We start from the raw sequence: 132899 nt of genomic DNA, 5'->3' as shown, positions 1-132899 counted from the left end.
CTTCTTTCTTTCTTTCTTTTTTTCTGCAGTCTTGGAGATAGAACCCTGGGGCATTCTACTTCTGAGCTACATCCCAGCTCTATTTTTTATTCTTTATTTTGAAACAGGGTCTCACTGAGTTGCAAAGGGCCTCACTGAGTAGCTGAGGCTGTCCTTGAATCGTGATCCTATCTCAGCCTCCCAAATGCTGGGATTACAAATGTGGTCCACCATGCCCGGCTCTCATTTCATTTTTAAAATATAAATTCCAGAGCTGGGCGTGGTGGAGCACACTTGTAATCCCAGGGCTTGATAGGCTGAGACAGGAAGAATGCACAGGTTTGAAGCCAGCCTCTCAGCTACTTAGTGAGGCTCTTAGGAACTTAGTGAGACTCTGTTTCCAAATAAAGTATAATAATAGGTCTGGGAGTGTAGCCTGGAGGTAGGATTCCATCCCCAGTACCACCAAATAAAATAAAATAAATAAATACAAATTAAGTAAATAATTTAAAATGCACATTTTAAATTATTTGTATTTGATATTGCTGCCTTATGGGGTTGGTTCCCAGTTCAAAGCTCAGGCTGAGCCATCATAAGACTATGCCCAAGATCAGAAGTCATGGGAAATTTAAAAGTAATTGCCATTCTGTTCCTTCCAGCTACACTTAGTATATACACACATATATGGTAAATGGATACGATGGATATGATGCCATACACAAGACAAAATGTTAATGTCCCTGCAAATTGCCCTCCCCCAGGCAACCCCCTAGCCCACCCCCCACGAAGATGCCGCAAAGACCCTGTCATTCTGGCCTCACTAGAACAGGGTTGGTGCCCTTCTCTGTCACTCAGAGCCCAAATGGGGAGGAGCCCAAACCACAGTCCAATCAGAGGGCCTGTCGTGAGAACTGTCCAATCAAAACTTGCTTCCGAAATGAGGGGCGGGCTTTCCAAATCTCTCCCGCCTTTGTCCCGTAACCCGGCCATCTTGGGCGCCTTCTCCGGCCCCCGCCCTCACCCGGGGGCCGAGTGGCTTGGCGGCAGCCCCTGCGCCCTGCGGCCCGCACTGCCCGGAGAGCCCGGGGAGGACGGCGGCGCGGAGGCCCGAGTGGTGAGCGGCGCCCGCTGCGGCCCCCAGACTGCCCGCGGCCGAGGGTGGCGCCAGGGACCCGCTGGGCGACCTCTGGGCAGCTTTGGGCTATGGGGTGGCAGTGGGTTCCCGGGCCCTAGCCCTGCTGGGCGACCCCAGCCCCTGGGCCCTCTGGGCAGCTTTGGGCTATGGGGTGGCAGTGGGTTCCCGGGCCCTAGCCCTGCTGGGCGACCCCAGCCCCTGGGCCCCCTGGGCAGCTTTGGGCTGTGGGTGGCGGCAGGGACCCCAGCGCCCAGCACCACCCTGCTGGGTGACACCAGCCCCTGGGCCCCCTGGGCAGCTTTGGGCAATGGGGTGGCAGTGGGTTCCCGGGCTATAGCCCTGCTGGGCGACCCCAGCCCCTGGGCCCCCTGGGCAGCTTTGGGCTGAGGGTGGCGGCAGGGACCCCGGGCTCTAGCCCTGCTGGGTGACCCCAGTCCCCTGGGCCCCTCTGGGCATCTTTGGGCCATGGGGTGGCGGTGGGTCCCCGGGCACCGGCCCTGCTGGGTGACCCCAGCCCCTGGGCCCCTCTGGGCAGCTTGGGCTGTGGGTGGCGGCAGGGACCCCAGGGCCCGGCACCACCCTGCTGGGTGACCCCAGCCCCTCTCTGGGTAGCTTTGGGCTGTGGGTGGCTGCAGGCTCCAGCCCGCCCCTGCTGGGTGACCCCAGCCCCTGGGCCCTCTGGGCAGCATCTCAGAGAGGAACATCCCATCCCTGTTGGATTCCCTGGGGGTGAGCTGTGCTCCTTAAGGGCCACTCCTCCCGCCCCTAGGGATCAACCATTTTCCACTGAGCTGTGTCTTTTTTTTTTTTTTTTTTCCAGTACTGGGGTTTGAACTCGGGCATTCTCCCTCTGAGCTACACCCCAGCCCTATTTTTTATTATTTATTTTGAAACAGGGTCACATAAGTTGTGAAGGGCCTCACTAAGTAGATGAGGCTGGCCTTAAATCTGTGGTTGGTCCTCCTGTCTCAGCCTCCCAAGTACTGAGATTACAAGCATACACCTCTACACCCGGCTGTGTCTTTATTTTTATTATCTGCCAGCACTTTGATATTAGTCCCCTGCCATCCATCTTGGAAACGTGCCCGTTATTTTAAGCCATTAAGTCTGTGATGGTTTCTTTTAGCTGCAATAGGAAACTAGGCTTTCTAAGTCTCTTCTGCGGCCAAGCCCACCAGGTAAATGTCGCCGGCACTGCGTGGCAGCTGTGAAAGCGGCGCAGACCTTCGGGGAAGCGTGATGAAGGGCTCCTGACTCGCAGCGTCGGCCGCAGCGCGATCAAGCAGCCGTCAGGCCGATGTGGCTCCGTTCTGCGCAGCTCCTTTGAAGGTGAGCTGTGCCGTGCCTCGAGGGACGTTCCCTTCAGTCTGCACAGGCATGCTCTGTGTGCTTTAAGGTGCTTCTGGCAACGTATTCCTTGACAGACCTGTTCTTTTATAGCTAATTGAGATCCGTTTATCATGTGCGGTCAACAACCCTGGTTTACACGTGGGGTAGCAACCTCTCCATCTGGCTTTTAGTTTTGGAGGCTGGTTGATCTCAGCAGCTCCTGTCTACCAGGCTGGGAACTGGACACTTTGCTGGCTGACTTCCTGTCATTTCTTGTGCTGGGTGGATACGGTCGTATCGGGCCTGTGGTCCTGACACCCTTTTCTCATTTCTAGGGGCTGGTGTCTGGCCAGGGTTCCCACCGTGTCTTTGACTCGGTCAGCATGGGGGCCCTGTAACTCCCTTGGGTCTCTTCATGTCTTCGTTTTGTTTTTCCTGCAAAGGGACCCGAGGTGATAGGAGCGTTCCTAAGTAGGGTGTTTTCAAAGTAACCTGGAGAAGGAAGTGTGAGGCAGGAATAGAGGAAAAGCCAGCCAAGGGTGTGCTGCTGAGCGGCGACCACTCTGCGTGGGGAATCTCCAGAGGTCCCCGGGGTGCTGCCCGTGATCCCCTGAGCCCTGGGAAGCCGAGACCTCTGCCCCCTCCACGGGAGCTGAGCTCACTTGCTTAGATCTGGAAAGATACCCAGTGGAAGACTTGAGGGTCAGGGCTTAAACTGTGGGGGCTCTGCCCACGTAAGCCCGTCTGTTGTCCACATCAGTACCAGGGCCGAGGGGCATCAGAGGATCTGTGCATTTCTCTCTCTTCTGTGTTCAGGGACCTCCAAACCCCAAGTCTTCTCCTCTGACTTTTCAAGGCTGGTAGCAAAAGCTCAACATAGCTTAAAATGCATAATTAGTAGAAGAAATCACAATTCCTGCTGCTTCATTTGGTGTTGAGGCTGTAGTTGATATTTACCCCTGTAGATCTTGGATTTTTTTTTTTTTTTTGTGGTACTAGGGATGGGTCCCGGGGGAGGGGGACATTCTACCTCTAAGCGACACCCCCAGCCCTTTTTTTTAATTCTGAGTTGCAAAGGGCCTCACTAAGTAGCTGAGGCTGGCTAAGAACCACAATCCTCTTGTCTCAGCCTCCCAAATACTAGGGTTACAAGCGTGCGCCACCATGTCCGGCCTCACTTTTAGGATTTAAAACAACTCTTGTAATCCCAGTCCTTGGGAGGCTGAGACAGGAAGATCGCAACTTTGCGACCAGCCTCAGCAATCTAGTGAGACCCTGTTTTGAAATAGAATAGGAGGTGTAGCTCAGAGGCAGAATGCCCCTGGGTTCAATTCCCAGCACTTTGCCACCCAAGAAACCCTAAAAACGATTTCCATCAGGGTCACTGGGGAGGACGAGGTGTGGGGAGAAGTCGCTGGGGACCGTTGGGGCAGTCACCGCAGCTCACGTCCTTCCTCAGCCTTGGGCCACAGGCGGTGCTTGCAAAGCGCGTACTTTCTCTGAAATTTAAACATGTAAGACCAAGAGGTGTAGTGAAAGCTCTCCTGGGCCCTGTGTGGTCCTTCTGTATTGAGGAATATGGCTGGACTGCCCGAGTGTTTTCCTGTGTATCCGGGTTTAGCGACTGTATAGCTCCTTTTGGTAAATTAAAGCTTCATCAGTCATCTTTAAGTTTCATTATCTTCACCCCTAAATTAGTGGCAAGGAAGTATCTTCATTAGCTTAAGGATGAGTTGTATTTCTACTCTCTACTGGTTAATAGGATGTGGGCGCTCTTTCAGCAAGGTCTGTGCTCCAGACCGTCCGCCAGGGAGGCCCCCTCCTGTGACTGTCTCGCTCTGCCCAGCTGCCCGCGCGCTTGGCTGGGCAGAGTCAGGGCAGAGCGCACGACTCATGGCGCCCCCCGTTCACCTTGTCTTCCAGCTGTCGTTCCAGAGCGCTCGGCATCCCTCCAAGGACAAAGAGATGAACCCGTCTGTGGTGAGTCGTTTATTCCTCAGCCTGCTCCAGAGGTATTTTAGGTACTTTGTGAGAGCTCGTTAATAAAAATGGCAAAGGAATGTAGGTAAATTTTAACAGAGAAACGCAAGCATGATAAAGCTGGTCAGGCAATAAGCCAGGGTCTCCCTGTGTTGCTGAGAGCTTTGCTAAGGTGCTCGGCCCTTGGACCTCTAATCCTCCTACCCCAGCCTCCAAGTACTAGAATTACTGGCCTGCGCCACCGAGCTCAGCTTTAACTGTTGTTTGTGGATGTGTGCGTGTGTGTGGGTGGTACTGGATATCGAACCCAGAGGCATTCTACCTCTGAGCCACACCCTCACCCTTTTTTATTCTTTATTTTAAAGCAGAGTCTCACTAAGTCGCAAAGAACCTCACTAAGTAGCTGAGCAGCCGCGATCCTCTGGTCTCAGCCCCTCAAATGCTGGGATCACAAGCGTGCACCACGACGCCTGGCTTTTGATGCTCGTTTTGAAGCAGTCTTGCTCGTTGGTGAGAGTGAGGCTGTCCTCAAACCTGCGGTCCTCCTGTGTCAGCTTCCAAGTGCTAGGATTGCAGGCGTGTGCCCGCCGCACCCGGCAGTCAGCACTTTTATGAATGGCGCCTCCAGGGTTCATAGCGCTCATTTTTGAAGTTGTATTCTACCTCCAAGTCGAGCTGTACGGCTTCATATATAACAGAAGGACTTCATGGTATTATACCTGCATTCATCTTGTCCTCGCATCCGCACCTGCTCGTCCTACGTCTTACCCCTGCGTGGCACAAGCCCACTGTGACTTAGAGTACCACCACCACGTCACATACTCTTGCTTTACATTGTCAAAGCCTGTAGCTCGGTGGCAAAGCATCTGCTTTGCAGGTGTGGCGCTCTGGGTTCCATCCCCGGTTCCACAAAAGACAAAAAAAAAAAAAAAAAAAAAAGAATTAGAAAAGGAAAGCCGGGTGTGGCGGCACACGCTTGTAATCCCAGTACTTGGGAGGTTGAGACTGGAGGATCATGCAGGTTCGAAGCCAGCCTCAGCTACCTAGTGAGATCCTGTATCCAAATAAAAACTATAAAATAGGTCTGGGAGTGTAGCCCGGAGGTAGAAAGCCCCTGGGTCCCATCCCTAGTAACACACACACACACACACACACACACACACACACACACACAGTCTTCCAGCTGTAATTCCAGAGCGCTCAGCCTCCCTCCAAGCACAAAGAAATGAACCCATCTGTGGTGAGCTGTTTATTCCTCAGCCTGCTGCAGAGGGAGGGCCTCACTCAATTCTGAGGCTGGCTGTGAAACTCTGATTCTCTTGTCTTGGCCTCCCAAGTATTGGGATTATTATTATTATTATTATTATTATTATTATTATTATTTTTAATGAGGACAGCCTTTCCTTGAATCCAAAGGAAGACAAATACAGTATAAGAATGGAATTTTTTTTTTTTTTTCAGTACTGGGGATTGAACCCAGGGGCATTTTACCTCCGAGCGACACCCCCAGACCTATTTGATTCTTTATTCTGAAACAGGGTGTCACTAAGTTGCGGAGGAGGGCCTCACAAGTTGCTGAGGCTGGCTACAGACCTGCGATCCTCCTGTCTCAGCCTCCCAAGTACTGGGATTAAACGTGTGCGTCACCACCCCACACTGGAAAGTAAACTTTTAACGACGAATCATATTTCTTTGACTTTTACCTTTTGTTATAGGTGTTTTGGCATATTTGTTCTCCAGTTTCTTGCTTTTTACCCTACGGTCTTGGAGCTGCGGTTCCTATTAGAATGGCCCTTAAGTAGAGCAGTGCACCATGTTTCTTTAATTCCAACGCACTGGGTAAAAGCAACAGGAGCGATCCGAATCGTAAGGGAAATCCTATAATAGTATCTTTTGATATTAAATTTCGACAGAGGCAAGATATATATTGACTTTTCCCCTCCCGCAGTAGAGAATAGAAACCAAGCTGTCTGACGTAAGACTCGGCGTTCTGGCGGAGGCGCGCCCCGCCAGCGCAGGCCGAGGACACGTGTCTTCTCGCAGGAGCTGGTGTCCTTTGAGGACGTGGCTGTGGACTTCAGCTGGGAGGAGTGGAGGGGCCTCAGCGCCGCGCAGAGAGCCCTGTACCGGGACGTGATGCTGGAGACCTACAGCAGCCTGGCGTCCTTAGGTGGGTGGCCGCCCCAGGCCCTTCCCTCCCTGGGCAGCCTAAGACCCGATTCTGAGTTTCATTATACTTTTTGTATTTTAAAAAGATACACAGTACTTGGACATACTTGGGGTGCAGTGGTATCTCAGTAGGTGTATAATATATAATGATCAGATCAGGCCAGTTGGCAGGTCATTTGCCTCAGGTGTGTATTACTTTGTATCAAAAACACTTAAAATCCTCTCTGCTAACTTTTTCGTGTGTGCGTGATGCTGGATTGAGCCCTGAGGCATTCTGCCTCCAAGCTATGCCCCCTATTTTATTTTGTTGTATTTATTTATTTATTTATTTTGTGGTACCGGGGATTGAACCCAGGGGCATTCTGCCTCCAAGCTATGCCCCCTGTTTTATTTTGTTGTATTTATTTATTTATTTATTTATTTATTTTGTGGTACCGGGGATTGAACCCAGGGGCATTCTGCCTCCAAGCTATACCCCCAACCCCGTTTTTTTTTAATTCTTTATTTTGAAACTGGGTCTCACTGAGTTGCAGAGGGCCTCACTGAGGAGCTGAGGCTGCCCGCGAACCGCGATCCTCCGGTCTCAGCCTCCAAGTCCTGGGATTGCAGCGTGTGCCCCTGCGCTGAGTTACTGGTTCTTTTTATGACCTCTCTCTCTTTGATCAGTTTTTCCTGCATATCATTTACTCGTCTTCCTAAGTTTGTTATATTTGTATTCTCTTGTGTTTCCTTAAGCGTTCCGAAGCCATCTTTCCCAGTTCTTTCGCAGGCTCTGTGGTTCTGCTCAGGTGTCAGGTCCAGCTGATGGGCAGTGAGTGTAATCCGTACGCTCCACTCGGCCGCACGCGCTCTTGCTGACGCCGTGCCGCCGACCCTCTTGGGTGATGAGCAGCCTGGCACAATCTGCGTTACTCCCCTCACAGGGCACTGCATCCCCAAGCCTGAGGTGATCTTCAAGCTGGAGCGAGGAGCTGGCCCCTGGATGGCAGACGAGGCCCCACGCCGGAGCCTCGCAGGTCAGTCGGTGTGCCCTGGGGAGGGCCGGCGGGCACGGCGGAGGCGGCCACGCCAGTGCTCTTCACCGGCGTCCTTCCCTGCTCCGGCCCTGCGCTCAGCCACCCTCACTGGCTGGCGCGATTCACACAGGTCACCGGGACGGCTGCCCTGCAGAGCCGTCTCCCTTTTTTGGGCTTGGTGTCTAGTTCGTTAGATTTCCAGACCTCCAGCCCTGTGCTGGTGCTGCCAGACATTTTCGCTGGCTAGAAGCCTTCGCAGCCCTCAGTCGTCCTCCCCTCGGCTCCACAGGCTTTTGATTTTTTTTTTTTTCCTTTTCCAGGCATGGCAGTATTTTCTTTAAATTGTGGAGTTATCGGCAGTATTTTCTTTAAATTGTGGAGTTATCGAATGTATCTGCTGTTAAAGAGTTTACATTTTGTTGAGAGCTAAAAATGAAGCAAATGTGTAATATTTTGTAGTAAGAGTTACAAAGAATGTCTTATCAGGATGAGAGAAGGAAAAACATACATGGCTTTATTTTGGGTAGGTCTAAAGGGAAGGCAATTTTAAGGAGATTATTATTTAGTTTTTCTGTGTGTGGCACTGGGGATTGAACCCAGGGGCACTCAACTTGCTGAACCGCCAGCCCTATTTTATTTTGTATTTGTAAACAGGATCTTGCTATGTTAATGAGGACCTTTATAAGTTGCTGGGGCTGGCCTCGAACCTGTAGTCTTCCTGTCTCACCTTCCCTTGCACTGGGCCTATAGGTGTGCACTGCTTCCTTTGGCTTCTTTGGGCATGTTCACCGCACCCAGCCAGCCTCCCAGCAGGCCTTGGGGCCCAGTCGGCGGTGGGTGGAGGCCTCTACGTTTTATTTATCTATTTTATTTTTATTTTATTTTTTTGCGGGTCCGGGGATGGACCCCAGGGGCATTTGACCTCCGGGCTACACCCCCTACACCCCCAGCCCTATTTTTTATTCTTTATTTTGAAACCGGGTCTCACTGAGTTGCAGAGGGCCTCGCTAAGTAGCTGAGGCTGGCCGCGAACCGCGATCCTCCGGTCTCAGCCTCCCGAGTGCTGGGATGACAAGCGTGCCCACCGCGCCGGCTCTCTGCGTTTTATTTTTGAAGTAGATTGAGGGTCTTGCTGAGTTGCTGAGGTTGGCCCCCTACCTGTGTTCCTCTTTCTTGGCCTCCCAAATATTGGAATTCCTGGTGTGTACCTCCACACTCAGCCTCCAGATTTTATATATAACACATAGGCAAGTATACAATTGAGACTCGAGAGTGGTCGCGTTTATAATGGCTGTCCAAAGTTCACAGATTCAGTAGAATCGTCCCGTATTTAAATTGTTGTTATTCAGGCAGGCACCTAGGGGATTGATAAGAAAATGAAAAAGGAGGGCCAGAAGCGAGGCTGGGGAGGGACGCCGCACAGGACCCTGGGGAGGAGAACTGGGGCTGGTCAGGACAGCCAGGACCAAGCGCACCGAGGTGTTCGTGGCGAAGGGCTCGGAGTCTGCGCAGAAGTGGAAATTCTGTTAGCATTTCCCCACACTGTGGAAATCATTCCGAGATGAGGCTTGTATCCGAGGTTTGTACACAAGACTGTGTTTTCCAAAATGAGAAGATGGCTGAGCCTCCGGGGAGTCTGAGAGAGGGTGGTTGGGTGAGATTCTGCCCATAGCTATGAGAAAAACTAGAGAAAAAGAACAGGCAAAATAAGATGGCAGATAAATCACCCCAACCCACAGGTGGGCAGAGGCGAGTACTCACCTGCGTGTCTCCGTGTTTCCAAGATACGAAGCAACATGATTTGACACTGAAATCGAGAGGGGGTGGTCACTGGAGATTGAACCCAAGGGCGTTAACTCTGAGATAACCACATCCCTTCTGAGTGTTTGGTTTATTTTTTATTTTTTCTGGTACTGGGAATTTAACCCAGGGGCATTCTACCTCTAAGCTATATTCCCAGCGCTCTTTTTATTCATTATTTTGAAACAGATCTCATTACGTTGTGAAGGACCTCGCTAAGTGCTGAAGATGGCCGCAAACCCACCATCTTCTCGTCTTAGCCTCCCAAGTACTGGGATTATAAGCTTGTACCACTGTGCCTGCCTTACCATAAGATCTATTAGTGTAATTTTTTATATTCCTTAGGGAAAGAAATCCACACATCAAAAACTCAATACATAGCCCTTTGAAACTCAGCGAGACCCTGTTTCAAAATACAGAAAAAATAGGGAGCCGGGCGTGGTGGCGCACACTTGTAATCCCAGTGCTAAGGAGACTGAGGCAGGAGGATTGCGCGGGTTTGAAGCCAGCCTCGGCTTCTTAGTGAGGCTCTCAGCAACTTAACGAGACCCTGTTTCCAAATAAAATATAACGTAGGTTGGGGGTGTAGCTTGGAGGTAGAAAGTTCCTAGGTTCCATCCCCAGTACCAACAAAAAAATAAAAATAAAAAATAGGGCTGAAGGTATAGCTCAAAGGTAGAATGCCCCTGGGTTACACCCCCAGTACCGCCAAAAAAATAAAAATAATAATAAAATCAATATAATTATCTTAATCATTAGGATAAGAAGCCACTTTTTATCCTTGTGCTTGACTTCCATAAGAAATACTTAGATGTGTCTCATTGTATTGCTATTTCTGTATCATTGTAGATGTGCAGAAGTTGACCAGCCTGGTTGACAGCAGTGGGGACAGTCGAGAGACACGTGCCCGGCCAGCGGTAATTGCCAGCAGCCCCGTAGCGACGGAGGAGAGGCTCGGACTCGGGAAGACATTTAATGTCAACACAAACCATATTTCAAACGTGCGTGCAAAGAATGGGAGCCATGCGGGAATGGAGTCTGCGGAGCCCGAGGGCTGGCAGAACGTGTTTCTTGCTAGCGAGCCTGGCGATGTTCACGGGCCGCCTCGCCTGCGCAGCCAGGTGCAGGGCGGGCAGAGACTTTTCCAGCGCTGCGCGCAGGCGAAGGCGCCCGGTGCCAGGCTGCTGCTGGCACGCGCCCGGCTGCACGCGGCGGAGGCCGCTGGGCTCGGTGAGCGTGGGCAGCGCTTCGACACGGATCGAGAGGGGACTCGGGCACGGGAGAAGACTTCGGAATATAACGCAGGCGGGAAAGGAGTCTATGAAAAGTGTAAACTCCCGAGACGTAAGCAGACGCGCAGAGGACAGAAGCACCACGAATGTGGTGAGTGTGCGAAGCGATTCGTCAGGAGAGCCTACCTCCTGAAGCATCAGAGGGCACACGCGGAGGGCGAGCTCTGCGGACGCAGCCAGCGTGCGGCGCCCTTCTGCGAGGACGTGCACCCGGGCGTCCACACGGGGGAGAGGCCTCGCCTGCGCACACCTGCGGGCGAGAAGCCCCACGGGTGTGACATCTGCGGGAAGGCCTTTTCCCGGAAGGCGCACCTCAGCAGGCACCAGAGCACGCACACGGGCGAGAGGCCCTTCGAGTGCCAGGACTGCAGGAAGCGCTTCTTCCACAAGTCCTCCCTCACCATCCACCAGCGGACGCACACCGGCGAGAAGCCCTACGAGTGCAAGAAGTGTAACAAGAGCTTCTACTGCAAGTCGGTGCTCACCGTGCACCAGCGCTCGCACACGGGCGAGAAGCCGTACGCCTGCGAGGAGTGCGGCAAGACCTTCTACTCCAAGCCGCACCTCATCGTGCACCAGCGCATCCACACGGGCGTCCGGCCCTACGCCTGCCAGGAGTGCAGGAAGACCTTCAACCACAAGCCCAACCTCATCGTGCACCAGAGGACGCACACGGGGGACAAGCCCTACGAGTGTGGCGTCTGCGGCAAGACCTTCTACCGCAAGTCACACCTCAGCATCCACCAGGGCACGCACACCGGCGAGAAGCCGCACGCGTGCCCGCACTGCAGCAAGACCTTCTTGCACAAGTCGTCCCTTGCCGTGCACCAGAAGACGCACTCGGGGGACAAGCCGCACGCGTGCGAGGCGTGCAGCAAGACCTTCCTGCACAAGTCGTCCCTTGCCGTGCACAAGAGGGCGCACACGGGCTACAAGCCGTTCGCCTGCGAGGCGTGCAGCAAGACCTTCTACTGCAAGTCCCACCTCACCGTGCACCAGCGGACGCACACCGGGGAGAAGCCCTATCAGTGCCAGGAGTGCGGAAAGGCCTTTCACCGCAAGTCCTCCCTCAGCCGCCATCAGGCGACCCACCGCAGCGAGAAGGAGTTCGAGTGCAGAGAGTGCAGGAAGACCTACTACCGGAAGTCATCCTTCACCATCCACCAGAGGACCCACGCGGAGAGGGCTGGCGAGCGCGGGGCGCTCTGCCACCTGAAGCCAGCTTCCCAGGGCGGCCGGCAGCTGGCACCGGGGCCCCACCCCAGAGCCCTAGTGAACGTGGGGAAAGCGTCTGTGAAGAGGCCCGCGCCGGCAGGTGTTCCAGAGCTCCCGCAGAGGAACCCCGTATAGCAGAGGCCGCTCTGCGTCCAGAGTCGGCTCCGCCCTGGGACGCGCCGCCTTTATGGGCAGCCTCGTGCGGGGCTGAGGGTCCCAGGAGAGTGGACGAGGCTATGCCCATCCCCTCCGGCCTCGCCCACCCAAGCCCGCCGCGCAAGTCTTGCCCAAGTGCTCCCGTGCTCTGCGCCGGACGCAAACGCTGCGCCCAGGGTGGCTTTCAGGTGTCGGGGTTTAGGACAAATGTAATCGATTGGAGAGAGAGCAGGTTTTCTTTTAGAAATCCCAAACTAGGCCGTTGTAGTTCACGTGAGTGAGAGATTCTGTTGAACTGCCGTACGTGATCTGTGTGCACTGCAGCCAATTCACTTTGACGCTTTCTGAGAGACGGAATGTCTCCTCGTACTGCAGAATTCACACGCACAGAAACGCGGGCTGCCGTCTTTCATTCTAAACTCGGCTTATGGAAAATGAATACAATGAGTCGGGCATGGTGGCACACGCAGTGGCTGGGAGGCTGAGACAGGAGGATTGCGGGCTGGAGACCAGCCTCAGCAACCTAGCAAGACCTGTTACCAAATTTAAAATCTAAGCAATCATAAGGAAAAATGACAAGACTTGAGAAGGCTTTGCCAGGCAGGGACATCTCATTAAGCACTGAATAAAGTAAATGTTCATAAATTCCTTAGTTGTGTGAGAACAGCTTCCAAATTTATTAGAAATTAATAATGAAAAGAAACTACCAATTCATGTAATTTGGATGTTGCTTTTCAAATGAGAGTGTTAAATATTGGAAATTATTTTAAAGATTTAAAATTATTTATATCAATAAATAAATGAGTGGTGATACTGTTTGTCAGCTCACATTGGGCTGTGTGTTGGAAACGTTCGTGGTTACACCGGACGGTGGTCGTGGCCACTGACACCTGGTAGCGGGTAGAGGCCCCACGTGCTTTCATGAACCTCCAGCGTACAGAACATCCCAGCGTACGCAGGCAGCTCATGTATGTGACTATTTTAACAAGTTTTCCTTCATGGAACCAAGCCTAACTGCAGTGTATGTGTGTGTTGGGGGCGCGGAGCACTGGGGCTTGAGCCCAGGGCGTTCTGCCTCAGCCACATCCCATTCCTATCTTGCTTTGGTACAGGTCCTTGCTAAGTGGCTGAGGTTGGCCTCCAACATGTGTTTGTTGAGGCTGACCTTGAACCTGTGATCTTGCTGTCTCGGCCTCCCAAGTATTGGGATTACAGGCTTGCACCACTACACCTAGCTCCTCCATTTTTTCTTACACAATGATATGTCTTTGTGTGTCTGGGAGCTGAGATAGGAGGATTGTTGGTTTGAAACCTGCCTCAGCAACTTAGACCTTATTTTTAAATAAAATATAAAATAGGTTTGGGGGTGTGGCCTGGAGGTAGAAGGCTCCTGGGTTTCATCCCCAGTACCCTTCTCACACACACACACACACACACACACACACACACACACACAAAGATACCTTGAGTAAGAAAAACGGGGAGGAGTGATGGTGCAAGCCTGTAGTTCCAATACGTGGGAAACTGAGACAGCAAGGTCACAGGTTCAAGGTCAGCCTCAACGAGTAGTCAATCTCAGCAAACTAGGGCGACTGTTTCAAAAGTAAACAAATATTTAAAAAGAGGGCTAGAATTTGGGCGTGGTGCTCCAGTACTTGGGAGGCTGAGAAAAAGACTGTAAGTTTGAAAACAGCCACAACTTAGTGAGGTCCTTAGCAACTTAGTGAGACCGTTTCAAAAACTAAAAAAGCCAGGCATGGTGGCACAAGCTTGTAATCCCCGCGCTTGGGAGGCTGAGACAGGAGGATCGCACAGGTTCGAAGCCAGCCTCAGCTACTCAGTGGGGCTCTCAGCAACTTAGTGAGACCTTGTTTCCAAATAAAGCATAAAATAGGTCTGGGAGTGTATCCCGGAGGTAGAAAAGCCCCTGGGTTCCACCCCTAGTAACACACACACACACACACACACACACACACACACACAGTCAAAAAAAAAAAAAAAAAGAACAGGGCGTGGTGGCGCACACTTGTAATCCCAGCACTTGGGAGGCTGAAACAGGAGGATTGCACAGGTTCGAAGCCAGCCTCAGCTACTTAGTGAGATCCTGTTTCCAAATAAAACATGAAATAGGTCTGGGAGTATAGCCCCAAGGCAGAAAAGCCTCTGGGTTCCACCTCCAGTACCACACACACACACACACACACACACACACACACACACACACACAAATAGGGCTGTGGGTATAGCTTGGGGTTAGAATGCCCCTGGGTTAAATTCTTATATGGCAAAACAGAGAAAACAGCAGCAACAACAAAATTAATCACGGGGAGCTATAAACTTACCTGGTAAAAGTATGTTACAAATTCAGAATGCTCTAATATTACGAATAGTGTATATATTGGCATTCCTATCTTTAGTGTGAAGACTCAAAACCAGCAATACGGAAGGGCATTAATATGTTAAGAAATAACCAAGATATAAAAATGTAAAATGAGACATGAAAACTTCACAAGGCAGCCGGGCATGCCTGCAAATAGAGGATTATAGGTTCAAGGCCAGCCAGCCTCAGTAGTTTAGCCAGAAGGTTTCAAAATAAAAAAGGGGAGGGGTAGAGCCAGATGTGGTGGCACACGCTTGTAATCCCCGCGCTTGGGAGGCAGAGACAGAAGGATCGCGCAGGTTCAAAGCCAGCCTTGCTGGCTTAAGAGACCCTGTTTCCAAATAAAATATAAAAAATAGGTGCTGGGAGTGTAGCCTGGACGTAGAAGGGTTCTATCCCTGGTACCGACAACAACAAAAAATCAGAAGACCCTCCTTCCCGCCCACTACTGTTGCAATGAAGGTGTGCTTCTAAAGATGGAATTCATGCATCTCTATTAGAAAGTATCCATAATCATAACAGAGCTCAATAATGCAACAATGATACATCCATAATTACAGGCATATTACTTTATTAAAATAAAAGTGCCACGTCAGGAAGGAGCTCTTCCAGGATTCCTGTGGGCTCCACACAGGAGGAGCTGCTCTGCAGAAGAGGAAATCCCAGGTCGGGGTGCACTGGCCGGCGCGTCCCTCCTTCTCCACAGCTCACACTGTGGGGTAGCTGGCCTCGGAGGCGATGCCACACGCGTTGTTGCGGTCTTTAGCCATCTTGACGTAGCCATCCATGCCCCATCGTGCTCCCCAGCTGCAGGAAGAGCAAGTTCTCCATTTCACACAAAGAAAAAGCACCATGGCTTTGTTAACGATCAGACCTCATCTAAACAGCACGCTCATCTGGACAGACAACAGGAGAGCCAATGCTTTGTTCACTGTTTGCGATCGATCACTCAGCCACACTCCGGTCCTTTTTACTTTCATCGTGAAACAGCAGCGTCTTGCTGAGTTATCACACGCTGGCCTCGATTTCCTGATCCTCTAGTCTCAGCCCCCCAAGCCCTGGGATGACAGGCACATGTCACCATGCCTGGTAACAGTAGGCTGACATTATAATCTTGACAGCTCTGTGTCCACCTTGAGTGGGATGACACTCCCCTCCCGGGACCCGTATCCTAATGCCTCCTTGTGAATTTCCAGACAACTGTTGCGGGCAGTCTGTACCTGTTCTTGACCAGCCAGTACTTATTGCCATCCGAGGTCTTCCCTTCAGAGCCATAGCCCACCACCAGGACGGCATGATTCAGGTGGCGGCTGCTGCAGGCTGGCTCGTAGTAGATGCCTGAAAAGTAGAATCCGGCGGGGTGACAGCTCGAGGACCTGACGGCCCAGGGCCACCCACACTAGGAGGAATGTGCAGATTCACTCACAAGACCTGAACTCGGTGAGACTGAGCTCGGATCCCTGCTCATCAAGGCTAGGAACCTAGGCGCTCGTGCAAAACAGCAGACATGCACATGGCACGGATCTCTTCACTAAGACCTGTCTACATGCCCAAAGGCTACTGTGTAAAAGCCTGCAGTTCTACTTAGAGGATGTCTCTCTAAGAAAAGAGCAAATCACAAAAGTACTGGAGTCGAGGGACTCTTAAGATGTCCCTAGGGAAATAGAAAATGTGGGTAAATCTTAAAGAAGCAATCGGAATATGTGAGTAAGGTAAACAATTCAGGTCACGCAGAGCTTTTTTTAAATTATGAAGTACTCGTATTCATGGGAATATGATTACAATAAGGATCGTCAAGCAGAGACATCATGTACAAAATATGCAATTCACACACCAAAGGTGTTAGGTAAACGTTAGATACTAAAGAGTCCATCGAGCTGAAATGTATGCTGTGGTGGAATTGCAGTGGTTTATTTATTGAATTTATTTCTTTCCTTGCTGTAACAGGGACGGAACCCAGGGGCATTCTACCTTCGAACTAGACCCCCAGCCTGTTTTATTCTTTATTTTGAAACAGGGTCTCAGTGAGTTGCAAAGAGCCTCACTAAATAACTGAGGCTGTTCGCGAACCATGATCCTTCTATCTCAGCCTGTCTAATGCTGGGATTACAATCGTGTGCCACCATGCCCAGCTTGGAGTTACAGCTTCTGCGCACCGCTTTTTAGAAAGAAATATGCGTACCGTCTTTATAGAACTGGAAGGACAACTGGCTTGCATCAATGGCAACAGCGATGGGCCCCACGCTGGCCACGGCCTCCATGAGCGCCTTCTCCTGGGCGGGGACCTGCACCAGGCCCGTGTCGTTGGCCACAGCGCTGCCAGGTTTGTATCTACAGGGGCCATCCTGGAAGGTAGAGGAGAGCCGACCAATGCCCCCAAATCCCGGGGAGCCCAAGAACGAGCACAGCCCCCACAGTCGGCAGCGTAGGACCCCAGCTGCACCATCGTGTGTGAAATGCTCTGAGTTGCTGAGGACTGAGAGCGGGCTCACACAGCTGCCATGAGAGCCCGAGGTGTCCTGTCCTCCAGCACTGCCACGCAGAAGGACCTGGGGTTATAGGCCAGGGGCCTGCTCGTCCTCCATTAATACAGAGCAAGGACCGCTGGATGAAGGCAGCCACCAGCCAGTGACACAAAGGCTGCTAACAGGAGAGGCCTGAGTGTCGGCAGATGCCAACCTGGATGCCAGTGAGGACGGGGCTGGAGGAGAATGGGCATCGGTGTGGCCTGTGCCCGCGCCGCACTGCCGGGAGGCGAGCCGGGGCCTGACACGGGAGGCCTTACCTTGGCTTCGTACGGGTAGGATTTCTCGGAGTCCAGGCCTCCGTTGTCCTTGACGTATTGGAAGGCGGCGTTGACTATGCCCCCTTTACAGCCCTTGTTGCCTTGGGGCCGAGAACAGTCCACCAGGTTCTGCTCGCTCAGGGAGACCAGCTGGCCGGTCTTGCGGAACATCTGGCCCTCGAGGGCCCCCGTGGCGCTGAAAGCCCAGCAGGAGCCACAGCGGCCCTGGGGAGGCGAGAGCGGGCTGTGCTGAGGACCAGGCAGGGGGCCGGGGCATCCACCGACCCCTCCGCAGCCCGGCCCGGGCACAGCGCTCCACGGCGCGGAGACGAGCCCGCACCGCGCTCCGTACCTGGTCCTTCACGGCCGTCACGTAGCCCTTCTTCCTCCAGTCCACGGCCTCGGGCACCGGGCCGCCCAGGGGCTGGTGGAACACTGGGCCCTTGGTGCTCCTCTGCGCTGTAAAGCCGCCGCGCCTCTGCAGGAATTCCTCGGGAGTCTGGGGGGAAGCGGGGCCGCTGTTGGGGAGGCCAGCGGGGGAGAGGAGCCAGGGGGGCCCGACCGAGCCCCGCACTCACCATGTCCCCGAAGGCGTTCATCTCCATGCGGAAGCTGCGCCTCCCCAGGCCGTGCTCAGCATTGTGCAGCTGGATGGTCCTCAGATTCTCCTCCCACACGGCCCTCCTCTGGCCTTCTTCCTCCTGGAGCACAGGACCCCAGGGTCTTGATTTCCTGGCACCCAGCGCAGCTCACGGGGGATTTGAACATGCGGAGGCAGAGGAATGGCGTCCGCGTGCTTCCCACCTGGGCTGCTCCCAGGCCCACGCCCAGGACGCCTGCCCTCGGGTCCCTGTGGGGACAGCTGGCTTCCAGCCACTCTCTCCCACCACTCCCAAGGGCAGCCCTTCCCCCGGCCCACAGCTCGCTGCACCCACCTCGCTGTAGGATTTCCCGTGTCTGGCCTTCCACTCGTGCCACTGGGCATGGAGCTGGCTGTCAGGCTTCGGGGCAGCCGAGGCCGCTCCCAAGCAAAGGAGGGCGAGAAGGAGAGAGGCCTTCATGCTGCAGAAACCTGCAGAGGGGACGGAACACGCGCCTGCTCAGACCCATGCTTCCACAAGGCCGCCATCTTACTCCGCCTGAGAAACTCAGACTGCCCGGTGGAGCACAGGACTTAAATCATCTCTAACCTGCAGCCCAAGGCTCCGGAGAGGTGAGCAGGGGCAGGATCACACTCAAGGCCTGTGTTTGGTGGGCCACCGAAGGCAGTGTGGCCCCAGAGCTCTGGCCTTGGGTAGCGTGCACGGGGAGCCCTGAGCTCAGACGTGCGCAGGCCTTCTGGTTCAGAAGCTGAAGGAAGGACTAGGTCAGGAAGGCAGCTGCCCCTGGTACAGGGGTCACCTCCTCAGAGCTCCTGTCCACCTCATCCCAAGCTCAGCAAGGGTCCCCAGAGGTGGGCGGCCCGGCTCCTCCTTCTTGGCCAACACAGAGCAGGAAATGAGGCGTCTTGGGCTTCCCTCTCTCCCCCAGCCCTGCCTTTAGGTCCCATTTGGTACTGGGGGTGGAACCCCGGGCATTCTCCCCCCAAGCTACAGCCCAAGCCTTTTTTGTGTCTAACTCTGAAAGAGGGTCTGGCTACGTTGCTGAGGTCTCACTAAGTTCTGGGGCTGGCCTTGAACATGCAGTCCTCCTGGACCTCTCTTCTTTACTAAATCCTTTCTGGAAAGTTCCTCTGCTGGACTGCAGCCTGGAGGTCAGAGCCAGCAGTGTGCGCTGTGGATGGAGCAGCCTCTCCAGGCTCCACCTCGGCTCAGGCTCAGGCTCAGGCCGGCCATGTCCACCGAGCTGCAGGTGGCTGGCCAGGGCGCGCCTCTCCTCTCTGCACAAGCCAGTCCAGGATGCTAGCTTTTACCTGGACGTTATGGGCAGAGGATGGTCCCTGTTGGCTCAGAAAGCAAGGCTCATGGTGGCCGGAGGTGCTCTCCAGCTGACCTGTCCCCCAGCCAGCCAGGCTGAGAGCTTTGAACCCCAGGATGGACCCCAGCGCTCTGGGCACCTCCTAGGTTCCCCAGATGCCCTCCCTGCTTCCCTGCCCAATGCTGGCAGGGATGCGGAAGCTTTCTCCTTCCTGGGATCCTGCGGCCTTCTGACTGTCCTGCAGGGTCCCCTTCTCCAATGTGTCCCCAAGGAGCCTGGCCCAGCCAGGAGCACTCACCTGGGTGGGCGCAGATGCACAGGTGCTCTCCACAGACTCGGCCCTGCAGGGGTCCAGGAGGTCCCAGCACAAGGCCCAGCTGTCCCTGTGGGGCTTTAAAGCTCCTGTCTGAAGCCTCGCTGGACCGCCCCTTGCCGCTTGTGCGCGGCGCCATTGGCTGGTTCACTGCTCAGACTGGGTCCCACTTTCTCAGAGCCAGGCTGGCCTTTGTGGGCCCCGAGGGGAAGAGCAGGTCCCCAGGTCATAGTAGCAAGACAGAGCCCTGGAGGGCCCACAACCGTGTCCCCGGAGGGCTCCTTGGCTGGTGGCTCCGGACAGATGTGCACAGCTGGGCCTTGTTCACCTTCAGCCCCCTGGGCTTTTCCTCCCACCCGAGGCTTGGGGCTGGAATCTCCTGCAGCTCTGGGGCCAGTTTCTTCCAGCCAAGTCCCCTTCTTCCACCCCGAGCTAAGGAGGGGCTGGTAGGCAGAGAACAGTCCTGGAGACAGTTTGAGTTTCGGGGTGAGGTGCAGGTGGGGGTCAGAAAGACAGTACTCGGGTGTTGTTCAGGGCCAAAGCCAGGGTAAAGGAGCCACCTGAGGGAGGGGGTCCTGGCTGGGGGCTCTGTGGGTGGGCCTCCCTGCACTCTGCTGGCTTCTCCCTTCCTGCTCTTTACCCAATCCCACACAGGCGCTATTTTCAGCCCTGTCTTGACATTTAATTTACAAAATTTCTTTTAACCCTAGGCATGTTATCCCAGGACTCGAAAGGTTGAAACTGGAAGAAATCAGGGTTGAAGGCAGCCCCAGCAATTTAGTGAGGCTCAGTAACTTAGTGAGACCCTGTTTCCTAACAATAAAATAAAAAGGGCTGGGGGTGTAGCTCAGAGGTAGAATACCCCTGAGTTCAGTCCTCAGTACCACGCACACACACACACACACACACACACACACACACACACACGCGCGCGCGCGCATGCACATTTAAGGACCTTTCAGCCTGGGAACAGTGAGAATGCACTCTCAAAAGGGCTGTGGCTCTAGTAGTGGCCGTGCATCTCAGGTTTAATCCTCAGCACTGCAAAAAGAGATGGAGAATAGGAAAATGCTTTAAATGGAGGGCGTGTGTGTATGTGTGTGTGTAAGAGAAAGACAGAGAGATACACAGAGAGAACAACAAATTTCTAAACCTTTATCATGTTTTTTAATATATAAAAATTTATTGTAGCCAAATTTTTTGTGCATGCCTCTAACTGAGGTATTTTGGAGGCGGGGACAGGTGGGTCACGATAGCGCAGAGGTAGAAAGTCCTGGGTTCAATCCCTAATACAAAACAAAATTATAAAAAAAAGAATAAAGATTTAAATCTCATCATGTTCAGGGTCCTTTTTTTTTGGTAGTACTGGGGTTCCTGGAAGCCCTTCTACCTCCGGGCTACACTCCCAGACCTATTTTTACATTTTTATTTGGAAACAGGGTCTCCTAAGCCAGCTCGGCTGGCCTCGAACCTGCGCGATCCTCCTGTCTCTGCCTCCCAGGCGCGGGGATGACAAGCGTGCGCCACCACGCCCGGCCCCAATGCCTTTTTCAACGCATATTTTGACTTTGATAAAATAGTGCCTTCCTATTCATAAGCTTGTTTTTATTTAAATTTAATCAGTCCGAAGGAGCACAATCAGCCCTGTAGTTTTTCGCTGTGGTAGAACTTCCATGACACAGATACGATCCTTGTCTCCACGTTCAGGCGCACGGTCAGTGGCCTCAGGTGTCCCCTCAGCACAGCAGCGTGCCAGACTGTATTCATCTTCTCTGCTGGACTTTGGATCTACTAAAGAGGAATTCTCCTTGTCAGTCCCCACCTACAGCATCCAGTCCACTACTGCTGTGGGCAAATGTTTGTACCTCCCCAGGTCGTGTCAAAATTTAATGCCAATGTAACAACACCAAGGGGTGGGAGCGTCAGGAGATGAGTGGCTCCACGGTCGCTGGCCACAGAGTTCCTTTGCCTGCTGGGTTGAACACAGTCCACTGTACGTAGGTTTTATCTGTTCACTTCTTGGTGGATGTTTGGTGGTTTCCACGTTTGGCTCTTGTTGATAAGGTGGCTGTCAACATTGGTGTGCAAATATCGTTTCCAGTTCCTGCTTTCCTTCCCGTTGGGTGTATATTCAGAAGTGGAATAGCTGGGTGTATAAGTCTCTGCTTGTTTTTTATTTTTTTTTCAGGTTGCCCAGAGTAGACGCACCATCATCCCTTGAGTGCACAAAGGCTCTGATTTCTCAACATCTCAACACTTGTTATTTTCTCTTCCTCGCTCTCTTTCTGAAAATAGCCATCTTAATTTGTGTAAGCGGCACCTCAGTGCATTTTTCCAACGGTTCATGTCTCGGGGTAGCTTTGCTTCTGCTCACTGGTCCTTTCTGTACTCACCCATTCCTTGGTGGGTTGTTTTGTTGCTGTTGAGTTTTGGGAGCGTGTGAGTGTGTGTGAGTGTGTGTGTGTGTGTGTGTGATTGGTGACTGAACCCAGGCCTGTGTGTGTCTGTGTGTTGGCCTAGAAATTTTCATTATCCTGTCCCAGCCTCTGGACTCACTGGGAGTCCAGGGTGCCCCCACCCCCAGCAGTTCTTTAGCATTCTGGATATTATTTCTTTATCAGATGAACCACTTGCAAATATTTTCTCTAGTTCTGTGGATTGCTTTTTCTCTATGTTGATAGTATTATTTAATAAAGTTGTTAACTGAAGAAACCCAATATATCTATTTCTTTTCTCTCTTTCTGTCCTTTTTCGGGGGTACAGGGAATTAAACTCGGCAGCATTCCTCCTCTGAGCTGCACCCCAGCCCTATTTATTTATTTATTTATTTATTTATTTATTTTTGGTTTTAAAATAGGATCTCACTACAATGCTGAGGGCCTTGATAAATTGCTGAGGTTGGCCTTGAACCTGGGTCCTCCTGTCTCAGCCTCCCAAGCACAGGGATTATGGGCATGTGTCACTGTACCCAGTTTATCTTTTATTTCGTGTGACTTTTTTTTTTAAGGTTGTGTCCCACGATCATTACAAAATCCATGTCATGAACTTTTCCGTTTCCTCTTAGGAGAAGAAAGATCTCCTCTCGTTTAGGGGAACCACGACCACTCTTCTGCCAGGTAAATTATAACAAACAAATACACACTAACCTTCTCCCTGCCTTTTGGTCTAGGAGTTGGCCATACAGAAATTCTCTGCCTGCCTTGTGTAATCGTAGGCTTAAGACCCTCACCTGCCCCAATCATGAAAAGGAGGAGTGTTACGCAGAGTCCAAGAAGATCAGGACAGACGAGCCGTGTGGGCCTCCCAGAGAAGAGGATGCTGAGCCGGGGCCTGCGCCCTCATTCCTCCCTCCAGCACAGCCACTGGTTTGACAAACTCAACCCTGGGCGCCCGAGGCACCAGGAAGGACTGAGAACCCCAAGGCCAGGGGAGGCCTGAGCTCCCAGGGCCATGTCTCCCCTGGAGGTAGGAACCCTCTCGCCTGCTGTCTGTCACGCTGCAAGGATAAGGAGACAGGTGAAGCCACGTCCAGAAAACAGCCACAGGGCTGGTGTGACGGGTGGTGGGCAGCACGGCGGCAACAGTTACCCAGTGACATCTGGTAAAGCAGGCCGGGGCGACCATGCAGGGCCAGAGCAGTACTCCACAGGGCCACTGCAGTACTGAGCGAGACCGGGCTGAGCCCTAAACATGGCTCAAGTGGGAGAATTATCCTAACCCAGGAGCGGGGGGCGCCAGTAAATGGAAAACTACCAAGGAGAACACTGGGGGAGGGGATCTGCCCAAACAGACCTAACAGGTGCCAGGTGCCTTAATGCGCACCTGCAAACCCAGCAACGTGGGGGACTGAGACGGGGGAGGACGGAGTCAGTTACAGATGTCGAAGATGAAGACTCTGGACACAGTGGCAGACACCTGTAATCCCAGTACCTGGAAGGCTAACTTGGGATTGTGGGTTAGAGGTGAGCTCTGGCAATTTAGTGAAATCCTAAGAAAAGAATACCAAGTAAAATGTCTGTATGGAGGGGGTAGCTCAGATGTAGAATATCCCTGAGTCCAAACCCAAGTACTGCAAAAACAAACAAATAAATGAATTTCGTCAAAGGCAGAGCTAAGACTAGGCCATTTCGCGATTGGTAGTCCTCCTGCCTCTGCTTCCACAGAGGGTGGGATTACAGGAAGCACCAGCGCACTCAACCCATACCCCACACATGAGAGCCTAAAACGTTATTAAAGGAAATTTCTTTTTTTATATATTTTATTTGGAAACAGGGTCTCACTAAGTTGCTAAGAGCCTCACTAGGTAGCTGAAGCTGGCTGTGAACCGGTGCGATCCTCCTGTCTCAGCCTCCCAAGCGCGGGGATTACAAGTGTGCACCACCACGCATGGCTAAAGGAAATTTCTTAAATTAACTCTCAAGACAGATGTCAGGAAAACCTAACCCAAAACACAGAGAGACGAAAATCCAAGCAGTTTCTGAGATTTGTGTTGCTTTTCTCCTTTTTATTGACATATATAATTTTTGAAATAGCTCCTATGTGTGGGTTTGGGTAAAGAGCAGGAAGGGAGAAGCCAGCAGGGTGCAGGGAGGCCCACCCACAGAGCCCCCAGCCAGGACCCCCTCCCTCAGGTGGCTCCTTTACCCTGGCTTTGGCCCTGAACAACACCCGAGTACTGTCTTTCTGACCCCCACCTGCACCTCACCCCGAAACTCAAACTGTCTCCAGGACTGTTCTCTGCCTACCAGCCCCTCCTTAGCTCGGGGTGGAAGAAGGGGACTTGGCTGGAAGAAACTGGCCCCAGCGCTGCAGGAGATTCCAGACCCAAGCCTCAGGTGGGAGGAAAAGCCCAGGGGGCTGAAGGTGAACAAGGCCCAGCTGTGCACATCTGTCCGGAGCCACCAGCCAAGGAGCCCTCCGGGGACACGGTTGTGAGCCCTCCAGGGCTCTGTCTTGCTACTATGACCTGGGGACCTGCTCTTCCCCTCGGGGCCCACAAAGGCCAGCCTGGCTCTGAGAAAGTGGGACCCAGTCTGAGCAGTGAACCAGCCAATGGCGCCGCGCACAAGCGGCAAGGGGCGGTCCAGCGAGGCTTCAGACAGGAGCTTTAAAGCCCCACAGGGACAGCTGGGCCTTGTGCTGGGACCTCCTGGACCCCTGCAGGGCCGAGTCTGTGGAGAGCACCTGTGCATCTGCGCCCACCCAGGTGAGTGCTCCTGGCTGGGCCAGGCTCCTTGGGGACACATTGGAGAAGGGGACCCTGCAGGACAGTCAGAAGGCCGCAGGATCCCAGGAAGGAGAAAGCTTCCGCATCCCTGCCAGCATTGGGCAGGGAAGCAGGGAGGGCATCTGGGGAACCTAGGAGGTGCCCAGAGCGCTGGGGTCCATCCTGGGGTTCAAAGCTCTCAGCCTGGCTGGCTGGGGGACAGGTCAGCTGGAGAGCACCTCCGGCCACCATGAGCCTTGCTTTCTGAGCCAACAGGGACCATCCTCTGCCCATAACGTCCAGGTAAAAGCTAGCATCCTGGACTGGCTTGTGCAGAGAGGAGAGGCGCGCCCTGGCCAGCCACCTGCAGCTCGGTGGACATGGCCGGCCTGAGCCTGAGCCTGAGCCGAGGTGGAGCCTGGAGAGGCTGCTCCATCCACAGCGCACACTGCTGGCTCTGACCTCCAGGCTGCAGTCCAGCAGAGGAACTTTCCAGAAAGGATTTAGTAAAGAAGAGAGGTCCAGGAGGACTGCATGTTGAAGGCCAGCCCCAGAACTTAGTGAGACCTCAGCAACGTAGCCAGACCTCTTTCAGAGTTAGACACAAAAAAGGCTTGGGCTGTAGCTTGGGGGGAGAATGCCCGGGGTTCCACCCCCAGTACCAAATGGGACCTAAAGGCAGGGCTGGGGGAGAGAGGGAAGCCCAAGACGCCTCATTTCCTGCTCTGTGTTGGCCAAGAAGGAGGAGCCGGGCCGCCCACCTCTGGGGACCCTTGCTGAGCTTGGGATGAGGTGGACAGGAGCTCTGAGGAGGTGACCCCTGTACCAGGGGCAGCTGCCTTCCTGACCTAGTCCTTCCTTCAGCTTCTGAACCAGAAGGCCTGCGCACGTCTGAGCTCAGGGCTCCCCGTGCACGCTACCCAAGGCCAGAGCTCTGGGGCCACACTGCCTTCGGTGGCCCACCAAACACAGGCCTTGAGTGTGATCCTGCCCCTGCTCACCTCTCCGGAGCCTTGGGCTGCAGGTTAGAGATGATTTAAGTCCTGTGCTCCACCGGGGCAGTCTGAGTTTCTCAGGCGGAGTAAGATGGCGGCCTTGTGGAAGCATGGGTCTGAGCAGGCGCGTGTTCCGTCCCCTCTGCAGGTTTCTGCAGCATGAAGGCCTCTCTCCTTCTCGCCCTCCTTTGCTTGGGAGCGGCCTCGGCTGCCCCGAAGCCTGACAGCCAGCTCCATGCCCAGTGGCACGAGTGGAAGGCCAGACACGGGAAATCCTACAGCGAGGTGGGTGCAGCGAGCTGTGGGCCGGGGGACGGGCTGCCCTTGGGAGTGGTGGGAGAGAGTGGCTGGAAGCCAGCTGTCCCCACAGGGACCCGAGGGCAGGCGTCCTGGGCGTGGGCCTGGGGAGCAGCCCAGGTGGGAAGCACCCGGACGCCATTCCTCTGCCTCCGCATGTTCAAATCCCCCGTGAGCTGCGCTGGGTGCCAGGAAATCAAGACCCTGGGGTCCTGTGCTCGCAGGAGGAAGAAGGCCAGAGGAGGGCCGTGTGGGAGGAGAATCTGAGGACCATCCAGCTGCACAATGCTGAGCACGGCCTGGGGAGGCGCAGCTTCCGCATGGAGATGAACGCCTTCGGGGACATGGTGAGTGCGGGGCTCGGTCGGGCCCCCCTGGCTCCTCTCCCCCGCCGGCCTCCCCAACAGCGGCTCCGCTTCCCCCCAGACTCCCGAGGAATTCCTGCAGAGGCGCGGCGGCTTTACAGCGCAGAGGAGCACCAAGGGCCCAGTGTTCCACCAGCCCCTGGGCGGCCCGGTGCCCGAGGCCGTGGACTGGAGGAAGAAGGGCTACGTGACGGCCGTGAAGGACCAGGTACGGAGCGCGGTGCGGGCTCGTCTCCGCGCCGTGGAGCGCTGTGCCCGGGCCGGGCTGTGCAGGGGTCGGTGGATGCCCCGGCCCCCTGCCTGGTCCTCAGCACAGCCCGCTCTCGCCTCCCCAGGGCCGCTGTGGCTCCTGCTGGGCTTTCAGCGCCACGGGGGCCCTCGAGGGCCAGATGTTCCGCAAGACCGGCCAGTTGGTCTCCCTGAGCGAGCAGAACCTGGTGGACTGTTCTCGGCCCCAAGGCAACAAGGGCTGTAAAGGGGGCATAGTCAACGCCGCCTTCCAATATGTCAAGGACAACGGAGGCCTGGACTCCGAGAAATCCTACCCGTACGAAGCCAAGGTAAGGCCTCCCGTGTCAGGCCCCGGCTCGCCTCCCGGCAGTGCGGCGCGGGCACAGGCCACACCGATGCCCATTCTCCTCCAGCCCCGTCCTCACTGGCATCCAGGTTGGCATCTGCCGACACTCAGGCCTCTCCTGTTATCAGCCTTTGTGTCACTGGCTGGTGGCTGCCTTCATCCAGCGGTCCTTGCTCTGTATTAATGGAGGACGGGCAGGCCCCTGGCCTATACCCCAGGTCCTTCTGCGTGGCAGTGCTGGAGGACAGGACACCTCGGGCTCTCATGGCAGCTGTGTGAGCCCGCTCTCAGTCCTCAGCAACTCAGAGCATTTCACACGCGATGGTGCAGCTGGGGTCCTACGCTGCCGACTGTGGGGGCTGTGCTCGTTCTTGGGCTCCCCGGGATTTTAGGGCATGGGTCGGCTCTCCTCTACCTTCCAGGATGGCCCCTGTAGATACAAACCTGGCAGCGCTGTGGCCAACGACACGGGCCTGGTGCAGGTCCCCGCCCAGGAGAAGGCGCTCATGGAGGCCGTGGCCAGCGTGGGGCCCATTGCTGTTGCAATTGATGCAAGCCAGTTGTCCTTCCAGTTCTATAAAGACGGTACGCATATTTCTTTCTAAAAAGCGGTGCGCAGAAGCTGTAACTCCAAGCTGGGCATGGTGGCACACGATTGTAATCCCAGCATTAGACAGGCTGAGATAGAAGGATCATGGTTCGCGAACAGCCTCAGTCATTTAGTGAGGCCCTTTGCAACTCACTGAGACCCTGTTTCAAAATAAAGAATGAAACAGGCTGGGGGTCTAGTTCGAAGGTAGAATGCCCCTGGGTTCCGTCCCTGTTACAGCAAGGAAAGAAATAAATTCAATAAATAAACCACTGCAATTCCACCACAGCATACATTTCAGCTCGATGGACTCTTTAGTATCTAACGTTTACCTAACACCTTTGGTGTGTGAATTGCATATTTTGTACATGATGTCTCTGCTTGACGATCCTTATTGTAATCATATTCCCATGAATACGAGTACTTCATAATTTAAAAAAAGCTCTGCGTGACCTGAATTGTTTACCTTACTCACATATTCCGATTGCTTCTTTAAGATTTACCCACATTTTCTATTTCCCTAGGGACATCTTAAGAGTCCCTCGACTCCAGTACTTTTGTGATTTGCTCTTTTCTTAGAGAGACATCCTCTAAGTAGAACTGCAGGCTTTTACACAGTAGCCTTTGGGCGTGTAGACAGGTCTTAGTGAAGAGATCCGTGCCATGTGCATGTCTGCTGTCTTGCACGAGCGCCTAGGTTCCTAGCCTTGATGAGCAGGGATCCGAGCTCAGTCTCACCGAGTTCAGGTCTTGTGAGTGAATCTGCACATTCCTCCTAGTGTGGGTGGCCCTGGGCCGTCAGGTCCTCGAGCTGTCACCCCGCCGGATTCTACTTTTCAGGCATCTACTACGAGCCAGCCTGCAGCAGCCGCCACCTGAATCATGCCGTCCTGGTGGTGGGCTATGGCTCTGAAGGGAAGACCTCGGATGGCAATAAGTACTGGCTGGTCAAGAACAGGTACAGACTGCCCGCAACAGTTGTCTGGAAATTCACAAGGAGGCATTAGGATACGGGTCCCGGGAGGGGAGTGTCATCCCACTCAAGGTGGACACAGAGCTGTCAAGATTATAATGTCAGCCTACTGTTACCAGGCATGGTGACATGTGCCTGTCATCCCAGGGCTTGGGGGGCTGAGACTAGAGGATCAGGAAATCGAGGCCAGCGTGTGATAACTCAGCAAGACGCTGCTGTTTCACGATGAAAGTAAAAAGGACCGGAGTGTGGCTGAGTGATCGATCGCAAACAGTGAACAAAGCATTGGCTCTCCTGTTGTCTGTCCAGATGAGCGTGCTGTTTAGATGAGGTCTGATCGTTAACAAAGCCATGGTGCTTTTTCTTTGTGTGAAATGGAGAACTTGCTCTTCCTGCAGCTGGGGAGCACGATGGGGCATGGATGGCTACGTCAAGATGGCTAAAGACCGCAACAACGCGTGTGGCATCGCCTCCGAGGCCAGCTACCCCACAGTGTGAGCTGTGGAGGAGGGACGCGCCGGCCAGTGCACCCCGACCTGGGATTTCCTCTTCTGCAGAGCAGCTCCTCCTGTGTGGAGCCCACAGGAATCCTGGAAGAGCTCCTTCCTGACGTGGCACTTTTATTTTAATAAAGTAATACGCCTGTAATTATGGATGTATCATTGTTGCATTATTGAGCTCTGTTATGATTATGGATACTTTCTAATAGAGATGCATGAATTCCATCTTTCAAAATAAAAATAAACAGTCAGGTATTGGTGGCACACATTTGCAATCCCAGTTCTTGGGAGGCTGAGACAGGAGGATCGCGGGGTTATGGCCAGCCTCAGCTACTTTGTGAGGCCCATCTCAAGTGAATGAAACCCTTTCCAAATAATAGGGTGTTTCTCGTGGTTAAAGACCCCTGAGTCTATCCCTAGTACCACATCCCCCAAAAAGATTAAAAAAATATTCATCTTTTTTTTTTGCGGTATTGGGGATGTAACCCAAGGGCATTTTATCTCTGAGATATACCCCCATAACTATTTTATTCTTTTTTTATTTGGAAACAGGGTCTTACTAAGCTGCAGAGGTCTCACTCAACTGCTGAAGGTGGCTTCAAACTTGCAGTTCTCTTGTGTCAGCCTCCCAAGTACTGGGATTCCAAGTGTTCACCACCATGCCCGGCTGATTTCTGTTTTTGATGCCCTGGCTTTCTGTGTAGTCACCCGTGTGATTTGGCTCTGAGACACACCTGAACGTGGCATCGTACCCGAGGGGGGCAGGTGGCTCTTCTGGTTATAAACCCTAGAGTTCCACACTTGTCCAGGCTTTGCTCTCCAAGAAATTCATGCTTCAATTCACGTCAGTTCTCTAAACCCATGCTACTCTGTGACAGGAGATGAGGTCTTGGGCTGGTTCCTCCACAGAGCCGGAGTTGAGTGACCCTGCTGTCCAGCCCTCAGCACTGTCCACACCTGCCTGTCCAGATGAGCACTCAGCAGCCATCGGGGCGATCAGAGTGAACATCGCTGTTCCTGGCCTGGAACCACTGTGCCTGGTTAGGGATTCCTTTGAGATGCTAATTTTATTTCTTTTGGGTGTCCACCCAGCAGCGGCATGCTGGACCAGATGGGTTTTGGAGGAAACTTCTTACTGTTTTCCTACCTCACTTTTATTATTTTTAATTTTTTTTATTTATTAAATTTTTCAGTACTGGGGATGAGACCCAGGGGCATTCTACCTCTGAGTTACACCCCCAGCCCTATTTTTTATTCTTTATTTTGAATCAGGGTCCCACTGAGTTGGAAGGAGCCTCACTAAGTAGCTGAGGTTGGCCGTAAACCAGGATCCTCCCGTCTCAGCCTCCCGAATGCTGGGATCACAAGCGTGCGCCACCACGCTCAGATGCTTTTAAATCAGATCCTGCTGTTGCTGCTGTGTGGAGCTGCTTTGGCTATTCTCCGTCCGGGGTGTTCTGTGGTGCCAGATGAATTTTGTGATTATGGTTGTCTAGTCTCTGAAGAATGCCATTGGCATTTTGATAGGGGTGTTGTTGAATCTATACATCCTTTCAGGGACCAGGAATGTTAGTTTTTCCTATTCATGAGCATGGGATATCTTTTCTCTTTGTCTTTTTTTTTTTTTTTTTTGCATGTTCACTACAAGGGATTGAACCCACAGGTGCTCTGCATCCAAACTCTACCCCCAGATTATTTTTTATTTTTCAAATAGGGTCTCACTAAGTTCCTGAGGGTCCCATTGTGTTGCTTGGGCTGCCCTTCAACTTAAAATCTTTCTGTCTCAGCCTCTCAAGTTCTGGAATCACAGGTGGGCGGCTTATATTTTCATTTTAGAGTTCTTAAAAATTTTCAGTAAAATGTATTCCTAGAATAGCCAGGCGTGGTGGCGCACGCTTGTAATCCCCACACTTGGGAGGCTGAGACAGGAGGATCGCGCAGGTTCGAAGCCAGCCTCAGCTACTGAGTGAGGCTCTCAGCAACTTAGTGAGACCCTGTTTCCAAATAAAATATAAAATAGGTCTGGGAGTATTTATTGCCTGGAGGTAGAAAGCCTCTGGGTTCCACCCCTAGTACCACCCAAAAACAAACAAAAATGTATTTCTAGATTTCTTGGATGGATACTATGAATGATATTACTTTTTAATTTTTTTTTCAGCCATCATGCATGCAGCGTGGCAGACATGTTATGGCTGAGCATCCTGATGCAGGAGGGGCAGACAGCTGGAGTGTGGCCTGATCCCTATGCCTCATTCCCACCCAGGGCTGTGGGCCATCCACTCTTCTGGAGGCCAGAGGTTCCCTTCCCAGGTCTGCCCTGGCCCCTGCTAGTGCCTGCCCCCCCCCCCCTGCTTGCAGGAGGAAGACATCTTCTCAGCAGAGGACCTGTGGCCAGACCTGGTGACCCGTGCCCACCATTCCAGTGCTCGGGAGCTGAGACAGGAGAATCACAGGTTCAAGGACAGCCTCAGTAACTTAGCCAAACCCTCAGCAATATAGTGAGACTGGGGGTCCCGCCACCCCTGGCCTCGGGGTACTTCCTCCTTCCTGGTGCCTCAGGTGACCAGGGTTGAGTTTGTCAAACACGTGATCAGAGTTTGTCAAACGAGTGATTGCACTGGAGAGGGGAAGGAGGGCACAGGCCCCGAGCGCGGCTTCCTCTTCTCAGCCGTGCTGCCTGACACATTTCAGTTGTTTCTTCCCAGGAGAATGAACCTGATTCCACCTGACCCTGCACCTGCCCTACCTGGGCCCCTCACCTGCGGAACGTGGTCACAGAAGATCGCCACTCCTCCAGCGTGCTTCTTCAGTGGGTCCCCACCTGCACACCTGCCCCTTGGAAACCCCCGGGTTCAATCCTCAGAACCGCAAAAAAAAAAAAAAAAAAAAAAAAAGGAATGGTGTTAGCCAGGGGCAGTGGCATAAGCCTGTAACCTCTGCACTTGGGAGGCTGAGACAGGAGGATCACAGTTCGCAATCACCCTCAGCTACTTAGTGAGGTCCTCCATAACTTAGTACTACAAAAAGAAAAAAAAAAAAGAAGTAATGGAGTTAGAACATCTGTGGGTAGATTTTTGTATTCGCATACATTTTCGTTTCTCTGGAGTATACAGATAGGGGATTTGTCTGTGTGGCTTTCTGAGGAATGACCAGATGGGTGTCCACTGCTGCTAACCATTTTACCCTCCCACAACACTGACGCAGGTGAAGAATTCTGGGGATGGGGTGGGACTTAAGAAGGGCCGATTGAGCGATGGTGCATGTATGCCCCTACCATCGTGTACTCCATTAAGATGTACGACTACAATACACCCATAAAAAATTAAAAAGAATACTGGGGACGCATCTAGACTCTTGTTTCTTTTTGCTCTCTTTGGCTTTTCTTTTGGATTATAGGAGAGAATTTTTAAAATCCTTATTATTATGTTGAATGAGCTAGAAAATAGAGCTGAAAAATAAAAATGCTTTCCTAGACAGGTGTGGTGGTACACACCTGTAATCCAGTACCTGAGAGGTTGAGACAGAAGGATCACAGGTTCACAGCCAGACTCAGCAACTTAGCAAGACCCTGTTTTAAAAAAAAAGGGTTGGGAGTATAGCTCAGAGGTAGAATGTCCCTGTGTTCAGTCCCCAGGAATACACACACACACACACACACACACACACACGCACGCATGCACGCACACACACCCCTTTCCTAAAAATATAAAACTTTGATTAGCCAGGCATGGTGGCACACACTTGTAATCCCAGTACGTGGGAGGCTGAGACAGGAGGATTGCACAGGTTTGAATGAAGCCAGTCTCAGCTACTTGGTGAGACCCTGTTTCCAAATAAAATAGAAAATAGTTCCGGGAGTGTAGCCCAAATGTAGAAAGCCTCTGGGTTCCATCCCCAGTACCACACACACGCACACACACACACACACACACACACACACACACTTGATTTTAAGACTTTTTTTTTTTTGTGTGTGTGTGGTTCTGGGGATGGAACCCAGGGAGGGGCATTTGAACTCTGAGCTATACCCCCTGCTCTGCTTTTTATTCTTTATTTTATTTTATTTATTTATTTATTTTGGTGGTACTGGGGTTCCTGGAAGCCCTTCTACCTCTGGGCTACACTCCCAGACCTATTTTATATTTTTGAAACAGGGTCTTTTACGCCAATGCGGCTGGCTTCGAACCTGCGCGATCCTCCTGTCTCCGCCTCCCAAGCGCGGGGATGACAAGCGTGCGCCACCACGCCCTGCTTTTATTTTATTAAACAGGGTCTCACTAAGTTGCAGAGGGCCTCACTGAGTAGCTGAGGCTGTCCGCGAATCATGATCCTCTGGTTTCAGCCTCCCGAATGCGGGGATGACAAGTGTGTGCCACCACGCCCGGCTCATTTTAAAACTTTTCTATGTTACAGTTAAAGCCATGTTACAGCCATATCTACATTAAAAAAAAAAAAGAGTCAAGTGTGGTAACACACACCTATAACCCCAATACTTTTGAGGCTCAGACAGGAAGTTTTTAGGTTCAAGACCAGTCTCAGCAATTTAGTAAGGCCCTGTTTTCATTATTTAAAGATTAAAAAGGATTGATAATGGTATCGCCCTGAAGGGTCCAGCCCGTCAGCTGTGGGGCTGAGAGGGAAGGTTGAGTGCCGACGGCCGGAACACAAACACACCAGCCGGGAGTCGTGTCAAGCAGGATCTCACTTATTTCTCTCAGGCAACCCAATTTAAAGCAAAAAACCGCAAGGGGGATTTCCAACAGGAAACTATTCTAACCTATCAAGCTAAAGGTCACCCTTGCATGTGCAAAGCACGTAACTTGCAGCCAATCATTATCCAGTGCACGAGGGGTTCACGAGCACGGAAGCATTATTTGAGCCAATAAGGTTCAACATTACCACATTGGGCTAGCGGGGCAAGGAGAGTAGTTACGCCCTCCATATCCGCTGGCGCTACATGTTGCCGATTCATTCATCGGAAGTTCAGGCGGTTGTGCAGACCTGCGCTCGACGCTACATGTAGCTAATTCATGGGAAGTTCTGTCAGGCAGTTTGAGCAGACCCCAACATCGCCCAGATATAGAATGTCCCTGGGTTAAATCTCCAGTATATAAAATGTCTGTGGAAAAATCACAACCCCAAAGAAAGAACAATTTTCAATGTTCACTGCCCACTTCAATGAGTTTGAAACTTAGAAAATTTCAAGCTGGAAGTGGTGGTGCATGCTTGTAATCCCAGCATTTGGGAGGCTGAGACAGGAGGATCGCAGTTCAGGGACAGCCTCAGCTACTACTTAGTGAGACCCTTGGCAATTCAGTGAGACCCTGTTTCAAAATTAAGAATAAAAAATAGGGCTGGGGGTGGGGTAGAATGCCCCTGGGTTTCATCTCCAATACTGCAAAAAAAAAAAAAAAAAAAAAAGAGAAAGAAAAATATGTCAGCTTTAGTTTTGGTAGGCGTAAAATTTGGGCAAATGATATATCCTCTCTGAACCTTGGATTTTTTCACCATAAAATGTAGATAATACCTACACCCTCATATGGCTGTGTTAAAAAATAAGTGATCGTACACACATTGTTCTATCCAGCCACAGCCAGAATTTCTCTCTTATACTTGATCACTCTTTGAGAAATGACTCCAAGTCCAAAGTCTCAGTAAACCACACCAACACCCTGTGTGTGGAGACACTGCACACTGACCACCTGTGCACATCTGGAATCCTGTGTACCACAGCACCGTGGTGTTGAATTCCATCCAGGGAAACAGCCCCAACAGCCAAAACCCCCAGGGGCTGGCGCCCTCCCCCCAGGGAGGTCCTCTGCAAGCTTTCTTCCTTGCTTTGCCCTACTGTGAAGGGGGCAGGCGTGCAGTAGGTCTTGAGTGGACTCACAAGGTGCCAGCCTAGGACGCACCAGAGGGACGCCAGCTGCAGGCACAGCCTTGCACCCGCGCCTTGGCCAGGCCTGGCACCGGGCGCTGTTCGAGTCTTCCTTTGCAAATGGTCTCCGCTCTGTCCCCCCTAAGGAGATGGTTACAATGTTGGAGTGGGCAAGTCAGGGAGCTGGGGATACTGGAGACACAGTGTCTGGATGCTGGCGACGAGGGTTTCTGTGCATCCTGCAAATCCTTACGAATTCTGGCTGCGTCAGTCTCTGTGTCAAGAAACCAGCGTGAACCAACGCCAGTACACTTCCTGGATGGGGAGTCGTAGGTGGGGATGACGCCCCCTTGAATAACAGAGTCTGCAATTCTTTCCCATTAACCTAAAGATCTTGGTAGTTATTATTATTATTTTTTTTTCATTTAAGGATCCTTGAACAGCGAGGTTTCCATGTGGCCATCCCATCTCCTGATTTCACTGGGGAAAATAGAAGCCTGAACCACCACACATAAAAGTTAGTGTATTACTGATTGTCTCCAAAGACATTCTGACCCAGGCCACCTGGTGCCCTTCATCAAGGATGGGCGCCCGCCCCCTCGGGAATCCCTCCTACCCTGAAGGACCCACCATCTGCCAGGGGCTCTGCTCTGCTCACCTCTGGTGGCCTGCATGGGGTCTCGGGCCACGTGCTGAACCGCAGGCTCCTGCACCCTGACCCCAGTGTGATCACGAGCCCAAGGGCCCTCGCCCCACACTCAGAGAGCAGGTGATGGCGGCTGGGGCCGTGGCCAGCGGCCTGAGGCCTTGGAGGTTTTAACCGAGACCCAGCCACCACCTGCGAGTTCTTTCTCAGGGGCCAACACGTTCAGGTTGACAGAACGGGGCACAGTCCACCCTGCCCGCCTCCGACGGTAAGAGCGGACCCGTAGAGCCACAAGCGGTCTCGGGTACTGCAGCTTCTCGGCTTCACACTGCACCGATCCGGCCTCTGCTTCCTCTGCACAGTGAGCTTTCCATTGTTGCTGAAACTTAATCATTTAGAAACTTCCTTTTCTCCTATGGATGGACGTGTAAGTTTTTTGTGTGTGTGGTGCTGGGGATAGAAACCAGGGGCATTCTACTCCCAACCTACACCCCCAGCCTGATATTTATTTATTTATTTATTATTTATTTATTTATTTATTTATTTATTGTGTGTGGTACTGGGGATTGAATCCAGGGGCATTCTACTTCCAACCTACACCCCCAGCCTGATTTTTATTCTTTTTTTTTGGTGTGTATGTGATACTGGAGACTGAATCCAGGAGTGTTCTACCTCCAGCTGTATCCTCAGCCCTATTTTTTATTCCTTATTTTGAAACGGGTCTCACTAAATTGTGGAGGGCCTCAGTAAGTAGCTGAGGCTGACCATGAACTTTCAATCCTCCTGTCTCAGCCTCCCAAGTACTGGGATTACAAACGTGCGCCACCACGGCCGGCCTCTGATTTTTATTCATTTTGAAACAGGGTCTCACTAAGTTGCAGAGGGCTTCACTAAGTAGTGGAGGCTGGCCTTGAACCTGGATCCTCCTGTGTCAGTCTCCCAAGTACTGGGATCACAAGCAGGTGCCACCACACCCGGCTGACATGTAAGTTTTTGTTGGTATTTTCCACATACAAACAAGATTGCAAGCCATATCTTTGTACATATATCCTTATAGATCTGTACAAATATGGTTATAATATTAATTCCAGGGAATAGAAATGACTGCTGAAATAAAAAGATATTTCCCTGTATACTCCTTCCTGTGGAGAAGGAGGAGGTGTGTTTTCTCAAAATTTATAAACAAACTCAAAATGTATTGCTTTTCACTTCAGTGTCTCCTTGGGAGATGTCCTAATCCCAAAGCCATTCTTATTAGAGATTCAAAGTGTTAGTATTCTCACCATCACGATCGTTATACAAGAAAACTGTGGTTAACAATATTTACCTTCCTCGGCAACCCACGTACAACCTAGGCTTAATCTCCTCCAGTCCTCAAACGAACCACGCTACTGCGCCGCGGACAAACAGCACGTTATTTCTGTGGCTTTAGGCAAGCAATTTGAACATGTTGTTTCCCAATTTTGCAATAGAAAAATGGAAACGAGTGTTTCACGCAGGTATGTACCAAAAAAAAGAAAAAGAAGCACTCCGTAGCTGCAGGGCGTTTGATTGCACCCGAGGCCTGCGGGATGGAGTGCACGCAGCTGAACGTGCTGGGGATGGAACAGAGGAAGAGCCAGGAAAGACTCCAGGTCTATGTGCACAGCTGAAAAACACACCTTGTTTCCCAGAGAGCAACGGGCCCCATACTGAGGACGCACAAGCTGCTCATAACCAGGGGCGATCCTGCTGCTACCGAATTCTAAAACCTGCTTCTCAGATAGGCGTTGGCCTGTCAACAGGCACAGAGGGGCTCTGTTGTCCAGATTATTTTTTATTTCTCTTTCTCTTCCCCCTTCCCTCCTTCCTTCCGAGTTGAACCAGGAATATTCTATCTCTGAGCTACAACCCCAGCCCCGTTTTATTTCTCATTTTGAAACAGTCTTGCTAAGTTGATAACGGTTGCTAAGTTGCCGAGGCTGGACTCAAACCTCCTGTCTCAGCCTCCGGAGCCCTGGGATTACAGGCATGTGTCACACACTCAGCCAGGTTTCTTTTCAAAAAAGGAATCAAAGAATATATAAAGCAGCCAATAGAACTTTGGAATTAGAATGGTAAAATGGCAGAAGATGGCCTGGTTCAGCTCCAGCGCCACCACCTCCAAACTCTTTCATAAAGGGCTACTATCTGGAAATAACGGTATGATCATCTCCCTAAGGTCATTTCAAGTGTGGTTTTGTTTCCAGTTTCTTTATCAAACTTTCTGAAATTCCTATTTCTTAACCTACAGAAGTTTCCTGGAATCTAAAATCCCTCCATCTGCGGCCTGCCCAGTCACTCACGGGCCAAGGGCATTGGGGAGGATTCTGGAAAGTTTGCCAACAGAGACCCCTCCAAATGTCACTGACCCGGGATCCCCAGGGAAACGCAGCCCGTCCACACCTCCCGTGGAAGGCCTCGCGGCCCCCTCCCGCTGTGGAACAAACAGCCACTGCAGGTGCGCTGGGCCGCGATTCCCGGGGCTGTTTGCTCTGTGTCTCACGTTCAGATGCAGCCCCGCAGCTGGCCCGCCCGGCCCGGCTTCCTCGTCTCCATCCTGCCTGGAGGCCGAGTCATCCCCGTGTGGGTGCTCGGCGCACACTCATCGGTGCCGAGCAGGACGACGGTGTTGACCAAGGGCCCCGTGGAGCCGTGACTCACCTGAGAACGGAGGCCCAGCGCCAGCGGCTCCACGGACAGGTAGAGCTGCATGCCGCCCAGCAGGAGCCTGCTGCCCGCGTGCTGAGTCACCGCTGCCAGGGGAGCCGAGCCTCCCACGAGGCCTCTGCAGACAGACCCTCGCCAGACATGCAGCTGCAGGTGCCACAGCACCTGCCCAGGTCCCGGGCGCAGAGAAAAAGAACCCCGAGTCAGACGAGAAAACTAACTGATACCAGGTCTTCCTCCTGTGGAAAGACGCGGTCAAAAATTAGAATTTTGGAGCAGGTGCGGTGGCACACGCTTGTAATCCCAGCATTTGGGAGGCCGAGATAGGGAGATTGTGGTTTGCGGACAGCCTCAGCTACTTAGTGAGGCCCTTTGCAACTCAGTGAGATCCTGTTTCAAAATAAAGAATGAAAAATTGGGCTGGGGGTGTAGCTCAGAGGTAGAATGCCCCTGGGTTCCACCCCTAGTACGTCCAAAAAAAAAAAAAAAAAAAGTGAAGACCTTAAGACGAGGTGTGCGTGACCAGAGTCCTCTGCTCTCTGGGCAGATGGCCAACACTTTCGCATCGTCCTGCAGGGCCCTCTGAAGCAGTCCAGCCCTCAGCAGGGTCCTAGAGACACTGCCACTCGGGCTCCAGTCAAGGAGAGAGCGACACCGTGCCCTCCCTAGCTCCCCTCACTGCCATCCTGCTCCCAGAGACAAAGCCCAGGACGCGATGAGCAGCTTCTCAGGTAGTCCAAGAAAGGCAAGTTAAACAAGCCGTCTTAGCCAGGCGTGGTTTGGGAGGCTGGGACAGGAGGATCGCACAGGTTCGAAGTCAGCCTCAGCTACTTACTTAGCAAGGCTCTCAGCAACTTAGTGAGACCCTGTTTCCAAATAAATATGAAATAGTTCTGGGAATGTAGCCTGGAGGTAGGAAGCCTCTGGGTTCCACCCCCAGTACCACCAATAAATAAATAAATAAATAAGCTGTCTTTTTGTTTTTAGTCCCTCTATTTCACCAAAATATAAGAATGGGGAGATATTTGGAGTTGTTGAGAGTGAGGAAATAGAGCCCCCTGTTTGTTCTTGAAGATTATGCAATTCTTTTGTCCAGCCACTGGGAAATAAATGTTCAGTACTTTTTGAGTGGTTTTCTTTTTGTTTTTAGGGTGGTCTTAGGGATCAACGCAGGGGCCTGCTGCCTCTGTGCCACACCCCATCCCCATTTCTCCTTTGTATTTTGAAACAGTCTGTGATCTTTCTTTCTTAGCCTCTCAAATCCCATAGTGCTGAGATCCACATGTCCGCCACCATGCCCAGCTTGAATGTGATATTATTATTTTTATGGTGCTTAACATTTAACCCAGGGATGTTCTACCTTCAAGCTATATCCCCAGCCCTATTTCTTTTATTCTTTACTTTGAAACAGGGTCTCATTAAGTAGCTGAGGCTGGCCGTGAGCCTGCAATCTTCCTGTCTCAGCCTCCCGAGTATTGGGATTGATTACAAGCTTGCATCACTAGGCCTGGCCACATGGTGCTAATGCTTGACCCAGGGAAATTCACTTTTATCCTGCAACAGCTGTTGCATAAGCATGGATAGTATACGCTTTATTTATTTATATCTATAAATTTTGGGTGGTACTGGGGTGGAACCCACGGCTTTCCACCTCCGGGCTATACTCCCAGACCCATTTTATACTTTATTTGGAAACAGGGTCTCACTAAGTTGCTGAGAGCCTCACTCAGTAGCTGAGGCTGGCTTCGCACCTGCGCGATCCTCCTGTCTCAGCCTCCCAAGCGCTGGGATTACAATCGTGCGTCACCACGCCCGGCTTGGTATTATGACTTTTGCAGCCGGGTGTGGTGGCGCACACTTGTAATCCCAGGACTTGGGAGGCTCAGACAGGAGGATTGCAGGTTCACGGCCAGCCTCAACTACTTACTGAGGCCTTCCACAACTTATTGAGACTCTGTTTCAAAATAAAGAATAAGCCGGGCGTGGTGGCGCACGCTTGTAATCCCCGCGCTTGGGAGGCAGAGACAGGAGGATCGTGCTGGTTCGGAGCCAGCCTTGTTGGCTTAAGAGACCCTGTTTCCACATAAAGAAATAGGTCTGGGAGTGTAGCCCGTGGGAGTGTATCCCGGAGGTAGAAGGGCTTCCAGGAACCCCAGTACCACCAAAAAAAAAAAAAATAAAGAAAATAAAATAAAGAATAAAAATAGGGCAGGGGGTATAGCTCGGAGGTAGCGTGTCCCTGGGCTCCATCCCAGTTCCGCAAAAACAAGACATCGTTAATGTGAGATCTTGGCCAGAGGAACTTGGAAGTACAGGAATTAGTCTTTTTTCACCAAGATGGCTGGCCACTTCCAACAAGGGAAGCTGGTCAACGCCTCAACGCTTGAGACAACGTTATTCAAGCCAAGACTGAATCTCAGTTGATAATGAACTTGCCCCCTGCCTACTGATTTTGCTCCACATAGAAACAGGAACGCATCTCTAGACACCCATCACTGGGGCTTGAGGATTTAGCTCAGTGGCAGACTGCTTGCCTAGCACACACAAAGCCCCGGGTTAGATCCTTGGCCCTGTAAAAAACAATGAAAAAAGTATTAAAAAAAATTACAAGATCGAAGTAAGCAGTCATCACTGGCTCTCATTGGGAAAGCAATCTGGGAGACACTCTCCTCCCTTCCTGCTGCAGAGCTGGGGGCTAAGACGTTGGCAGGGCCAGAGCTGGGAGCCAGTGGTCACTCTGTCTTTCCAGCTGTGTCTTTCCAGTGTGGAAAGGCTCCCCTGAGCTTCAGTGTCATCGTGTAGGAGGTGGGAACAAGAATTATACTTTCCTTGTAGATTCTCATGATTATTAAATAAGATTAGTAAAGCATAATGCAGGGCTCATTTAATTCTGCTTTTCATTGTGGGGAGTCAAAGACAAAAGTCTTTTCAGAGATCTTGATTAGTTAAGAAAATATTTACCCAAGGATTTGATGCACAAGGAATCCTCACAGATTTTCTTACTTCTTGTGAACTAGGATGAAAAACTGGCAAAATGAATCAGAAAGTCTTGCAATGATATGTTAAAAGCAAAGGTCCACTAGCTGGCCGCAGGAGGATCATAGATTGGAGGTGAGTACACAGTAATTTGGTGAGATCCTGTTTCAAAGTAAAAAAATAAAATAGGGATGGGGTCTAGCTCAGAGGTAGAATGCCTCTGGTTCAATCTCCAGTACCACAATAAATAAATACATAAATAAACAAGAGATAATTTTCCTTGCCCTATTGTGATTTTGGAAGTCATGTGAAGGATACTGGAATAGCTCAGATTTTCTTAAAAACTGTACAAGATTGCAATGAGATGATATTACATACTCACCGGGATGGATAAAATTAAAACCCTGTGGCGACACTAAGTGTTGGCTGGGATACGGAGCCACTGGAGCGCTTACACTTCTGGTGGGAGTGTAAAACATAAGAGTGCTCTGGAGAGGTGTTCACCAGTTTCTTCTAAACTGAACTATGACCCTGAACCCCAGCAATTCTAGTCTCACATGTGTAGCCAGCAGAGTATGTTCTCAGTAGATTTATTCCTAAGAGTTTCCATGGAAACAAATGAAGTATCCATCCATACGAGAATGGGTAAGCATGCCGTAAGAGGAGAACCAAGGTTCTAAGCCAGCCTCAGCAACTTAAAGAAGAGACCCTCGTTCAAAATAAATAAAAAAGGGCTGTGGTTGGCTCGGAGGTAGAATGCCCCTGGGTTCGATCCTCGGCACCAAAAAACAAATGATTAAAAATAAAAAATGAAGCGTCTTTTTTTGTTGTTGTTGTTGTTGCTGTTTTGTTTATAACAAATTTTGCCCCAATGAGAATACATGAAATGGACCAAAAGGCTGTCTTGTTTTAGGTGCAGGTCAGAGTCAGGGTTGATAAAACCCCATGGAGGAGCTTGGACTCTGACCTGCTAAAGGGCGCGAGGACGTGCCTTCCTACAGGAGGACATAGGCCAAGTCCCCAGACCCGAACACTTTATAGAGGCTTGATGAGCTGATTGTTTATGTCCCCAAAGCATACATGTTGAAATCTCACCCCCACAATAGGGGGTGATATGGGAGACAATTGGGTGTGAGGGCACAGCTCAAATGGTGGGATCAGAGCCCTTGTAAGAAGATGGGAGAGAGCTTCCTTTCTCTCTCTGCTTCCTGCTGTGTGAGGACGTATTGAGGAGACAGCCATCTTTAAAGTTGGAAGAGGGCCCTTCTGGAATCCAAACATGGCAGCCCCTGACCTAGGACCCTACATTCCAGAGAGATGAGAAATGTTTCTGCTGCTTATCGAGTTTCAGATTCCAGAGTGATGAGGAATAAGTTTCTGCTGCTTATCGACCGTCCGGTCTACACACTTTGTGTGAACATGCCGCGCAGGCAAGACAAGGGGTCTGGCTGAGTCAAGGTGTACACATCCCTTGGTTCACGTCCCACGGAGAAGTAGGGTGTGTTTCTCATCCCTTTGAACTGAGGGGGCTCCGTGACAGTTCAGACCTGAGAGGGAACAGAAGAGGCTCAAGCTTTGAGCAACTAGCCCCCTCCACTTCCCGTCTCTTGGCACTCTCTGGGTGCCCTGAGCTGCGGGGCGAGCCCAGCAGACCCAAGAGGCCCCGGAGGCTCCATTCAGCAGGCCCAACTGAGCCCTGCCCTGGTGGCAGGCATGAGCGAGGGCCACGCTGCATCCCTCAGGCCAGCTCAGCCTCCAGCTGCGTTCCACCACCCACTGGACTCTGGGTGGGGCAGAAGAACCACCTAGCTGAGCACTTTCTGAATTCCTGACTCACAGAGTCAGCCTATGTTGCGATGGTGTTTGATGGGTACCATTGCATCGAGGAGTAATTAGTTACCCAGCAACAAAAAGCCAGGAAGCCTCTATGAAAGGGGGCTCCTCTCTGTCCTTTAGTTATCTCTCTTACCCAGGATGCATAGCTCTGTCTCTCCGTGGAACTCATCCTGTGCAGACTAACTTGGCCAGACCTGGCCCTCTCAGCTCTTCTGAATATGTCGTTTACCCTCTTCCCTAAGGCTCAGTCCGAGCTGCCTGGCTGCCCCGCTGCCCGCACTCCCAGGTCTTCTGAGTCTGTTCACCTGTCCCAGGTCTTCTGAGTGGGGCTCACCGTGTGGGCAGTGGCCTGAATCCCCTGGTGACTGTGTCTTAAGTGGGTTTTCCCAGCTCCCTTTTCCTTTGTGAGCCAATAAATCAGACTAAAACCAAAAGCGAATGAAATCTCAGAATCGAGCCTATTCCTAAGACTTGATGTGGGCAACTGCCTGTAACTGGAGATTTCCTACCACTCTTTCTGATCAGGGAGACGGTGCAGAGAGCCAGTCCTGGGATCTTTGAAGCCTCATTCCCACCCATCTCTGTCCTTCACAATTTGCTTCTCTGACCTAGAGAATTTTTCTCTAATGTGCTTAGTAATTACTTCTGGGTTATCAGTACTTAGATTTTCCTTGGTTCTAGGTTTGAAGATTGCAGAGTTCTAAAGTGTTCCTTGGACAGCTCACATTTTACACTGGGGGCGTAGAATTCACCTGGTCCTTAGGCTTCCCCTGCAGGTAAGTGTGGGAGGAAATACTGAAGTGGCTTCCCTGACCCCAGCGTTGGAGGTGGCTTTCCTCCCAGCACGGCCTCACCAAAGAGTCTGGGAAGCAGGGCTCCGTCTTCCAGCTCTCAGGAGCAGCAGCTCGAAGCAGTAAGCATGGAATGGTGAAGTCATGAAGGAATTAGGAAGCAAACATTTGGAGATGGTAGGTCAAGAGCTGGAACCACCCACATTTCCAACAGCGAAGTCAAAGGGGATATGATCGCCCCTTCCAGAAAAACACACATTCTCCCACCTGCCAAAACAAGCCTCCACTGCTCGCAGCTTCCTGGGATGGACGCCAGACCACACCCTTACCCAAGTAGAAGAGTTTGTTCACTTGGAACATCTTAACACCAGGCTAAGCCCGAGAAGGAAGACCAGGGAACCCTAGCCTGAAGACATGGAGCCAGGGTTGACCTACCTAGAGTGACTTGCGACTCAAGTGCTGGGCCCTGGCCCATGTGTGGTCCCTCTAGTCACAGGTCACAGGCCAGTCTCAGCCACTTAGCCAGACTCTGTTTCAAAATAAAACAAAACAGAAAGGGCTTGGGGTATCGCTTGGAGTAGAAAGAACACCCTGGAATTCGAGCCCCAGTACCGTCACCACCACACCACCAATAAAATAAAATAAAACAAAATGAAATAAATAATGCCTGGTGGCATGTGCTTAATCCCTGGAGGCACTGCCTTCAGAAGGAGTCAGTGCAGTCCTCACGTGACCTCGCTAGTTCTGGTTGCTGTAACAGGCAGCACTGGCTCTTCCTCACTCCCTGGCTTCCCCTCTGGCCACATGAGGTCAGCACCATGTTGTGATGCAGCCAGCAGGGGCCAGATCCTCACCAGAGACAGTGCCATGATGTTTAGATGGTTCCCTTGCAAAACCGTGAGCTAAATAAGCCTTTCTTTATAAAGCCCCTGACCTCAGGTCTTTTATTATAGCAACAGACAATGGGCTAATATGGAAACTTGAGCCAGAAGAGCAGGATCATAAGTATACCTGAAAATGCAGAAGCAGCCTTGGCAATGCAGACAGACTGGAAGGGTTTTGAGAACAAACTAGAAAAAGTCAAGCCAACCATAAGCCCAGTGTTGCAGGTGATTCTGATGAGGGCCCAGAGGTCAAAGAGGCTGGGGAACTAGGCTCCAATGGAAAGAGAAAGAAAGAAAGAAAGAAAGAAAGAAAGAAAGAAAGAAAGAAAGGAAGAAAGAGAAAGACAAAGAAACAAAGACAACTTTAGGAGTTCATAAACATCTTGCTTGAACATGCCAACTGCATAGAGCTTGGGAGACATAAGGAACCTCAGTAGTTCATAAAGCTACCTGTTGGGACATACCCGTTGCATAGAGCATGGGCCATAGCCTAAGACACCCATAAAATCACTTGTTTTGACCGGCCTCTCCATCCCCACACGTTAGTGGAATTGGTAGTGATCCCATTACGTATGGACATAACCTGATTTGAACTGTTCCTTTTCTCAAACCTCCGTTTCCTCTCCCATTCCCTCTCCCCAACCTCTTCCCACCATTTTTCTAGTTTCTCTCTCCGCTTGACTTAAATCCCTTTTGGTTTCTATTTTCTCTCCTCCCTCTCTCTCTCTCTCTCTCTCTCTCTCTCTCTCTCTCTCTTTTTTTTTTGTGGGTCTGGGGATGGAACCCAGGGGCATTCGACCTCCAAGCCACACCCCCTGCTCTATTTTTTTATTCTTTATTTTGAAACCGGGTCTCACTGAGTTGCAGAGGGCCTCACTAGGTAGCTGAGGCTGTCCATGAACCCTCCGGTCTCAGCCTCCCGAGTGCTGGGATGACAAGTGTGCCCACCACGCCCAAAACACATGACCCTCATTTAGCCTAATACTCCCTAGCACCATCCATTTTCCTGCAAATGACATTGCTTTGTTCTTCTTTCTGGCTAGGTAGAAGTCTATAGTGTGTATACACCACGTTGTCTTTCCCCGTTTATCTGTTGATGGACACCGAGGTCAGTTACGTTCTCATTTAGATATAGCTATAGGTATGAATCAGCACATCACCGCACTGTCATCACGCATCACCAGCCTCTGTCTGATTACCTGGTTTATAGAGCTCTCCAGGTTACATGCAGAACAGGGGCTGCACGCGGGCACCACCGAGCGCCCCAGCTCTGGACAAGCTCTCAACTGACACGCGCAGAGTTTGCCCAAGGTGATGGCTGCAGGTCCTGGGTGATGGACTCAGACTTACAACCCTCTTGCTGTTCCTGATGGCAGAAGACGCAGAGTCGTCCTTTCCACACGTGGGTTTTTATTTGTAATCTTTACACTGACCAGAGTCACCTCGCCCCCTCGCCGCCCGGGCTCTTCTCAGGGGGCTTGAGGGATCTGCCTCATCACCCCCCGCCCTTTATCAGCCTCTTAGGGTACTTGGCACTCAGCCTGAGACAAAGGAAAGAGGGCTCCTGGGTCCAGCTCACTGCCTGCCTGCCTGGTTTTTCTGTACGCAGGTGAGATACTCCTGCACATCATCTGGGGACCCCAAAATGAGGGGGACGCGTTGGTGGATGCTCTCCGGCTTCACGTCCAGGACCGGCTGGGTGCCGGTGGTCGCCAGGCCTCCTGCTTGCTCGATGATGTAGGCCACCGGGTTGCATTCATACAGAAGCCTGAGCTGGGGAAGAGACAGCGCTGGGGGTGAGCTGCGCATGCGCGGCCCTCTGGCGCCCAGCCACGCCCCCAGGCTCCCGAAGCCATGCCCAGCGGGGGTGCCAGGGACTGAGCCCAGGGGTTTCTACCTCTGAGCCACACACCCAGCCCTATTTATTTATTTATTTATTTATTTATTTATTTATTTATTTATTTATTTATTTATTTAGAAACAGGGCCTTGCTAAGTTGCCACCCACTGGCTTCAAACCTGTGATCCTCCTGCCTCAGCCTGTACTGGAACTACAGGCGTGCACCACTAGGCCTGGCTGGAGCTGAGTCAATTTTGCCCTGACCTCAGCTGTTCCTGATATAGCCAACAAGTCTTAATAGCAAAAAATTGCCCAGGATTCCTGGTGCCTCGGCCTGCAGGCTCCACGATTTACTCTTTTCCAGCAATTAAAATCTACACGGCCACACAGAGGTATGCACACAGGAGAGGCGCATGTATGTATGTGCACACAGGTATGGTCACAGCGACAGAGCCGAAACATGGAGGTCACGAACCACTGGGCCCTTCAGCGCGGTGGTGACGGTCATGGCACAACAGACCAAAGCCTCCGTCCGGAGTTGCACGGGCCATGTAGATATCTTCTGACTCACTTAGAATCATTAATATTTAGTAATAACTGGGCGTTATGTTCGGCCCTTGAAGCCGAGTCTGTGGCCAGCGTGGTTTTATTTCAGTCTCCAGGTCTCTTACTTGGTCTCTACACGCCACACACTTTTCTTCCCTTTCACACCTCCTGGGCAGACTTCTCTGTGGCTCTTAGGCCAGCAGGCTACGTGCACGAGCAGAGGACGCTCAGGAGAGGAGCCTGACCCTGCCACGCGCCGAGCTCGGAGGCCTGACCCTGCCACGCGCTGGGCTCTTCCTGGTGTCGTCACTTTTCACATCTCGGCTGCGGTCCGGCATTCCACTCCCAAAGGCCAATCTGATGGCACGCGTCAGTGTGGCTGGTCGTTGGCCTGGCGGAGGGAAATGCAGGTCTGTGCGTGACCTCACTCCTCCCCGGGACTTCTGTGATGGGCTAAAGCCCAGAAACATTCCCGGGGAGGCTCTATTCAAGACACATAAACTTCCCCGTAAGACCTCACTTGAGGCCAAGCATGGCAGGACATGCCTGCCATCTAGTACTTGCTGAGACAGGAGGATTGCAGGTTTGAGGCCAGCCTGGGCAACTTAGTAAGACCTTCAGCATCTGAGTGATGCCTTATTTAAAAGTAAAAATAAATAAATAAAATAAAAATAAAAAAGAATTGGGAGCCAGGTGTGGTAATGTGTGCCTCCAATCCCAGTACTTAAGAGGCTGAGACAGGAGGACCACAGGTTCAGAGCCAGCCTCCACAACTTAGTGAGCCCCTCAACAACTTAATGAGCCTCTGTTACAAAATTTTTAAAAATAAGCTGGGCGTGGTAGCACGTGCTTGTAATCTCAGTACTTGGAAAGCTGAGACAGGAGGATCGCACGCAGGTTTGTAGCCAGTCTCAGTGAGGCCTTAGTGAGGCTCTCTGCAACTTAGGCCCTCTGCAACTTAGTGAGACCCTGTTTCAAAATAAAGAATAAAAACATAGGGCTGGGGGTGTAGCTTGGAGGTAGAATTTCTCTGGGTTCCATCCCCAGTACTCCCCCCCACACACACACACACAAAATTTAAAAAAATAAAAAATAAATAGGGCTGTGGGTGTAGCTCAGAGGTAGAATGCCCCTGGGTACTAACCCAGTACTGGAAAAGAAGTGAGTAAATAAATAAATGAATAAGTAAATAAATAAACAAATGAAATCAAGCTGGAGGTATAGCTTGGAGGTAGATGCCCCTGAGTTCAACCCTCAGAACCACAAAAATAAATAAACAAACAAACAAACAAATAGGATTAGTGGTTTAGCTCAGAGGTAGGATGCCTCTTGGTTCAATTTCCACTGCCCCCCCCACACACACACACATAGAAGATTCTCTCTTGAAATACACTATTATTTCAGGTTTTGTATCATAAAGCTGCAATTCGATTTTGCAGCGGCTCCTGTCACATTCGGTGAGCTCTGAGGCAGGTTGCTGGCTTCACTGGATTCTCTCAGGGGCTAATGGCCGTCAGAGCTACTCAGCCGAACCCTGGACACTCGTGGCAAATGCTGGAGCGAGGCTGGGGTAGGTGACAGCAGTGAGACTCCCCCGTCAGCCACGCCAGCCCAGCGCAGCACAGGGGTGCAGGCCTGGAGCCCCAGTACTTGGGAGGCTGAGACAGGAGGGTCACGGGCTTGAGACCAGCCTCAGCTACTTAACAAGACTGTGGTGAAAATAAAAGATAAAAAACCAGGCGGGCGTGGTGGGCACGCTTGTGATCCCCGCGCATGGGAGGCTGAGATGGGAAGGGTCGCGGTTGGCGGACAGTCTCAGTTACTTCATGAGGCCCTTTGCAACTCACTGAAACCCTGTTTCAAAATAAAGAATAAAAAATAGGGCTGGGGGTGTCGCTTGGAGGTAGAGTGCCCCTGGGTTCCATCCCCAGTACCACTACTTAATTAAAAATGAGAGGAGGATGTAGCTTGGGGAGGGCCTGCCCGCTGGGTTCCACCCCAGTACCAAAAAGCAAAACAAAATAAAATTAAAAAGTTATGCCAGCCCTTCCCCTTCCCCGAACCTTCCGCCACACAGCCTGAAAGCTCAGTGTAGGGAGCAGGCTGGCTGCTCTTCCCACCCACAGACGCACGCGGCCCGGGGCCACACGGCGCCCGCAGCAGGTCCTTACCTTGCCTTTGGGACTCTTCTGGTTGGCAGGGTACAGGAAGATCCCTCCGTATACCAGCGTGCGGTGCACATCGGCCACCATGGAGCCCACGTACCTGGCCCCGTAGGGAGCACTGCCGTCCTAGGAGCCAGAGAGGGAGGAGACAAGATCCAGCAGGTTTGGCCACCAGCCTGTGCCACCGCGGGGCAAGTCCTGCCGGCGCAGCCTCTGAATTCCGGCCTCTAATCCTCTTCCATTTGTGCGGGAACTGAGGGTCTCGTGGTCCCAGGAACATGGACAATTTAACTGAGTCTTTAACTGAAAAGCCCTGTTTGTGGTCAGCACCAGCTGGCTCCTCGGGCCGAGCCCTAGAGCCGCCATGCTTGGCCCTGTGTCCCCCAGAGAAGGCTGGATTTCAGAAAAAGTAAGGACACAAGAAAGCAGGTAAATGTCTGGGGGATAAAGACTGTAAAGAGTAGTTGGGCTCCTGCCTTTGAGGGCCTCTGACCCACTTAATAGCTCTTCAATAAACATCCCCTTTGGTGTGCGCTCAGGGTTGAACGCGGGCTCCGGGCCTCACTCCAGCCCTTTTTGCATTTTATTTTGCACTAAGTTGCTGAGGTTCACCTCAAAATTACGATCCCTAAGCAGGGTGTGGTGGTGCACACTTGTAAGGGTGAGGCTTGGGAGGCTGAGACAGGAGGATTGGGTTCGCAGACAGCCTCAGCTACTCAGTGAGGCCCTTGGCAACTCACTGAGACCCTGTTACAAAATGAAAAATAGGGCTGGGGGTGTAGCTTAGAGGTAGAACAGCCCTAGGTTCAATCCCCAGTACCACACACGTGCACACACACACACACACACACACACACACAAGCAAATGGCAAAAAGTGCTTGCACACCTGTACTCCCAACACTTGGGAGTCTGATATGGGTCACAGGTTTGAGGCTAGCCTCGACAGTTTAGCGAGACCCTTCTGCAATTTAGTGAGACCTGTTTCAAAGTTTTAAAAATTCAAAAGAGCTGGGGTGCAGCTCAGTAGGAGTGTCCCCCCATCAGCTCAGAACTGCTTCCGGCTGGGATGGAGCGGGCATCTCACCAACTCTTCCACTTCTCTGCCCAGTAATACTCCCTCAAGACAGCCTGGGGAGGGAGGGAGTAAAGGAAAGGCCTCTGGATGGCACAGACTCGCTCAGTGCCCTCTGGACGTGGCAGGTCCTAGGCTGAGGCTGTCTTAGGCCCCCTGCAGGTTTCTAACTAGGGAACACAGCCATAGATAACCTGGAAATGGGCAGCGCAGCCCCTGTGCCCGGGCACACTCGCGTGCGCGCTCTGACAGCACACGTCAGCATGGGAGTCAAGGTCCCCTCCTCCTGTGCTTTTGGGAAGCCAGCTCTCAAGACCTTTACTGTTGCCCTCAGCCGACCCTGCGCTACGCTGCCACCCGCTGGTTCTTGCAGTCAAGAGCTTAGACTAAACAGAAACACAGGGGTCCCCCCCTTTGTGTCTATCACTCAATAAGAACCCCATGCACCTAGCAAAGGCTTCACCCGGCATGTAGTCCCCACCCAAAGGAGACTGAGTGACTGCTAAGCCCTGGACCCCATTCAGGGCCATCACTGCTCAAGGAGAAGCCATGGACCTATGGAATGACGTGGCTTCCGTGTTCTCTCCAGGCACATCACCTTTCTGTAAAGACTGTTACGCTGTGAGTTTGGGATGCCCCCCACCCCGAAGAGCTCGTGTTTTAAGCAGTCCCCAGAGCAGCAGGGCTCAGGGGTGGGCACTGCTGGAGGAGGCAGGGCACTGCGGCCACGGTCTTGGGGTTATGTGATCCTGGCGGCTCCCTGTCTCTCTCTCTCAGCTATGGCTGCCATGATGTGAGAGCGGTATTCCTCCGCCAGGCCGTACCACCCAGGTAATCCGCCTTGGAGCTGACCAGCCATGGACGGAACCTCCCAAACTGGAAGCCCAACGAACCTCTCCTCCTCTAAGCCGTTCTTGCCTGGCATCTCGGTCACCAAGACAGAAAAGCTGACTCACAAACAAATCCTGTCCTTTGTGGAGGAATAGTGATAGATCAAATACATTGGGCATCCAGCCAGAGCTTTTCATGGATTTAGTTTTTTCATTTAATACTTCTAATAATCCTTTGTGTTACCATTCATCCTCTATAGCTTTGGAGACAGAAGTGTAGAGTGAAGACATTTGCAGAAGCCCACGGAGCTGGCAGCAGCCTGTGAACAGAAGCCATCACTCTAGGCCTCTCACTTTTCTGAAGTTAATGCCATAGTTATTTTCCTGAAAACAGTGTTTACCCCTCACTTTTAGGGTGCGGAAGGCCACTATGAATGCAGTGTTCTCCTAGCAAGCGGATTCTCATTTCTGAGCACAGCTCACATCCTAAAAGAAGTGCACTATTTATCTTCCCTGTGACTCTTCCCATGCCCCAAAGCCTGGGCCCTGGGCCCTGTATCCTGGACACTCAGTTACCGCCTGCAAAAGGCAGAAAGTGTTTGGACATGACAGTCCGTAGGTAGCAACTAGAAGGCGCAGGGTCCAATGGCCAAGCCTTTACAGCCTTTCTTTTAGTTTGCATATCCAATACAGCAGCCACATATGGCCATTTCCATTTAAAATTTAACTAAGGAAGATTAAGAAAGCCTTGCTGGGTGCAGTGGTGCAAACCTGTGGCCTCAGCTACTTGAGACCTGATCTCAGATACTTGGGAGGCGGAGGCAGGAGGACTGGGAGTTGGAGCCCAGCGTGGGCAAACTAGCAAGACCTCTGTCTCAAAATAAAAAATAAAAGAGGCTGGAGAGGGAGCTAGGTGGTAGAGTGCCCCTGGGTTAAATCCCAATTAGCATTAGCGGGGGTGGGGGCCAGGAAAGATTAAAATGTTGGTTCTTTAGTCAAAGGAACCACATTCCCAGTTCGCTGGCCAGTGACTGCCATGCTGGGCAACTGGATTGGAACATTTCTCTCCACGCAGGATGGTTTTTGGTGCAGCACTGAGTTAACTGAAGTGTCAGCATTGGATCTGAAGCCACCTGGCCCGCCTCCAGAGCCACACACCTGACTCATCATCGGCTGCAGTCCTAATCTGGGCTTCCTGGACACCACAGCCCAGGCGGGTTCCCACCCCTCTGTCAGGAGCGCTCTGCATTTACCTAAAGCCCAAATTTCTTAGGTCTGTTGATGGGAATGATGTGATCCAACAAGGTGTGTCTGGGCTCTCACCGTATCTCTTAGTCTCCGCAGTATCTGAACCAGGCACTCTCCAGGCCTCCAGCCAGAATTGTTTTGCATTGATAAGAAAATTGCTCCCTGGAAGAGAGCTGGTCGTGGTGGTGCACACCTAAACCCCCAGCATCCCAGAGGCTGAGACAGGAGGATCACAAACTTGAGGCCAGTGTACTATAATTTAGCAAGACCTGGTTACAAAATAAAAAATAAAAAGGGCTGGGGTATAGCTCAGAGATAGAGTGCCCTTAGGTTCAGTCCCCAGCATCCCACAAAAAGAAAGCACGAAGAGAAGTTCAAGACAGACTGCTTTTTAGATCGTCATTTCATGGGACTGGGATACAGCTCGTGGTAAAACGCCTGCTTTGCAGGTGCAGTGCTCTGGGATCAATTCCCGGTTCCAAAGAGAAGAAGAAAAAAGAAGAACCCCTTCAAATTGTAATTTCGCAAGTCTGCTAACTCCGCACACTGATTACAATAAAAAGTAAGCCATAGGGTCTCTTTGAGTAAAGTTTGCCCGTTCTGTAAAGCATATATTCCCTATTACCTTATTTTATTTCAATGTTTCCATTCTGAATTTGTAGATTAAGATTTAGGGAAATGTCTGATATGTACTTTTCCACACTGTGAACGGAAATTCTTTAACAGGTTACAAAAGCTCGTTAATTGGTCTTTACTACCCTGGTTTTGTTTCTTGTTTTTGTTTTCCAAATGCAAAGAAACTTTAACAAATTAAATAGGATGGGACAGAAGAGAACAAGCTGCCCCAAACACTGTGATCCTTTCGAGGGCTGCGCACCTCCTGGAACTTGAGTTAAATGGCTCTGATGGTACAGCGCGAGTGGGACCTTCAGATATCATTACTGTATCTAAAACCAGACGTAAGCCGCACGTGGTAGCGCCTGCTTGTGATCCCAGTACTGGGAGGCTGAGACAGGAGGGTCACAGGCTCACAGCCAGCCTCAGCTACTTAGGCCCTACACAACTTAGTGAGACCTTGTTTCAAAATAAAAAAAATTGAAGCCGGGTGTGGTGGCACACACTTGTAATCCCAGCATTCGGGAGGCTGAGACCGGAGGATCGTGGTTCGCAGACAGCCTCAGCTACTTAGTGAGGTCCTTTGCAACTCAGTGAGACCCTTTTTCAAAATAAAGAATAAAAACTAGGGCTGGGGGCGTAGCTTGGAGGTTGAATGCCCCTGGGTTCCATCACCACACCCGCAAAAAAAAATAAATAAACAACAAAAAAAATAAAACTTCTCCTGGAGAAACTCCACTAGGCAGTTTTACCTTTCACTGGTAAATTCCAGCTACGAAACAGATGGGCTGGTTATAAAGAACGGCAGCGTCCCCTCAGACTCACAGGGCCCAGAGGCACCAACAGTGGTGGTTCCCTCTGTCCCCAGCTGAGCTGCTGACTGCCACCTGCTTGGACAGAACCTCCCGCGCCCCTGGCCTGGGCCTCCTCACTCACCTCGGGGAATTTCTTCTTTTGCACATACTCAGTGGTGGCGGCGTCAAAATACTTGGCATAGCCCTCGTTGAGGCTGAAAATCTTTCCTTTCTTCTTGATCTTGACATCTTTTTCCACCAGCACAAATTCACCAAGAGCCTAGAAAGATGATAAGAGACGTGGGGAAGAAGAGACCCCCCAGGACACAGAGGCCAGCGTCGGAGGAGGTGAGGCGTGTGGCCTGCGGAGGGCCCGGGGCCGCGGTGGCACCCGACGGCCCTCTGCTGTGTAGAAGAAAGAGCCCCAATATGGGCCACGCCGGCGCTCGGCGTGTGGAATCAGGGCAGAACCGTCCTTTCGTACCTTCCATAGGTGGCTGGTTGCCCCTTTCCCAGGAGCCTGGCTGTGTTCACCGCCAGGCTGTCATTCCCAGTTCAAAGTCTTAGGAAGATTCAGGCTGACACCAGAGGAAAAAGTTACAAGAATGGCCAGGATACAGTTTGACCATTATTATTATTATTATTTTTGGTGGGACTGGGGATGGAATCCAGGGGCATTCTACTTCTGAGCCATGTCCCCAGCCCTTCTGTTTTGTTTTGAAACAGGATCTTGCTAGGTTGCTGGGTATCTCACCGAGTGGCTGAGGCTGTCCTCAAACTTGTGATCCTCCTGTCTCAGTCTCCCAAGTACTGGGCTTACAGGCTTGCAGCACCACACCTGGCTCAGTTTGGCCATTCATTTGCAGTTGAGTTATTTTATCTTAATGACTCTTTCCTGGAAACCATTAAAATTCCTAGTATCCAACCACTTATTTTTCTTTTCTTTTTTTTTTTTTTTTTTGGTGGTACTGGGGGTGGAACCCAGGGGCTTTTTACCTCTGGGATATATTCCCAGACCTATTTTATACTTTTTAAATTTGGAAACAGGGTCTCACTAAGTTGCTGAGAGCCTCACTAAGTAGCCGAGGCTGGCTTCAAACCTGTGCGATCCTCCTGTCTCAGCCTCCCAAGCGTGGGGATTACAAGTGTGCGTCACCACACCCAGCTATCCAACCACTTCTAACTGGAATAAAAAGGAAATTCCTTCAGTCACATACTGTGTTCCCTCAGAGTAGGAAAATGGGTGGCAAAATCTAAGGGATCCTCAGAGTTACAAGTCAAACTTTGCCCAGGCTGGACGTGGCGGTGCGTGTCTGTGATCCCAGGACTTGGAGGCTGAGACAGGAGGATCGCAGGTTCAAGTCCAGATTCAAAACATTACCGAGACCCTCACCAACTTAGCAAGATCCTGTTTGGGGGAAAAAAAAAATGAAAAGGGCTGGGAGTGTAGCTCAGAGGCAGAATGCCCCTGGGTTTAATCCCAAGTAACAGCAACAAAACAGACACTGGTCCAGCCCCAGCCTCACCCCTGCGCTCAGTACCTGCAGGGCATCTCCAGGCTGCTCCTCACCTGACTCCCGTGCGCTCTGGGGCTGAACCCCGCTGGCACCGAACCCCGCTGGGACTGGAGGTAGGCAGCCTCTTAAACATGGTGTCAAGTCACTCAGAGGCAATCCAGGGCCTGGAAAACAGCCCCACTTGGTGCATATTGAGGACTTTGAGACTGTTAAAGACTCCTGAGGCAGCAGCTCACCTCTGGCTGCTAGACAAGGTGATGTGCGGGGAACATAAACTTTACTCCCAGAAGATAGAAACACAGCCACTCTGTGTCTGGAACCAGACCGTGACCTGCAGGCTCAGTGGCTGCAGAGCCAACTAGCCGCCCTCTCCTCCGCCCGACGTGCAAGGTCAGCGTGTTCTACACCACAGCCCTCACTCCAGCCGTCCCAGGCCCTCACTCCAGCCGTCCCAGGACCTCGACGTAATCGATCAAGATGTCTGATGAGTTGCACCTGCTTCCAGACAACGTCTGATCCAGACATGCCCTCTCTTCCTCAACTCCTCCTCATGCACCAAGGAAAGTCCCCCAGCTCTATAACAAGCCCGTCCCGACTCCACACGGCACCCCACATTCTCCGGAACGCACCCCTCTCGTCCAGCGCACCCAGCTTCTTGTTACTGTAAGTTTACTCTTGATAACCATTGGCTGACGAGCGTGAACGGGTCACCGTGGACGGCGAGGCTTTGGAGCAGCCCGGCGCTGAGTCCATCTTCGTAAAGGAGATTGCGGGAAGGGAACAGCTCAGTTGATGCTGTGACCACACGCGAAGGTGTGTGTCTACCCAGCACTAACGTGTGCGGGGCGTGCAGGCGGGGCCCAGGGAGAACCACACCAAATGCTGTGTGCGTGCACGTCTGTGCACACAGAGCACCCATAAAAGTGTTTAAAAAAGGGAGACTGAAAAGGTCTTTGGGTGTAGCTCGGTGGTAGAGTACTTGCCTAATATGTGTGAGGCCATGGATTGAACTCCCAAGAAAACACACACACACACACACACACACACCTATTATGGGGCAGAAAATCCTTATCATGTGGCAGATATGGTTGCAGCCCCTCACCACACCTGGAAGATGTCCCTTTGTTCGGCTGTGTGGTCACCAAAGATCACTGGTGGCTCAGGCGCTCTGACAGGAGGGTCCCTGATGGTCAGGCGCCACTCACAATGCTCCGCCACTCACAAACGATATCGCTGTTTTTTAATTTTCAACGAATGTGTTGTCACTAAGGTTTAATCCCACACTTGAGAGTTTGGTTTACATGAGGTTAACTAATTTGTTTAAGTCCCTCTATGCTGGAACAAAATATGTGTTTTGAAAAAAATCAAACTCACAGTCAGACAGGCTCTGCCTGACCCACCAGGCCACCTGGTCCCTCGAGGGCTAGCTCTCCAGGGTGTTTACACCCGTGACAGCCATCACAGCGCCTTCAGGTGGAGTTCACATCCCCCAACAGTCCCAAACTGCCTCCAGCAGGTCTTTCTTCAAATGTCACGAGAGATTAGGACCGATTCTGCTATGGTTCATCTCCTCTGACACGTAGACCTGCGTTCATGCCTACCCCTGTCCCAGGGGCCTGTCCTGCCTGGGGCAGAGAGCCCCAGGCTGAGTGGCTGCCTCCCAGGTCCTGAGCGTGATCCTGGGCCAGGGGGCCTCCACGGGCCTTTGGAACCTCTCCAGAATGTTATGGGGATATTTCACTGGCAAACATCAAGGGCATTGGGACATATATCTGTAAGCCCAGTACTCGGGGCTAAGACTCGAAGCTCTTCAGTTCAAGGCCAGCCACGGAAACTTAGCGAAAGCCTCAGCAACTTAGTGAGACCCTGTTTCAAAATAAAAATAGGGCTTGGTAGAATAACCCTGGATTTGATCCTCAGTATAAAAAAAAAAAAATCAGCCTGGTGTGGGAGTGAAGCCCAGACTATCTGGTCCTGGCTCCTGGGATGACCTCAGTCGGGTGACTTCTGTCGGTGCTCCTGCTCTCCCTGGCCCCCTCAGGAAACGGGGTAGGTAACGACAGCAGGTTTGCAGGGCTGCTGTGAGGTGCACCACACTGGTGGGTATAATTCAGAACAGACCCCAGCCACTACTTAACTACGCCACCTGTTTTCTCTTACGCTAGACTTTCAGGAAGGGCGTGTTATCGCTTGACCACCACGTGTGTATGCCTTGGAATTTCTCAGGCTTCACCTGCTTTGAAAATAAGGGGAAACTGAGGCACCAGCAAACCCACACGGCAAGGCGTCCTGGCCGAATGGTTTACATGTTCCAGCTCATACTGGGCTTCCATGCAGTAAACTCTGCCCTGTTCCTTGACTCTATTCTGATTTTTCTATTTTAAGTGTGTGTGGGGGGGTGGGTACTGGAGATTGAAGTCAGGGTTCTTCTTTTTATCTCTGAGATATACCCCCAGTCCTTTTTATTTGCTTATTTTTATTTTGGTACTGGGGGTTGAATCCAAGAACATCCTATCTCTGAGCTGCACCCTTGACCTTTATTTATTTTAAAACAGGGTCTCTCTAGGTTTGCTGAGCGTCTCAGTAAATTGCTGAGGCTGGTCTCAATCCTGTGATCTTGCTGTCTCAGCCTCCCAAGTACTGGGATTATAGGTGCACAGCACCATATCCAGCTTCTTTATTATTATTATTATTATTATTATTATTAATTATTATTGCTATTATTATTTTAAATTTTGAAGCAGTATCACTGTTACTACATGCTGGCCTCAAACTTTTTTTCTTGTGGTACTGGAGCTTAAACCCAGGGACATTCTACCTTTAAGTTACACCTCCAGCTCTTTTTAATGTTTTATTTTGAAACAGGGTCTCACTAAATTGCCCAGGTTGGCCTCCAACCGGGGATCCTCCTATCTCAGTCCTCAAGTACTGGGATTACAGGCGTGTGCCACCACACCCACGTCCCTGGAACATTTATTTTATTTATTTGTTATTTTTTGTGTGTGGTACTGGGGATGAAACCCAGGGGCATTCTTCTACCTCCAAGCTGCACCCCCAGCCCTGTTTTTAATTCTTTATTTTGGAACAGTGTCTCATTGAGTTGCAAAGGGCCTCACTAGATAGCTGAGGCTGTCCATGAACCGCGATCCTCCTGTCTCAGCCTCCCGAATGCCGGGATTCCAAGCGTGCACCACCACACCAGCTGTCTCCGGAATGTTTTTAGGGTGCGGCCATGAAGGCTCAACTTGCTGTCTGCACTCTCCTGTCTCTACCCACCGCCTCTCTCCCTCATCAACAGTGCGCTCTCAAGTCATTCACCCCTGTTGTCTCTTCGACTTCTCCCATGGAGCACTCCTTCCCATTCCACTTCCCGTTCCTCACCGTGGGAAGTATGGAGGACCACAAGCGCCTGCCAGAGGAGTTTTCTACCTCTGGGAAACTCCTCCCACAGGAAGCAGAACCTGCGTTCCAGGGGCTCCTCAAACCCGCGCTGCCTGCTCAGGAACTGAGAAGAAAGAGCACATAGACGGCTGGGGCGCGCTAGCCCTCCCCAAGCGCTGGAAGTCACCGGAGGGGCGAGGCCGCAGCACCTTCCATCATCTCACAGTGCTCTGGGTGCTGCTGCTCTGAAACACGGGAGGTTGGTCTGGAAATGGTGGCACTGGAGTTCTTAAATCCCAGAAACCAGAGGGTGATTGTACTTGTGCAAAATAAACTTTCAGAAAGGTAAACAAGAGCCGGGCGTGGTGGCACACACCTGCAATCCCAGCATTCGGGAGGCTGAGACAGGAGGATCCGAGTTCATGGCCAGCCTCCGCTACTTAGTGAGGCCCTTTGCAACTCAGTGAAACCCTGTTTCAAAATAAAGAATAAAAAATTGGGCGTGGGGGTATAGCTTGGAGTTAGAATGTCCCTGGGTTCAATCCTCAGAAACCACACACACACACACACACAAAGGTAAACAAAAGGAGTGTTTTCACCATTGAGAAAGAAAAGATATTTGAAGAGACAATATTTAATCTGATTTTGCAGAATATCCCGTGATACCCTATTCATGCATATTTAGGTTTTGTTGTTCTGGGGATTGAATCCAGGGGCACTCTACCTCTGAGCTATGCCCCCAGCCCTTTTGATTTTTTATTTTGAAAGAGGGTCTTGCTAAGTTACCATGTATTGGCCTCGAACCTGCGATCCTCCTGTCTCAGCCTCCCAAGTACGAGGATTACAGGTGTGCGTCACTGCACCCAGCTATATTTATGTCTTGATGTAGTCGTTTAAAATGAATTTTATTAATAAGCTTAAAGGTAATTAATTAACAAAAGCATGAAAAGAAACTCCAAAGGAAAGCATGAACTGATGGAGCCGCATCTGCAGAACACCCACAGTGCCCTCCTGTAGACAGAGGTCCTCCATGTTTTATTCACGACGGTGTTACTGCTCCAAACTAGGCTGTTTGCCTCCAAAACCGAGTATTAGGATTGGCCAGGAAATTAACCCGGGGGACAGGAATTCACGCTCAGAAGCCCGTGAGGTGCCTCTGCATTTGGTACTCACTGGGTCCAACATGAAGAGGTCCACACCCTGCCCCGTGGAAAGGGCCACCAGGGTCGCGCTGCCGTAGAGCGCGTAGCCCGCGGCCACGATGTTCCGGCCAGGCTGCAGGGCATCCTTTTCTGAAGGCTCGTCCTCTGTGGTCTGTGGGGGAGAAAAGAGAAACATGGTACCTTCCTGCTGTGGCTAGGGAGAACCCTTCACCAGAGGTCTGGGCTTTAGATCTCCAGAGCCACCGAAAGGCGTGCATCCCCGGGATCGGAAAACCCGAGTGAGACATTTGGACCTCACCCGCTCCAGGCACCTCCCAATTATCTTTCCCTGCACCTGGGCCCAGAAACACCCTAAGCCCTCTCCTCCGGAGGCTCAGCTGAGAATTTCTCTCCCACCGGCCACCTCAGGAATAAACTCTCTCTCTTTGGCAAAACATCTTGTCAGTGATTGTCACACTGCGTGGAGAGCCAGACAAGCCCAGTCCAGTAATGGTTTCCAGCTGCAGCAAAAGTAACCTAAGAAAATCGTCACCACGCAAGAGGGGAGCCCTAGTGCAGCCACTGCAGCACCGTTCTTGGACCGCTGAGATGCCAAAGCCACGCCCTCTTAGCTGTCATAAGCCCGCTTCCAAGCCATTGTGATGACGGCTGAGGTCACCGAGCTCTGGGTTGCCACTGTATCTCAGACTGTGTAGGAAATAAGCATCCGAATCGGCACAGAAAATATGAATCTGTGCTGGAAACACACGCTCAAGTCCCTCAGCAAGGCAAAACCTTTCTACTTCTGCAGAAGGGTGTGCATCTGACAAGAAGCCTGGGGAGCGAGCACTGAATGGGAAGTCCACTCGCGTTTTACCCCAGCGCTGTCCTGCTCGCGCCCCGATTGGTGAGTTCTTGGGTTCGCAACTCTGTGTGACTGGCTGGTTTAAAGACAGATGAGAGATTTTGACTTTTGTGCTTTGACCAAGAAAGAAACGTAAGATTCTAGGAAACCAAAAGTTATATAAACTAAAATGGGGGTTGTCTAACCAATCTGTTTGATAGAAGAGACTTTCAAACTTCTTACAGATTCCCCCTTTGATTATACTTTTTCTATCATTCTTTTAAAATCTGTTAGCATTGATTGGCTCTCATAATCTTCAGTGAAAAGAGAAGGAGGTTATTCTGATATATAGATCTTAAGGAATTGATCTTTGGTCTCCATGGTGGGAAACTCAGTGGATCTTCCCAGATTTGGCAGCTCATGTAGCATTTCGTAAGGACATAGTCCTAGGTCCTTCCTAGGGGCTGTCCTAATTCACACGAGGGCAACAGAAAGACATTTTGTCCGGGGGAGTTTTGTATGTAACGTCAGCTTGGTTACTTGTCTTCTTAGGGTCCGATTCATTCTTCCTACCTTTCCTGAAGGAGGAGGAAGCCCAGGGTGCGATACTTGCATTTTATGTTTATCCCCTTCATAACATTCATGATAATGATGGTAGTAAAGTGACTTCCATTCTTGGAGCCCACATTTTTTTTTTAACCCAAACCTCAAGATTATATTTTCTTTCCTTCTTTCTTTTTTTCTTTTTCTTTCTTTTTTTTTTTTTTTTTTTTTGGTGGTACTGGGGTTCCTGGAAGCCCTTCTACCTCCGGGCTACACTCCCAGACCTATTTTTACATTTTTACTTGGAAACAGGGTCTCCTAAGCCAGCGCGCGCGGCTGGCTTCGAACCTGCGCGATCCTCCTGTCTCTGCCTCCCAAGCGCGGGGATTACAAGCATGCGCCACCACGCCCGGCATATTTTCTAATATAATTCTGATTGTATTACCAGCTGTAGCACTGGGTAATGGTACAGCTTCTACCAAATTTGTTAGATAATCTACTACCGCTAATAATTGAGTCTTCTGACCTTGAGTATTTCAGTATAGTCTACCTGGAGCCAGAACCCCCATTTTAGTCTACCTGGAGGCCTTGGAAAAGTCTTAATCTGAGAGGTCTTCCTCCTGAAGTTTGCTTTCTTAGGTCCTGTTTATTTTTCTAAAGATGACCCAGCTCTCGCTTGCTAATCTATGGTATATGTATATATCCAGGCACCATGTGCCCTGAGAATAGAATCACGCAGGCTCGGTGTCCCCAGTGACGACTCCTGTCATACTTTCTTTCATATGCGTTTGGTAACCATTATGGGGGCAAAAGAGGGGTCAGGAGGAGGATAGGTGTTCCAGGCTCCCAGTGGCTTCCCGAGCAGCACCCGTCAGCTATCCCAGATCCTGAGCCTCCCAACTTCTCCCTCTTTGATGACTCAGGATATGAACCACAGCTACTTTACTTGGCAACATAAGACTTTCTAATACTTGAGGGACAAATTCTTTATGGACTGCGTCGTTTTTCTGGCTATCAATTAGGTCTGGTTCTGCCCAAATCTTTAAAAAACTGTGTACAACTCTGGATGCACATTTGGAATCCTTAGATTGTTCCCTCTCGTCCCTTAGAGTTTAAGGGCTTGGATTAAAGCAAATAACTCACAGATCTGGGCAGATCAATTATTAGGAAATCTCCTGGATTTTAATACATTGAATTTCTCTCCATCTATTATAGAATATCCATTATGCTTTTTAACTTGATTTACTCTAGAGGACTCATCTAGACATAATTTAGGCTGATTTGAAAAGGGATTTTTTTTTTTCTGAGTCTGGGCAGATTTTTGTTTGACATTCAATTAGAACAAAACAGTAATGTTCCCTACGGGAGGAAGACTTTCTTCCTATTCAGAATTCTGCTGGGTTTAGGCAGCTTTCTGTGGGAAAAAATTAAATTGTCGTTTTCTAGGAGTATAGCTATCATTTTAAAACAATTTGAGAAGATTCAGTTAGGGACTTCTGGGAAGATGGCGACCGAGAAAAGCGGGGCTTAAGAGTCCCGCTAACAACCAATCTCCATTACCACAAAAAGAGTGCCTTTCATAGCCAGAAAACACCATCACCAGAAAAACAAAAAAAACCACCAGGCTCCAGAGAGAAAGCGGACTGAGAACAGAGCTCAGGGCCACAGAGGAGACACACGCGCCCGAGGACGCGGCAGCAGCGCCATACTGCCGGCGGCAGCGGCGAACTCAACAGACGGCTACAGCAAGCCAGGTGAGCCGCTGCGGAACAGCCAGGCGGGATCTTTCGGCGCAGACAGCATTTAAAGCTCCCAGTGGCTGAGCTCAGCACACGCTGCAGGGATTCAGAGTGGAAAACGAAACCAGAGAAGAAAAAATACGCCAGCCTCATGGCCAAGGGCGTGGCAGAGGCGCCATATTGCCACCGGCGGCGGCAGCAGCAGTGAATTCACCGAGTCCAGTACAGCTACATCTGCGTACTCAAGAACAGTGAGTCAAATTGCGGGCCACAGAGGAGAAATCCCAGTATCGTGCCTCCTGGGACTTGACCCAGTGAGGGAGTGGTGGTGGCAGAGATATCACACCATAGGAGAACGTGCAACCTGGCACCCCCCATAGTTTAAAGCAGCCTCTATCGACTCCCTGGGTCGGAGACTCTGTGATACAACACAGTAAAGAAGTAGTGGGGTCTGAGATAATACAGACTCGAGATCCAGAGCACCTTAAGTGAAGCCATAGTGACCCAAGGGAAGAACCCAGAGAAGGCACAAACCTCCGAAATCATGGGAAAGAGGAATAACACTGGAGTAATGAATGTGCACAACCCCACAACATCAGAACCTGATAAAACAGAAAATCAGAGATTTCTAGAAGATCAAATCAGGAAAATAACTGTAGAAATAATAGAGGTGCTTCGAAAAGAACTCAGAGAGAGCCAAAAAGAGATAAAGGATGCAATTAATGAAGTAAAGGCCTCAATTCAAAGCACAAACAACCGATTAGACCACATGGAGAACAGAATCTCACTCTTAGAAGATGAGCAATCCAAAAATGAATGCATAGTTTCTAATCTAGAAAAAAATTTCCAACAGCAGGAATCTGACATTGAAGAAATATGGGCCCATCTTAAGAGAGCTAACCTAAGAATAATTGGAATAGAGGAGGGAAAAGAAAGTGATACCAAAGGGATCAACAATCTCTTCAAGGAAGTAATAGCAGAAAATTTTCCAAATATAGAGCAAGAGGTTGATACACAGATCCAGGAAAATTATAGAACTCCCTTTAGACAGGATCGGAGAAGAGGAACCCCACGCCACATAATTGTCAAAATGACCAATGTGGAAGCCAAGCAGAGAATCTTAAAGGCAACAAAAACAAAGGGCCAACTGACATTCAGAGGCAAACCAATTAGAATCACTCCAGACTTCCCAAACCAAGTCATGAGAGCCAGAAGGGCTTGGAGTAACATATTCCAAACTCTGAAAGAAAACAACTTCCAGCCAAAAATTTCCTACCCAGCAAAACTTTCTATCAAATTAGATGGAGAAATAAGAAGCTTCCATGACAAACAGAAACTGAAGGAATTTATGTCTTCAAAACCAGCGCTAGAGAAAATACTCAAAGAGATTAACTACAAAGAAGAAATAGGTAACACTCACCAGAACCAGAGAAACAAGAGTTTCCATCCAACAGACAACTAAGATTGGTTATCTGTGGAGATTCATTATTTATGTTAGTCTTTTACCTATCTCTAAGTTGTATTGTTTGCCTTTATTGTTGTTAATATTTAGGATTTCTAGTTGGAATATTAATATACCTTCAGATACAGCAATTGGAAATATTTTATCCCATTCTATTAGTAACTTTTAACTCTGTTTACATTGTCTTTGGATATACAATTTTTTTTTATTTATTTTTTAGGGAGTTTGTATATTCTTCTGTTGCCTGTGCCATTGAAATCATATCCAAGAAATCACTGCCAATTTCAATGTTGTGAGGTTTTATGACCCGGATTTTCTCCTAAAAGTTTATAGTCTTAAGATTTATATTTAGGTCTTTTATCTATTTTGAGTTAATACTTGTAAGTGGGATTAGGTAAAGGTCCAATTTTATTCTTTTCCATGTAATTATTATTTTTCAACAATATTTAGTTAAAAGATTATTATTTCCACCACCAAATGTCCGTGGAAACCTTGTCAAAAATAACTTGACAATATAGGGAAGAATTTAGCTCTAGGCTTGTATTTAACTCCAATGGTCTATATATCTGCCTTTAGAACAGTACTACACTGTTTCAATTATTGTAGCTTTATATGGTTTGAAATCAGAAAATATATATCTGCTAGCTTTGTTCTTTTTCAAGATCGTTTTGGGTATCTAGAATTCATACTCCATATTAGGATAGATTTTTTTCTGAAAAATAAATATATAAATATATGATAGTTTCACCTAAAAAAAACAGAAAAAATATGCTCTAGTAAGAAAGAAAGCAAAAAGAAATATTGAAATGCTATCTTTAAATCATCAAACGCTTGGTATCAGACAAATGAAACTGTTATGTGAGATTATCATTTTTAATTTTGGATAAATTGCTATAATACTAGATGTCAACCACTAAGCCAAGCATGGGAAGGAGGGATGGGGAGAGAATGGGGTGGGGATCGGGTGGGGGCTGACTGGGCGATATGTGCATGTATGTCTACAAAAGTTTGTATCCCACTATGATGTATGAATACAGTGCACCAATAAAATAAAATTAAAAAAAAAAATTAAAACAATTTGACTTATTCTGCCAGAAGCTATACTCCTCTAAAATATTACCAGACAACAATTACAAAGATATATGAGGAAAAATTATTATTATTATTATTATTATTATTATTATTATTATTATTATTATTGTTAGGTGGTGGTACTGGGGGTGGAACCCAGAGGCTTTCTACCTCCAGGCTATACTCCCAGACCCATTTTATATTTTATTTGGAAACAGGGTCTCACTAAGTTGCTGAGAGCCTCACTGAGTAGCTGAGGCTGGCTTCGAACCTGCGTGATCCTCCTGTCTCAGCCTCCCAAGCGCGGGGATCACAAGCGTGCGCCACCATGCCCGGCTCCAAAACAAAATTATTAGGGGACAAATAAATCCAGTTTGTATAATAGTTCTGATATACTAGATGATATAAATAAATACTCATTTAAATTTAACTTGTTTACACATAAAGTTATTGATGCCCAATTTTTTAAATCAACAAAGTTGTATGATGTAGAATGCCAGGTGATTGGGCACCTCTAATTATCTTTGATCAAAGATAGTTGTAATACAATTTAGAAACACACAAATATAAATTTGAAAAAATCACTATTAACAACTTTTGTTTAGAGGACGTCAGCTTGGTAAAGTACTCTCTTAAGCTTTGTGTTTCAGATTAACAATCAAAGAAGCTGGTGATAATTAACATGACAGTTACTTAAAAGTTAAGATATCATTAACTTAGTATTTGCTTTTGGAGATAATTTAGAATTCATGGCTCAGTAAGATAACTATAATTCCAGGTTTATATAAGTTAACAGCATTGACAAAAATAAAGGGATAGCTCCAGACCTTTTATAAGTTTAGGGAAGAGTATTAATAATAAAAATAATAGTCTAATTATCTGGCATGCACTTGTATCTCATTTATACAATAATGAAACATTTGTTCAGTCAAAGCAAACATATGTAAACCAGTTCTTAAATGAACAATTTTTTTTGGAATAGCACCAAACATAAAAATAGAAGAAATTTCAGTATCTTCCTTCACCATTTTATATGATTACGGCTCAGATATAATGCACACTGCATAAAAGAAAATGTTGGTCACCTTGCATTCAATCCTGACTCTGCTGAGATGTAGTTTGCCAAGTAACCAAAGGCCCCCACGACTCAACAGCAGGACAAGTCTCCCCAGGAGAGGGATCCCCTAAAACCCTTGTGACCAACCCTCAAATCGTGGGAAATGTGAATTGGTGGTCAATACCAGCACGCAAGAGGCCCTTGGCTTCTGCAGAATGGTGCAGCCCAAAAATGTCTGATAGGCAAGCACACCCAGGAGGAAATGGATTTGGTTTTATTCCTGACACAATGTCGCCATTCTCTGATTGGTGAGCACTTGGGTTCACAACTCTGTGTGATCGGCTAGTTTAACGCACAAGTCTGCACAGCCGGCAGTTTTGACTTTTGCAATCTGACAAAGAAAGAAACGTAAGGTTTCAGAAAAGTGGCAGTCATATGAGCTGAAATGGCTGCTGTCTGACCAAACTGTTCACAGGAAGACTTTCAGACATCTTAACCGGCCTCGCAAGGAGACAGCACCGTCACCCCACTGTGCGGAAGAAGGATGGGGCCTGACGTTTGTCCAACATTGTTAAGCCAATGAGCGAGAACATTCTAGTGAAGGTAACCTTACAGTCTTCTAGAATATTCTATCCCCGACATTCTGAGAATGGAGCTTGGTATCCTGGCTCTCTGGGGAGAGAGGCACCCAGCGCTGCCCCTCGGAAGCTGCCGCAAATTGTCTGACTCTTCTTTGAAAACAGTATCAGAAGCTGGGCGTGGTGATCCCAGGACAGGAGGATCACAGGTTTGTGGCCAGCCTCAGCTACTTAGTGAGACTCTGTTTCAAAATAAAGAATAAAAAGTAAGGCTGAGGGTGGAGCTCAGAGGTTAGAATGCTTCTGGTTTAAGCCCCATTCCACAAAAAATGATGATAGTGAGCCGGGCGTGGTGGCGCACGCTTGTAATCCCCGCGCTTGGGAGGCTGAGACAGGAGGATCGCGCAGGTTCGAAGCCAGCCTCAGCTACTTAGTGGGGCTCTCAGCAACTTAGTGACACCCTGTCTCCAAATAAAATATAAAAAAGGTCTGGGAGTATAGCCCGGAGGTAGAAAGCCTCTGGGTTCCACCCCCAGTACCACCAAAAAAAAAAAAAAAAAAAGATGATAGATGACAGATTAGATAGGGAAATAGATGATAGATAGAAAATAGATATCAGAGGGGATATATGGTTATTTGGATTGTCTGGAAAAGCTTGTGCTTTAAAATTTAAGACAAATATCTGTTTAAGGTTACCTAAATTTAGGTGGGAGGGAGATGTACTGTGAATAGAACTATTACTCTGTTTTTAAACCAGACGTTGCTAGGGAGATATTAAGAGCAGTGACAGAGATGTTGGATGGCCCATTTGAATCCCGATCCTGCCTCCAGGGTGCATTTAGTCAATTCATTTACCCTCTTTATGATTTTATTGTTCCCCAGTCAAAAATGGCCTTAATGCCCGTGCGTGGCCTTGGGGCTGAAGTGAGAACAACCGTGGGGCGCTGGCACCCAGATGAGCGTGGCCCAGGCGGGACGGCCCAGGAGCAGAGTCACAGACGAGAGTGCAGAAGCGTCAGGTGACACCAACCCAGGGGCGCTGGCAGAGGTGAGCTGGGCACCAGGTAAGCCCACGCCAAGACAGTGCACACAGGTGACCACGGTGCCAGGTGAAGACCTGGCCTGCATTGGTGGTCTGGAGGCAGAGTGCTGTGTCAGGCAGGGCACCCAGGTGCGTGCACAAAGGGAAGCACAGCGCAGACAGAGCCAGGCGAGGAGCGACCCAGGGGTAACAAATGGGGACACAACACCGGGCGCAGCGGCACAAGCCTGTGACCCTAGCACAGGGAGGCTGAGGCAGGAGGCTCACGGGTTCAAGGCCAGCTTCAGCTGCCCTTAGCGAGGTCCTCAGGACTTAGCGAGACCCTGTTTGAAAACTGAATAAAATGGGGCTGAAGGATAGATCAGAGGCAGAACATCTGTGGGCTCACTCACCAGCACCAAATGGAGGGAGCCCAGCACCAGGTGAGGCCGACCCCGGAGCAGAGTCACAGAGGGAGCACGGCATGTCGGGACAACCCGGGAGTGCGGCACACAGGCATCACAGCACCAGGTGAGCTCAAAGCCAGGGATGCGGGCACAGAGGTGATCACAGAGTCAGGTGAGGCCAAACCAGGGAGCTGAAACATGTGCACACAGCCCCAAGTGAGTTCAGGCCAGGAGAGCTGAGAGGTGTTCACACAGCCCAGGAGAGCTTCTACCAGGAGAGCTTCACAGACATGCGAAAAGCCCCAGGCGAGGTCCACCCAGGAGCACTGACAGATGTGCACACAGCCCAGGAGAGCTTCTACCAGGAGAGCTTCACAGACGTGCACACCTCCTCAAGCGAGGTCCACCCAGGAGCGCTGACAGATGTGCTCACAGCCCAGGTAAGGTTCAGCTCGGAAAGCTAATACAGATGTGCACGCAGCCCCAGGTGGGTGCAACTAGGACAGCAAGCTGAGTATGCACAAGAAACAGGTGAGTTTAACCAGGGGAACTCCACAGATGTACACAGACCAGGTGAGTGTAACCAGGGGAATATCAAAGAACACCACCAGCCTCAGATGATGTTCCCTGGACAGTTGACACAAAGGTGGGCACTGCACCAGGTGAGGCCTGTCCAAAAGAGCTGACACACATGTGCACAGAGGCCCAGCTGAGGCCCAACCAGGAGAGCTGACACAGATGTGCACAGAATCTTTGTGAGAACCAACCAGGAGAGCTGACACATATGTGCACACAGGCCCAGGTTAGGCCCAACAAGGAACGCTGACACAGATGTGCATAGAGCCCCCGGTGGGGTCAACCAGGAGAGCTGACACAGCTGTGCACACAGCCTCAGGTGAGGGTCGATCAGGAGAGCTGACACAGATGTCCAAAAAAACCTCATGTGAGGCCCAACCAGGAGAGCTGACACCGATGTGCTCACAGCCTTATGTGCGGTCCAAGGAGGAGAGCTGACACAGCTGTGCACACAGCCTCAGGTGAGACCCAACCAGGAGAGCTGATACAGATGTGCACACAGCCACAGGTGAGGCCCAATCAGGAGAGCTGACACAGATGTGCACACAGCCACAGGTGAGGCCCAATCAGGAGAGCTGACACAGATGTGCACACAGCCACAGGTGAGGCCCAACCATGAGAGCTGATACAGATGTGCACACAGCCACAGGTGAGGCCCAATCAGGAGTGCTGACACAGATGTGCACACAGCCTCATGTGAGGCCCAACGAGGAGAGCTGACACAGAGGTACAGACAGCCTCAGGTAAGACCCAACCAAAGAGCTGACACAGATGTGCACACAGGCTCTTGTGAGGCCCCATCAGGAGAGCTATAACAGACCTGCACACAGCCTCATGTGAGGCCCAATCAGAAGAGCTGACACAGATGTGCAGACAGCCTCATGTGAAGCCCAATCAGAAGAGCTGACACAGATGTGCACACAGCCTCAGGTAAGACCCAACCAGGAGAGATGACACAGATGTGCACACAGCCTCAGGTAAGACCCAACCAGGAGAGCTGACACAGATGTGCACACAGCCTCATGTGCAGCCCAACAAGGAGAGCTGACACAAATGTGAACACAGCCTCAGGTGAGACCCAACCAAAGAGCTAACACAGATGTGCACTCAGGCTCATGTGAGGCTTCATCAGGAGAGCTATAACAGATGTGCACACAGGCCCAAGTGAGACCCCATGAGGAGAGTTGTAACAGATGTGCACACCCACAGGTGAGGCCCAATCCGGAGAGCTGACACAGATGTTCACACAGTCTCAAGTGAGACCCAACCAAAGAGCTATAACAGACATGCACACAGCCTCACGTGAGGCCCAATCAGAAGAGCTGACACAGATGTGCACACAGCCTCAGGTAAGACCCAACCAAAGAGCTGACACAGATGTGCACTCAGGCTCATGTGAGGCCCAATCAGAAGAGCTGACACAGATGTGCACACAGCCTCATGTGAGGCCCAATCAGAAGAGCTGACACAGATGTGCACACAGCCACAGGTGAGGCCCAATCAGAAGAGCTGACACAGATGTGCACTCAGGCTCATGTGAGGCCCAACCAGGAGACCCGACACAAATGTGAACACAGCCACGGAGAGGCCCAATCAGGAGTTGACACAGATATCCACAAACCTCTGTGAGGCCAACCAGGAGAGATAACAAAGACGTGCAAACAGGCTCAGGTGAGACCCAACCAGGAGAACTGACACAGATGTGCACACAGGCTCTTGTGAGGCCCCATCAGGAGAGCTGGCACAGGTGTGCACACAGCCTCATGTGAGGCCCAACCAGCAGAGCTGACACGGATGTGCACACAAGCTCATATGATGCCCTACCAGCAGAAGTGACACAAATGTGTACACAGTTCCATTTGAAGCCCAACCTGGAGAATGACAGATGTGCACACAGTCCCATGTGTGGCCCAAGCAGGAGAGCTGACACGGATGTGCATACAGCCTCAAGGTGAGCATCGATCAGGAGAGCTGACCAGATGTGCACACAGGCTTTATGAGGCCCAACAGGAGACCTGGCACAGGTGTGCACACAGCCCCTCTTGAAGTCCAAGCAGGAGAGCTAACACCGATGTGCTTACAGCCTCAGGTGAGCATCGATCAGGAGAGCTGACCACATGTACACACAGGCTAATGTGAGGCCCAACAGAAGACCTGGCACAGGTGTGTGCACAGAGCCAGTGCTGAGGCGCAATCAGGAGAACTGACAGATGTGTACACAGGCCCAGGCGAGGCCCAACCAGCAGAGCTGACACAGACGTCACACAGGCTCAGTTGAGGCCCAACCAGGAGAGCTACACAGATGTGCATACAGGCCCTGGCGAGGTCCAACCAGTTGTGCTGACACAGATATGCACACAGCCCCTTGTGCGGCCCCACCAGGAGAGCTGATACAAACGTGCATACAGCCTCTTGTGAGGCCCAACCAGAAGTGCTGACACAGATGTGCATACCTCCTCACGTGAGGCCCAACCAGGAGAGCTGACCCAGATGTGCACACAGCCTCATGTGAGGTCCAACCAAGAAGAATCACAGGTGTGCACACAGCCTCTGATGAGGTCCAACTTGGAGAACTTCACAGTTGTGTACACAACTTTATGTAAGGGCCAAGAAGAGTGCTTCACAGGTGTGCACACAGTCCCTGGTGAGTTCCAACCAGAAGAGCTTCACAGGTGTGCACACAGCTCCAGGTGAGGACCACGCAGGGGAGCTGACACAGACGTGCACACAGCCCCAGGTAAGTTCCAACCATGAGAGTTTCACAGATGTGTTCATAGCTCCTGGTGAGGTCCAAGCAGGAGAGCTGACAGATGTGTGCACAGCTAGAGATGATGCCCAGCAGGAGAGCTGACACGGATGTGCGCATAGTGCCAGGTGAGTTCTAACCGGGAGCTGACAGATGTGCACAGAGCCCGAGGTGAGACCCGACCAGAAGAGCTTCACAGATGTGCACACAGCCCCAGGTAAGATACAACCAGGAGATCTTCACAGATGTGTGCACAGCCCCGGAGGACCCAACCCAAAGTTGAAAAAGAGGTGAGCGCTGCCCAGGTGAAGTGTACCCAGGAGCACTAGCGCACAGGTGGCCCCAGCACCTGCCTGGTGATCTGCAGTCAGGACTAGCAGCTTCGATGGGAAAGCCCCTATTCAAAGCCACTCAAAGACACAACCTGAGACCTCTGTTCAGAATTGCACAAGTATTACATTATTTATTTTTAGAAACAAAGTTTCTTTACTGGCCTACCTTACTTTGGCTTAAGCTTTAGATAATATCTTACCCTTGAACATCCTGAGACACTGTTCTGCCACCTCTCTCCTCATCCTCCAGCAAGTCTCCTTTCCTTCTCTACTGACACTTCCCCGGGGCCACCGCTCCACTCTGCTCTCCTCGGCGAGGGAAGTGGCCCCTGCCTCCCGGCCCTGCCAGGTCGAACATTTAGGCTTATTCACACAATCTGTCAAAGTATGTTTCCTGCGAGGCCTTTGATGGATGGCCCCTAAAATCAAATTCTAGCCTGATTCCCTCCTGGTTCTTGGCCCAACTCGCAGCCAGCCTCACAAATTCACAGCAACACCACTGTCCATAGACCACACGTCAGCCAGGTGACCGGGCCCCTGCCAATTCTCCACCACGGGGCCACACTAGGACACACAGGACGCTCTTTATGACAGCGTCCTCTTACCTGTGGCGTTTCTGTCCAGTTACCCACGGTCAACTGAGGTCTGAGAACGCCATCGAGGCTCGACTGAGCCCAGGCAGATGATCCTCCTTCCACCGTGTCCGTGTGTCCTGACGCATGCGGCAGCCCGGTGTCACAGCGCCCACAGGGCCCAGCTCACCTCCCTGACCATCGTGCCGCCCCATGTCACCACGAGAAGGGGAGTATGGATAACCGGAAGACGAGGAAGACGGGCCGCCCTCACGCAACTTGTGTTTCAGCCTACCGTAAGAGTGTTTCCAGTCTATCGTTACTTATTACTGTTCTCCTTTTACTATGCCTGACTCATCAGCTCTATCCCAGGGAAAATGCAGTGCACATAGGGTTTGGTACCACGCTGGTTTTCAGGCAGCTCCTGGAGGTCTTGAATCATGTCCCCTGAGGATAAGCAAGGATGACCCTATCAAAGCATTATAATAATCAGTCCTGACTGGTAGCACAGAAAACCAAGGTGGCCCTGGGCATGATCACGAGTGCTTTAGTGGGAAAAGTGTGTTCTTTGGAGCCAGAAGATGAGTCTCTAGAACCAGCCCAGCATGCTCATGGGGGCGGGTTGCCTACTGCACAGCCCACGCGGTCCCGAGCATCCTTGGTCTCCGCATGCTGAAACCCCACAGGCAGCGGCCTGGCCTCAGCACGGACCGAGCTGCACACAAGGTGCAGCCAGTGGTGAATCTGTGCTGTGTGGTCTGCCCTGAAGCTCCCGGCCATGCTGGATGGTCAAACCACCGGTGAGGGCCTCTCCATCTTTAGATTTGTGGGGAGGCAGCTTGGACCCAGAGAGAGCCTAGCCCCCTGAGTCAGAACATATGTTGCATTACATAGGAAAAGCGATTTTATTTTTGAAAAAGGATCTCGCTAAGTTGCTGACGCTGCCCTCAAGCCCGTGATCCTCCTGTCTCAGCCTCCCAGGTACTGAGATGGCAGGCATATGCCACCACCCCTGGCTAGCACTCTGGATATCGGAACTATGCCTGTGCCATCTGATGTGTGTGTTCCGTGCAGACATTCAGAACATTCACGGGTCCTTTCAGGCAAAGGAGGAGTTGTCAACGAGGAGAGCAGCTCGGTTCACCCACAGTAGCGCGTCTGGTTAGTGGGAGGACAGGTAAGATTCCACACTTATGTTCTGCAGCCCAGAAACCTTCCAGAAGCCCCCACAGGAGGAAACGTGTCTCCTCACCTTTCTGTAGATGGCGAATATGGTTCCAATGGAGGCCAAGCAGTCAATGTTGGAAGACCCATCCAGTGGGTCAAAGCACACCACGTATTTCCCCTAAACCACAAAGAGAAGAACCACCCAATCAGTATATATTTAGCAGAGCACTGGTTGAGGGTTTGAGCCAACAGCAAACTCAGTGAGGCCTGGTTTTAAAAATAAAAAGAATAAAAACATAGGGCTGGGGGTGTACCTTGAAGGTACAATGCTCCTGGGTTCTAGCCCTGGTACCACACACACACACACACACACACACACACACACACACACACAGGAATTAGAAGCATCTGGATGCAGTGGCACAAGCCTGCCATCTCAGTACTTGGGAGGCAGAGACAGGAGGATCGCAGGTTCAAGGCCAGCACGTGGTAAATTGGGAAGACCCAGTTTCTAAATAAAAAATCAAATGGGTCTGGGGGTGCAGCTCAGAGAAACAACACTCTGGGTTTCGATTCTCAGCGAGGAGGAGGGGAGAAGGAAAGAAAGAGAAAATGAAGAAAAGAGGGAAGGAAGAAAGAGGAGAGAGAAAATAAGAGAAGAGAAAGCAAAAGAGAGAAATAGCATCCCTGAGCCAAGCCAGGCGCCCAGGCCCGGGGCAGTGGCGCCCTCTGCCGGCGAGGGGGCGCCCGCCCGACGCACCCGCTGCTCCGGGGCGGTGATGATGGCTTCCTTGTTCTCTTCGGACACCAGGACGCAGGTGCTGTAGGAGGACCGCAGCATGTTGACCACCAGGGCGTTGGCCAGCACGTCCAGCTTCTTCACCTCGTCCCCCGTCACGTTCACGCTGCCTGCGATCCCGTACCTGGCGGGGCGCAAGGCCAGGTCACCGGGACGAGCTGACCACCGTTCCTTCCTCCCCGCCCCTCCGCATCGCAGCGCCAAGTCCGCCTCGAGGACCGGGTCCTAGGTGCTTAGTCTCCCAGGCTTTGGTCTTGCAAATGCAAACTCCGTGCCCGGCACTGGGCCGTGGGGAGGACGGGAGAGACCCCCAAGCAGACACCCCACCATGGTCGACGACTGCTAACAGAGGCACGGTTTGAGGGGTGTAGGTGCCGCCGCCGACTGCAGGCGCGGGTGCCAGGCTGCACTGCCACCTGGCGGTCACCGGCCACATCGGCCGGGCCTGGCATCCTGGCCAGTCCTGCTGGAGCCCTTGCAGGACATTTATCATGGGGCTGGCACCACCTGGGCTTACTAACCCTCCCGACAATCTCAGACGGCAGGGGCCGTTAGTATCCGCTCCGTGTTACAAATGTGGAAACTGAGGACCCGGCATCGAGTTAGATAAGCACCTTGATTATGGAACTCCTAGGACCACATCTTGACACAGAGTCAGAGTTTTGCAGCAGATAAATAAGAACCCAAGCAAGGCATCCCCGAGCCAGCAGAGCGTCCCGCACGGAGAAGGGCCCCCGTTAGTGTGGCGAATAATCCTGAGACACACTGAGGAAAGTGACCTGAGATCAGCAGGGCCCCATCCAGGGAGAGGCAAAGGTGCCATCAAAGCCACCAGGAGCAGGACGGGGCGTCCCGGGAAGGCGGAGAGGCAGGGCAAGGCCATTACTGGCAGATGGTTGCAGCCATCCACTAAGGTATATTTGGAACCAGCCAAATATACCGCGTGTCTTTAACCTGGGTCCCTTCCCAGGGGCCCAAACGGTAATCATGTATGGTGGTTACATCTTGTGATGTAATGCAATCGTGTGTGTGTGTGTGTGTGTGTGTGTGTGTGTGTGTGTGTGTGTGTGTAAAGCACTACATTATTCAGAGTAAGTATTTGAAGCCAGGTGTGGTGGTGTACGCCTGTAATCCCAGTCAGTACTGGGGAGGCTGAGGCAGGAGGTCACAGGTTCAAGGGCGCCCTCAGCAACTTAGCAAAATAAAGAGGGCTGGGGTTGCAGCCCAGAGCTGGAAGGTTCCTGGGTTCAGTCTCCACTACCCCTCCCCCAAAAGAAATCACTGTTTGAAGTAACTGGACTTTGTTAGCGCTTTACTTGAGGTTCTCTTCTCCCCAAGGTCCCCTCCTTAACTTCCAGGAGGACGTCCACTGGAATTACTACTCAGAAAATGGGACCCCAAGATAGTTTCTTTTTATCACAGCTTTAAATGGCTGCCTGGCTGTGACCACCGGCTGCCATAGCTCGAACCTGGCCTCGTTCTGTACTTGGAAAAAGCACAAGGAGAGCCAAGTAGAAGGTTCCTTGCACGCCTCCCAGGCCAGGCGCCTCCCCGCCTCCCGCACACCAGCTGGAGAGGATCATCAAGAGTCTCAGAGAAGAAATTTTTGAACGCAACCTGCAAAAACTCCTTTCCAGGGCGAGGAGGCGTGGGCGGGGCGGGGCGGTCCTCTGTTTTGTGGGTGGTTGCTAGCTCCTGATGTACTGACAGCACCCGGGCGTGCAAGAGACACCAGCAAATGCTTCGAGATTCCTGTGCAAACCTGCCTATGGGGGTACAAGTCACAACTCAATATATGACTGAACGCACTCGCTAGCATTATAATAGTGGCAACTGAAGAAATTACATCTATTTTTCTCTTTTTCTCTGTAGAATGTCCCAGTCTTTTGCTCCATTCTTGAAACATGCAAAGCCTCCTTTATCAAAGCATGTGCGAAAGCAACTTGAAATGCAATTTGCTTCTGGAGCACAAAAGGCAAGCGAGCCCCCAGACCCAGCACCCGCAGGTCGGCCCCGGGTGGCCCGGGCGGTGTGCCCCTGATCCCCACTCACAGGTTGGCCAGGCCGGCCTTGCGCACGGCCGAGGAGATCGCCTTGATGGCCGTCAGCATGGAATTCAGCAGCTGGGTGAGCTCCCCGGTCCCTTTCGCCTGCCGCCCCTTTTCCATAACATAGCGGGTCAGGGTGAGCATGTCCGTCTCGAAGGGGCTTCTGTCTGCCATGGCTGCCGGTGATACCTAGAATCCTCCTTTCCTCCCCACGGGGCCCCACGGTATCTCACAGAGCTGATCAGCAGCGCCAGGCCTGCGAGGAAAGGCCCAACCCACGTGGCCGCGAGAGCTGGACTCTTTCCCTCAAGGAAACCTCCCTGGCCCCTGGCTCCTGACAGCTGCGAGGTGCTGGGAGCAGGCTGAAAATAGAACTGGGTCGGCCAGAAACAGACTGCGCTCCTCCTCAGCAGCTCCGCTCCCGGCGGACCCTAAGGTCAGCCAGCTAATAACGGGAGGGGGGATGCACAATCCAGCCAGTAAAGCATCCTCACGAAGCCCTCTGATTGGAGGATGCGGGAGGACTGCTCACGTGTGCCCGAGGGGTGCCTGACTCTGGTGGCTACAGGTGGCACATTGGCAGGTATCCGGGGCCTAGGTCACCTCATATAAAAATGGCAGCCACAGGGGCCCTCCAGCCAAGGGCTCTTTCTTCACTAGTGGAGATTGAACCCAGGGTGGTCTACCTCCAAGTTACATCCCAGGCCCTTTTTATATTTTTATTTTTTGAAAAAGGGTCTTGCCGGGTTGCCGAGGACCTCCCTAAGCTACTGAGGCTAGCCTTCAGCCTGCAATCTGCCTGTCTCAGCCTCCCAGGGACCGAGACGACCAAGAGAATCAGGTAGAACATTCTTTGTGCCCCTCCAAGTCAAGCACCTACCTGTTTCCTACAGCCAAGTGAACACAAAGGTAATGAGCCGCGGGAGAGATTTTAAAACATGGCTTGCAGCTATTCTTTCCCACAGAAGAGAGGGGGTGTGACAGGGCCCTGCCAAGTTTTCTCTTTTGTGAGTTAACCACGGCCACCGGCTGCTCAGGATTCTTTCAGATGAGTTTCTTTTCTTTTCTCCTCCTTTATTTTCTTCTTTTTTTGTGTGGTACTGGGGATGGAACCAGGGGCTTTCTACCTCCGGGTACACTCCCAGACCTATTTTATATTTTTTATTTGGAAACAGGGTCTCTTAAGCCAGCAGAGTCTGGCTTCAAACCTGCGCAACCCACCTGTCTCAGCCTCGAAACGCGGGGATTACAAGTGGGTACCACCATGCCCGGATCAGATAAGTTTATTTTTTTAAATGTGTATGATAAGACTGGATAGCTAATCATAATCAATATCAAAATCCAGAAAAACTGTATTCCTAGCATACTGCCTAGTGCCAGTATCATTTTATCAATTTTTCTGGATTTGTGTTTTGAAAATAAATACTTGCTCATTAAAAGGAAATGCTACAGAAGTAAAAGAAAAAGGTGAGTCCCACGTGCGGCCTGTCCACTCATCCACCTCCCAGGAGTAACAATCATTAGAGTTGGAGGAGTGGGGGGACAAAGAACCTGGCCAGTCCTAAGCTAGTTATCTGCTCCTTGTACAATATGGGAAAGTGGCTAGACTCTCCACATATACATGGGACTAACAAAATAGCTATTAAAATGTGGTTGTGAGGATTAAAAATGATAAAATGTATAAGCGGGTATGGTGGCACACACTTAAAATCCCAGCACTTGGAGGCTGAAATAGGGGGCTCACCTGTTCAAGACCAGCCTTAGCAACTTAGCGAGACACCGTTTCAAAATAAAAAATTAAAAGGGCTGGGAGTGTAGTTCCAGAAGTTTAGTCTTGACTGCCCTCCAGAAAGAAGACAGAAAGAAAGAAAGAAAGAGAAAGAGAAAGAGAAAGAAAGAAAGGAGTATAGCCCCAGAAGTTTAGTCCTCAGTGCCAGAAAGAAAGAAAGAAAGAAAGAGAGGAAGGAAGGAAGGAAGGAAGGAAGGAAGAAAGAAAGAAAGAAAGAAAGAAAGAAAGAAAGAAAGAAAGAAAGAAAGACAGACGCGCCCGGTACTAACTAGATTTCCATTTTCATTGTACCTGTAACTAACATGTACACATATATAATTAAGAATTTAACATTGCTGTCCAATTTGACATTCTTCCCCTTAACGCTTAATGAGAATGTGTTCAGCTGCAAGTAATGGAAAACTCAGAGCGACGTACGCGTGTGGGTTTTTCCACAGACCCTGACTGCGAGGCAGTGGCTTGGCTTCAGACATCCCGAGGTCCCATCGGCCCCTCCTGTCCCTGCGGTCACCCCGGGCCTGGGCCTGCTGGCTTTTGCCTCTCATGGCATCTGTGGAACAAAGTGACCGCCACCGCTCTGCGCACACTCGTGATCCCAGCATCGGGAGGCTGAGACTGGAGGAGCACGGCTCACGGACAGCCTCGGCGACTTAGTGAGGCCTTCTGCAACTGAGTGAGACCTTGTTTCGAAAATAGAAAGACTATTAAAAAAAAATAGGGCTGGGGTGTCGCTCAGAGGTAGAATGCCCCCGAGTTCCATCCCTGATACCACAGAAAGAACCAGAGGGGAGAAATAAAAGAGAAGTGTCACTTTCTTTTCCTCTCTCTCTCTCTCTCTCTCTCTTTTGTGGTACTAGGGTTCCTGGAAGCCCTTCTACCTCCGGGCTACACTCCGAGACCTATTTTATACTTTTTATTTGGAACAGGGTCTCTTAAGCCAGCGCGGCTGACATCAAACCTGCGCGATCCTCCTGTCTCCGCCTCCCAAGCACGGGGATTGCAAGCATGCGCCACCGCGCCCAGCTTTGGCTTTCTCTCTCTCTTTTTGTGGTGGTGATGGTCCTGGGGGTTGAACCCAGGGCATCTGCCTCCAAGCCACACCCCAGTCCATTTTATTTATTTTTAAAACAGGGTCTCATTGAGTGACGCCAATCCTCCTATCTCAAGTTCCTCAGCTTCCTTTTATGACGAAAAGAAATCACCCTGGAACCCAGTAGACGTCACCGACACCGCACTGGCCGGAGCTGTGCTTCCCTGGCTGCAAGATCCGACTCCAGGTAGAGGACCAGCCAACAGACAGTGCTGCAGCCGAGCACCCTGGGATGCGTCCCTGCCAGTCACAGAGACCTTCTGGGCTCCGAGGTGCGGACCCTAGATGACCCCGCACGAGTTTGCTCCTCGGACAGCGCTGCGACAGGCATCCTTCTGCTGGTCCACGGACTCAGGCGAGCGTACCAGGGAGATCCGGCCCTAGAAGAGGAGAGGCTCTGCCTGACACTTGAATCCTAAAACCGCAGAAAACCCTTTTTATTACCTGAGAGCTTCTGGGGATTGTGAGGGCTCTAGGAAGAGACTTTCTACAACAATTTCCTATGTTTGTTCTGATTCTACTTATTAAAATAGAATTCAAATTTAACGGTGTAATTTCAATTTAAATAGAATTATAATCTAACATTAAACAGCTAAGGTTTTTTATTTTATATGGGTTTTTATGTCACTTTCCTAGTAATTTTCTCTTTTACAGTTTTAACATTTGGGGAGGGCGGGTCCTGGGGATGGAACCCAAGTCCCCGTCATTAACAGGGTACCGAGCATCGCGAAGCCAACATCACCAACCATCTCCATCTTCCCAGGATGCAGCTCCAGACCCACTAACCACGAACATTCTCCCACCCCCGGCTCCTGGAAACCACCACTGTACTTTCTGTCTCTATGAATTTGGCTTCAAATAAATTTGGCTTCAAATAAATGCAGTCAGCCACACAGAAAGGCACAGGCCTGTACTCCCAGTACTGGGAGGCTGATCAGAAGGATCGCAGGTTTGAGGACAGCCTCAGCAATATAGCACGACTCTAAATAACTCGGCAAGGCCCAATCTCCAAAACTAAAACAAATAACAAAATTCTTTTTTCTTGTGGTACTGGGATTAAACCCAGGGGCATTCTACCTTCAAGCCACACCTCAGCCCTATTATATTTTTATTTTGCTAGTTTGATGAGTCTCATTACTTTCTGAGGCTGTCCCCAAACTTGCAATCCTCCTGTCTCAGCCTCCCATAAGCTGAGTGTAGCATAAGCCACCACACCCAGCTTTAAAAAAAATGTTTTTAAAAGGGCTGGGTGTAGCTGGGAGATAGAATGCCCCTGGGTCCAATCCCCAGTACCACAAAGTAAGTAAATAAATAAATGCAATTATATATTATTTGTTCCTTTGTGACTGTCTCTGATATAGCCTATATTAGAAATTTCCTCCCCCCACTTAATTATTTTTGTATTGGGTGGGGATCGAACCCAAGGGCAGTCTACTTCCAAGATACACCCCCAACCCTATTTTTTTATTTTGAAGCAAGGTCTTACTAAGTTGCTTAGATTCTCATTAAGTTACGGAGGCTGACCTCAGACCTACCATCCTCCTGTCTCAGCCCCCCACGTACTGAGATTATAGAAATATGCTAGAATGTCCAGCTAGAACTTTCCTCCCTTTTCAGACTGAATACCACACCATCACATGTGCGGACCACGTCTCATATCAGTTCACCTGTCAGTGGCCACTTGGATTGCTTCCGCTGTTTGCTGTAAATCATTATTTTAATTATTGCTGTTTATAAATATTTGTTCAAGTCTCTGCTTTCCGTGCTTGGGCTATCTATCCAGAAGCGGAATTTGTGGGTGAAGCTCGTTGAACGCTGATGTTTATTTCTTGGAGGGCCGCTGCACCTCCTTCTGCAAGGGCTGCTGGCCTTACTGTACCTCCTGCCCGCAGTGACCCAGGATCCTGACTCTACTTCTCACCACACTTGTAATTTGCTTCTCTTGTGACCGCTATCGAGTATGAAAGGGTACCCAGTGCAGGCCAGGGAAGCGCTGCCCTGGCGATTTGCGGTACTGAGCATATTTCCACGTGTCTATTGATCCTGGCAGTAATTCTTTTATTATGTTTCTGAATGCATCTCGTCACAACAGAGAGGCAGCAGACACAGAGACAGGTCCAAAGAGCCAGCCTGAGCGCAGGCAGCTGGAGGGGTGCGGGTGCTGAGCGCTGTGGGTGTCCGGAACAAGAAGTCTGGGTCATGCGGGGACCCGGTGGGAGACTATCGGCCAGCGCCATTTATAAGCGGCCAACCACTGCCTCGGAGAGGGGCCGAGGAGGGCCAGCTATTTGCCACCACCCAGCCAGCTGGCCCCAGGCTTAACGGTCATATCCCTTTGCAGCCACGCTTAAATGTTAGCAGTTCAAGTTCCCCATGTGGCCCCACGCTGCAGCTGCTGACCTCCCGGCAAATACCAGCGGTCTGTCAGGCAGGGGCCGAACAGAAGCAGTGTGTGCGGGCGGGGCAGGGGGCGCGCACTCCCCTGGTGAGCACTGCCTCCTCATACAGGGTGACCACGAAGCTGTCTGTGGTGCTTTGTGCTGGGTAGAGCGGCTCACAGGCCCGGTGCAGGTGGATCAGGAGAGCAGCCCCTGTGAGGAGCCCCCTGCCTGGACACATACCTGATTCACTGGGGTGCCCAAGTGCTGTGGGCACCTGGGGTGCGGCCCCACAGGGAACCCACATTCCCGCTGAAGCCTGGTGGGCAGCTTTCGGATATCAGCACTGCCTGCACCCCCAGTCTTGGGAAAGGACACCCACCCGTAGAGGGAAACTTAAGGGCCACATTTAGCTTGACTTGACTCCAGTCTCTGGCCACAGCTGATTGGACCACGGGCAGACACTTGACACAAGCCTGTCTGAGCCAGATGGATTTTTCTCCTGGGAGCTGAGGGCGAGATTGTGAGACGTGGTGAATCAGATGGAATACTAGAATTAAGAGGGGAGTCCCCCACGGCTAGGGGCGCAGCGGTACCAGGCTTCATGAGGCCCCCACACCTCTCCAACTCTTTTTTATTTTTATTTTTTTGTGTGTGTGTGGTACTAGGGATGGAACCCAGGGGCATTCTACTACCTCCAAGCTACACCCTTTGCTTTATTTTTTTTACTTCTTTATTTTGAGACAGGGTCTCACTAAGTTGTAAAGGGCCTCACTAAGTAGTGGCTGAGGCTGTCCGCAAACTGCGATCCTCCTGTCTCAGCCTCCCAAATGCGGGGATGACAAGCATGCACCACCACGCCCGGCTACTAATTCCCTTTCTGATTTAACCAAAACGAGTCGATTTCTGTTACTTAGAGTGAAATGGCCTTGACTACAATGGCAAGTATTTCAAATGACATATGTTCTTACAATTAACATCTTGCAAAGGAAGAAACAGGTTCAGAGAGATTTTAAAAAACAAGTCTTGTTTTTTTTTTTCTGGCACTGAGGATTGAACCCAGTGGTATTCTACCTCCAAGTTAAACCCCCAACCTCATTTTACTTTTTATTTGGAAACAGGGTCTCCCTAAGTTGCTGAGGCTGGCCTCCATCCCAAGATCCCCCTGTCTCAGCCTCTCAAGTACTGGGGTTAATGAACACGGTACAGTGAGAAGCCCAAATCCAGGATCTTCACGAAGCAAAGGTTCATTTCGCCCCCATGACAGACAGGGCGGCGGCTCAGCCCGGCTGCTGCCATGCAGTTTTGTACACGGCTTCAGAGGTGCCGAGGAAGGGGTGAGGATAAGTGTCTGGTCCACCTAGAATATACGTCACCTACACTCCGGTGCCAAACCCGGCCACGTGGGAGGCAGGCACACAGGGAGGCTGGGAGCTGCCGCCGTCTTGCAGGCCCTTGGCCAGGAACCCGCTTGGCTAGGAGCTCCCATGGCAGGTAAAGGGCAGGTGCAGGACTTGAACTCATGTCACCCTGACCCCAGGCTAAGCACGTCAGTCATCAGGGGCCACACCGCCACCCCGCGGCCATCGCTCTTCACCACCATCTCTGCCCTGCTCGCCCTGCTCAGAGGGCCCCACCTCTGCGCCTTAGGGAAACTGAAGGCTCGGCTGAGGCGGGGCCATTGTTTAGTTTCCTCCTTCAGATTCCCAGAATGGCGTCCTCAAAGGCTTGTGTGCACCTGGCCCGCGTTTGATGAGAACCGCCACGTGAAGAAAGAGCCTTCTCACCTGGCATGGTAGCTCACATCAGTACACAGGAGGGTGAGACAGGAGGATCCCAAGTTTGAGGACAGCCTCAGCCTCAGCAATAGCAAGACCCTTTTAAAAAATGAAATAAGGTTGGGGGTGTAGTGTGTAGTTCAGAAGTAGAACACAACTGAGTCCAATCCCCAGTACAAAAAATAATAGGGCTGGGGTGTAGCAGGCACTGGAGCCTGATCTGGGGGCCCGTGCCTGTAATCTCAGTACTTGGGAGACTGAGACAAGAAGATCCCAGACCTGAGGACAGCTTGAACAACTTAGCAAGACCCCGTTTCAGAGTAGAAAGGTCTGGGGGTGTAGCTCAGAGGCAGAATGCCTCTGGGTTCAACTCCTAGTCCCCCTCACATCCTGAAAAAGAGTTCTCATTGCAGGGAGCCTGTGTTTCTGCTCCTGCGTGACTGTACCGGGTGTCATCCCTCCACCCGCCCGTCCAAGTTTGGTGTCCAAGAACCTCCCACGGCCAGCTCTAGACTCTAAGAACCGTGAGAAGAGAACCACTGCTTGTGCCGCTGTCCCCTGGGCCAAGGTCTGTGTGTCTCTGAGCAGGCGGGAGAGACGTGACACAGCACAGTGGGAGGCGGAAGAGCATCTCCAGAGAACTCTCTGCTAATGAACCGGAGCTCAATCAAAAGACAGAGCGGAGCTGGGCGGGCACGCTTGGAACCCCAGGCTTGGGAGGCTGACATAGGAGGATCACGGGTTCGCGGCCAGCCTCGGCTATTTAGTGAGGCCCTCTGCAACTCAGTGAGACCCTGTTTCAAAATAAAGAGTGAAAATTAGGGCTGGGGGTGTAGCTCAGAGGTAGAATGCCCTGGGTTCCATCCCCAGTAATGTGGAAGGAGGAGGAGGGGGAGGAGGAGGAGGAGGAGGAGGGGGAGGAGGGAGGGGAGGAGGGAGGGGAGGAGGGAGGGGGAGGAGGGAGGGGGAGGAGGGAGGGGAGGAGGGAGGGGAGGAGGGAGCGTGGTGTGCACAGGTGTGAAGGGCTCTGTGGAGTTTCTCCCAGTCTCTTTGGGGCATGAGGCTGCGCGCCCTGTTTCCCACAGGTCTCCGTCAGGAGAAAGGCCGCCAACGTTGCGTCTCCTGCGGGGCCTCAAGAACCGGAAGCCAAATGAGCAGGGCAAAGCTTAAAAGCTGGGGGCGGCGGGGGAGCAGGGCCACGCAGACCTCCATTTTAACTCGAGGGGGACATAGGCGTGCACACGCGTTCTTACGCTGGCGCTCAAGGGAGGCCCCAGCTGCTCCTCATCCCTGACCTGACCCCAGGATCTAGAACTTCTGGTCCAGAAAGAACTAAGAGAAACTGTTTACAGAGGGAGCTTAAGAGAGATAAAGACTCATTGGCCAAAACGTGTATTTCTTTAAAACTGGCTTTTATGACAATTGCTTTTCTTCTTTCTTTCATTTTTGCAGTACTAGGAAACTCAGAAGTACTCTACCTCCGAGCTATACCCTCAGGCCGATCTTTTATTCTTTATTTTGAAACAAGGTCTCACTAGGTTGCAGAGGGCCTAAGTAGCTGAGCTGTCTACAAACCCGAGATCCTCCTGTCTCAGCCTTCCAAGTACTGGGATTACAAGCGTGTGATACCAGGTCCGGCTGACAAATGCTTTTATTATTAGGCTTTTTGGTTTGGGTGGGGTTTTTTGTTGTTGTGGTGGTGGTGGTGGTGGTGGTGGGGATTGAACTCGGGTCATTTTACCTCAAGCTACACCTCCAGCCCTTCTTATTTCTTACTTTGAAACAGAGTCTTGCTAAGTAGCTGACAGTCACTTTAAATTGCTGAGGCTGGCCTCCAACCTGGGACCTTTCTGTCTCGGCTTCCTGGAATCACAGGCATGCGCCACCTGGGGCTTATTAGTTCAATAAAGAACTCTGCGTCCGTAGGAAGTCCCCACTGGCTAGCAAGGGAAGCCTTCCTCTGCAACCCAGATGTCTGCAGGCCCGGCGTGGGAGCCACGCTGTGATCTGAGCAGCCGGCCATTGCCAGGGCCCCTTGAACAGTCCCGGTAGAAGGACAGGTGGGAGGAGATGCTTAGCCAGAGCTCAGGGCCAGGCCACGCCTGTCCAGCCTCGGGCTCAGCGCTCGGTTCCTTCCGTCACCTGTAAAATGGATTTCCTCTAGTATCTGACTCCTAAGGTTGGCGTGATGATGGCATGAGTTATCTAACATCCTTTGCCAACAACATCATTTTGACCCAAAGCAGTGACCACTGTTATTAGAAAGGAAGAAAGTGTTTATTTCTCCATCCATTCAAAATCCATCTTGCCCGCCAGTGGCGCAATGGAGAGCGTGTGGGTCCGGCGACACCAGGCACTTGGGCGCGCTGGCTGGCGGGTGCCACGCTTTCCGTGTCGCTGGTAGGAACACACGGCGCCTGACCGGGGCGCGCGGGGGCGAGGCGGTCCTCCGGGCGGGCCGGGCCAGGCCAGCCCTTCATTTCGCCGAGTGCCTCTTGTAGATCTCCAGGAACTCCCTCACGTCGTCTGGGGAGCCCAGGATGACGGGGGCCCTCTGGTGGATGTCAGTGGGAATGATGTCCAACACGGCCTCCTTCCCCGTGGTGGCCAGCCCCCCGGCCTTCTCCATGACGAAGGCCATCGGGTTACACTCGTACAGTAGCCTCAGCTGGAAAACAAGACGTTGGACGGTGTCCTCACACCGGAAGGTGCCCCAGGGAGCGGGCTTGCTGGCGGGAGACGCCCAGGTAACTGGGACTCTCCTGTTAGTTTCCCCAGCTTCCCTCCCACCCGGCTACAGCTGAAACAAAGACCATTTGGTTAAATAAAACCATTCACCGAGCCAGGGCCAGCGACGGATTACCTGCCGCCGATGTGAGGCAGACCACCTGGATTCCAGACAGAAAGACATTTTGGCAGGGCCGGTGGCTCCGCCCTCTTTATAGCACAGAAACGGGGCTTAATGATCGATTCTGTGTGTGTTTTGGATGGAGCTTTGCCTATTCTAAAAGCTTATATAAAAAAAAAATCCACGGTAGTGTCTGGCTGCAGACATCTGGGGAGCAGACGGCTCCTCGGAACAGTGTTATATTGTTGCAGGCTGTGTGCTTTGCTTTAGCCGTCTCCCCAGGCTCCAGGGTGGGGATTTAGTATATTATACATCTTGGTGTTTTCTTTTAAATATTAACTTTTCATCACAGGCATTTTCATGCAGGCTGCCCCCTGGGCCGACAGCTCCGTACAGGTGTTTCCTGACTCTATTCCATAGAGGTGTCGGGCCAGACTTGCAGAACCAAAATGAAGCAGGAGTTTCAATGTCTGTGTTATGGAGCTTTTTTTTTTTTTTTCAGCACAAAAGAAAAGTCTTATAAAGCGGGCTAATCATGCAGGTTGGAATGCACCTGGTGGCCACAGCAAGACCGGTGTTTAAAACCGCTTTCTGTGAACTGGGCACCACATGCTCACCCAGCGATCTGGATATATCCCAAATATATCGATTGTTAACCATTACAAAAGGGCATTTTTTCCTGTTCCTACTTTTACATGGAAAAAAAAAAAAAACAGCAATTTGAGCCAGGCGTGGCGGTGCACACCTGCAATCCCAGTACTGGGGAGGCTGAGGAAAGAGGATCAGAGAGCCAGCCGTGGTGGGCACGCTTGTGATCGCAGCCTTTGGGAGGCTGAGACAGGAGGACCATGGTTTGAGGCCAGCCTCAGCTATTTAATGAGGCCCTTTGCAACTCAGTGAGAGCCTGTTTCAAAATAAAGAATAAAAAAATAGGGCTGGGGGTGTAGCTCAGAAGTAGAATGCCCCTGGGTTCCATCCTCAGTACTGAAAAAAAAAAAAAAAAGAGGATTGCAGGTTTGAGGCCAACCACAGAAACTTAGCAAGACTCTGTCTTAAAATAAAAATGAAGAGGTTTGGGTGTAGCTTGGTGGTAGGACACCCCTGGCTCCACTCCCCAGCACTATGCACAGAATGGTTAAGAATGTCAATCTATTGGGAAAATGGAAAAGACACAGTCCTTGAGGAGGAGGCAGACTGTCACCTTGGGCAGAGGAGAACGGTGTCCCCCTGCCAGCATAAGAAGGCGCAGCCCGGCTCCTAGGAACCTGCCGGCATGCAGCCGGCGTGCAGCGGGCTCGCCTACCTGAGAGCTCCGAGTTTCCCCAGAGTCCCTCCTTCCGTCAAAAGGGATCGCTTTCAAAGTAGCAAATGTCAGGCTCGCGAGTCATTTCTACTTTCTGCCTTCTGAAAACGATCAAAGGGACCTCTATTTGTGATACATATTTGATTTGCTGCCTTGGTACTGAGACCAGACTATTGCATTTCACTGCAGGGCGGAACTCATTGGCCAAGCCGAGCCCAAGCACTTCAGCCCCTCCTGACTATCATTCCTCCATTAACTCTCGCCATCGCATTAGGCAGGCTCTCGAGAGGACACTGTTACACTTAGTTGATACCGTCTGGCTTTACCTCGAGTCTGGGCAAGGACAGAGGCGGGCGCCTGGGCCACCACGGGCTGGACAGAGCAGCAGCCATCAAGACCTTCCTCTCCCGAGTGCTTCCAAGTCCCCGGGCTGCGGGCGACACCCGCCGCTCCCCAGTCCCTCCTCAGGGGATGTGCTTACCTTTCCACTGGGGCTTTTCTTGTTAGCGGGGTATAAAAAGACCCCTCCGTAGACCAGAGTGCGGTGGACGTCGGCCACCATGGAGCCCACGTACCGGGCGCCGTAGGGAGCCGAATTGTCCTGCAAGTGAAGAACAGCGATTGTTCGGATTGCAGGAAAAAAGGGCGTCCTTGCTCTGCCCCCTATGCTCAGCTTTGGCTTTTGTTGTAGGTATAGGGGATTGAACCCAGGAGAGTTCTACCCCTGAGCTACACCCCCAACTTATTTATTTTTTTAATGTTTTCCTTAACTCTTTGGTACTAGGCATCGAGCTCAGGGACTTCTACTGCTGAGCTATACCCAGCCCTAGCTTTTATTTTTTATTTTTTGCAGGTCTGGGGATAGAACCCAGAGGCATTCTACCTCCGAGCTACACCCTCTGCCCTATTTTTTTATTCTTTATTTTGAAACCAGGTCTCACTGAGTTGCAGAGGGCCTCACTAAGTAGCTGAGGCTGTCCGCGAACTGTGATCCTCCGGTCTCAGCTTCCCGAATGCTGGGATTACAAGCGTGCGCCACCACACCTGGCCTAGCTTATTTTTAAAATTTATTTTCTTTTACTGTGTGTGTGTGTGTGTGTGTGTGTGTGTGTGTGTGTGGTACTGGGGATGGAAACCAGGGACATTCTACCTCCGAGCTACATATACTCCCAACCCTATTTTTTTTTTATTCTTAATTTAAAAAGAGGTTCTCAATGAGTTGCAAAGGACCTCATAAGTAGCTGAGGCTGGCCACGAACCCGGATCCTCCTGTCTCAGCCTCCCAAATGCTGGGATTACAAGCATGCATCACCATGCCCAGCTTTCTATTTTATTATTATTTTTTTTATTTTGAAACAGAGCCTCACTAAGTTGCTGAGGCTGGCCTTGAACCTGTGATCCTCCTGTCTTAGCCTCCCAAGTTCTGGCAGACATGCATCGCCACACCCAGCTCCCCAGTGCTCATTCTATTCCATAATCACTGATTGAGGGCATACAAGGTGTGCGCCGGGAGCTGCGCTGAGAAACGTGATGGAAATCTTGTTTCTCGGAAACAGAAAACGGAATGAGAGACGGCTTCCTATATATCTCCTAACAGGTCCAATTACAGGAAGAAGCCCCAAAGGGGGTGTGACTGGCGCTGGCTGGGGGTCGTGCTGTACTGCTTGGCAGCATCCTGAAGGTTAAAGATGCAGGAAAGCTAAGGAGACGTGGGGCAGGAGAAGTGGAGATGACACCCCTCGGGAGAGGCCTGTGCCCCGCAAACCAGCAGCAGAAGCAGCAAAGGCTGCAGCCCTGGGCCTGGCGGGCACCCAAGGGACGGGGGGCATGGCGAGAGGAGAGGTGGCGCAGCAGGGCTGGCGGCCCGCTGAGGGCTCTGGGAGTCACCGAGGGGTCTCAGCCTCCATCCTCAGAAAACGGCGGCGGCCAACGGCTCCCACGCAAGAGTGTGAGCGCGTGAGATGTCCCACAGGGAGCCAGCCATGCAACCAGCCCTTTCTTCTCTTCCTGTTCACCAGTGTGCCCTTGCTAGCGTGTAACCGCTCTAGAGAAATATACTAAGGCACGCCCCTGCCTTGAGACAGTTGGTAGAAACCCGTCACCATGGGCCTGGACCGGAGGTGCTGGGCGGAGGCGAGGGCCCCCAGAAGGGGGACTACTGCCCTGAGCCCATTCGTCCAGATGACTTTATTATCCCAAATTTCTTTTGCCAAGAGAAAGTGGCAATGGCCGGAATAACGCCCCAATTTTCGTATCCCAGGACAAGGATGGCAGTCCCTAGCCCCCAAGGGGGACCTTGACCCCGGTATGCAGGCAGAAGCCAGGTAGCTCCCAGGAGACGAGCTCCCAGGAGAAGCCGCGAATCCATAGGTTTCCAGGTGACTCCCGAGCCCCGGATGAGGCCCAGGCCTGTCCGTCCGGGCCTCTTCCTCTCAGAGGACGCCCCGAGCCGCCCGCCCTCACTCACCGGGGGGAACTTTTTCTTCTGGAGGTACTCAGTGACAGCCGGGTCAAAGTCCTTGGCGTAGCCCTCGTTGAGGCTGTAGATATTTCCTTTCTTTTTGATCTTCACGTTCCTGTCCACCAGGATGAACTCTCCGATGGCCTTGGACACAAGGAAGGAACAGCAGAGAGGTAAGCAGCTGCCCAGGGAGGCCCAGGGGCGAGGACACTGGACTGCACCAGAGGCACGGGGCTGCGGTCACCTCTTACCCAGGCAGCGGTGACTTCTGCCAACTCTCCAAGAATGGTGAACGGGCAAGAGAAGAGAGAGTGGTGAAATTAAGTGGAAAGAAAAGGTGTGTGTGCGTGCGTGTGTGCGTGTGTGTGTGTGTGTGTAGGGGTCAGGTATAGTGGCCACGCCTATAGTACCAGCAACTCAGGAGGCTGAGGCGGGAGGATCTTAAGTTCCGGGTCAGGCTGGGCAACTTAGCTAGGCCTTGTCTCAAAATAAAAAGTAAGCTGCGTATGGTGGTACAATCCTATTATCCCAGTACTTGGGAGGCTGAGATAGGAGGATCACAGAGTTGAGGTCAGCATGTGGTAACTTAACAAGACCGTTTCAAAAATAAAAGATAAAGATGGGTATTGTGGTGCAAGCCTATAATCCCAGTACTTGGGAGACTGAGATAGGAGGATCACAGGTTTGAGGCCAGCCTCAGCAACTTAGCAAGGCCCTCAGCAACCTAAGAAGACTCTGTTTTGAAATGAAAAAGGCTCAGAGGTAGAATGCCCCTGGGTTCAATCTCAGTACAAAAAAACCCAAAAACCCCCAAACAAAAAACAATAAAAAGCAAAAAAATAAAAAATAAAAAGGAAGACTCCCCCACCTACTTATTTCCATAACAAATATTGGATCCTGTAATAGGGAATGTTGAAACTAGAAAGGAAGAAAGGGTTGGAGGGAAGAGATTAACAGGGTCACTGGACAGTATTAGTGGTATTGTTTTGCTTTGTTTTGTATTTCCAAAATTGCGATCACAAACACAGGAATATTCTTTTGTAATTAGTAAAACGAAATAAATAAATGAATTCACACACACACACACACACACACACACACACACACACACACACATCTAGGGATGGAAGCCATCTCACAACAGGCAGTGTTACGTGCAGAGCTCAGGAAACGGAAACCACACTCCCAGCCGCCCCATCCCGCTCCCAGCCTCCCAGGCACCGTCCTGTCCCATCCGGCTCCCAGCCTGGGCATCCAGGGCAGGAGGAGCAGAATCTCCCAGATACAGAGGCCAGAGGCAGGGGGATGGCTGAAAGCTAACGCCTGCAGAAGTCGCAGAAGTCGTCCAGCAGCCGTAGAAAGAGGAAGCACTGGGCGGCTCCCCGGGGCGCAGCGGGTTGCAGGGCGGCCACCAGCAGTGCGGTACTGCAGCTGAGAGCAACCTGCTCTTCCAGGCACTGAGACCCGAGGGCCGCAACAGAAACACACAGAACTCCCCTGGCGATACCCATCTACAGTCTGGACACAGAGAGAGATGTGGGGCTGTTTGTTGTTTTTGTTTTGTTTCTACACATCCAGGCACTCAGAGGTGACAGAGAAAGCACCACAAGGCCACGTGGGGAGACTCGCTCCCTGCTACGATTTTCCCGAGGTCGATCATTCAGAGGCTTCGGCGATTCCCCTGCCCGTGTTTATTTATTAAGCGCCCATGCTTCCAGAGAGGGGAAAGTCCAGGTCTGTTCCGAGAGTAGGGATCAAAGGCCCCGTGTTCTGACTGCACGCGGCCCACGCAGCCTGCTGGCCACTCCAGCCACAGCCGGTCAGCAAAAACACTGCGAGTGCTGCGCCAATGTCGCAGGAAGACATTTCTAAAACTAAAAAGGATTCGCAAATCCGACCCTCTCCCCTTGGCACCCCGAGCCCCGCGCGCGAGCGTGCCAGTGTGCTGAGGCACTCAGTGGGTTCGTTGTATCACGGATTTGAAGAGCGCTCCTTCACTAATTCACCTGCCCGGGGAGAACTGTCACTGACCGGAATAGATAGATAGTGGCCGCATTGAAGGGGACGGGGAAGAAACTGCATAAACTGGAGTTCTTAGAGGACATTTTCTTTGTGTGTGGAACCATGAGCCTCTCTGTAAGGTAGCGTAGCTTTTCTCTATAAGGTGCTGGACCAATTATTCTATGTGTGTGTGTGTGTGTGTGTGTGTGTGTGTGTGTGTGTGTGTGAGAGAGAGAGAGAGAGAGAGAGAGAGAGAGAGAGAGAGAGAGAGAGAGAAGAGAGAGAGCCTGCCTCTCTGACTGAGGACTGAACCCAGAGCTGCTCACCACTGAGCTACACCTCCAGTCTATTTTTTTTTTTCAGTACTGGGGATGGAACCCAGGGGCATTCTACCTCCAAGCTACACAATCATCCTATTTTTTATTCTTGATTTTGAAACAGGGTCTCACTGAGTTGCAAAGGGCCTCACTAAGTAGCTGAGGCCGTCCAAGAACCACGAGCCTCTTTTCTCAGCCTCCCAAATGCTGGGATTACAAGCGTGCATCACCACGCCCTGCTGTAATATATATATGGAGAGAGAGAGGGAGGGAGGGAGGGAGAGAGAGAGAGAGAGAGAGAGAGAGAGAGAGAGGGAAAACTTCACTAAATTGCTAAGAGTCTCCTAAATTGCTGAGGCTGGCCTTGAATGTGTCACCCTCTTGTCTCAGCCCCTCAAGTATTGGGATTATAGTTGGGCCACCATGCCCATCCTCACAGTATTTTTTGCTTTGGTTTGTTTAAATCCAGTGTTGCTTGAAACTTCAGAGCCCTGGCAAGGCTGGGACCTTCACTCCTAAGTGGGAGCACTTTCTGGACCTCTCTCTCCATTTCACCCCGGTCCTACCAGTGCCCTGGCCTGCTTAGGCGCCAGGCCCTGGAGTCATGGCCATTTTAAGGAACTCATCTGAGAACAAAGACTCCCTCTTACAGTCCGGAAGACATCACCTCTCCCCTCCGAGAGCCCAGTCCTCCCTCCCCCACATCTGCAGCCCCATCCCTGACCCTCTGCGGGGCTCATTCCACCTCTGCGTCCACCCGCTAAGCCCCCAGCGGGCAGTCAGCTCCTGCGAGGCCTCTCACCGGGTCCAGCATGAAACAGTTGACCCCGCTCTCGGTGGCCAGGACCAGCATGGTGGCGCTGCCGTACAGCGCGTAGCCAGCCGCCACCAGGTTCCGGCCGGGCTGCAGGGCGTCCTTCTCGGAAGGCTCACCAGTGGATTGCTAGAACGAGCAAAAAGACAAAATGGTTTTTGTTTTCCTTTGTGGTTCTCTGCTCTAGGTCACCCCGCCGGCAGGATGCGCTGTCCAGGTGTCCTGCTAATGACACAGCGTCCCCCAGAGGGGCCTCGCTCCGCACCAGCAGCATCCTGATTCCATTACCTCCCGCCAGACCCCGCATTTCCTGCATCTGGGTCCCCCCTTCCAAGCAGGGTCCTCCCCCCACTCCCCTAATTTGATATCCCTTCATCTCTCTGCCGTCACTTCCAAACACACAGCACGCCTTCTCGCCAGCTCTCGCTAGCTTAATCTCATTACGGGCACCAATGTCTTTCACCTGCCCACTCTAATCTTTCTTTAAACAAATTAGCTCCGAGCTGCGGCGCAGGGAGTCTGATGAGGAAATCAATCTCGTGAGCTCATGTCAATCACAGCACCGGCCCCTGAGCAGCGCGGTCCTCCACACTCGCGTCAGAGAAACCCTCGGAAACGGGGGGCTTGGGAATGGCTCCCAGAGTTGTGGAGGGTGGGGCAGAGGCCCAGGACCCACAGTAAGAACACACTTTAAGGGTGACCTCATAGCAGCCGAGAGCGGAATGGTGGTCCCCAGAAGCGGAGTGCGGGGGACGGGCTGGGGAGGTGGGCAGAGGGTTCTGAGTTACCGCCCATGGCGTAATGAGCCCTGGTGTTCTATAGCAGGGTGGGATGGCCACGGATCACGATACTAAACCACATGCTTGAAGAAAGGATTTTGAATATTTGCACCACAAAGAAATGATAGATGTTTAGGGAGAAAGATAAGCTTACTGGATTTGAACATTACACAATGTCTACACGCACTTCAAGATCTTAGGGTGCCCCAGAGCAAATGATCGTGACCAACTTAAAAAGAGAAAGAGCCGGGCGTGGTGGCGCACGCTTGTGATCCCAGCATTCGGGAGGCTGAGACTGGAGGATCACGGTTCAAGAACAGCCTCAGGTACTTAGTGAGGCCCTCCGTAACTTAGTGAGACCCTGTTTCAAAATAAAGAATAAAAATAGGGCTGGGGATGTAGTTTGGAGATATGGAGATAGAATGCGCCTGGGTTCCATCCCCAGTACTGCAAACAAACAAACAAAAAAAAAAAAAAAAGAAAAGAAAAGAAAATGAAAAAAAGAAAAAGAAAAGACAAAAGAAAACAGGTGTCAGGAGGTCGCTTCCATCCTTAACCTTTGAAGTGTGGCTCACAGACCACTTGCATCAGAACCACGGAGGACAGAACTGAAAATGCTAATTTTGGCTACAGCCCAGGCCCACTGAGCCGGGGCCTGGAGTCTGCGGCCCCCAGGTACTGAAGGCAGCATGTGCACCACTGAAGCTTGCGAACTGCTCACGTAAAGGAAGAATAAAAGCCATTCTCTCCAAGTTGGGCATGGCAGTGCAGGCCTGGAAACCCAGTATGTGGGAGGCTAAGACAGAAGAACGCAGGTTCAAGGCCAGCCTCAGCAACTTAGTGAGACTCTGTTTCCAAATAAAAAATAAAATAGGGCTAGGGGTGTAGCTCAGAGGTAGAGTGGCCCTGGGTTCAATTCCTAGTACCACACACACACACAAAAGTCATGCCCTCCTTTTTTTTTTTTTTTTTTTTTTTTTTTTGGTGGTGGTACTGGAGTTCCTGGAAGCCCTTCTACCTCCGGGCTACACTCCCAGACCTATTTTTACATTTTTATTTGGAAACAGGGTCTCCTAAGCCAGCGCGCGCGGCTGGCTTCAAACCTGCGCGATCCTCCTGTCTCTGCCTCCCAAGCGCGGGGATTACAAGCGTGCCCACCACGCCCGGCCCATGCCCTCCATTTTTATCCCTAGTCCTCGTGGTTCGCATCTGGATGCGAGCTGGGTTAATCAGTCAAGATGAGTTATTTGATTTAGCTTGGTTTATAGTTGCCAGAGAGCGCAGCACAGAGCAGCTAAGCACAGGATCAACACAGGATCCAAAACTGAGTTGTTTTTCCCTAAGTGGCAAATTTTGCCAACGTGCCACCTGGGTAGAAAGGAAATTAATGTACTTGGCAAGAGGAATTGCAAGTTCACAGCCAGTGTGGACAACTTAGTGAGAGACTGTCTCAGTAGATGAGAGATGGATGGATGGATGGATGGATGGATGGATGGATGGCAGATAGCTAGATAGCACACGCTGGAGGTGTAGCTCAGGGACGCAGTGCCCAGGGTTCAATCTCCAATATCATACAAAAAAAGTGGTATTTTGCCTCCATGGGTGGATAAACACCCTAACTGCCTTGGCTGCCTGGTGGCTCCAGAGAATCCCCCTTCGGCTGTCTCCAGCCGTAAGCTGGTGAGTGGCAGCCAGAACCGATCCAGGGGACCCCGCGCCCCGCAGCCCAGGCGTCCCCAGGCAAGGCCTGACCGCAGCTCCTGGTGCTGTCCACTGAGCATGCGCCCACGGAGCCGGAGTCCAGCAGGGCCATCTCTGCAGCCAGCAGGCACGGCGCCTGCGAAGGATGCAACGTGCTTGCCCCAAATCCCTCAAAGGCGCCAAGCGATCGACAAGGCTTCCAGGGACGCGCTGACTGCGAGGCCGGCGACACACTCGCCCTGTCCACCTTCCAAGATCACCAGGTTTAGTGAGAGCCCTGTGGACACTAAGCGCTGAGTTGTTACAGGATGCCCAGTTCGAGCTGCTGTTGCGGGATGAGACAATGATTTCTCTTTTGTTTTTTGTTTTTTGTTTTTTGCTTTAGTGTTTGTGTTGTTTCCTTGGGTTTTTGTTTTTTGTTGTTGGGTTTTTGTTTTTGTGGTACTGGGGATGGAACTAGGGGCATTCTACCTCCAAGCTACATCCCAGCTCCTTTCTTTCTTTCTTTCTTTCTTTCTTTCTTTCTTTCTTTCTTTCTTTCTTTCTTTCTTGGTGGTACTGGGGTTCCTGGAAGCCCTTCTACCTCCGGGCTACACTCCCATGGGCTACAGTCCCAGACCTATTTTTTTTTAACTTTTTTAAAATGTGGAAACAGGGTCTCTTAAGCCAGCGAGGCTGGCTCCGAACCAGCGCGATCCTCCTGTCTCCGCCTCCCAAGCGCGGGGATTACAAGCGTGCGCCACCTCGCCCGGCTCTATTCTTTATTTTGAAACAGGGTCTCACTGAGTTGCCGAGGGCCTCACTAAGTAGCTGAGGCTGTCTATGAACCGCGATCCTCCGGTCTCAGCTGGGATGACAAGCGTGCCTGCCACGCCTGGCTTGTTGTTTTGTTTTTGTTTTTCTCTGCTAGCCAGTGTCTCTCCATGTGTTAGGGATTTTTCCTTAAAAGAGTTTTATTTGGGCAGGGTCAAAGAGAAAAACAGGTCCAGTGAACAAGTGCGGCTTTAGTTCTGATTAAGGCTCCTTCTCTACTTGGAAGAATTCCGCTACAATCCTTTCTTGCCACAATATGGATCTGATACCTTGTAGGGAAATTTTGTCTCTCCACAGCTCTGGCAGCACAGCAGGCTTTATGGCATGAATTAGAAAAGAGAAGAGTCACTGCCCCAGCTTTCAAAATGAGAATCAGAACCTAATATTGAGAGAGTGAGGGAGGGAGGGAGAGAGAGAGAGAGAGAGAGAAGGGGATAGAGAGAATTTTTTCCCCCCACTGGGTACTGAGAATTCTACCACTGAGCTATACCCGAGCCCTATTTTATTTTGTATTTTGAAACAGGGTCTCACTGAGTTGCTGAGGCTGGCCTCAAAACCACGATCCCAGCCGGGCGCGGTGACGCACGCTTGTCATCCCCGCGCTTGGGAGGCTGAGACAGGAGGATCGCGCAGGTTCGAAGCCAGCCGCGTGCGCTGGCTTAGGAGACCCCGTTTCCAAATAAAAATATAAAAATGAGTCTGGGAGTGTAGCCCGGAGGTAGAAGGGCTTCCAGGAACCCCAGTACCACCCCCCCCCCAAAAAAAAAACCACGATCCTCCCATCTCGGCCTCCCAAGCACTGGGGTTACAGGCATGTGCCGCCACATATGGACACTTTATCTTTTCTTTCGATCCAAACCAGGAGCTTAATAGATCCCATTTTACCTTTTTGTAGATGCCAAAAATGGTTCCAATGGACACAAGACAGTCGATGTTGGAAGAGCCATCCAGGGGGTCAAAGCAGACCACATATTTACCCTGAGCAAAGAAAAAAGAAATACCACTTAAAAATATTGTAACGAGATAGAGTGCATATCAAGGAGTAAAACCTGGGATTCAAGAAATGTGAGTCTTATTTATTTATCCTCTGTCAGAGAAGAGAGGAGACAGATATATAGATGGATAGCTATAGTTATACTCCGGAAGACCATTAGGCAGAGAAAACGCCATTTAAAACAAGAAGTATACATGAAGGAGACAGAGTGCAGATAAATAAGTCATAATTTCCTACATCATTGCTGTAGTTGAATTGTAATTTTGGCTTGAAGGTCCTGGCGGCCAACAGAACAAGAGAAGCAAGAGTCATTATTTCTCTTTATTTGTAAGGGAAAATCAATCCCTTAGTTGAATCAGAGACTTTCCCAGCATCCAGATCGATAGCAGGCTTTCCGTGCAGGTCTTAGAGACGCCACATGAGGCTGCGGGGCACAGACTTCTCAACAATATCCCGGGCGCAAGTCCCACAGGGGCGCAGGGCCACGGCCACGGGCCTGTCCTCGGAGCGGAGCGGCCGGCGGCGCTCGAGAGCTGACAGTGGACGGCTCGTCCCAGCTCCGCTCTCAGTGACGTCTGGTCCACGGCTCAAAACTGGTATGTGGTTGGAGTATTTACACTACTGAATTTGGTAAGCTCGACAATCAGGTCTCTCTCTCTCTCTCTCTCTCTCTCTCTCTCTCTCTCTCTCTCTCCTCTCTCTCTTTCTCCTCTCTTTTCTTTCTTTTGGTGGTACTGGGATTGAACCCAGAGGATTCTACCTCTGGGCTATATCCCCTGCCCACGTTTTTATTTTGAAACTGGGTCTCACGAAGTTACCTCACCCTGGTCTTGAACCTGTGGCCCTCCTGTCTCCGCCTCTCAAGCACTGAGATTACAGCATGCACCTCAATGTCTGGCTGATCTTTCGTGTTGTTGTTGTTGTTGTTGTTGTTGATGTTGTTGTTTTGAGAGCCAGCCACCAGAACATCACTGGAAATTTTCTAACCCGAATTAGCCCTTCGAATGAGGCTTTAAAAGTTCTGCATCGGCGTAGGGCGATCCCTCATCCTCTTGCTCTTAACAAAGCGCCCTCCTGGTAGCTGAGAATGGGAATACGCCCACCAGGAAGCACATGGCGGTCTGAAAAGATCGCGGCAACTGAAGAGAATGTTCCAGAACAAATTCAATTTATATGCCCCAGACTGCCAAAGACAGTGAAAGGCCCGGCGGGGAAAACGCCTGGACTCTGAATCTGATGTGTCGCGCTATTTGAAGATGACATCATCGTACTGGCATGGCGGTGTACTCCTGTAACCGCGCGACTGCGGAGGCTGAGATGATTACAAGTTCAAGGCTGGCCTCGGCAAGCAGTGAGACTCATCAGCCTAGAGAGACCCTTTTCCAAAATAAAAATAAAATAGGGCTGAGGGTGCAGCTCGGAGGTAGAATGTGCCTGGGTTCTATCCCCAGCACTGCAAAATTAATTAATTAATTAAATTAAAATCAAAAGGGCTGGGGGTGCAGGTCAGAGGTAGAACAAAAGAAAAGAAAAAAGGAAAAAATGAAGACATAAAGCAAGGTGATAAGAAGTGGCTCTCGCCCTCTACTTATAAGAATTATTTTATTTTAAAAAGAAAAAGAGCCGGGCGTGGTGGCGCACGCTTGTAATCCCAGCATCTGGGAGGCTGAGACGGGACGATCATGGTTCAAGAACAGCCTCGGCTACTACTTAGTGAGGCCCTTTGCAACTCACTGAGGCCCTGTTTCAAAATAAAGAATAAAAAATAGGGCTGGGGGTGTAATTCGGAGGTAGAATGCCCCTGGTTTCCATCCCCAGTACTGCCAAAAAATTTTATTTTATTTTTGTGTAGTGGCCCCTGGGCGTGGGCTTTGGATAAATAAGCGAAGTGATTTATGCAGCTGAGAAGAAACATGGGGGTTAGAGCCCCGCACACCGGACCCACCCTCTTGTCCGGCTCCACGATTATGGCGTGTTTGTCTTCTTCGGACACCAGGACGCAGGTGGCGAAGGAGGACTTCAGCATGTTTATGACCAGGTCGTTGGAGAGCACGTCCAGCTTCTTGACCTGGTCGCCTGTCACGTTGGTGGAGCCGGCAATGCCGTAGCTAGAGGAGGAAACGAGAATTAAATAAGCCGTGGCCACCCGCGTACACAGACGCTCTACATGGCCAGGAAAGTGAGCGCTTAGTAGGACTCAGAAGAAAGGAGAGAAGGCACAAGGCGGGAACGCGTGTGCCCTGACTGGCTCCTGGAGAGGGAACAGCGCCGTTCACGCTGGAGGCACACCGCGCCTCTGTGGTCAGATCTGTCTCTCAGTCTTTTTTATTTTCCAATTCTGATGCATTAAGGAATCTTTTAAACATTATCCTAACCATATTCCTCCATAACATATGTATCTGTTTGTGACTTGATTTATATCCTTACTTTACCCAGGAAAAAAAATGAGATTTTTTTTTTTTTTTGTGGTGGTACTGGGGTTCCTGGAAGCCCTTCTACCTCCAGGCTACACTCCCAGACCTATTTTTACATTTTTAAAATTTGGAAACAGGGTCTCCTAAGCCAGCGCGTGCGGCTGGCTTCGAACCTGCGCGATCCTCCTGTCTCTGCCTCCCAAGCGCGGGGATTACAAGTGTGCGCCACCATGCCAGGCAAAATGAGAGATTTTTGAGTTTTGGTGTTGTCCAGGAAGCCATATTTATCCCCAAACACATAGGTTTGAAGAGTTAGTTGAAGCAGGACATGGTAGTGCACACCTATAATTCCCGTACTTGGGAGGCTGAATCAGGAGGCTCACGGGCTCGAAGATAGCCTCAAAATTTAGCAAGACCTTGTTTCAAAAGTAAAATAGGGTTGCAGTGTAACTCAGAGGTAGAACACCCCTGGGTTCAACCCCAGTACCATAAAAAAAAGAAAAGTACCCATTGAGAGACTTGAGCAAGGTAGCCCAGGTTGGAGTGAGGCTGAGAAGTCAGTTAGCCCAAGCCGACATCTTTTTATAAGTAAAACGATCCTCAAAGAAAAGGGTCGCCCATTGGTTTCACCCTCATCTTACAGAGGAGCAACGGGGTGGGGCAGGCGTTCCCTTGGCCTCAGGCTGGCCGCTCTTGCTGGTCCCCTCTACCCTGGAAAGAGCTCTCGGGGTGAAGGGGAGGGAGCCCCGAGCTGCTGTGTTCATTTCAACCTGCCGGCAGGTCAGTAGTTGTAGAATTCTCAGAATCTAGGAGGCGGGTCCAAAACGCAGCCCACAGTGAGGGAAGACGCAGGCTGTGGTCGCCTGCGTTTGGACACGAAGAAGAAGAGAACAGATGTTCTGGAGGAAGGGGCTGAGAAGACTGGATGTGGGAAGGGAAAAACCAGGCGTGCTGAAGCCAGACATGGTAGTGTACAAATGCAATCCCAGTACTTGGGAGGCCGAGACAGAGGATCACAGGTTCGAAGCCAGCCTCAGCACCTTAGTGAGGCTCTCAGCAACTTAGCAAGACCCTGTTTCAAAATTTTAAAAAAATGTAAAAAAAGGGGATTGGGGTGTAGCTCAGCAGTAGAATATCCCTGGAGTTCAGTCCCCAATAAAGGGCCTAGCAAAGCCCAGCATCTAATGCGTGCAGGCTGATGGGGTCGGCTCCAGGGATGCCCAGGAGGCCGGGGCAGAGGGTCTCAAGGCAGGCACCAGGCAGATAGATGGGGCCCTTGGATAGCCATGGTATAGTAGCTTTGCATTATTATACTGAAATACGCGAAGCCGGGTAACTTATAAATAAAAAGGGCTTACTTAGCTCAGAGTCCGGGAGGCTCAAAGTGCAAACTGCATAGTACAAGCTTTGGCAAGAGCCTCCAGGCTGCAGGCGCTCGGGCCATGGGCACCCAGCACAGGAACACAGGGGAGAAGAGGCCACTGCTGGAGGAAGCCAGGGTGGGAGGAGCCAGCAGCCCTCCCACGAAGCCCGCCTCTTAAAGGCCCCACCACCTCTCAAGCCCCCACGCTGGGGGACCAAGCTCTCAGCGCATGGCCCTCAGGGACACACAAAAGCCCATTCAAACCACAGCACTTAGGAAGGAAAGGCCTATCTCACACTGGTCCAACATTTATCCCATAACTGTGTGTGTGTGTGTGTGTGTGTGTGTGTGTGTTACTAAGTATTGAGCCCAGGGGTATTCTTTCTCTGAGGTATACCCACAGCTCTATTTTATTTCTTTATTTTGTTTTTTTTTTAATTTTTTAAAAAAATTTTTGGTGGTACTGGGGTTCCTGGAAGCCTTTCTACCTCCGGGCTACACTCCCAGACCTATTTTTACATTTTTATTTGGAAACAGGGTCTCCTTGAGCCAGCGCGCGCGGCTGGCTTCGAACCTGCGTGATCCTCCTGTCTCTGCCTCCCAAGCGCGGGGATTACAAGCGTGCGCCACCACGCCCTGCTATTTCTTTATTTTGAAAGAGGGTCTCCCTAAGTTGACGAGAGTCTCACTACTTGGCTAAGGCTATCCTCAAGCCTGTGATCCTCCTGTCAGCCTCCCAGTACTGGGATTACAAACGTGCACTACCATGCCCAGCTCATAAAGCAAGACTTATTAGAACTAAATGAAAAAAATTTGACCTAAATGAGGGGATGGGAGGGGGGAAAAGGAAATTCTCTAAAACACACAATGTACTTAAAAATATCGAAGTCAACCACAAAACCAAGGAAAGGGAAGGAGGGACAGGGAGGGAATGGGGTGGGAATTGGGTAGGGGTTAAATCAGTGATGTGTGCATGTATGTCCACACAAGTTCTTTACCCCAATATGATGTTTGAATATAATGCACCAGTAAAAAATTTAAAAATTTGTTTTAAAACAAACAAAAATATCTTTAAAAGGGCTGTGGTGTAACTTAGGGTGCTAGGGGGTGGGGAGGGAGAGAAGGAGGAGGAGGAACGGCAGCAGCCAGCCTGCTTGCAAGTCGAGACTCCATGACCCACAATCAGGACGTGAAGTCAAGCAAATTTCAGCTCCTTTCAGGTGCGTGTGGATTGCGACTAGCTTTCAGAATCTTGAAATGGCCAGGGCATGCTTTCAAACTGTGCAATCCCAGAAGATCCATGATATCTGCCTTCCATATATCCAAGTCAACGTTCTAGACAGACGAACTATGGACAACACTAACTACACAGCGATCTATGCGCTTTGAGACCTCTATGCTGTATTTTGATTTAAGTTTATAAAACAAATATACAGTTACACATATATCTGTGTAAATTTAATGGAATTCTTCTTTCTCTCTTTTTTTTTTTTTTTTTTTTTGGTGGTACTGGGGGTGGAACCCAGAGGCTTTCTCCCTCCGGGCTATACTCCCAGACCTTTTTTATATTTTATTTGGAAACAGGGTCTCACTAAGTTGCTGAGAGCCTCACTAAGTAGCTGAGGCCGGCTTCGAACCCGTGTGATCCTCCTGTCTCAGCCTCCCAAGCGCGGGGATTACAAGCGTGCGCCACCACGCCCAGCCTTCTTTCTCTTTTAAAAGAAAAAGCAGAGCTGATTAAGATGGACCTATTCTTGTTCCTGATACACACACACACACACACACACACACACACACACACGGTCAGTTAAGAGGTGTCTCTGTTGAAGCTTCTAGAAATAAGCCACCTCTCAAGTCTTGGCCTAGAAAATGAAGACCTGCTCACTCATTCGGGTAGTCAGTGTGGACCTCCAGAGAGGTGAGGATGGACCCGAGGACTGGAGACCCAGGCTCCAGGAGCGCCCCCTGGTGCCAAAAGCCCTGCACCTGCCACCTTGCATGACCCCCTGGGCATCTTAATGGGTGAGATCTGTTCTCCCGACCCCAGGAGAAGGCTAAGACGGCCCACGGGCATGAGGGCATGACGTCCACGGCGCATGTTCTCCTGACCTCAGGGATGGTCACTGCGCAGGAGCCGCTGGGCGGGAGCGCGCAGGCCTGGCTGCACTTGAAGGGGTCTCTGGAACCCTCACATCACAGGCCATTGGACAAAGTGGCCCGGCCTGCTCTGTGCAAAACTGCCAAGAGCAGAAGGCTCCCTCCACACTCAGCCCTCTCCTAAGATGCAGCCAGTTACATCCTCACAGGGCGCCTGGCTTGCTTTTTGTTCTGTAGAGGCTAAAGCTATAAAGCCCAGGGCTCCAGGTAAACACCAAAGGTATTCTCTGAAGGGACTGGATTGAAACTTTTGCACAGAAATGGCTCACTTGAAATGGCCCCTCAAATAAGAAAGGCCTGCCTTCTCTGACCCTGGAACAGAGAAACAAGGTCACGGCGCAGCCTGAGCCCCTGCAGCAATGGCCACGTATGAGAGGTACTCAGTAAACACCCTCTGCAAGGACGGACTAGCTCAGAGAGTGACAGGGGTCCAAGAACGCTGATTATAACCCCCACCGAACCCCGCGGTATTGTTTATGCCTTTCTCCATGAACTCCGCCAGCCCCATGACACCACTGCAGATTAACAGACCCTCCCGCTAACAGTGGGTAGCTGTACCAACTTAGGGCAAGTGGGAAGGCCCTTCCCTGCAGCCAGCCAGCGGCAGGCTGCAGGGTGCACGGTCAAGGCGCAGGCTGGCTGGGACGCTAGGCTACAGGCTCCGCTCTCAGCGCCGCCGCCTGCTGAGCCCCGGCTGTCTCCTCACCCTCCGACCCCTGCTTCTCATCTGTAACTAGGGGGATCTGGAAACATCTGCCTCATACCGTATAGAGCAGAAGAGTGAACGAGTCCATAGAAATGGCAGGGTCGGTGGAGTGTCTGGTAAACAGTCCCATCCCGCTGCCAGTTCCCTGGGAGCCACACACGCGCCGAGGGGCAGGGCATCCAGGCCAGAGCCAGCACCTAAGAGACCTGCATTCAGCTCCTGCCCTCCCCTCGTCCTGGCTATGGGACTGTCACCGAGCGGCCACTGTGGGCCAGGCTTCTGAGTGTGCTGGGGCCGGTGTATGGTGTGCCTGGTTCATGGAAGCAGCCCTCTCCCCACACGTAAACAGCATATGCCGTTGTCTAATACACCCAGGCCCACTGAGGAAGCGTGGCTGACGGGACAGGAAGGTGACACCCTTTGAGCCCACGCCCAGGCAACTGTGGGAAGAAAGCCAGTGCAGAGCTGCGGCTACAGGTAATTAACAAAGACAAAATCAGAGCCCAGACATTTGGTAAGATGTCACTGGGGGAGCCAGGCATGGTGACACACCTCTGTAATTCCAGTACGTGTTAGGCTGAGATAGGAGGATAGAGGTTTGCAGATAGCCTCAGCTACTTAGTGAGACCCTCTGCAACTCAATGAGACCCCGTTTCAAAAAATAAAAAATAGGGCTGGGGGTTCAGCTCGGAGGTAGTATGCCCTGGATTCTATCCCCAGTACCGTAACAACAACAAAGTCAGGAGGGCACTGTCTCATTTGATGCCTGCAACATTTCCCTTCAATTTTATTCACACTAGTCCAGCTAGTGAGAGTGGAGAAGCCATCCCGTCAGGACCTAATCCTCCACGCTGCACCTTTCCCACCTAAACTCCCAGAGACACAAAAGATCTCTTCCTGCAGTTTGGAGACTAAAACTTGATTTAAGAAACTGTCCATCCCAGCATTCGGGAGGCTGAGTCTGGAGGTTCACGGACAGCCTCAGCTACTTAGTGAGATCCTTTGTAACTCAGTGAGGCCCTGTTTCAAAATAAAGAATAAAAAAAGTAGGGTTGGTGGTGTATCTCGGAGGTAGAAGGCCCCTGGGTTTCATCCCCAGTACCAAAAAAAAAAAAATAATAATAAGGAGGAGGAGGAGGAGGAGGAGGAGGAGGAGGAGGTGAAGAAGAAGAAGAAGAAGAAGAAGAAGAAGAAGAAGAAGAAGAAGAAGAAGAAGAGGAGGAGGAGGAGGAGGAGGAGGAGGAGGAGGAGGAGGAGGAGGAGGAGGAGAAAAGAAACTGTCCACGATGTCTCCTACTTTCTCTGTGAACCTCACTGGATTTTGAAAAGAAAAAAAAAAAAGCCTTTAAGTCACCTAAATTAATAGAATGGGGGCTCCCTGAAGCATAAGTTGCCCCGTATTTGGAAACCCTTGGCTTGTCACATGTGACCGTGGTTTGAGAACGGGTCGGGCTGCTTCAGAGCCGTGAGGCCGGTGATGCTTTCCGAGCAGCACTTCCGAGGCCCAGTGCCGGGCGCGCTGGTGCACCCAGGCCCGCCACGCTCTCCGAGGCCACGAGCTGAGCGGCTGACTGGCCCGGGTTCCTCCTGATGTCACCATGACAGCTACACACAAGACAGCCAGCCCGCTTCCACCATGCCAGGCGAGGAAATGGGAGATAGATTATTACTTAATCCTTATCGCTGAAGTCCAAGGGAACGCTGACTTGTTATTGACTGAATCCGTGCTGGTCAATGACCAACCATTCACCCAGTCGGGAACATTCAAGGGTTAGTTCAGAAATATGTCAAAGAGGCGCCGGCCAAGCAGTTTTCCAGGTCACCAAACAACCTTCGCCCGCGTCCACGCGGGCTAGAAATGGGCAAATAGAACAATCCCGGGCTGGCTGGGCTCCTCTCGTGGACAGGAAGTCACAGTTCACTTCTTGGTCATATGGACAGAATAAGCCAAAGATAGCGAGCAAATCTGATAATGTTTCCAACAGCTTAACATCATAAACTCTCAAATTTGAAGATTAGCTCAAGCATGTATTAGCTGGCATGTAATTCCAAAGCTAACACTGAATTTATTTTTTTCTTCTGTCCATCAGCCCAAGAGGACCCATAATATAAAGATAACTTTTGGGGGGCTTGGACAGGGGATTGAACCCAGGAGTGTTCCACCATTGAGCCATACCCACAGCCATTTTATTTTTATATTTGTACATATTTATTTTTGAGGCGGGGTCTCACTAAGTCATCTAGGCTGGCCTTGAACTTGTGATCCTCTCACTCAGCTTCCCAAGAACTGGGATTACGGGTGTGTGCCACCGCAGTTGATATAAATGCAATTTTTTGGGGGGGCACAACTTGAACAGGCTAGGAGGCTGCTTCCTATAACCAATTTGTTTTTAACATGGATGCTCTAGCCTGGAATATATTCCTGCTAAGCTAATGACGCATGAGGGGCACTGCTAAAAAAAATGGGGGGAAATCTAGAGAAAACAGCTTGCCAAAATAAAAAAATACAGTCTCCAGGAAAATGGTGGTGACCTTGGACCTGGTCAGTAGGCTCAGCTCACCCTGTCTGAGGTCGGAAGCGCCCCTCCCTTACAAGTGGGGAAGCCGAGGCTCGGAGGTGTCATATCAACTGCCCATGACCTCACAGAAATTAAATGGCCGAGTCAGGAATCTGGGCTCAGCTGGTTCCTTCTCTAAAATGTGCTCCCGGGCCTTGCCTGTTTCTGTTCTTCTAACTCCAGTTCTGTCTTCCTTCCCTCTTCCCGCTGGCCTCAAAGTGAATGTGGCCAGACCTTCAGCTGGCCCTCCATGCCCGGATGCCAGACTGCCACTCCTCACTGCAGGATGGACCTCTCCAAACGCATGGCTCCCCAACACCTGACACACGACTTCTTCAAAATTTCTCCAGCCTTGCCAGACGTGGTGGCGCACGCTTGTCATCCCCGCGCTTGGGAGGCGGAGACAGGAGGATCGCGCAGGTTCGAAGCCAGCCGCGCGCGCTGGCTTAGGAGACCCTGTTTCCAAATAAAAATGTAAAAAATAGGTCTGGGAGTATAGCCCGGAGGTGGAAGGGCTTCCAGGAACCCCAGTACCACACACACAAAAAATTTCTCCAGCCTCTGAAATTCAGGTCCTCCTTGGGAATTAGGGGAGGAGGAGGATTTGTTTGTTGTTTTTGCTGTTCTGTTTTGGTACTTGGGGCTGAACCTAAGGGCATTCTACCTCTGAACCACACTCCCAGCCCTATTTTATTTTATTAATTTTGAAAGCGTCTCACTTCCTTGCCAAGGATCTTGCTAAGTTGCTGAGGCTGGCCTCAAAACCTGTCATCTTCTTGTCTTAGCCTCCCTTGTTTGGGGATGACTCTGCTAGAACCAGCCCCTCACTGTCCCCCACATCCAACCCGTGGTCAGACTTCAACTTCACCCAAGCTCTCCCCTCCCCGTCCTAGGCTACAAGCTCTGGCCGCCTCTGACTTCAATCTCTCCCTTTCTACCAGTTTTCTTACTGTCTTATCTTCTAACTCAATACTTCCAGCCCCAGATCAACCTCTAATCATGCCATGGCCTTCCTAAAAACCTTCCCTCTCTCTCTGCCTACCCCCCAGGAAGTGTAACATGGCCACCTTTGCCATTAATCTCCCCCAGTGTACCCACAATGCCACAGCCACAGACGCCCCAGCACGGTGCCGCAGGCCTTGGTCAAACTGCATAAGCAACTTTTCCAGAAACACTTCCCTAGGCAGGCCTCCTCTCCGGTCGCCCAGCTGGAGTTTCTCCACGGCCATCAGGAGGGTCCCTGTCCTTGGCCATCCCACGCCCACCCTGATGCCCCACAGTCCTTTGCGCCTGAACCTTGACGCCGGCACCTCTGTGAAGCATCTTTCAGAACTCCTGTTGTATTTTCTAATTAATTCTACGCTGGCCAATTTTCCCTCCAGAGTAAGCTGTACCGCAGTCTCCCCCAGAGTTTTATCCATTGCGGGTATTCAGTGTTAGTCTACTGAAGGGATGAAAGCAGTGAATTACCCAGACAGCGATTAGCAGCGTGTACAGAGCGGAGCCACCTGCGCTCCAACGCCTGGGAGCCATAACGCTTGAGGCCGCCCAGGACCAAGGCTATTCTTCCACAGGAATAGAAACAAAGCATTGGGGTGATGCCTGAATTTGAACTATCATTCATCCACTGGGTGGCAGACTGCTCGGTGTCCTGAGGCTGACCACCCTTTCCCTGACCTGTGAGTGGGGCAGGCAGTAAAAGCCTGTGGGCAAAGCTTCAAGGACATGTTTGTAAAAGGAAGTGAATGCAGGTCTTAATTCACGTAAAAGATGTAAGCCGGGCACAGTGGCACACCTGTAATCCCCGCGCTTGGGAGGCTGACACAGGAGGATCGCAGGTTCGGGGTCATCCTCAGCAACTTAATGAGATCCGCAACTGCTTAGCAAGACCCTGTTTCAAAACAAAAAATTAAAAAGGGCTGGGGCTGTAGCTCAGAGGTGGAGTGCCCCTAGTACCAATCTCCAGTACCAAAATAAAAATAAAATAACATATACTTAATGAATATGATTTAGTTTGGTGAAACTTTAACAATCGTTTTTTGTTTTTGTGGTGCTGGGGATGGAACCCGGGGCCCTGTGCATGCTAGCCAAGTGCCTACTGACCTAGCCCCAGGCAGTCTTTTATAATTTCTATAAAATTGAAGGAAGAGATGTGTGATATGGCAGAAAATTAAGTAAATAAGATAAAATAAAGAGCCCAGAGCCAGACATCTGGCCAAGTCAACACATTTCTGGCATCAGAGTCCTGTGGGCTCAGGGAGGGGACTGGAGTAGGAAGCCTATGAGCCTCTTTCAGCTCAAAACTCTTATTCTGCAGAATGCCTTATCAAAAGTAATGAACGTGACCACAGTGAAAGCGTCAGGCTGACGGAGGCCCCAGCCTCCACTCCTGAGGGCGCCCTGAAGAGCTGTCACGAGCCAGGCCCTAAACTGGTCCTGGTGAGGACCTCACAATCCCGCAGGTCTGTAATAACCATCCCGTCCCTCCGACGCACGCCCTCCTGGGGCAAATTCTGAGCTCTAATAAGCTCTGTGCATGCAAGTTGGCTTTGCGTACCAAAGCCCGTAATTAATGTAATTTGGAGACCTGGCCTGAGATCTTGTCTTACAGTTTTGACCTGACTACATGTCATGCTGAGAAGAGTCAAACCCTTATTTTCCCACCAAAGTCCTTAAATGTCTTCCCCATCGACTTTCCGTACAACCAGGCATCAACCCAAGAGCAATGGAAGGCTAAATGCCCCAAGTAAAGGACAAGTTCCCTCACTCACGATCTGTCTACACAAGAGATGCACACCACAGTCAAAGAGGAGACAGGTTTAGATGCCCTGCCACTGACGGAGCTCGTCACACGGTACCGATGACACGGCACGCTGGGTGACTAGGCTACGTGTGATGCTGGGTTTTTTTTTTTTTACTCTTTATATATATAAATAAGTAAACATGGTGCATAATACATGTGTACATTTATGAGTGCACATAGAAGTGCCTGAAAAATTGCCAGGAAAATATTAACACTGGATAGATGCCCCAAGAAATGGATATGGGGTGTGTTTCACTTTTTTTGTGTGTGTTCTCTTGAAGATTTGACTTTTTTTTCAGTGAGTACAGCTCACTGAGTAGCTCATAACAATAGCAACACTACCTCTTAAATGGTGTTCACAACTATCTAGTCTAAAAATACACACTTCTTATTACGGCCATAATTAGTACTCTTTCCCAGGTTTACTATCTGAGGTTGATTAAAAGGTGGGATGTCACCTTTGTATTTTATTTTGGTACTTTATTTTGGTACTGTTTTATTTTATTTTGGTGTTGAATTGAACCCAAGGGCATTCTACCTCTGAGCCATACCCCCAACCCTATGTTTTGTTTTTTATTTTGAAACAGAGTCTCACTAAGTTGCGGAGGGCCTCACTAAGTAGTTGAGGCTGTCCACAAACCTGCGTTCCTCCTGTCTCAGCCTCCCAAGTATTGAGATTACAGGTGTGGGCCACCAAACCCAGCTTTGGGATACCATCTTGAGTTGAGTCTCGTGCAGGGTTTAAGATTGGGATCGAATTTCATTCTCCTACATGTGGATTCCAGTTTTCCCAGCATAATTTCTTGAAAAGGCCATCTTTTCTCCAGCATATGTTTTTTTTTTTTTTTCTTTTTGGTGGTAGTGGGGTTCCTGGAAACCCTTCTACCTCCAGGCTACACTCCTATACCTTTTTTATATTTTTATTTGGAAACGGGGTCTCTTAAGCCAGCTCGGCTGGCTTCGAACCTGCGCGATCCTCCCATCTCCGCCTCCCAAGCGTGGGGATTACAAGTGTGCGCCACCACGCCCGGCTCTCCAGCGTATGTTTTTGGCTTTGTCAAAACTCAACTGCTGGAAGCGTGAGGATTAATCTCTATCTTCTTTTCTATTCCATATCTCTATCAGTCTGTTTCCATGACCAGGCCATGCTGTTTTTGTTATTATAGCTCCATAGTATAATTTGAAATCAGGTATTATGATGTTTCCACCATGGCTCGCATTGGTCAGAACTGCTTTGGCTGTGCTGGGCTTTTTCTCTTCCGCACGAATGATAGGGCTGTGCGTCCTAACTGTGAACATGACTGTGGTATTCTGACGGGCATTGCATTGACTGTGTAGGTCACTCTTGGTAGTATAGCCATCTTAACAAACAATATTTATTCTGCCTACCCAAGAATATGGGAAGTCTAAGAGACTAAGATGCAGTGAGAACAGCCAGTCCCAGAAGGTCAAGGGCCATGTGCCTTCTCTTGTGTGTGGACGTCAGATAAATGAGGAGAGAGACCAGCAGATAGCGGAGGGGCCGGGGAGGGAGGTGGGAGGAGAAAGGAGAACTGATGAAGGAGACGGTTCCAATAACGCCATGCCCATGGATGAAGGCATCTCTGCCAGTCTCCGTAACACGGAGGGGAGAGGCGGGATCGGGTGGGAAACACACCCAGTGGCCGCGGGTACCATTTCAAATCTCACTATGATGTACAATTATAATACTCCAATAAAAGTATAAAAAAGACAAAAAGGTGGGGCACCTCATGTTTCTGAGTCTCTCTAGGGTTGGAAGGATACTAACTGGTTTTTAAAAATAATATAAGAAGTAGCAAGTGCTGATTCTTTTTTTTTTTTTTTTTTGCAGTACTGGGGATGGAACCCAGGGGCATTCTACCTCCGACCTACACCCCAGCCCTATTTTTTTTATTCTTTATTTTGAAACAAGGTCTCACTGAGTTGCAGAGGGCCTCACAAAATGACTGAGGCTGCCCACGAACCACGATCCTCCTGTCTCATCCTCCCAAATGCTGGTTTTACAAGCCTGCGCCACCACGCCCGGCAAAGTGCTGATTCTTAAAAAGCTCCCCGGTCTTCAAAAGAGTTCAAGTCACATGTACTTGTTGCAAATTCAGTTTGAAGTAGGTGTTACCTGAGTGCTTGCTAAAGGCAAAGAACTCTTAGAAACTCGTTATTAAGAGAGACCAAAAGTCAAGTGCTAATGGAGTCATCACCACGCCTATCCCTCCCTCTCTCTCAGCAAGCTGTGTCCCTGCTTGACTTCTGAAAATAAATGTGGCCATATGCTTCCTTCTCGTAATTAGCTCAACCAAGAGCTTAGCAGAAACAGGAACCCGAGGTGCACTGCCAGGTGGGGGAGCTTGGACCAGCCGGAAGCGCATTCCCAGGTAGCCGACTGTATGTCCTCAGATCAGCTCCGAGCATCCTTTACAGTGCTCACGGGTGTGGGAACCTTAGACGGGCGTATGGACAACCTGGAGGCCCAGGTGCCTTTCAGGTATAGTGAGGACCACTTGGACAGCAAAGACTTGTGCAGGGCTGGATGCCGCAAGGTGGTAAAGCGCTTGCTTTGCGTGCACGAGGCCCTCGATCCCATTAGCCAAAAAGGAAAAGCCAATAAATAAATACCAGGTCAGACCACTGGCCGCTGCGTGACTATAAAAAGTGTCCCAAGAAGGTTCCTCCTGGGTCCCACCCCTGTCCCTAGGGCTCCTTCTCCTAACAGGACCTGTGCGGGTCAAGGAGATGCTGGATTCGCCACCTGACATGGGACCCCCATTCCAAAGGGGATGAAGGAAGGCGCTGCCCGTGCTGACCGTTCCTGTCTGAAGCTGGAGTGGGCACGGGCGGCCAGCATCCCGAGGAGGCAGAGGAGTGCTAAGGCGGCGGACAGGCCTCAGGTGGGCCTTTGGAAGAGCAAGGGGGAGGAGAGGGCTTGTGTGCAGCTGGAGAGGCCACAGCGCTGCCAGGACTCACAGGTGCGCGATGCCCGCCTTGCGCACGGCGGAGGAGATGGCCTTGACCGCGGCGCAGAGCGAGTTAAGCAGCTGGGTCAGCTCCCCGGTGCCGCCGGCCCTCCTGCCCTCCTCCATGACGAAGCGGGTCAGGGTGCTGATATCCGTGTCGAAGGGCGCCTGGTCCGCCATGCTGGGGCCGGGCGGCAGGTGCAGGCTGCAGGTGCGCGGGGCAGGTGCTCGGGCGGCCGGACACAGATCCACCGAGCCGCAGAGCTCCCAGCGCAATGGGGCGACCCGAGTCCAAGGGGCGAGTCCTCGGGGAGCCTTTAGCCATCCCCGCCCGCCCCGGGAACACCTCCGCCCCCAGCCCCGCCCGCCCGGCGGGCTCCCCAGAAGGCCGGGATCCTCCCCCAGCCGGCTTCCTCCTGGGCTGTCCCCGCCACGCCCCGTGCCTCCTGGGCAAGGCCGCTGCAGCGAGGAGTAAACTCAGCCACGCTGCGTCTCCTCCAGTCCCCTCAGCCAGGCAGGATTTTTTTTTTCTCCTTAAAATATAAAACAGGTGCAGGGCTGGTGGCCAGCGCTTGCTATCCCAGCATTTGGGAGGCTGAGACAGGAGGATCGCGGTTTGCAGACAGCCTCAGTCACTGAGTGAGGCCCTTTGGGACCCTGTTTCAAAGAATAAAGAATAAAAAATAGGGCTGGGGGTGTAGCTCGGAGGCAGAATGCACCTGGGTTCCATCCCCAGCACCGGAAAAAAAAAAAAAAATCAGAAATTCCGGAAGGTTAAGGAGCTTTCTGGGTACTATACAGACAGCCACAGCAACACTCCCTCTGCCTGCCTGGTCTCAGCACTGGGTTCCCTCCTGCGGGCAGTGCCCGCTCCCTGCTCGAGGGCCTTGCCCACCCCGTCACCTGGCTCTTCAGACCCGCCTCAGAAGCGGTTCCCCTGTCCCTCCCCTGACTAATGGCCCATCTGGATCATCAGTCACAGGCTTCCCCTTCTCAAGGGTCCTAGAACTGAAAAGCCACCGGGAGACCCTGGTTTCCAACGTGTGTGTTTTGCAAGGAAACAGTCGCAGACATGGAGAGTCTCCTGAGGCCAGAAGGCCCGGGCCCTCATCCTGACCCATCTGTAGCCACAGTTCCCATTCCTGTGCTGATCTACCAAACAGCCTTTATTAAGCAGCTACCGCGTGCCAGACCCTGTCCTGCAATCTGGGATAAAGGTCCCAGAAAACAGATAAAATTCCTGCTCTCTTTGAGCTTACATTTTAACAGAGAGATGATTTTTTAAATGAGCAACAAGCCGGGCATGGCGGCACACGCTTGTAATCCCCGAGCTTGGGAGGCTGAGACAGGAGGATCGCACAGGTTCGAAGCCAGCCTCAGCTATTTAGTGAGGCTCTCAGCAACTTAGTGAGACCCTGTTTCCAAATAAAGTACAAAATAGGCCTGGGAGTGTAACCCGGAGGTAGAAAAGCCCCTGGGTTCCATCCCCAGTACCACAAAATAAAATAAATAATAAATAATAAATAATAAAGAGCTACAGACTCATTACCTGAGCCCCAAGAAAACCCCCTACCAAACACATCTGCAGCGGAGGCTTCTGCGCACCACCCTGAGTAACGGTGCCGCGAGAAAGACGATGAGTTCATCCTTAGCGCCTTCCCATCCGCCCATTCGCAAAAATGCTTTGGGCCTGGAGTCCGTGAGTTCTCATGTACGCCGCCAATATTCTGACAGTATCATCTGTCCTTTCCGTCTGAAACAGGGAGACAGTCCTGTGGCCATCCAAGAAGCCTAAAGGGCAGGACTGGGAAACGTCAGCCAGGATTTGCTGGTGTGCGTCAAGATGCTGGACACCCATCACCGGGCGTTAGCCAGAGACAGAAGAAGGTGCAGGGTGGGAAGAAGGGGCGTCTCGTACAGGGGTCCCTGGGGTGGATCCCTCCTGCCTCGGCCAAGCCCTCACAAGAGCTCTTCTGGCCGCTGCAGTGGGGCTGCATCAGGGGCACCAAGGAGAAAGAATAGACTGGAGGGTTGCTCGCCACCCTCACCACCCACCTGCGAGCCCAGGGCACTGCTGTGAGCCCGGCCCTGGGAGAGCAGCCAGCTGTGTCCCAGGGGTCAGAAATGCCCAGCGGCGCCCTTGGAGGGGGCTGCAGCAGCATGGCCCCTTCTTAAGTGAGCCCCCAGCCGTGTGGCCTCAGGTGTCTCAAGCGGATGGATGGCAGAGACGGACTTGCACTCTCTGGCGAAAAGAGATTCACAGCCAAGGCCTTCGGGAGCAACCTCCATCCCGGCTCCCCTGGCTCCCCTATGGCGCTCCGGGTCAGACCATTCTGTGCAGGAGGAAACCAGAGCTTCTCAAGGTCATATGGCTCTTCCCAGGCCTGCGGCCAGCCAGGAAGCGACAGAACCGAGGTTCCAATGTGCTCGGGCAGGTCCCTCTGGCCTGCTGCTCCCTGCAGGTACCTCACCCCAGGCGCAGGCTCAGAGCCACCCACCGCAGCTTTGGAATCCTGCTCTCCACTGTGCACTGAAGCTGCTACGCAGCCCTCCCGACCCTTCCTTCATTCACTCGGTATTCTGAGGCACCTGCTGGGTTACCATGGCAACAGGACAGCCACATGTCTGTCCTTTTGAGGTTTGTAGTCTTCGTAGGAAAGAGGGGGAACAGACTCTCATAATGGATAAAGGTACAAGACCATTTGGGGAGCAGAGGGTGCAATGGAGATCACAACACAGGGCGATGAGGTCTAAACTGATCAGGGAAGAGGGTCGAACTTTGTCCCAGGATTGAACAAGAAGGAAGGGGGCAAGCGGAGAGCTTACAGGCGAAGGAGCAGAGGAGCAGCAAAGTGCACAGCGGCGCCCAGGCACCTCTGTTCTTTCCCAGCTGATGAGAAGCCATCGGAGGGTTTCGAGCTGGGGGGCGATGTGACCTGCTCTCCCTGGGTAAGGTTGGGTGGTCAGAGAGGGTCAGAGGTCAGGAGACCCCTGAAGGGAGGAGCTAGCGGCCTCTACTCCACTGCCCGTCAAAGACGTGACCACTGCTGCCATGGGCCGTGTAATTCTCTCCTCCTTGTCATAGGGCCTGGGGTTGACGTGACCGTCCTGCTTTGGACCCACCGGCCCCTCAGAGCCTCAGCACCACCACAGATGTGAAGTCGGCTTGGCCTGCAGGACGGGGTGGGGTAAGCAACCGCAGACAAGGGTTCGGCTGTCCTGTGGGGGCGTTGAGGCCACGAAGACCTTCCCAGCTGTTGCCCCCTCTCCAGGGATGCTATGCCCTTGCCAGCCTGTCGTTGGCTGTGCCCTGCCTGGGAAGGAGAGGCAGGACATGCAGGGGTGGCTCTCCCCGGCAGAGGCAACCCCAAAAGCCTGACAGCTGAGCAGTCTACCGCAGCCGTCCAGAGCTGGGGACTAGTCCTTTGCTTTGGGTGATGACATGGGTGGCATCTCAGCACCCACCGTCATCACCATGGCAGACCAGGGTCCGGGGAGGGCGGCCCGGCCTGGCCCTGCATCTTTGCCTTTCCTTCCTTCCTGTGTCCTCCATCCCCTCCGCCTACCACACATGGCCAGACATTTCCAGAAACTGTGTTCTAGCGGCTCAGCCTCGGCCTCGGCTCCAGCTGGAGCCAACCCAATATTCCAGCTGAGCCCCCCGCTCCATCCACCGGCTCCATCTTCCAAAGCCACGGCCCTGCTCCGCCCCTCGCCATTGCTGTTCACTCGGTGACTATGAATTTGACCCTCCTGAGCGGAGCAAACCTCGAAGTTTCCCAAACCAAAGGCCTGCGTGGGGAAATTTCGCTCGTTCACTACAGGCCACGGGCTCGCGGCTGTGGCCTGGCTTCTGTGTGGCGCCTGGTTTTCTGAGTCTGTCTTAGGTCGGCATGAAGCTCCCACTGCTGCAGCCTCGGGGCTCCATCTGATTCCACCTCTATGACCAGGCAGGGAGGAGGCTCTTGACCCATTCATCGTGGAGGAGCCCAAAGCTAGCTCACGTTTCCTCTGGTGTCTGGCGCCTGGCAGCAGTACGTGGCAGAGCCAGGGATTTGATTCCAGAGCCTGCTTTCAGGAACTAAATGCCTTGCTTCTTAATCACCCAATGAGGCTGCGCAGGAGAACACAGATCCTAGGACTGGTTCTGCTAAACGCCAGTCCACTCCGGAATATCCCTACATCTCTCTGGGCTGAGCTTCTGCATTGGTTAAATAAGAAGGTAGAACTAAGCCCGGTGCAGTGGCATAAACCAGTGATCCAGTACTTGGGAGGCTGAGAAGGATAATCACAGGGTTGAGGCCGGTGCACAGTAACTTGTCAAGAGACTCTGTCAAAAATAGGGCTGGGGGCCGGGCGTGGTGGCGCACGCTTGTCATCCCCGCGCTTGGGAGGCGGAGACAGGAGGATCGCGCAGGTTCGAAGCCAGCCACGCTGGCTTAAGATACCCTGTTTCCAAATAATAAAAATGTATAAAAAGTATAAAATAGGTCCAGGAGTGTAGCCCAGAGGTAGAAGGGTTTCCAGGAACCCCAGTACCACCACTAATAATAATAATAATAATAATAATAATAATAATAGGGCTGGGGACCGGGCGTGGTGGTGCATGCTTGTAATCTCAGCATTCTGGAGGCAGAAGAATTGAGGACTGTGGTTCGCGGACAGCCTCAGCTACTTAGCAAGGCAATTCACAACTCACTGAGACCCTGTTTCAAAAATAAAAAGGACTAAAAAATAGGGCTGGGGGTGTAGCCTCAGAGGTACAATGCCCTTGGGTTCCATCCCCAGTACTGAAAAAAAATTATATATATATATATATATATATATGGCTGGGTGCATAGTACAACCTAGGGTGCAGCCCTGGGTTTAATGTAGAAGGAGAGGAAGAAAAGAAAAAGGAGAAGGAGGAGGAAGAGGGAATGTGTTTGTAAAATTCCTTCCTTGTCTTAGATTTTTGAGTAACAATAGTAGCTCATGTTTGGTGAGTATTTATTTTACTACATGCTTAGCTCGTGCTAATGAGACTTTAAACAAATTATCTCATTGTGTTGCTCCACGCCTATATGATTAGTGCCGTCAGAATTCATTTCCCCTTGACAAGTCAGGAACCTGTGGTTTGGAGAAACAAATGTCTTTCTCACGGTCGTGCAGCTCAGATACAGGAGAAGGGCCCGGAAGTCAGACCTGCTGGCTCTGGAGTCTGCGTCTCTGACTGTTTGGCTTCCTGGGTCACCGTTCAGGTCTTTCAGTTCTCTCTGCCCGAAACTGTCCGGCCCTCTCCCGGGTCCCGGGTCCCAGGTCACCGCAGGCAGGTCAGCGGAGGCCCAGCTCTGAGCGCTGGGCCAGCCCCACCCTGCTGTGTGCGGTCTGTTGCTGCCCGCACACTGTACATGCCCCGTGCCTCTTCTGCCCTCTGCACCCTGTGCAAACTCCAAAGAAGGGAGGAGCTGCCCTCTGTCCTGGGGCCCAGGGGGCACACTGCAAACAGAATGTTCACTCACACCGCGCTGGGTAAGAAAATAGCAAAGTTTAACCCTGTGGTTCACTGCACCTGGGTCTGAGGCCGGGATGCTAGATCCACACTGGGTCTCTGTGCAAACAGAATTTTTTTTTCTTTTCCTTGTTCTTATTTTTCATTTTTGTGCTAGGAATTGAACCTAGAAGTATTCAACCTTCAAGCTATACCCCTCTGCTCTCCCTTCTTTAAAATTTTGAAACAGGGTCTCACTAAGTTTCTGAAGCTGGCTTTGAACCTATGATTCTCCTGTGTCAGTCTCCCAAGTACTAGGATTACATAGATGTGTTTGCCACTGGGCCCAGTGAAGCAGGACCTTTTAAACCAGCCTTACAGAGACGTAAGGAGTCTTGTCCCACTTGGAGTACATGTTGTCATCCTTACTAGGTGTAATCACAGTGAAGCTAATTTTTCCCAAAATCAATCTTTCTTTCTTTCTTTCTTTCTTTCTTTCTTTCTTTCTTTACTTACTTACTTACTTATTTATTTATTTATTTATTTATTTATTTATTTATTTATTTATTTTGTAGTACTGGGGATGGAACCCAGGGACATTCTACCTCCAAGCTACACCCCAGCCCTATTTTTTATTCTTTTATTTGAAACAAGGTCTCACTAAGTAGCTGAGGCTGTCTTTGAACGACAATCCTCCTGTCTCAGCCTCTCAAGTACTGGAATTACAAGTGTGTGAAACCACGCCCAGCTTCTCCTAATTCTTTAAGACAAGAAAAACAAATGACACCAACCAAAGTAAATATTTTTAGCCTACGTTTTCCCTTCCCAGAAAACATGCCAGTGGGTTTCTTCGATGGCACATTCTCTTGCTTGGCAAGCATATATATTGTGGTTCTGGGGATGAAATCTGGGGCTTTCTACCTCTGGGCTACACTCCCAGACCTATTTTATACTTTATTTGGAAACAGGGTCTCACTAAGTTGCCGAGAGCCTCACTCAGTAGCTGAGGCTGGCTTCGAACCTGCGCGATCCTCCTGTCTCAGCCTCCCAAGTGCAGGGATTACAAGTGTGCGCCACCACACCTGACTATTATTATATTTATTATTATATTCTATTATTATATGCATGTGTGTGGTTGTGCTGCTATTGGTTTTCTTCTTCAGATGTATACAAGTTTAATAAATATTTGTCGAGTGTCATTTGTATAAATAACTGCTCCACCAGAATGCTAGGTATGGTGGCACATGCCTACATGTAATCCCAGTGCTTGGGAGACCGAGATAGGAGGACTACAGGCTAGAGGCTAGCCTCAGCAACTTAGCAAGACCCTTAGAAACTTAGTGAGACCCTGTTTCAAAGATAATTGGGGGTGTATCTTAGAGGTAGAATGCCTCTCGGTTCGATATATAAACTCAAACCAGCTGAAGGTTAGACCAAATGGTAACATTCAGAGCAGAATACCAGGGCCATGGAACTTAAGAGGACTGTAGTGGGTTGAATGCACGTTCCCCAACAACATGTCCACCTAGAACTTGTGAATGTGGCCTTATTTGGAAAAAGAGTCTTTGTGGATGTAACAAACATCAAGGATGCTGACGAGAGCATCCCGGATTAGCCACCTGAGACTGGTCCAGTGACACGCATCCAGGCGTGGACGTGAGACTCACGTGACCTGAAGCCTGGCTGCAGAGATTGGAGGGTGTTCAGGGGGGTTCTTAGACAGTCGTACATGGCCGTCGCCGCGTGCAGAGCCAGAGAAGCCAGTAGCCGCCCAGTCCACGGAGCTGTGGCCTCAAACAAGAGGAGCCCACAGCTCAGCCTCAGGCCCAGCCGAGAGCCTGAGGCCTTGCAGAATTGGTGCCAAGTCCATGTTCAAAGGCCCAGGAATCTGGAGTTTGAGCTCTGCGGTAGTAACAGCAGGAAAAAAAAAATCACCCCCTCAGAAGAGTCTATCTGCTCATGCAGGAGCCTCCCCCTTCTGATTCATGTTCTATCCTGGCCCCCAGCCTACTGGGGGGCAAAGGCAGGTCTCCTCCACTCAATTGGCTGATCCACACGTCAGTCATCTCTGGAGACACCCTCACAGACCCACCCAGCAGTGTGCATTATGACTTTCCTACGTGTCTCCCCACCCAGTTAGGTTGACAGCCAAGATTCACTATCGTGATGTAGCCCTGGGCCCGGGCCTTCCTGACTTTCCTCTGTCAGAGGAAAAACAGTCCTCACACCTCGCGATGTCAGACTTGACCTCCACCCCTGAGAGGATTAATGTCTGTTGCTTTGAAGCAGCCAGTTTTTAGTACGTCGTTAGTCACAGGAAATTCACACAAGGACTGTCAAACTCCCCGACTGAATTCCTTCGGTTTTCCGAAAGGAAAAGTGGCTACATTGCACGCCAACACTCCAGTGTTGAGGGTAAAACATATTTTCTACTTCTATATAATGTAGGGGAAAGTTAGGCAAACATGGCGCACAATTTAGGAAATGTTTGCACACAAGTGCTTTTCCTCAGTCCTCACGCCGCGGCCCAAAGCAGCACCCACAGGTAGAGTCGTCAGGCAGAGCCCACACTTCTACCCCCGAATCTCAGAATCTCTGCTGTGGCTCAGAGCAGTCCCGCCACATCTCCACCTCACACAGTTGATGGGGAACAAGCCTGGATCTGGATCTTGTCTGGGTCTCCCCGTTGGCCGCAGAGTTCTGCCCAAGTACAATGGCTCGTCTCAAAGCCGGAAACGTTCAACAGTCTTGGGTTTGGTCCAATAGGATGACCTTAAAGCTTGCAACTTAGATCCTGAATCTGAAAATGTCTGAGAGTTGGCAAGTTTTCAGGTAATTTGAATGAAGAATACAAGCTATTTGCTTATGCAATACGCTCTCCAAATTGACAGTTCTCTCAGGTCAAGCCAGTCTGAGGGATTCTCCATTCCAGTCTGTCTTGGAAAATACCTAATTTGTTGTACTGCAAGGACCACCGCACCAAAGCCCCAGTGGTTCTGATGGAAATGAGCAAATGATCCAGTTGAGCCAGTCATCAAAGAGTAATAACAATTGTTCATGCACAGACCTCCCAGTTAAAAAAACTATTAATATATTTATATATTAATATTAACTATTAGTATATAATAATATTTAACTATATATAATATATAACTATATTACTATATTACTAATATATAACTATATAAACTATTAATATATAATAATATTTAAAATTATTTAGCAGTTTGAATTTCCTTCCTTTGGAAGATCTTGCTTCTGAGGCCCTCATTCAGAGGCCAATTATATTAAATTAGGAGTGACACATTAGCTCGGGAGACTTAATGCATTTGGGCTATTGGCAGCTGTAGTTGTGATACACCGCTAGAGCCATTCTTTGGAGCTGTCCCAGAAGTGACAGGACTCCTGGTGGTGTATGGCCAGCCTCAACTTAGCAAGATGCTGTCTCACAATAAAAAGGGCCGGGGAGTGTAGCTCGAAGGTAGAATGCCCTGAGTTTTTCTCTAGGAAAAAAATTCACTTCTGAAAAGTGTTGACGTGTCTATGCTCATGGGATTACCATCACGATCGGAATAACAGGCGTCTCCGTTCTCCCCAGATTTCCTCGTGTCCTCTCCTGGTCTTCCTTTACACGCTTTCCGTCTTTTTACAAACTTAGGCAACTGCTGGTCGGCTTTGTGTCACTACAGATTAGCTTAGATTTTCTAGGATTTAATATAAATGTCATCATACAAAGTACAGATGTACTTTTTACTTGACTCACACAGATTCATCGATGCCGTTGTGAGTTGCCAATAATTAATCTTTTTTATCGCTAAGTATTCGTTATCTTACAGATTTTTAAAAAATAGTACTAGGAATTGAACTCTGGGGCATTCTACCTTCAAGCACTACCCCAAACCTTTTTTTTTTGCTATTATTATTATTATTATTATTATTATTATTATTATTATCATTAATAGTAGTAGTATTTGAAACAATGTCTCACTAAGTTACTGAAGCTGGTCTCAAACCTGCTATCCTTCTGTCTCAGCCTCCCAAGCATGGTTTATCCCACACACCCGGCTTTATCTTACATAATTACCAAGATCTATTTGTCTATTTAGCTGTTGAGAAATTTGGACTTTTCTAACTTGGCATGGTTTCAAATAAAGATGCTACAAGCAGTTGTATGCAGGTTTCTGGCCATGTACTTTCTTTGGGGAAAGTGCTTGGGAGTGGAGTTGCTGGTCACCTTGCCTGGATATGGGTAGCTTTTTCTGAAACTGCCTAGCTGTGTTACCACGTTACATGTTAGTCTGGGTCCTTACAACACCCGCCATGGTTGATCATTGTAGCTTTAGCCATTCTAATAGGTGTGCGGTGCCAGCTCATTTTGGTTTTAATTTGCATTCCACAATGGCAGTGATGATGAGCGTATTTTCATGTGTTTGTTAGCTAGCCGTATATCTTTCTCATAAAGTATCTGTTTAAACACTTTGTCCATTTTTTATTGGGACTTTTTTTCTTACTGTGAAAGCTCTTCATGTATTCTGCCTACAAGTCTTTTATCAAATACAGTTGCCCCTTTCTCTCTGTGGGTTCTTTGCCAGTGGATTCCAACAGTCATGGCTTCAACCAGTTGTGGATTGAAAATATTCAGGGGAAAGCATGTGCCTGTACTGAACATGTATAGTTTCTTGTCATTATCCCCTAAACAATGCTGTATAGACAGCAATTTACACAACATTTAATTGTATTATGGTTAATTATCAGTCATCTAGAGGTTATTTCAAGTACTTAGGAGGAAGCCCATAGGTTATATGCAAATACTGTGCTGTTTTATCTAAGTGACTTGAGCATCGCAGATTTTGGTACCCATGGAGGTCCTGGGACCAATCCTCTGAGGACACGAAAGAACAAGTGGGCTGTATATGGTTGGCAGCTATTTTCTTTCAGATTGTGGTCTGTGTGATTATTCTCTTAACTGTGTCCTTTGAAAAGCTAAAGTTCTTACTTTTGATAAAGTACAATTTATCAACATTTTTTCTCTTACGACTATGTTTTTGTGTTGGATCTAAAAGACAAAATAAAAAACACAGCCAAGCGTGGTGGCACACACTTGCAGTCCCTGTATGTGGAGGCTGAGACAGGAGGATTGCAGATTCTAAGTCAGAGGCGAGTGGCTCCGCGAGACCCTGTTTTGGAATTAAAACGTAAAGAGAGCTCGGGTGCAGCTCATGGTACAGTGCCCCTAGATTCCACCCCCATCGGCAGAGCAGGAGAGTGGCAGGCGGGAGTCCTCGCTTTGGGCCCTTACGGGTCTCACCAGGACTTTGGGTCTTATTCTACTCACAAGAAACAAGGCCCCAGAACTGACAAATGGAGAGCCACCGAATGTGATTACACCTCAAAAGTTGTCATTTCAGAGCTATTAAACTACCACGAGGAGACTGAGACAGGAGAATGGCGGTTCATGGACAGCCTTAGCTACTGAGTGAGGCCCTTTGCAACTCAGTGAGATCCTGTTTCAAAAATAAAAGAATAAAAAGTAGGGCTGGGAATGTAGCTCGGAGGTAGAATGCTCCTGGATTCCCCCAGTACCACGAAACAAACAAACAAACAAACAAACAAACAAGCAAACCATGATACTAAGGGGATAGTTTTATCACTTGTGAATGCAAGTGAAATCATAAACTTTTGGGATTCCCCAGAGTAACTGCCAATTCATATCGCTACTGTCTTCTCATGGAATTATTAAAGAAGGGGTAGGTGGCGGTCTCACGAGAGCGCCTCGTCTAACCACTAGACTTCCAAGCAGCTCCATCCCTCTGTTTTCTCAGAGAGATAAAACCCAAATCATAAAACCCAAGTCACCCCTCCAGGACTCCTGTAAAGGAAGCATCCCAAGGGCTCCCCGGGGCCTCTCGTGCTCTCGAGCTGGCCCGTCCTCTCCCTGGAATGTGTATCCTCACTTTTCCTTAATAAACCTCTGCCTTTATCTCTGAAGAAAAGAAAAAAAAAGGCAACATGGTAAGAAGGAACAAGATCCCCCCCCCCCACAAAAAAAAGTGTTAGTGGCGCCGGGCGTGGTGGCGCGCTCTTGTAATCCCCGCGCTTGGGAGGCGGAGACAGGAGGATGGTGCAGGTTCAAATCCAGACGCGCTGACTTAAGAGACCCTGTTTCCAAATAAAAAGTATAAAATAGGTCTGGGAGTGTAGCCCGGAGGTAGAAGGGCTTCCAGGAGCCCCAGTACCACCAAAAAAAAAAAAAAAAAGTGTTCGTGGTACAGCAGGAGGGCCCGCGCCGCTGCGATGGTGTGCCGGCATGGAGTCACGGTGTTCCTTCCTTGCTGGTGCCGCCGCGGTAGCTTCGCTGTCCCAGTGGCACACCGACCATGCCGGCCACAGGACTATCGCAGAGCAAGAGTGCCCCGAGGAATCGGTCCAGGTATTAAGTGTGCTTCCATTACGGGATTACATGGCGCCACTAAGTCCGATACCCAGGAAGAGAGGATGGGAAACGTGACCCAAGGAGCCCAGGCAGAATGACAGAGGAGACGCTTCAGAGTCGATGGCACCAGATAAACATTTTCTCCTCCCAGAGAACCGCAGTGCTTTTTAAAAAGGAAATGGAGAAAAGATATGGGCGAGAAGTTCCCTCCCGGGATAAACAGAATGGAAGGAAGAAAATAAAAAGCAGGTGGATTGCCAGAGGAAAGGCAGTCCCGTGACAAACACTCAAATGCAAGAGTTAATTATACGCCGCTCCTGGAGAAATGAGAGATAAGGAACCAGAAAAATACTAATTTAGTGAAGGTTGAACAAACAGTGCGTTTCCCGCGACGAGGAAGGAGAGAAGCCGAGCGTCTTTAAGCGCGAGCAATTATGCAGATGGCAGAAAGAATAAAGACTAAATTTCATTGCCACATAATGAGGGAGAGGATTAGGGAGACAAAAAGCAATCTGAAGTGTTTACAGTTTCCAGCGAGCCGACAGCTCAGCAAGCGTTTAGAACGTATTATCTGAACTGTGAAAAATTACCCTCAGAAATCGCTGAAATTAATCAGGAAGTTAAACATTTATTAAAAACAAGTTTAGTGATTGCAGGAGAAAGGTCGAGTGTGCCACGAGGCCGAGTCGAGTTGACGCGTTTCTCCTGGGTGAAGGCACCGTGCTTGAGGACGGGCACAAGGTCCAGATGTGCACGGGGCCTGAGGGCCCCGTGGGCTCTGCGGGACTCTGGGTTAGGGAGACAGCTGTTGGTGTCTGCTATTCTTGCGAAAAATCCGTGACGCAACATCTGGGACCCTTGACCCCTCCATGACGACGATACCAGCTTGGATGTTTGGGCAACACTGGAAATTAAACACAGCTCCCAGTTGTTCAGCTCACTTACCAAGGTCTAGACTCCAATGTCCAAGAAGAGAAGGGCTCCGCCATGGGCCACAGACATCTGCCCTCTCCCACCACAGACAGGGACAGGCATGTGGACAGACCCGGGTAGGCGCCCAGGTGCTTCTTAGCGCAACACTGCAAAGGAGGTCGTGCTGCCCGCGGAGGCCACTGCGAGAGGGCGAGAGGCCAGAGAGAAGTTTGTCCTGCTGCTAGATAAGTTTGCACCGTGCACCCCTTTTCTGTGTGGGACAGGATTCAGTTAAGCATCACGTTACCAAACCGTGAACACACAGAATCCTCAGACGGTCAATGGGGAGAAACAGAGGAAAACGTCATGTCCTCCTGTCTCCCTCCAATTCACCTTTTCATGAATACTAATTACTGATTTCTTTTTTTTCAAAGCTCCATGAATTAAGAAATACATAAAAACTTCCCATGACCAAAAATTTCACAAAAGAAGAAGATGAGGTTTGTTTGTTTGTTTGTTTGTTTGTTTGTTTTTAAGTCACCAGGTGTGGTGGCACATGCCTTTAACCCCGGTACTTGGGAGAATGAGACAGAAGGATTGCAGGTTCGAGGCCAGTCTCAGAAACTTAGTGAGGCTCCCAGCAAATTAGCAAGACCCTGTTTCAAAATTTAAAAAAAAATTAAAAAGGGTCTGGGGGGCAGCTCAGAGGTAGAACATTCTTGGGTTCTATCTCAAAAAAAAAATCCATACTAATATCATCCTTCGGTTACCCTAGAAATTGCAGCAGGTCTCCTAAATTTCTTAGAGCTACATGGAATTCGAAATGCCCCATTCTCTCATGGGGGTGCTTTTGAGGAGAAGGTGGAGCTCTGGCATCAAAAAGGGTCTGTATTCAAATGCCAGCGTTATCAGTACTGGCTGGTGGGCCCTGGGCAGGGCGCTCTGTCTCGTCGCATCTCAGTTTCCTAATATGTAAAAGAAGTGTCACACCTGCCTTCTGGTGACATCGAATGCTGCAGGGCAGGTGGGATTAGGCACTTAGCGCCGTGATGGCGTCATAGAAAGATTTCAATAAATGGTCATGTCGATTATTTCTGCATCCCTCTTTTAAATAAAAAAGGAGTTTGAAGCCAGGCGTGGTGGCGCACGCTTGTAATCCCAGCATTCGGGAGGCTGAGACCAGAGGATCACGGTTTGCAGACAGCCTCAGCTACTTAGTGAAGCCCTCTGCAACTCAGTGAGACCCGGTTTCAAAATAAAGAATAAAGAATAGGGCAGGGGCTATAGCTCGGAGGTAGAATGCTGCTGGGTTCCATCTCCAGACCCACAAAAAAAAAAAGGAGTTTGAAATGAATTTTTATCTAAGTATTCTTTTTAAACCTTTATATGAGCTTTAATGAGGCCCACTTCCCAGGCCAACGTGTTAGGAATGAATGCAAGCTATCTTATGGTGAAGTAAGAAAGCAGACCGCATTAGAAATGTTGTACAGAAATATTAAGAAGAAAAATTTAAAATGTTTCTTTCTCCAGCAGCTCTCAGGGAGTGGGATTTATTTGTTCTTTCAATGAGCACCTCCCTCTCAAATAGGACGGGACCTCTGGTGTGTTTCAGGATCTAGAGCTCCGAGGCAGAACAGCGTTCACAGTCTCACATCCCACAGTTCCAAGAGGCTTGGGTGACGACCTAATCTAAATTCCAAAATAAGGGTATTGTGAAAAACATCTGCGTTTCAAGTAATGTGCATTAACATTCAGTAAGAGAGGGGGCAAGGAAAGGCTCTCACAGAGCTCCTTCTAAAAGCATTAACTGTAAATTTATGCTTTGCACTTAGGAGGGTGAAATGTACCAGTCAGGGTTTAGCAGCAGAAAACAGAGGCGCCTCAGGTTCTTGGAGCAGAAGGGACTCAATCCTGCGATTTATGTGCTTACAAAACCACAGGAAAGGTAAGGGGAGCAGATGCTCTGGGAGCCGCTATCTCACCAAATCAAAAAAGCACCGAGGTCAGGGGCACACACCTGTTCTCCCAGTACTTGGGAGGCTGAGACAGGAGGGTTGAAGGTGTGTGTGTGTGTGTGTGTGTGTGTGTGTGTGTGTGTGTGTGTGTTGCCAGGAATTGAACCCAGCGGCATTCTACCTCCGAGTTACATTCCCAGCCCTATTTTTTATTCTTTATTTCAAAACAGGGTCTCACTAAGTTGCAGAGGGCCTCACTAAGTACCCGAGGCTGGCTGCAAACCTGGAACCTGCGAACGCCCGGCTAGGGTTGAAGGTTGAAGAAGCCAACCTCAGCAGTGTAGAGAGACTAAATAACCTAGTGAGACCCTGTTTCAAAACAAAAAACTAAAATGGCTGAGGGTGAAGCTTGGAAGTATAATGTCTCTGGGGTCAATCCCCAGTACCAAAAAAAAAGAATGAAAGAGAGAAAGAAAGAGAGAAAGGAAGGAAGGAAGGAAGGAGAAAGGAGGGAAGGAAAGAAAGGAGAAAGGAGGGAAGGAAAAAAAGAAGGAAGGAGGGAAGGAAGGAAAGAAGGAAGGAAGGAAAGAAGGAAAAGGATGTGGTGGTGCATGCCTGTGATCCCAGTACTTAGGAGGCTAAAACTGGAGGATTGAGGGTTCAAGCCCAGCCTCAAAGACTTTTTTTTTAATTTGTGGGGCTAGGAATGAAATCCAGGGGCTGTCTACCTCCAGGCTACACTCCCAGACCTATTTTATATTTTATTTGGAAACAGGGTCTCACTAAGTTGCTGAGAGCCTCACTAAATAGCTGAGGCTGGCTTTGAACTCATGCAATCCTCCTATCTCAGCCTCCCAAGCGCGGGGATGACAAGTGTGTGCACCACGCCCAGTTTACCTCAATGACTTTTGAAGACACTGTTTCAAAATAAAAACAGCTGAGGTTGTAGCTCAGAGGTAGAAAGCCCCTGCACTCAAACCCGGGCTGAGAAAGTCCTGCCGCTGGTAGCTCACCCAGAGCCACAGCTCACCACCCAGGTCTGTGCAGGAGAAGGAAGTGACCCCAGGACAAGCCTAGCTGTGTGGCCGAGTGTGCAGAAAGACCAGGACTCGCTTCCACCTTCAAACAGCATGGGGTGCCAAGATCCAGGAAACCCCAAGTAGCCCCAGGATGCCCGCTCTCCAAGGGGCGCCTGGCTGGCAAAGGAGGCTCCGCTCTGTGAAGGGGAGGAGCTGCGGCCACCTGGAAGGAGCTGGCCACGGATGCCCGGTACGGCCATCATGGCGCCACATGCACCGTGGCTGCATTTGGATCCAGATGCTGAAGGCGGCTCAAGTTCACCATTGACTGCTGCTCACCGTCGCTGCCAGCTGCAGGAGCCTAGTCAACACGCTTCCTTAGTTCACTTAAAGCAAGGATGTTATACTGTATTCTGTCTAAGGGCTGTGGTGTGTGTGTGTGTGTGTGTGTGTGTGTGTGTGTGTGTGTGTACAGGGATTGAATTCAGAGACTTTCTACCTCTGAGCTAAACCCCAGCCCCCACCCCCCTTTTTTATGAAACAAGATCTCACTAAGTTTCTTAGGCTGGCCTTGATCCTGCAATCCTCCCATCTTAGCCTCCCGAGTACTGAGATTATAAGTGTGCACCACCACGCTGGGCTCTTTGTGAGCTCTTGAAACCAAATATGCTCCTATTAAGAATAGGACAAGAAGAGCCGGGCATGGTGGGCACGCTTGTAACCCCAGCATTCGGGAGACTGAGACAGGAGGATCGCGGTTCATGGACAGACTCAGCTAATTAGTGAGGCCCTTTGCAACTCAGTGAGACCCTGTTTCAAAATAAAGAATAAAAAATAGGGCTTGGGGGTAGCTCAAAGGTAGAATGCCCCCGGTTCCATCCCCAGTACCACATACACAAAAAAAGAAGAGGACAAGAAGCTGTCTCCTGCACCAGTCCTCTCTCCTCCTCTCTCGATGTATCCCTGTGCCCTCTGTGTGGTCAAGGTCATTTCACCTACATGGTGACTAGATTGAAGCTCTTTTCTACTCACAGGGTCTCCTCCCAGTTCCCCCCAGTCCAAGTTTCTCTGGCTCTGGAATTTAAAAAATACCCTAGAACTGTCTGCAGCTAAAAGAACAGAGCAGAGGGCCTGCCGCGGTGGTGCGCACTTGTGATCCCAGTACTTGGCAGGCTGAGAGGGGACTCAGCAACTTAGTGTGACCCTGTTTCCAAATAATTATAAAATAGGTCTGGGAGTGTAGCCCCGAGGTAGAAAGTCCCTGGGTTCCATCCCCAGTAGCACAAAAAAAAAAAAAAAAAAAAAAAAAAAAACACTTCAGATGGATCTGAACTTCTCTGGCCCCTTGTAAATTTCTAAGAGAGCCCTGGTGAGCCTCTGCTGCCAGCCAGGATTCCCCGAGCCCCTTTGTGAACACGATGAGCTACAAACCCTCTCTCATGGCTTGTGGGTGATACATGAGGCTTACATACACCCTGTAGACATCTATCTTCCTAAGAAAATCCTCCAGCGGTGCCTCTAAGCTTAATCATGCACACAGATCTCCTAGGACCTTGTTCAAATCCAGAACCTTAGTTAGCAGGTCTGGATTCTGCGTCTCATGCGAAGCCAGGTGCTGCTGTCGCTGCCCTGTGGACCAGCCTTGAGTGGCAAGGTCTGCACTGACCTGCACCCGTCCTGCCCCACCTCGATGGAGCAGGTTCAGTGCTCCTGGCTATGGTAGAATGTTTAGAGGCAGACAACAGGGGAATCACAGATTTAGTTTGTTTTTTGTTTTTTGTTTTTTTGCAGTACAGGGAATGGAACCCAGGGGCATTCTACCTCTGAGCTACACCCCCTGCCCTATTTTTTATTCTTTATTTTGAAACAGGGTCTCACTGAGTTGCAAAGGGCCTCACTAAGTAGCTGAAGCTGCTGCCAACTGCGATCCTCCTGTCTCAGCCTCCTGAATGCTGGGATGACAAGCATGCGCCACCACGCCTGGATCAGAAATTTTTTTTTCAACAAGCTTAGAACGAGGTGACGCAGGCATATGACTGGAGGCTCTGAAACGTCACTTGTTTCCTCGCCCGTAATTATTGCCATCACTGAAGAATAAAAATGTCCACAGAAGCATTATTATAATGACAAAGAAATTGCAAATGGCCAAAGGGCCCAACATTCTAGATATAGGTAAGAAAAGTACAGCATAAGTATAAGACTATCATGTAGCCATGAAATGCTCTGTCTAGATTTTTGGTGGCATGCAAAATACTTATCTTTAAAGTAAAAAAAAAAAAAAAAAAAAATAGCCAGGCATGGTAGCACAGGCCCGCAATCCCACTGTTGGGGAGGCTGAGACGGGAGGATGGCAGATCCAAGACCACCTTCGGCAATGTAGTGAGATTCTCAGCAACCTCGTGAGACCCTGTTTCAAAACAAAAAGTAAAAAGGGTGGTGGTGTAGCTCTGGGGTTGAATGCCACTGAGTGCTGTCTTTAGTGCCATTAAAAAAAAAAAAAGCTACAGATTGGCGTGTACCAAGCTCAAGTATACAGAGACAGCAGAGGAAGGCAGAGTGGGCCAAGGCAGACACAGCGTTTACATCTGAGTGATGGTTTTATTTCTATCCCTAGACTCCGTGAAACCCTCCTACCTGTGACCGCCAGCAGAGCAGTGCAGCCAGCCGCTCCACCAGGACCTGATACTGCTGACTCTATGTGCTTTATCAAACCGTGATCGTGCCTCTGTTTACCTTTCTATGCCCATCACTAGCGGCGGCCTAGAGTTTCACAGCTCCTTACAGTTTTGATCTCATTTCTCTTCCATAAGTTATTTGTGACATCACTGACTTGAGGTTTCCATTTTAAAGATGAGGGAGCCGGCCGGGCCTGGTGGCGCATGCTTGTAATTCCCGCGCTTGGGAGGCGGAGACAGGAGGATCGCGCAGGTTCGAAGCCAGCCGCGCTGGCTTAAGAGACCCTGTTTCCAAAAATAAAAATATAAAAAAAAAAATAGGTCTGGGAGTGTAGCCCGGAGATAGAAGGGCTTCCAAAAACAACAACAAAAAAAAAAAAAGATGAGGGAGAGGAGAGGTAAAAGCCAAGCGTGGTGGTGCCCGCCTGCAATCTCAGTCCTTGGGAGGCTGAGACAGGAGGATCGCAGGGCAACTTAGTGAAAAACTGTTTCGAAATAAAAGTAAAAATAAAGGGCTTGGGGTGTAAATTGAAAGCAAAATGCCCCTGGGTTCAATCCCCAGTAGAGAAGGAAGGAAGGAAGGAAGGGAGGGAGAGAGGGTGGATGGGAGAGAGAGAAAAGAAAGAAAGAAAGAAAGAAAGAAAGAAAGAAAGAAAGAAAGAAAGAAAGGAAGAAAGAAAGAAAGAAAGAAAGAAAGAAAGGGCGAGCTGGGGTGTAGCTCAGAGGAGAATGCCCATGGGTTCGATCCCCAGCACCACAAAAAAGAAAAGAAAAGGAGGTGAGAGGCCACGACTTGAACCAGGTCTCCGAGGTGAAAGTCGGACGGCCGCATCCTCATCACCAGCGGGCTCAGGCCTCGGCCTCCATCTTTGGTCTACAGAGCCCATCGGGCGTATGGGCTGTGAGACTCTGGACTGGGCAGACAGAAGTGGGCCGCCGACGGGTCCTCCTTTAATTCCTCTTGGGTACTATCTCACCACCTGGCCTTTCCAGGTCACCACCCAATGATTCTCAGGTCTTAGCACCACCTGGAGGACCTGTTGAAACGTGGCCACTGCCCGGGCGTGGTAGCACACGCCTGCTATCCCAGTACTGGGGAAGCTGAGACGGATCCCAAGTCTGAGCCCAGCCTCCGTCAACTTAGCAAGACCCTCAGAAACTTAGTGAGACCCTGTCTCAACATAGAAAACTAAAAGGAGGGCTGATTCAGGTTCTCCTTTGGTTTCACCCTCAGCCCGTCTCTCCAGCCTCTCAGAATTTCCCTCTAGTCTCCAACTCCATAGATTTGTCCAGCTCACATTCCACTGTGTCTCTTTCTTTCTTTCTCCCTTTCTTTCTTTCTTTCTTTCTTTCTTTCTTTTTTTCAGTACTAGGGATGGAACCCAGGGTCATTTTACCTCCGAGCTCCACCCCAGCTCTACTTTTTATTCTATATTTTAAAACAGGGTCTCACTGAGTTGCCGAGGGCCTCACTAAGCAGCTGAGGCTGTCTGAGAACCGCGATCCTCCGGTCTCAGCCTCCCGAATGCTGGGATCACAAGCGTGCGCCACCACGCCCGGCGTGTCTGTTTCTTAAATTTGGAAGCCTTAACTGTCTTTGTCACCAGTTAATCCAGA

The 132899-nt window shown here is 50.7% G+C and overlaps 4 protein-coding genes across 4 annotated transcripts; 1 reads left to right on the top strand and 3 right to left on the bottom strand.

The window, feature by feature from the left end:
* Nucleotides 1-15158: 15158 nt before the first annotated feature.
* LOC308272283 (procathepsin L-like) lies at nt 15159-19605 on the bottom strand (the record flags this gene model as incomplete). Its single annotated transcript, XM_080709026.1, has 9 exons — nt 15159-15258; nt 15672-15789; nt 16634-16796; nt 17237-17461; nt 17589-17735; nt 17815-17937; nt 18172-18308; nt 19041-19115; nt 19452-19605. The coding sequence occupies 9 exons, from the start codon at nt 19603-19605 to the stop codon at nt 15159-15161; spliced, it is 1242 nt and encodes a 413-aa protein (XP_080565152.1).
* Nucleotides 19606-24518: 4913 nt separating this feature from the next.
* Nucleotides 24519-28966, top strand: LOC308272281 (procathepsin L-like; the record flags this gene model as incomplete). Its single annotated transcript, XM_080709024.1, has 9 exons — nt 24519-24672; nt 25009-25083; nt 25816-25952; nt 26189-26311; nt 26391-26537; nt 26665-26889; nt 27329-27491; nt 28336-28453; nt 28867-28966. The coding sequence occupies 9 exons, from the start codon at nt 24519-24521 to the stop codon at nt 28964-28966; spliced, it is 1242 nt and encodes a 413-aa protein (XP_080565150.1).
* Nucleotides 28967-46242: 17276 nt separating this feature from the next.
* FBP2 (fructose-bisphosphatase 2) lies at nt 46243-76953 on the bottom strand (the record flags this gene model as incomplete). The annotated part of the gene is made up of 7 exons (XM_080709210.1): nt 46243-46440; nt 49224-49343; nt 53920-54057; nt 59849-59989; nt 74018-74110; nt 74693-74855; nt 76784-76953. The coding sequence occupies 7 exons, from the start codon at nt 76951-76953 to the stop codon at nt 46243-46245; spliced, it is 1023 nt and encodes a 340-aa protein (XP_080565336.1).
* A 9337-nt stretch (nt 76954-86290) lies between these two features.
* FBP1 (fructose-bisphosphatase 1) lies at nt 86291-112998 on the bottom strand (the record flags this gene model as incomplete). Its single annotated transcript, XM_080709211.1, has 7 exons — nt 86291-86482; nt 88447-88566; nt 90433-90570; nt 93547-93687; nt 97737-97829; nt 99791-99953; nt 112829-112998. 7 exons carry the CDS (start codon nt 112996-112998, stop codon nt 86291-86293), a joined length of 1017 nt encoding a protein of 338 aa, XP_080565337.1.
* Nucleotides 112999-132899: the final 19901 nt, after the last annotated feature.

The sequence above is a fragment of the Muscardinus avellanarius genome (assembly GCF_963383645.1).
Source record: "Muscardinus avellanarius genome assembly, chromosome: 13".
Lineage (NCBI taxonomy): Eukaryota > Metazoa > Chordata > Mammalia > Rodentia > Gliridae > Muscardinus > Muscardinus avellanarius.
This window is presented reverse-complemented; position numbering and strand designations above follow the sequence as displayed.